We start from the raw sequence: 144,179 nt of genomic DNA, 5'->3' as shown, positions 1-144,179 counted from the left end.
CAGGACTGTCTTTAGCTTACTTTTCTGCACTGCTCAGTAGCTAGAACATAAGATAGCAAAACCATTTGGGTTTTGGCCTCATACAGTCTGAAGCAGCTGGGGCAGAAACCTCACAAAATCAGTTTTCATAATGAAAGAAGCATCTCTGTTTCCATTATCAGCAGCATTTCTAGAGAAACAATTGCTTTTCAAGGTGTTGCTGGTCTGATCACATAAATGACTTTTCTGAGAGTCCTAGACAGGACTTAGAAGGACTTGAATTAATCTTGTGAATACAGGCACACATCCCAGCTCTGATAATACCAAACAAAAGCCCTTGCTCATTATTTTCAATAAAGATGCTGCTCCTAGATCTGTCAGTCACACAAAACAGTCCCTTAATGCTTCCTAACACCTCTTTTTGAAATCACCTAAGATTCAGGCTAGAGGGTTGGGAAAAATACCTTTTTCCACCCTCCAGCTGGTCAAAATGTGCTATGTGTCTTGATTGCAGTGGGTGTCATCAGAAAAGGAAAGGCTCACAATTATTATTCAGTTCCACTGGACTTCCACTCTTCCAAATGACCAGGAAACGGTAAAGTTTGCCAAGAAATGCTCTGGCATCCCTCAGTCCTGAGGAGCAGTTCTACCATGGGTGGGATCTGGGAAGAAGCCCACCTCACCTCCAAGACCAGAGGCTGCTCAGTGTCACAGAGAGCCATTCCTCCCTGCTAGTGAGCACCCACTGGGAAGTGGAACAAAGCTCCAGTGCCCATTGATTCACATCCAAGAGGTCTCTACAACGAATGCAACATTTTCCCAGTCAACAAGTGTGGCAGAAGTCAGCAGGGAACAGCTGTAAGTTCAGGACTAGCTTCCAGGTATGCTGCATGAGTACAGAGCATCATGGAGACATCTTTATTCTGGATGATCCTTTCACACAGGCATCATGTCCAGGTCTGTGGAAGCCTCCTGTCACCTGTAGCCAAAGTATGCGTGCTCTGACAGATTCAATTGTGCTCACAGCAGTTCCTGTGCCAATGACTGCCCTTGTAGGGAGCCCCAAATAATCCCTCACCTTGTATTTCACCTGATGCCTGTGCTCAGCAAAGCAGCAGCTCTGTCCTCAGCACCTGCCCTTGAACTTCCTGCCAGTCACCTCACACCAGAGGTCAGGGAATTTCTAAAGGCCCTCAGGCAGATGAGGTCCCACATCATTATAAGTATATAGTGTGATAAAAGAAACGTGTCAAGGCAGCAGAAAACAACATTACCCAGAGCACCAGTACAGAAGCCTGTGAAATCACAGAAGAACTGTGATTTCAAATCTCCGCCTCAAGAAATCACTGAGATTTAAAATCTTAACAAAACCTAGTGACCAAAGTGCAATTAGCAGACGGCAAGTTCATTTCTTAATTTCTAACAACAAACTAGTGAGCCGGTTCAGGTAACAATGCAGAATGATTAGTGAGCTTAAACCAGATGGTATCTCATTTTTAGCTACAGGCAAAATGCCAAATGACATGACTAAATAGAAAAAAATCCCTACAGTATTGAATTTTTTGCGCCTATTGAGCACAGAGACTGAAAGGCAGGAACATTTTTAATAACCTTTCTTTGACAAGCTTAAAGCCATTTACTGCTGAAGCCTGTCTTCAACATAAAGCCGAGAGAATGGGCCTCTGGAGAAAGCTCACTGCTGCACAGCTTCACCTTCCAGCAAAACACATTATGCAACAAAGACACATAACACTTACTTCCATTAATGAAACAGAGCCTGCCTGGCTATCGCAGCAGTGACCTTTCAGTCCAGGCTTCTATACTATTTATTGGCTGAAAACTTGTTTCTATGAATAGCAATTGTCTGATTTTAAAACTGAAAAATCTTTTCTCTCTTTCGGGGAACAGCACTTGCAAAGGCAATGGCATTCATTCAATGAGAAAGGACAGGTAACTGAAAGTAATGAAGTGGCACGTACCAAGTGGAATTTAGGAACAATATTCACACTGGTTCTGCTGATACAGCAACAAATCTGACTCCTAAAAATGTATGCAGTAAAACATAAAAGAGAATCAACAGTATTTAGGGAGCAAAAAGCTAAGAATACCATGATGAAATGAGGTAATTTTGTAGACCAGAAGTCAGAATTACATAAAGTATGCAGAAAGGCTGGAAAGGGTACAGAGGAGGAGCACAAAGTATCAAAGAACCGTGATTCTGCCATTTGAGAGGAGGCTGAGAGAACTGGTTTTGTTCAGACTTTAGAAAAGAAGGCTTAGAGACCTGTCACCATGTTCCAGTATTTCAAGAGTGGCCACAAAGAAGATGCAGCCTCCCTCTGTACCAGGGGTGATGGGCCCAAGTTTCTCCTGGGAGATTCTGATCAGACACAAGGGTGCAATTTTCAGAATGAGAACAAGCAGACATTCGAATAATTTTCTCAGGGAAGTGATGAGTTCCCCAACATCAGACACTTCAGATTCAGCTGGACAGGGTGATGTGCCATCTTGTCTAGACAGTGTTTTTGCCAAAAAGATTGGGCCAGATGATCCTTGAGGTCCTCTTCCAACCTGGTTTTCCCTGAATTAAATTTTGAACAGCATATTGGATTTTTTTGTAATGTCATATAAAGAAGGATTAATTTAATGTCCATTGATTTAACTGGAAATCAGTATTGTCAAGTCCTGTGATTTTAAGAGAAAAATCTTGAATTATTTCATGATTTATTGCTAATTTATTTTTTTTAAGAAATACCAATTTATATAGTTATATCAAGTGAGAAAATTTGATTTTTTTAAAAGACCTCAACCTCTGAGTGTAGGGAAATATATCTAAGGAGCAGAAGCCTTAAGGCTCTAGCACTGAAAGGGAAAAAGAAAATGTATCAGTTTAAAATACTCAGGTGTTTAAGCCAAATTTATGATTAAGAGTTTGGATTATAACCTGTAAATCTTACAGCTGCAACTACTGAGCATTGTAACAAATATAATTGGAACAGGACTTTTTTTTATGCTGGGCATTTTATGCAGTTTATGCACTATTCTACGATCATTCTACAAAAATGGAAGAGGGAATCCTATAAAATTAATGTGTTAAAATTGGGTGGTTTTTCCAATACAAAGTCTAGCATCACCCAAAACAAAATTAATACGCTAGCAATATCTTTGCTCCTCTGAGCTTCAGTTATTGACAAAATATGCCAACAAATTGTGCTTGTGCTTTAAAGGCTTTAGTGAGGAAGAACACTTACAAAACCACTGGGCATTTCCCTCTTGCATTAAGGGTTCCAGCATGTCTCAGCTGTCATTTTCTTTTCAGCAGCCTACAATGTCCCTGCTGTAATATCCATGAGCTCCATAGGCCTCATATTCCTTTTCACAATGACACAAGGGCACTGAGGCTACTTTCATTCAGAGTGAGTATTTCATTTAACCCTTACAATGTTAATAGAAAACCCAAACTGCCCCCCACTCCCTCCCCCACCCACCTTCAAAGGAAGGAAACACCTCTGTAAAAGTTATCCATCATTTTTTTCCCATAGGGTTGCTTGTTTCAGCTATACACAGTAAGCTTGCTTGATTCTGCCACCCCAGATCAGAAAGGGCAACACATTTTGCTTTTCAATGTGAATGAAAGGGATTTCAAATGCTATTAGACATTGAAGCAGTAGATTCTGATGTAGCCCCAGAAATGTAAGCATACACACAAGAAGGAGGGTGGAATCAATTCAAATTTTTCCACTCCACTATGTTATTGATCACCTGCTGTAGTGGAAACTGTAGCAGGACATTTTCAGATTCAAATGACTGCTTTATTTTATTACTACTAATTTGACTCTTGATTCATTAAATTACACACACATACTGAATTTCATAGGTTAGTTTTCAGAAAAGCTCTTTAAAGACACCACCTTCTGTATTTAAAAGTATCTTAATAATAAAAGGCATTTAGTTTATCCAAAAATACATATTCTACCATTTATGATGCATTCAAATTTCTCAATATTATTCACAGTATCTTTGAATTCATGTGTTCATGACTACATTGCCCTGTGATCGAGATTTTGCTGTATTCTCAACATTATTTGGGTGAGAAGGGACCTTTACCAATCATCTGGTCCAGGCAATCTGTCATGGGCAGGGACATCTTTCACTAAGTCAGGATGCTCAGCACACACAATAAAACCAAGAAATCAAGGACAAAACGTAGCCTCCTTTCTCAGGATTCTGTGGTTGAGATGACCCCTGAGGTATTAGAAAATCTCTTTTTCCTCAGCCCCACGACCAAAGAAGAAGTTGAGGTCTGTTGGTTCTGCTTTTCAAGGTTGTTTATTTTCTCTTATCTGTTACATTCCTTCTCTGACCTGCTGAGATCTGTCCAGCAGGTTGGGTTGTGGCACACTGAACACCCCTGGGGTGCTGTTAGCTTTTTATACTAAGAACTACGTGTACTTCATTTACAATAATTTTCCAATACCTATCACCTGTGTTAGACAGTCTGTCTCTGCTCTGAACCAATCCAGAAGTGCCACCATCCCAGCAGAAGATGGAGGACAAGAAGAAGAAGAAGGACAGGACACACCAAGATTCCTCCCTCTTCTCTCTTGAACCCCCATTCTAAAAACCCCAAAATTCTACTTTTTCACCCTGTGATAAATTCACTATCATTCTATTCAAACTCTTGTGGCTTGTAAATCCTCACACAAAGCTGGTAATTGTTTCCAAGGGCTAAAATCAAAGGCACAGGTGTCTTTGACTCCGTGCCAAGGTCTCTGAGCCCCCTGCCAGGGTCTTGAGTCCTCCAGGGCAGTGAGAGGGATGTCCTGGGTTCCAACATCCTTAACTGGGTTTTTGATAAGCCAAGCTTCTTAGGACACAGAATAGCCTTTAACAGCGGAATGTCAGAACAAGTTTTGGCACTAGGTGTGAAAGTTCATCAGACAGTGCAATTACACTGCTTGTGGTATCCCATAATGCAGAAAACTAGATGTCAGCAATGCCTCACAGCAGCCCAAATGCCCTCCCTAGGCCAGCAAATGCCCTGCTCCAAAGAGGATTCATTTGAAGGCACAGCTCTGTTCCAGAAAGCCAGCTAGCTTTACATGACCTCCTTTTTGGAGGCAGCAGGTGACTATTTGAAACTAGCCTCTTTTTAAACACAGTGGAAGGTTTATCACAGGCAACTGGCAAACCAGGTATCCCAATCAAATGCTCTCGTGCTCTTCCATGTGCTTATGGGTTCCAAAGTGCTCTGAAAGCTTCTTCTGCATCTCTCCCTTTCAAGCACACTTCCCAACCTCCATCAGCATTACAACAGAGTTAAGAAACTCATCACTGCCTGCTTTACAATTCTAAATAGCTTATTGCTCTTCAGCCCCACCAGTCTTTAAAATCCTCTAAGATGCAGCTGCAGAATATTCCCCATCACATTAGGAAAATTTAAGAAAAATCATGGAAATCGAAGCCTTAAAAAACACCCCCCAAAACCCCCTGCAACAACACAAGAACCCCCCCCAAGCAACCAGCTAAAATTCTTGTATCCAGTAGAACTGGAAAGAACATAAAGGCAATGGAGCTGTTGCCAGCGACCTCCTGAACAGCAGCTTTTAGAGAAAGAGTGGGATGCAGTAAAGATGGTCCAGGCCTGCATCCACCCCAAAAGCTGATCATATGACTTGGCAAGAAAGAGGAAGCATGACACAAACTTTGCAAACAATTTAATGCTTTAGTGCAGGAACTACATAGAAGAATTTTGGCTCCTAGGGATTCCCATTTCCTTGTGATCCCATCATCCTTCCTTCCAAAATGGGAGAATATAGTCCTGCTTCTAATGATATTAAAATTACAACAACAAAGAAATTACCCTAGTATTTTATCGAATTTCCTACATCTCAGGAATTCAGAGAAGACTTTCAAATATTAAAGGTATTGCAATTATCTATTTTTTCTTGGGTAATATTATAACAGATTTATTTTTCCTGTAATTTAAATACCTCCACTCTGATATACTGAACTCCTGAGGCTATAAACAGAGCTTTTGCAATAATTTTTTTTTGAAGCTATGAGCTACAGTTCCATTCTTAATATAATTTTGCTCATTCTTTCCTCTGAAAAAGTTATATTATGGAACTTTTAGTCACCTGTACGTTTCACTATTGAGAAAGAATAAAGTACACCTTTAGTTTAACCAACACACAAGACAAATCAGAATAGTAATACTGAAAATAAGAATTCTTTTATGCCTAACAGATCTTAACTGATAAGTTCAAAGAACTACAAAACCAAATGCTAATAAATGGGTTTTTGTAGATTTTCATACATTACTATGAATGTGTACTGAATCTGACCCAAGATACACCCAAGCCCACTATTTTCCCCAATATTTTAGCAAAAAGGATTGTTTCATTAATCAGTAGTAGTTTTGTAACATTTCAGGATTCCAAATCATGTTGTAATGAATTAATTCACATCTCTCTAAGGAATGCAGAACATATCACCAACATTTTACAGGTTAAGAAAATAACAGACCAGCAGACATTAAATAGTGTGCTATAACACACAACTAGTTCCTACAACAGCACAAAATGCAAACTTCATCTGTATTTAAAACTAGATTTTCAGAACATAATTCAGACACTTTCAGAAAAGGGCTCGTGGCCACCACCCATCCTTTTGTAAGCCTTTGCTCAGCAGAGCTGCTGCTCACTAAAAAGGCTTGCCACACAAAGCTATTTTTCGCCACATGACACGTGGCTATTTGTGCCATGTGTCCACAGCTATGGAAGACCAAAGTCCCACATTGAGAAAGAGCTGTCTGTATAAAATGTCTCTGAACAATCACAGTTAATAAATTGCCTCAAACCAATAAGGGCACAGCATGAACGAAAAATGTACAGGTGTGGAACAGATCCTAGCACAGGAGGAGAATCAAACAAGTGGTGAGTGGAATTTTCTCTACATTTGGCAGAATGTTTATAGAGAAAACAGCATGGAAAGTGAGGAAAAAGTCAGAATACTGAATGTATTTTCCAAGTACCTGTGCCAAGAGTAGTAAAAAATTTGATTATTTACTTTACAATGCTTGTCATCTGCATGAGACTGATGGCAGGCCTAAGGCAATCATTATTATGCTGCAAACATGAACCATTACTCTTTCCTGTTTGCTTCAGTCTAATAAAGTAATCTTATCAATATAAGAAATGATACTATTTATCATTAAACTATTAATAAAAATCATGATATCTATTAGTGGACCTCTGAATTAATGAATGAATAAATACATCCCTACATTTAATTATAAATTATGGATATGTACACTTGAAATATTTCTTTAATATTTTAACCTGAAAACTAGAAACAAAAGCCAAATATGAATGAATATTTTTGGCTCTACTCTTGATCTCGGTGCTAGCACAGTTTGTCTCCCCTGTAAGAGGTTTTGGAAGGGAAGATAGGAGGTTGGAGCAATGTCTGCACAAGGTAAGACTGTGGCTGGGCTACGTTTGAAAGTGTCCTATAAAGATAAGATCTACCTCAGTCCTTTAACTAGCAATAAAGAAAAAAACCTGGTTTTCCTTAACTGAAGGAAATTAAATAAAAAATAAAAATAAGCACAAATTATGGGTTATGAGATCTGCCTATTTGCACTGTCTTTAGTCCATAGGTGCCATATGAATAAGAGAGACAGGCCTGGTGATAAAGCCAGAAGAGAAAAATGACTATTTGCCAAAAGCCTGGATGTCTATTAGCACAAGTGATGTGATGTGTAACTTCTGCAGGAAAACGAGCCCAGTACAGGAAAAACTAAATGAAAATCTGCCTGTATCAGGTGACTGACTCTGACTGGCTGACAGAAGATGGTTTTTCACATCTACATTGCCTACAATTCATTTCTGTCATTCTGCAGATGATATATTACCAATAGCAAGAGCCATGAAGCAGTGTTGAAGCCAGGGATGAGCATGAGGTGAAGGAACACCATTTGAGGGGGACAGGGAAGCTCAGTTTGCTAGCAGATATCTTGAGTCTCCCAGATGTCTGAAAAGAAAGAATACATCATCAGTCAAAACAAAAGCCAGTTCATGAACTGTTAAACCAGAAACTGAATGCTCTTGACTCCGTGCCAGAGAGGATGCAGTTCATCACAGTTCCACATACTTAATCTCTATCATTGCACTCCATACTGTGAAACCTTAGAACAACCCTTCTGCCCCAAGGACTTGATCATTAAAATTAACAAAAAGCAAGTCAGGTAGACAATGAAGTTCAAAAATAACACACCATATTTTATGACATAGATGTATTTTTAAAATTGTAACTTGATATTCAGACTAAGCACTAAATTATCAGGGATCTTAAATCTGCAAAAACGAAGAAATCTGTGAACTATTAAGATTTTAAATATTCTGTGATGTAGAAACGTGCCAGCAGGCAACTCCAAGGGAGAGATACATGCAATTGCTATTGATTTCAGCTATGCAAGGATAACTCACAGCTGCTTTCAAGATATCCATCCTGTTTGGCTCTTCTAGCTGTGTAAGAAGCCATGGTCTTAGTGTACACAGACCCTCTAGAAGCAAGAGTCTGTACTCCCCATTTAGAGTCTTACCCCTGAAAACTTCACTAGGCCATCCAGTAAGGAGAGAAATGATTTATTATGGCATACTCCCTAAGAGGCAGCCATCCTAAAAATTTCAATGAACAAAAACTGGAAAGTACTCTGTGCTATAAATAAGCCCACAGCTATCCTTTTCTTGTTCCTTCATCACCTCTTGCTACAAACCCACTGCAGATATATGCATTTTAGATGGTTGCTCTTTACAACTCAGACTAGATGATGACACAAGATAGTTTCACAGATGTCAGACCACCAGCTATGAAAGGAAAAATATGGTGGGGGAAAAAAAAAAAAATCTGCAGGCCCTACTTTCCTAACACTAGATTACTACAACAAGTAAAGAATTCCAATGCTATTCAGAAATTTTCCTTGAGTATAAACTTTTGGTAACTGCATTCACCCAGCTGCATGCCAGTAAGCTCATAATTTTAAGATGTTTGTAAAAACACAGTGCAGCTGGGAACCTTAAACTATTTATAATGCAGCTGAGAGAGGAGAAGTTATGAACAGTTATTTCTAAAGCTGCAGCCCAAGCAGAGAGATGCCAGGCAAATATCCCTCAGTGGCTGCATACTAGCCCAGTGGCAAAAGGAACATTGTAATGTTTGACATCTGGAAGATAAAAGAGATTATTCATCTCTTTTTGAACAGACTCATAACTAAAAATTGCTCTACAGTGACGTCTAGGAGCTTAAAAACATTTAAGGCAACTGTTTTTTAAATTCATTTTTCATTATGATTTTATTCAAACAAACCTCAAAAAAAAAAAATGATGTTGGGGTTTTTTAAAACTTCATTGACTCATATTAGGCCTGAGTTTGGCCAGCAGACTTCAGCAGAGTAGTAAAAAAATGTTACAATAGTCTACACAAAGAACTTCCTGCCATGCACTGCCTTGCTGGTTTCTAATATAAAAGTATTGCTTGGAATTGAATTGTGAATGGGACACATTTATGCCTGACAGATACATACTGACTCTCTGGTACTTCAGGAAATAATTTCATTTCATTTAGAAAAGTTACTAAAAAAGGGCACTGAATTACATGGAATACTAAGCACAGTACATCTTAATACTCATTTCTAATACACTACTTGTGCGATATGTAATTCCTGACATAAATGACTATAAATTTTTTCTTCCCGTCTTTAAAAAATGGCCCAAAAGCCTGAGCTAGAAAGATAAACAACGATTTCCTGGAAAGGGAGCAATGCAGAGCAGGTAAAACTGCAGGATGACGGGGTTTGACAGGGACTGCACAACAATCCGACATGCTCTGGTGACTGTCCTCACACACATACCCCAGGGATCTAGCTCAGCAAGGCCTCTCATTTTGCACTTCCAAGTGCCAAACTACTACAGAATAAATACTACACAGATTTTCAATTTGGCATTTTTTTTTTGTCAAACTGAAGAAAGGTCAACTGTGCAGCCCATAAATGCCAGAACCTCAAAATAAAATCTCTGAATATCGCTGACATAAAATCGGCGTCTTTCACAACCTGAGGCACCCAAAATTCATCAGTTTCCCTCAAAAACTTTTCCCACACGTGTTCATCAATTGTAAGACCAATCATAACTTACCAACAGAACTGCTAAGTAAAAAACCCCCAAAACACATATAGACAGTAACATATCCCAGTGCTAAAAATGCATTTCAAGTTGTTGAACAGTTTTGGGCTATGAATTTATCTACAGAGGGGTAACCAAGATACAGAGACAAGTGTACCACATTTTCTTGTTATGGGTGCCTGCAATTAGCAGCTATCAGTATATAAAAGGACTTTGCAGATGGGCTAATAGTGTCTGGCTGGTCTGGTAAATTGTCCTAGATAAATGCAGCCTATTTTTCTGATGAAAACTGCTGTGGACTTTCTATTGAGTAAAATCTAATAAATATACAGATGCTTGTGGCCCACCTTTTCCCTTTTGTCTTCATTCATGGTATTATGATAAAAGTGGCAGAGGTGGCTTGTCCAGCATTATTCTTTCCTCAGAATATCTAGGGCTTATCTTTCAATTTTACTTTATTTTCAATAGATATTGAGCTCTCTTCCAGTTTCTAAAATCGCTCTTCACAGGACAGAGTTGTTACTTTTCTGATATTCACTAAAAATCTCAATGCCTGTCAGCTGCAGGACTCCCATGTTGGCTCTACACCAGATCTGACTGGTCCTAGCCCAGAGTTTCTCTCACCAAAAAAGATGTTTTGGAAGGGATGATAGGAGAAAGACTTTGGGGCAATGTCTACACAAGGTCAAACCCCAATAGGCTGGGCTGTATTTGAAAGTGTCCTATCAAGATGAGATGTACCTCTGCAAACTGGCATTAAACAAGAAATATACTAAAGCATCTTCAGATATTACATCACAGCAACCTATTAGTATGTCTTGATATATAAAAAATTATCTGTTATGATTATGTTAGCTCTTTCAGGTTACCATAACACAATTCAAACATCCTATTAAAAGACAGGTTACTCTCTGTGGCAGTTGAAACAGTTTCAAATTACCAGTCTACATTTAACCACATATTTTGATACTGTTAAATTTTATTAGAACAGAACAACTGAAAGAGAAATATTACTGCCAGAAGTAATGGATCTAAATGCTTATCCTTAGAGGAGGTGCTTAGAGTGGTACTCTTATAGAAGCACAGCTAAATTCTTCAGATCATACCAGTGTAACTACCGGGTTAGTATTTTGATTGCAAAATACAAGTATCTTGACATTGTCTGAAACATTTTTTAATAAAGCAACATGAATTAGAAAAAAAATAAGAATAAATTTAAGGGAGAATAAAAGTATGTGAAAAGAGGTTGTAACATTGAAATAAACTGAAAATGTACATGTTGTCTTAGACTGCTGGCCTTTGTTCTCAGTAGGAGTGCTCATGCTTTAAGAAATACTCTGCAAAAAAATTCTTTCAGTCTGTTCCAGTCAGTGGGGTCAGCTGGAAATCTTAATGTAATATATTTCATTATGGTCTTTTACATGAGATTTGTTCTTACGAGCAGTATTAACTGTGCAAACAGAAGGCATGTAGAAAGGGCCATGATTTCTCTCCCACTGCAGTATGAACAGCCATTATGCAATGGACTTCAGCTCTCTTCCTTCATTCAGTGAGTACTGAATGTTACAGTATTAGTCCACCACTCACTGAGACCCGGTCAGACAAAATTAAAACCAGTACGTTTTACATTCAGTAGAAAAAAAGGATACTACCTAAAGCCTACAAGGGGCCAGATCATTAAGCAATACAGCTGTAGCCTACCTGTGCTTGTTGCATCAGGGTTTTTTTCTAACAGGTGAAAACCTCTTACTGCATCTTTAAGATATGATTTACTATACTGCATTTGTAGAGCAGACTTAAGTTCCTGTTAAGCCTGATTCATCTGCCCCAAAGTGCACTACATCTGCGCAGCACAGCGCTTTGTGACAACGTGCATTTTATTATCCATATTGAAAGCATAGAATGTTCCATGCTTATTAGGTCCTCGTTTGTAACATTTTCATGGACACTTCTCTATTTCATATCAGCCTGGACATCCTCCAGTCACCTCACACTGGTTTGTGTCCCAGCAGGACAGGGACAGGCAACAGGACAGGCTTTCTGAAGCCCTCCAGAATTCTGATCTCAAACCTTTTAAAACAGCTGCAAACTGCCAGAGCCTTCTCATCAAGGCTGCACATAAAGCAAACAGACGCTGCAGGAGTACCCTAAAGGCTCAGTACATTATGGCACCCAGAGACAAAGGAAATAATTCAGAAATTAAAAAAAAAAAACAACAAACTCTCCCAGTCTGCCAATACCTGGAGGAAGCCAAAAGTTGCAAACAGAATTGAGGAGAGAAACTTTTTATTGTAGACTTGAAACAAATAACCACGAATACTACCTACCAGTCCCACCCAACGGGCAGAATCCATATTGATCCAGCATTTAACAAGCCTGTGCTGAATTACAGGGGGAAAAAACCCCAACGAAATGTACATTTAGAGATCTCTTAGAACATGGAAAGCAAACACAGGTGGCATAAAAATGCATGGGATTCCTCTGGTGTGAGTAAGAGGAATTAGCCACTCTGGTTCTCACTTTGCTCAGGAATTGGCTCAAAGAATACCATAAAATTATGAAAAAGTGCAGAGACCATTTCTGAAGATCACCAACAGGCAGGCTGGCTTCATCAAAAACTTAGCAGACACACTCTTTCAGCAAAGCAAAACAACCTGCTCAAAACCTCACCCAGGCTACAGCACTGAGGGCACTGAATCTCTGCTCAGCACCCAAAATAAGCTGCTGCTCTCCTCCACTTCCCATGCAAAGCAGCACCCACCTTCCCAGCACCCCAACTACACAACATTCCAGCATGGATGTTACCTGGGACAGCAACTACAAAAAGTTTAACAAGTTTCAGCTTGTACACGAAGAAACTGCTCCTGACTTTTTGTTAACTTGTTTTCAAAATACAATTTCATTATATTTGCAGTATAGTTAAATACTCTTCAGTTTTGGATTTGAAAAATATTTTTCAAGTATTTAATGCTTTAAAAAAATTTAATAATAAAATTGTATATACTTCACTACTTGAATAAGTGCAAAAGTATTCTTTGAAAGAGAATAGAATTAATAAGGAAAATATTATGAATTTAATAAAAAGAGCGTTTAATATTGCATAACTATATCCTTGTAGGCAGGTAGGAATATGCAGCACTGACTGCATGCTCCCTCCATTCTGCTTGAGGGAGTCTCATGTTACATACAGCATTCCAAAAGCCTTGGCCCTCCTGCCTCTTAACCACTGCTGAATGCCTCTTTGTTTTTCATAGCCAGGGAAAGGAGTTTCTTTTTAAAGCAACTAAGCTCTCTACATTAGGAGATGGGTCTTGGTGAGTACAAAGAAGTGTAAGAATGTTTGCATTGCTATTTTAAAAAGAAACATGCAAATTTTTCAGATATAGATTTTTCAAGATTAATCACTTGTTCGCATATCCACACGGAGAGAGGTTTGTAAAGAGCTCCTGTATCCACATGGGCAGTCCAGCAAAGCAGTGGGTTTTAAAACAGTAACAGCAGTGCACCTCGCTGCTACAACCTCTCTTCTACACAGCTTTTCCCTTCTTCATCTGTTACAAATTCTGTTTGGAAACAGATTTTTTTTTTCTGCTTCACCTTCTAGTTACATTACAAAGAGCAGCAACCAAGCACAAAGACTTTAGTTTTTGATTCATTATTATGATTCAAGTAGTATGATACCTTAGGAGCAAGACCTTGTCACAGAAATAATTTCAGGTGAGATCCTTATAAAAGCTAAACTTAGCAACACTTAACTATCAACCTTCCAAAATACTCTCAGGAAAAGTTGATCAACTCTGTGCCATGTTAAAACAAGCACAAAAGGAAACATTTTCATTAAAGAACTTGAATATTTGAATTCATCATAGATCTTGCAGAAAAGGGGGGACAAAACCCAGCAAAATTACTGTTCTTGGTTAAGACCCCAAGGAAATAAACAATATTTAACAGAGCTCAATTTTCATTTATCTTTGAAATAATGAATACTAGAATAATAATTAAATGTCATAAAGATTTCCATGGTAGCTGGTAAAACCAATATAACAAATTGCCTAGTAAATTTGGATTCCTTAACTGTAGGTATGTTGACTTGAGATAACTGTGGTACAAGTCTCATTTTCCTGCTTGCATATCCACCATACTTGTGTGCCATGGGGTTCTGACTAACGGGCTAGAAGTTCTGGCTCAAGGATCTGCTGCAGCTCTGCTACCTCAAAATCCTTAGATACTGCCTTAAACTGTGCACCTTTACTCCATTCTGCAGGTCAGGGCAGTCAATAGATTTCTGTGACTCAACAGTGCCAGGATTATACTTCTTATTTAGGTCTACATATTACTGTTTCCTGACACACAATAACAACATGTAATGAAAGCAGTCGCTTGCTGTTACTGGGCAGAGGGTTGGGAGGCAGCCTCCAAACTATAAATTCCTTTCCATACTGGTCTATACCACTAACAGCAGCAGAAACAGCAGGGTTCATATTTAATATTTCTTTTCTTTGAAGCATCAGTTATTTTACAAATAGCAATTTCAGAACAGATAATATTATGTATTCCCGATTAATAAAGATCTAAAGCACAAGAGGAACAGACAAGCCTGCTTGCTGACTTACAAAGCATTCAGGGCAGCACACAAGCAGGCAGCAGTCAAACAGAATGAAAGACCTGAGGCGACTTTCATGAAAGATCACTCAAGAAATCACTGAAAAGACCACTAAGTTTCCATGAGGATTTTCAAGTACATTAGTGAAATGCCATTGTATTTCTATAGCTTTATCTCCTTAGATCTCTATCACCAACAATTCTTTGTTCTAAGAAAACCTACAATAGGTGTTATGGTTTAACCCAGCCAAGCACCACACAGCCTCTTACTCACTGAGTAAGATCTCACCAATGAGATCAGCAGGAGAATCAGGAGGGTGAAAACTAGAAAACGCATGGATTGACATAAAGACAGTTTAATAGGGAAAACAAAAGCCGTGCACACGAACAAAGTAAAACAAGGCATTCATTCACTACTGCCCGTAGGCAGGCAGGTGTTTAATCAGCCATTTCCAGGAGAGCAGGGCCCCATCATGAGCAATAAACACTTGGGAAGACAAATGCCATCACCCCAAACTTCCCCCCACCCCTTCCTCCTCCTTCCATACCCTGAGCCTGATGCCACATGGTCTGGAATACCCCTTTGGGGTCACCTCTCCTGGCTGTGTCTCCTGCACTCCCTCACCCGTGTGGCCATGTGAGAAGCAGAGAAGGTTCAGGGCAAGCCTCACTCATCAATTACAAAAGACCTCCACCTTGTCAACCCTGCATTCAGCACTAACCCAGAACACATCCTCATACCAGCCACTGTGAAGAAAATTAACCCCACCTAATCCCAAAGTAGCACAATAGGATGGCAAAACCTGTGTCTGTATGGTCACATCCAGGGTCAGCCTTGTTCCCATTTTATTCGTGTAGAATTTAAGGTTGGTTTTTTCCTCTAAACTGATAGCTATTGCAGGAAAATATAAACAAAATGTGCTGTTCCTGACACTAACCACCTACTAATCTTACAGCAAGAAAATGTTTCAGATTCTTTTTACCTAAGAACTCTGTGTGGGGTGTGTTTGTTGAGGTGTGAGAGAAAGCTTAATTAAAACAGTTTATCAGCAAATGCATCTAGTGGTATTTAATTCTGCTATAAGTTTAAAACTGTAGTAAATGTAGGAAGAGCTTCCTTTCATGAGGCTACACCTCTTTCCATTGTTATAACACACTAATGGTCAGAAAGCTAATTTTAAAATATATAAAAAAAATTTAACATGTGTTAATCCTAAAAGTCTTGAACAGATATTAGATCAATGCTTTTGTGTCCCAGGCAGTTCTACTCCTCCAAAGGTGAGAAATAGAATTAAACCTAGTCTCCTCTTTTATTCATTAGATCTATATCCTTCTCCTACAAGTGATCTTCTGGGCTGTAAAGTATTTTTTCTTAATGGAAAATAAAGAACTTTGTTTTCAAATTAGGAAATAGAATTTTAAATAAGGGAAATAACTGATCTAAATGCAATAATGTACTTTTTAGAATAAATCTAATGGAATAAAAGTTACTGCTCAGATGTTACCCCTATGAAATGACTACATCAATAATTCTCTGAGACAGCCTATCTTCTGCATCTTTGCAAAGGAGTAATGGGAAAGAAGAAACTCCATCCCTTTCCAATGCTTTTCATTTAATCATAATGTAAATCCCTTTTCCGTCACTGTCATATTTTCTCAAAAATCCCTTGCCCAGGATTCTTCCACTGGGAAGCTGAGAAGCCTCAGAGAAAAAGGAAAACAAATTCTTATCTCATTTGCTTCTCCTGTGTTTTGCTGCTTTGAAATGTGGTTTGGACGTGGTTCATCCAGCAGGCGATTGTTCATTGGTTTCATGTGAATTGCTTTAACTTAATGACCAATGACTGTCAAGCTGTGTCAGACTCTGAGAAGAGAGTCACGAATTTTTCATGAGTATCTTGTTAAGCCTTCTGTAAGTATCCTTTCTCTATTCTTTAGTATAGTTTTAGTATAGCATTCTTTAGTATAATATAATATCATAAAATAATAAATTAGCCTTCTAAGAACATGGAGTCAGATTCATCATTTTCCTCCCTTCTTCTGGTGGACCCTGAAAATACCACACCTTTTCTAAACTGTTGCTTAGGAGTAAAGAAAATACACACTGAATGCTGTACTTGAACAAAGCATAAACCACTAATGTTGCCAGGAGAAAATGCTGCACATATCTCCCACCCCAGCCAAATGCTCCCACATCCTTGAGACAAGATGCTCTTGAGATAAGATGCTGTCATGATCCGCTAGGGCAAGCAAGTCGTGATGGTTCGTTTCCAGATCCCAAAAAGTGCAAAAGACAAACAGCAGGGGACTGTCAGTTCAATCACAACAAATGCACTTTTATTGAGGGCCAACAGCAAATGCGACAGAGGGATCAGAAAAGAAAATAAAGGATAGAAAGAAAAAGAGGGGAAGGGGAATATAGCTACCAACGAGACGGAATCCTCATGGTCCAGCCACACAGATTCGCCGTCATCCGTGGGGGTTCACCGAAGTCATCTCAAAAGTTACAGTTTATATATTCTCAATCCAAAACGAGTGGCATCTGGCCAAAAGGTGGGGAAGATCCATGGGCCATTGTGTTGAGACTCCTCGGTCTGTGAGGCAGGCGCAGGCATGCAAGGCCAAGCCGCCGCTTGTCAGGACTCGTGGTGCAGGTGTGTAAGGACAAGCCACCATTTATCAGAACCTGTTGGAAGCAGTGAAGTTCTGTGAAGGCACAGCGAGCACACCTGCAAACAATCACTGGGGATAACATCTAGAAAACATCCGCCTCAGCCACCCAGAGCTCCTGCCAGGGGCCTTCAGAGCCCTTGTGACGATCGTGAGGCAAATGAAGGAAACTTCAGAGCGTCTCTTACAGACGTGCTGGGATAGCTGGGAAAGCAGGGCACCCCACCCAAGCCAAACACAGCCAAAACACAGCCACACTTGGCTTCCCCCAAAGAGTGAGCAGGCGGGCCAGGCTGCCTCCTTCAGCAGCAACACAGCTGCTGGGTCTGTGGAAGCTCAGCTTCACTGGGCTGGAAGCTGCCAGCAGAAAGCACTATCGCTCTAGGACACGAAATAAAACAATGCTGACACTGGACTCTCCAAGGTATAAAGAGAGCAGTTTAATTTCTGACTCCAACATTTATACATTTCCAAAAGTGACAGTGGACTGAAGGATGAAAGCGCCACCTCTCCAATGACACTGGACAAACCAACAGTCCATCAAATTTCTCCTCCTCCATAAAAGAATGCAAAACAATGAGTTATTGACAGAAAGTGTGTGAGAAAGTTCATTACAATAATGTCAACATCAGAAGGCTTAGAAAAACTTAAAAAATCAGGGTGACAATCCTCCGTGGCAGAAGAGGAGCAGGGTTGCTCCCCCTGAAGACACAGCACAGAAAATACACCAAAGCCACTGTGAGTGAACACAGCACCTGGTGCAGATTCCCAGCTGGACACAGAAGCTGTGCACTGCTGGCCTCCTCAACAGTGTGCCGTGGCTCTGTCTCTCTTGGCTCATAAACCAACAATCCCAATTTAACAGGAACAATCAATCCTATTGTCCTTTCATTGTCTTGAATGGATTTATAGCTCTTCAAAGTCAAATAGTGCCAACCAACAAGGTTTTGTACTAGTGCGATATTCTCCAAAGAGGAAGCACCCTCTTGCCCCCAAAACCCAAAGAAACAAAGCCCTAATGGGATGAAAATGTTCAGTAACTGTTTTGGAAGTCAATCAGTGAAGGCATTCTGAAAAATATCCATTCAGATATAAAAACTGATGTAACAGTAAAATGTCATCTCAGAAAGTGTATCTAAAATTATCACATTTTCTATTTCAAGCAGCTCAATTCTAAGTGAGCATAATTTATCATAGCTCTGTAGGAATTCTATATTAGCTGAAAATTCAGTTATTGAACAATAGAAAATCATATTTGAGCAGAAGAGATAGAGTCAGATTCTATATATGCCCAAGAACACCAGCATGTTGGGTAGTAACAGTACTGGTTTTTAATGCTGCCTTTCATCAGTAAAGCTAAGGAAAAAACCCCAAAACAATTAATGCCCCATGAAAAATTAGGAGAGAAGTATTTTATAAACCTTTGTTAGTTTAGCTGTTATTAGGCTATTACCTAACTACCCCATACTAATTTTATTGGCTCGTAGCAGATATAATTTGGAAGTATTATGTTACCCACATAAACCATGCATATGGCTCAGAATGTCAGCTTAATCTGTCTGTGGGAAGTATAATGTATGGTTCCAGAATAGAGATGGTGTATATAAATTATGCAAGGTATTTTCTAATCCCCATAATATTTCAGTGAATGGGACAGTCATTATGTACACAAATGTCTCCTACACCTTCCTGACAGATGGGACATGAACATTACTGCTTTTCCCTGTTCCTTTAGGGCAGGTCACTCTCTGAGTTCACTCCAGTAATGTTGCCACTAATTCTAAAGGCTTCATCATTCATTCAGATTTCAGCATTTCATTGTGGTGGAAAAGCCACTGTTTTCCATTTTTTTCATATGAAGTTGATTACCTTTTGCCACAGGAGTGCCAAAAGAAAAGAAAGTCACCAAGATGAAGTCTACAACAGTGCATGTGATGAACAATTTTGTTGGTAATATAAAATGTCTACTCCTTTTTCTTAAGAATTGCTTCTGAACCACTGTAAAACATTCCAAACATCTTAGTCTTCTATTTAAACAAGGACAGATTTGCAATGAGACCCAGAATTATAAATACCTGCATCAAGAGTACAACTGCTACAAACTTCCTGTATCACTCTACACAATTTGATTTCTCTGTGCTTCACTCAGCAGACTGACACCAACATTATTTACTTTCTTTAGAACTCAGTTAAAAGATATAATTTTTGGATAATAACTCTTAATTGAGTGTGTGTTGCATTTAAATCAAGAATTCCACAATCCAAAACCATGTTTAGGCAGTAAAAATACTGCTTAAAAAAATTGGTAGGTCCAGAAGTACAGGCAGGCCTATAGACTGAGATTTTGTAAAATGTATTAAACATAATACAAACAGCATGGCAATTCATGTAACACTAAATCCCTATTTTTACCATTACATATCATAATCCCTCTTCTCTCAACCAGTTGCTTTAGTTGGACCAAACCATTTCAGTCATGCTGTATGCATGTGACAGGCTCAGAAGGGAAGACTAAAAGAATCAACATTTCCAACCTTTGCAGTGACAATTCACACTACAAAACCTGAAGCTAAATACAAAGAGAAATTGTATTTAGGTCTCTTCTAATATTGTTGGGAAAAATTCCCTTCCAGACCTTGATCAGTAGCTGAATATTTTACCTCATGTAACATGTACAATGTTCTCTAAACACTGAAGTCACAGACTTCAACATAAAGAGCAAAATGCCACTGTGTCTGAAGTTTTGCAGACACAAGGATGCATCAGGAGTGTTACCATTGCATGCCACAGCTGCCAAGATGATGAAAAACCTCTGCATTTTAAGAAGCTCTGTATTTTAGGTTTATTTGGATATGCCTTTATGAAGGCTGAAGGAAAAAAACTTCATCCCACACACGGGTTATTTTTCTGTATTTATAAAACAGGGAAATAAAAGTATTTTACCTTTCATGTTTCTTTTTATCTATTATTTTACATTGCTGTTGGAAGGAAATTTAAAAATTAACATAAGAGCAAATTAACATTTGTGAGCACAGCAAGCCGTTCTCATTAGCTTCTGAGAACCCAAATACTTTTCAAGATGTCTCTTTTGCTAATACATACACAGTTTTAAAATATGATTTCTGATTCAGCTAATCCATTTCTAAGGCCAACTACATGGGATGTAGTTTGGCATTTTTCCTCACCTCCTATACCTTCCAAAAAGAGTAAGAATTTGTCAGCTGTGGTCATCATACTCAGTGACAGAGAAATAATATGCTGTCATTTCTTCCAATTTATACTGCATCAAGCTATATTTCTATGAATCATTGTCTTGATTTGATATTGCTTAAAATTTGTTGAATCTTCTCAAATAGCAATAACCATGATAATGCAGTTATGGCATGTGATGTAGCTTTGCAAAGTAGATGTAAAAAGGACTGAATAAAGTTCATGGTAAAAGGCATTTGCAGTCCATGAGTTCAAAGAATTTAGATCAGCATATCAGTTAAATTGCAGTGAAACAAAAACATATGCAAGTGTTTAGAGCTCGTGCTTTAGAACAGTGCACACATACCCAGAGAAGAGGGCCAGTTCACTGAAGCATTACAAATCAAAATGCAATCACTTTCTTGTGCTTAAAGTGCTCTATGAGGAACTGAAAGGTTAATGAGCAAGGTGGCTTTAATTGCTTTTTTCTAAATATCTGGCCCATAAAATAAACATACCTGCCCTTAAAAGCTCCATATTCCAAAATTTCTATAGTAAGCATTCTCTGTTGGAATTTTCTATTCATGGGATTGGACTATAAATAGGGATATAATATCTTTAATACATTGCAGACACCATACTCTTTTCAAATATCCTGAGTTTGCTAGAGGCTATAATGACAACAGTGAAATATCTTGGATACCACTGAGAGCAATTTGTCAGTGCCATGCACAGGGTCCAGTATTTTCCTACAGGAATTAGTAGCAAGTGCATGCTCACCATCACCTGAGAGTTACTGCAGTAATTCCAGATTCAACCAGATGTCCAGTGACTAGTGGAGTGTGCACATACACATTTGGATAATGCACCTTCTCAAATTGCTCCTCTTAGTCCTTTGCAATTTATTTCATGTTTCCTAAAGTCTTGAACTGGCAGTGTCAGCAACACATTTTTGACATCACTGAACACAGAAAAGAATTATTTAAGTCATTTGTTCCCTTTTTAATTGAAAAGGAATAAAAATTGTCATATGTAGAAAGCCATAGGACAAAGATAAAATATTAGAGGGCTTGACATAGATGCAAGGTGTGAAGATGAGAATTTTATCTTACTAGAATTAACACCATAGGAATCATTTCTCAGTCACCTAAACATTTTTTTTTCCATAAATATAATAAATTTCTTTCATGGAATGGATGGTCCTACACATTTGTATGGTCTTCAGAAAACAAGTCCAGTGTTTCTTCTTGGTAGAGATATTGACCTTTACACTTCACACCAAAATTCATGCCCTACCCAGCTCCCTTACAGCCAGTGTCACAAATCCAATTCCAAAAGGAAGTAGTATTATTTGTGTGATCCAGATAAAACCTTTCATAGGTTTATTGAACAATGATCACATCAAAACTTTACAACTACAGTTTTGTCATTCTGAGCCACGGGCTCCACGCTACACTCTTGTGTTCTACACCATGCTCACTGCTCACAGGGCTGTAAACAGCATGCCAAATTTCACTGTGGGGAAGTGCACACACCAGCCCTTTCTTTTTTCTTCCTCATTTTTCCCCTACCAGGTCATATGTTTGGTCCTACTAGCCAAAAAACTTTTGTATGAAATAAAAGAGCACATTTTAGGAACACACAAAAGCTCTGCAAAGGATTGCAAGTAAGCAATGAAAACCACAAAAGGTGCTGATAAATTATTCCATTAACTTGACACTCTTATTACAGAAAACAGAATCTTTTAACTGCTTCAAGTTTTCATTTCCTGCTGCTGGTTCTTATTTGTGCTTTTTGGGTTAAATGATAGTTTGATGTACTGTTTGCAGGTGGAGGGGGTTGTCTCCTTACTGAATTTTGACTCATTTAAAAATAGGGGAAAGTTCTTGGCTACTTCAGCAGTACTAAGAAATTCCTTCAATTACATCCTAGAAATGATTTTCTGCATTATGGTCATCCTCCTGTTCCCTTGATGCATATTATCTTTGAAGTTGAACAGGATTTTGTACACATTTATGAAGAATAAAAGGGAAGGTGGTTTTGCTCCATTAGGGAGAAAGCAAACCTCTTCAAAAAAAGCAAAACACTGGCAAATTGGAGGTGAATTCAGTGCTCAAACAAATTTGAAGCAAATAGGTAATGAGTCAGATTATTTCACTGCTATAATTTAAAAATGTCATCAAAAGTGTGTAGAAGATCTAGACATTATTTAAATTATGGCATTTGCTTGCATATCACTTCCAATGCCTGAAGACCCCTGCATAGCTGAGAAGACCTCAGTTTCCTATATATACTTTATATTTTTGCCCTAAAACCAAAGCTTGAACAATGCAAATTATAAAATACTTGGAGCCAGCGACTTTCACCTCAACATTAAGAATGATGAGTCTGTGAGAGACAACAGTACACAATTTTTTGTCAATAGCACAATGATTTAAAAGCCTTTCTCCAGGGCATGGCATCTTTTCCTAGCTGAAAGGGCAAGCTTAGGCTACTGCAATGTTAAGCAGCTGATGAATGACCTTGTTGTCACACTTGTTTTAGGGATTGATCACGTCCAATTAATTCCTAGAAGAAATCAATTGTTCTTACCTAGCTCATTTACATTAATAAGAAAACAATAATGACTCCACTGCCTATAAGTATTGGAAAGAGAGACTGCATTCACATTTCAGCCTACTGGTCTTTAAAGAGGATTCATTATCTCCTCCTGTGAGAGCAAAGCAAATACCACTTTTTTTCCCAGTTATTCAGCATTAAACCCAAGTATTTATCTAGAGATAATTTAATCATATAGCAAATAGTCTTGCATTGTTGGCTTATTTTTATGGGTGTAATATTTATTATGCATGATAGAAAGCACATGATAATTTTCTTCCGTTGCTAGCTTTATTTTGAGAGAAGAACTATGCACAGGAACTCAAGACCACAATTATGATTTCCTGTTCTGAGTCCAACACGCCATAAGAGGAACAATGATAGAAATGCGCAGGTAAAAGCAGTACATATTTCATTACTGGAAATTATCCTTAGGAAAACATTCAGACAATCTTTGTGATGGGATTTAAAACTCATGACAATTGCCAAAAATCTAAATAGAGCTTTATCAGATGCTGGTATTAGTGTATTTGTGAGTTCCATGCTATGAATAGCCCATGTCTGAGCAATCATCCTGAACATTCCTCCCAAAGGAAGAAATATAAGAGGAAGGTGCAGCTCAAGACAAGATTCAGAATTTGATTGCTGCATTTTCTGTTCAGTGCATACTGCTATGATTTCTGGTAAAATGTACTACTTAAGTGTTACAGTAAATTGATCACATAATACTACGGAATTTATCATGTAATAGAAAAGGAATTTAAGAGCTGCATACCTAATATTATTAATAAAATGGGCTTGTGGATAGAGACAGAGGATATGGTTTATATTATTACCTGATCCTAGACTGCATTAAAGAGCCAGTAAAATTAGAATTGCAAGGACAAAATAAACTTTCAATAGGACTTTTCAATTGGAAACTTCTGACTGGCTAATTTCTGACAACCGTGGGTGTTTGCTCCCTGCATCTCTTCTGCTCCTAGAAATGACGCTTGAGCTTGGGTTCTCTCATTGGATCAGAAGTCCAAGCATATCTGTGTAGAGAGGCTCTGCTGCCACCCTCTGTGGTACCTGAGATGAATCAAAATATTGACTATAAATAAAATGCCAACCACTCTAAAGATCTACCAAGACAGATATCTAGTTGTGAAAGAACTGACACGATGGAAAACTATTGGCATATAAAAAAATATTTAAAATAATACTAGTAACTCTAAGGTACTGGTACACAAGGAATTAAAGGATGAATTAAATTATCTTTGTAGGCTACCTCTAAATTATCAAAGAGAATGCACCTTAACTATGTAATTATCTCTGGTCTAGTTCATTGATACAGTCATTTTTTTATCCTGGGACTTTTTAAACAGAAGTTCATAGGGGAGAACAAACATGCAATTTTTTCCAGGTTGTCTAGCATCCCTTAACCTGGAATCCATCAGTAAGAGGCATAGCTGATTAATAAAGAAGGATGTGTTTGATTAATTTCTCATGAGACAGAAACAACACTGAGAGCAAACGGCCTGTGAGAAGGATTTCTATTAATTATTACCTGATAAAAGGCTAGTTTTCCAGACCATACTTGTGATCATTCAAGTCTATTTTATACCAGGGCTGATCTAATGCTGTCCCTTTGTCTCACCTCTGTGAGACCAGCCCCTATTTAAGTAAACAGCTTCCTACCCTGCACATTTCTCATTCACTACCTCAATATTATTGCCAGTTACACCACTGATCAATCTGGTCATTTGGGCACACAGAGGATGAGTGCTTTAGAACAACAGCCAACATCAAATCAAAACTCTTCTGATTTTTTTATCACAAAATTACCAAACTATTGCTGTCTCCAGCAGTAGCAAAGCCATTCAGTTCTGGTGAAGGGGAAATCTACCCTTTCTCAATGGGTCTTCAAAAGTGAGCAGCCTTCCACCTTTTCTCCTCACCCCTTCCACTTGCATTTTATTTACTTTTCTGCAATTCTGCCCAACAAATAAATAAGCTTCTCGAGTACAGGGTGCTTATGCTACTCTGCAATGGGTCATTCATCCAAACTGTGTACAAGGAACAGAATTTAGCTTTAGACCTTCCATTTTTCAGAAACAGCAGAACTAAAATTAGCCACACAACTTCAACTTTCTAGTTAAACAGTATCTGACAATGTTACTTCCATGTGATTAAAATATTAGTCTGCTTTCATCACCTAATAAATATTTTCTTACACATGAGAAATAAAAAAAAAAAAATCACCCTTCATGCTCACTGAAAAGAACATTAGACCCATTTACCTATTTGGGAAAGGGCTAGGGGAAAGGACTTGTGTGCAAAAAAAATTCATGCTCATACATTGTGACAATCAAGCTTGCATATTCACCTGAATAGTACCAATTTGCTAATATTGTTTTCATAAATGAACAATTTATTCTACATTATTTATCTTTATTCTAGTATCTGCATACATACTGCAAAATACTAGAATATATAATTTGCTTTCTTCTAGATTTTGCTTAGTACAAGGGAACAGACACTTCACAAGAAAAATAAGAAAAAAAAGCAACTTTGTATCCAGACATCTCATAGTATGTCACTTGTGGAGCTGCAGTTCTGTTTGTCAAGGGGTAAATTGTTTTTTCTTTCTTGAGAAAAAAAAAAAAATCAAATGTAGGAAAATGTCTTAGCTGTTAATTGGGCAAGTAAGATCCTCCTGATACATTCCACAATCCTTACCAATCTTCTAAAACACAAGTACAGCAGTTTCTTCAATCATCATTTAATAAAGAGCAGAGCTCTGCTTCTCCTTATTAAGGGAAAAAAAGGAGGAAGGTGATTGTGGAAAAGGCCTTAGCCTGTCATTTACAGTATCTTGCTTCTCATAATAGTTGAGATTGTCAAGAGTTTGCACACATGAGCTGCAAATATATATATAAAAAAGAGGAGGTTCCTTTCCTGTTTATACTTTTATTAAAAATGGAGTTCCAGAAAAAATTCATCATTCGCACAGCTACCTGGAGAACTCCACAAGCATGCTGAAATAACAGGGAATGTGGATCAGTGTATCTGTTCAATGAATACCATATGGAATTTGGAATTTGGTAATCAGAGATCTGGCCTCTCTTTATAACATATTTGGGACAGACTGGAACATTTCTATATAATTGCTATAACCAGGTGCTTTTGTCTCACTGAGGTTAAACTACCTTTTACTATCCCTGTTTCTGTAAGGAAGACAGAATTGGAAATCAGTATATAAGGCTTACACTGGCCTGTCTCTTGCCTGTCCATGCCCATGATTATTTCTTTACTTTCTAAATAAAGTCACTGATGGGCCTATCACTTCCTAGCTATGCCAGTAAAAGATTCTGTAGTTGCACTTAGTTATTAAAAGGTGTAATGAACATTACTTGAAAGAAAGACATATACCTTCATGAACTGAATTTTATAACACAAAGCTTAAGTTTATCAAAAGGAAGACTTGAAATACTGCAAGAAGAAACTCACTACAAGGACCTCACTTATTCTAGAAATAGTTAAAAGATTTAATTTATAGCAAACATTCTGAGAATAATTAGGAAACATATCTAACCTGACAAGCAAAACTAAGACTTAACCCTTCCTGAAATTTGTCCTGGAGATTCACCTGCCTGGGAACAGTAGGTTTTAATAGTTGAAGTTTGGTTTGATACTACAATATTTGCAAGGTTATTGCAATATTTTTAATCACCCTTAATGTATATCTGGGGAGAAGCAAATAACTTTGTCTAGCTTCTTTGGGTATATTATTCATCAGGAACCTCTGATAGCAGAAAGTATTCTAACAGACAAAAAAATCTCATGCCTGTTAAAAGCGTTAAGAGCAAGCTCAAGTGCAGAGTTTCCACACCAAATGCCAAAACTACATAACACAGGGAACTGTGGCTAGACAACATAAATTCAAACTTCATGCTTTACACTTCTAAGCACTTTTAAACACTGACAGATTTCAGACCGATTTTTAGACAGATTTTTTTTTTTTTTTGATACCACAGAAATACTGACTCAGTCAGGAGGTCCACTGACATTGGTGCCTTTTAAGACTGACTGCGAGTTCCAAAAGGGGCAACAACTGCATTTAATGCAGAGCAAGACAACTGTCACAGTTAAAGTTTTAGAACATGTCCATTCACACATCTCCATAACTTGTCTCACTGATGTAACATAGCTAGGAATGCAAAGAAAAGTTGTATTTTGGATAGATTAGTAGCATGTCCTTCTAACTATATAAAGGCTGCTACCCCTAAGTATCTCTTCTGTTTTAGAATAGGTGAAGAATAAGAACTTATTTATGTCTGTAATTACTTCCATACAAGTTCAAACAAGCATCATTTCTTTCTCCAGATGAACAATATTCAATCCTTGTACTAATTGCTTCCATTTCATAAACCCACAAGATTCTTCCCACTTTAGTTCTGCCATTCAGAAATATCTGCCATAGTTATATACACTATTTCCTGTCATAAGACAGACTACTTCAATACAGTTCATACATTTACTAGCTTGTTTGCTTTAAGTTTATAAGTGAAGAATCTTCTAACCCCTCCTACAAGGCATTTGCAACAAAAGAAAGAGATGTTGCAATTGATCTTGAAACTGTAGGAATATGGTCTACAGGAACTCTGACAGGTCCTCCATACAAAAGATTAATGAGTAACTCTTTTGGCAGTAGTTCCATACATTTGCCTCATCTTCCTTGACTATTCTCTTTTTACAGTGCTCACTTTTGGTAATACTAGTTCACAGAGCTGAACATACACATTACTTCTGCATTACAGTACTCATTTTAATGAAAGTGGAAAGGTAGAAACAACCCTATTCAAAACTTTCTAACAGAAACAGATAAGACAAAGTAATGAAGGGGAGAAATATTATATGTACTATATATATCATATATTTTACACATACAATTATGTAATATTTTGTATAATATATAGACATAGTTTTATATATATATATAATACATATTATATATACATGTAATAGTTTGCTTTTCTGCTTCACAAAACAAGGAATCATGTAATAAACTATGGAAATGGGAAGAAAACCACACAGAACATTCTACATTTTACCTCACTTTTCTTAGGAAATACCTGGACATTATCAAATAATATAGCAACTAATAAAGATCTTTACTTTAGAACTTTTCAAGAAGCTTTCCAGTTGGCTTCCTCTCACTTTCTTCACTGACCCTGGGGCTAAGTCATGTGCAAGAGCTATAGAAACATTGACATCGACGTGGCCAACAGAGCAGACAGCCCAGGAAAGACAATCACTACTAAAGGAATCCCGAATTTGTGTTTTTCACATTTGAAACTCCACCCTCCCTTTGAACTTTTGCTCAAAACTGTCATATTTTCCAAACAGAAAACTACTCCATATTTGAAGCAGTGGATTTGCTTCATTTTATTAGGTAATTAATCAGCAACTACCAAAAAGGAAGAAATTTTCTGTGTTGACCAGAAATGACAGTACAATCACAAGAAAACACCAGGCCTCCCTGAAAGACTTCAGAACCAGATGCAATCAGAATCATTGTGATCAGCAGTAACAGTAACATTTGGTTGTCAACAAAGTGAGGAGTAGTTGTGTTGCCTTTCACATCAAATAAAGTTAACCAGATTTACTTGATTTCCTAAGTTTTCATGTTGCTTTTGTGTTCACACATGAGTAGCCTACTTCCATCAGTAAGTCAGTCCACACACTCAGGCCACGGACTTTGAAGTCTCCATCTTGCATCCTCAGGAGTTCCAGAGCAGCTTGGGTCTGTTCTTTGAGCAGCATGGATCCCTGACAGAGGCAGATGAAGCGCTCCCTTAATTCCTCCCAGGACAATTCAGCTTTGTCAAGGCAACTTTTGACCCACTGTCCCTGCAAAGGGTCATAGACCAAGTGGCTTCCCCAGCCGGTTAACAGGTCCAAATAAGATCTGCTTAACTGGGAATAGTGATCAGCTAGGAAGGCAAGATGGGAACATGGGAGGCAAAGGCAGAAGGCAGAAAATCGTTCCTGGTTGCCCAGCAGCCAGGAAAGCAGGAGCCCAGCGGTGCACTCATCTCCTGCAGCACTCTCCTGGTACCCGTCTGGGCTGCTGCTCCCATCCCGATCCCCGTCTCCGGCCTGCTCAGCGCCAGGCCCCTGCTTGAGCAGCGCCAGCGCCGCCGCCACCACCCCGAAGGCGTGGGGCTGGGGCAGCAGCTCCAGAGCCCCGCTCAGCCAGCGCGGCTGCCCCCCGGCCTCCTGCCCCTCCTGAGCCCCGCTCAGCCAGCGCGGCTGCCCCGCGGCCTCCCCGGCCCCCGGCCCCTCCTGCCGCAGCCAGCTCAGCAGTAGCCGCGCCTCCGCCTGCAGCTGTGGCTCCGGCCCGGGGGCACGGCGGGGCACGGCCAGCAGGCGGGCAGCGGCCTTGCGGCGGGCCAGCAGCCCCAAGCCGCGGGGGTCGGAGGCAGGCCCCGCGCCGGGAGGCTGCAGGAGGCTGCGGAGCAGGCGGCGGCAGGCGGCGGGCGGCAGAGCGCGGTTCTCCAGCAGCGCCAGCCCCAGCAGCTGCGGGCAGCGGCCCAGCGCGGGGAAGCCGAGCAGAGGGCACGGCTGAGACCGGCGCAGCCGCCGCCCGAGGGCCTCCCGGAGCTGGGGACGGGCACGGAACCGGTCATGGAGGTGCTGGAAATACCGGGCCCACTCTAGAGCCCTGTCCAACGTGAGGGAGTCCCAGTCCCGCACCAAGGCGGAGCGGGACACGGCCAGGAGCGCCGGCAGCTGCTCCACCTGCCCCAGTACAACTTCCATGGAGCAGGCAAGGCGCTGCAGTTTGAGCGCGGTCCCGCCGGGGCCCGGCCCAGCCCGGCCCAGCCCGGAGGGACGGCGTTGGGAGCTCTATTGGCCGGGCGGGACGTCAGTCCGCTGCGATCGAGCTATCGGTAACGGAGGCGTCACTCGGCTTCCGGCCCAGCACCCAACCGGGGGCGGGAAACTGAGCCGCGCTAAAATGATAAAAACCAACCGCGACATATTTTATTTTTTTTTAAGTAAATCATTCTGCTCTAGGCCCTTCAGCATCTTCGTTGCCCTCCCTTGGACGCTCTGCAGTAACTTTATTTATTTCTTTATTGTATCGTGTCGCCTGAGCCGCACGATGCAGAGGATGCGAGGTGAGGCCGCAGCAGATCAGAGCAGGACCATCACCTGCTGCGGCCGGTGTGTTTATGCTGAGAGGCACAGAACGAGATGTAGCAGAGTATTCCTGTATTCCTAACCATCCCCGGTGGGGGTTCCAGCTGTGGGTTTCTCTGGGTCTGGATTGAAGGCACTTGAAACAGTAATTCGTGTTCGGATTCAGGTGTTATTATTTCTTATCAGTAAAACAGTCTCACTGCTGTGAGTTCTGCAGCTTTTCATTAGAAGGCACAAAATGCCCAACAATCTCTTGTTCCAAGGTCTTTTAAGACTAAACTATCCAATTTAATATATACACGTGTATATAGGCCTGTCTGGTTTAATAGGGCACATCTGGAATGAAGGGCTGTGGCACAGAGGAAGAAAACTGTTTCAGTGAATTCCATGTTTTATTTTGGTAGGGATGTTTTTGGAGATGCGTATGCTCCATGTCATAAAGAAGAAAAGATATTTCCCTTTACATCAGACAGCTTTTCACAAGAAATCTTTCACATTACTGTTCTTTTTCTTTACTGGATAAAACATATGGGTTTATACCGTGGGAATGTCTCTGTATGTCTCATTTGAATGAAATCAAATAACCACATTTGCAGCACCAGGAAACTAACAAAAACAGGTTGTGAAAATCTAAGTAGTCTGGAAAAAACTCTGTTATGAGGAGTACTCTTGTATGTGAAAAGAGATGGCCTGTGTGTTCTAGTGGGTCTCTGTAGAGCTGATTGAAAAATTGAATTTCCGTTTTACAAAAACTCTGAATATTTCAGCATTTTTTTTTAAACTTAGGGTGAGAGTTCTAAATATCTTCACTTTTCATCAAAAGGGCACAGGTTGACATCTCTAATAAAATGGTTCATGCAAAAAGATGTTTCTGTATTTCTAAGTATTGCAGCTGCATTTGGAGTCTCCTGTCATGATTGTGATGCTTATAGTGAAAAATAAAGGCTAACGTGAAGAAGCAGCAGAGTTTTGCATTAGAGTTTTAGAATGCATTGGAAAATTTTTTCAAGGAATGGAAAAAGAAGCAAGGTGTCAGTGAGATGGTTATGAATCTGTTGCACTACAATAGCCCATAAAACCCATAATTCTTTCTCTACACTCACCATTAAAGGAACTCTTTTTATTCTCTGAAGTTTGTGTTATTATTTGAGACCCTGACCATTCTCAGAATGCATTTTAGGATCTTCCACTGCAAGAGTGGGATCTGTTTCTCAGTTGATTGATCTGCTGGTGGTAGTACCACGTAGCAATCGAATTGAATTGAAAAATGTGATATTTTTCCTTACAGGTGAATTATTTGCATAGGAATTTGAGAGCTAGTACTTTCTTTACTATGATCAGTCTTACATCCAGCTAAGTAATATCTTGCATAGCAATACAGTTCTTCCTTAGTAATCAGCATTATACTAAGCACCAAAATTTGTACTTGCTGTCTATGAACTCATGCTAAGACTGTTGCTATGTCATAGTATTGCTGAGTTGTGTAGGTTTGGTTTAAAAGTACCTGTACAGTGCTGAGTTGGTTTTCTATCTGAGGAACACCTTAAGATACTTAGGAGATACTTGGGAAGTAAGTTCTGAGAGGCTGAGGTGGTGAGGCAGAGAGTTAGTACTCTTTTCTTTTACCTTAAAGAAAATCATACAGAAGAATTATCACTTCATTACACAGTCTGAAAAAATAACATTTGTTACGTCTTGTTTAAACACAAAGAAGAAAATAGAAGAGAGAACAGCCTATCTTAAATGATGGGCTAGAGCACAGATTTACGATCACAACATATTGGATTGTTCAGATGTCTGCTGTATGCTTCTTCAAAGTAGATGTGATAGTATGAACAGGGGTGGCCAGTGTTTCTTGTGCTGTAGGTTTTGTTTCTCTTTTGTTGTTCTCTTTGGTTTTCCCCAATAAAGTCTATTTTGGAATTTTTTTATTTAATCTCTAAAAGGAGTATTAAAATAAGTGTTTTGAGGGTATTCATCTATGGTTGTGTCAAGCTATAGTAAATGTTCCTCCATTACAGCTTTTGATTGATAACATACATGGCAAAGAAAGTTGATGAGGAAGTAAGAGATGTGTCTGTTAGATACAAAAATCTGGGAAGTCATTTTCCCAGCTCCCTGAAAACAAGCCCACTTTTCAGTGAAGCACCCCAAAGCAGTTTCACAAGCCTTGCATTTAATATGAATTACTGTGCTGTTTTATCTAAACTGAGAAGTCAAGTAAAAGATTCATATGAAGTTTTATGGAACTAGTGAGTTTCTTCACTCTGCTTACAGAGCCAGTAAAATTCACCCTGGCAGGAAATATCAGTTTTGAAGCAGAATTTGTCAAGGTAGCCAGAAGTCTGGATTTCATTGGTATATTTTCCTTCCTCTCAGAAGTCATGCTGGCTATAAAATGGTTATACTATTTCTCCTGAACAGAAATGTAGGACATTGTTTACTTATTCCAACTGGCATTATAAAACTCCACAATGATTTTTCCTTAGATAAGGGGGTGTTATTGTAAATTATAAAAATTAATAAATTAAGAGAGAGATGTATAATCATCATCTATATTTCTGGCACTAATATTGACTTTCTAACTGTAAGGAGATTTGTTTTGCTGCCTCAAATTGTGTGTTAGGCACAAGTTTGCCATACTTACTATCTCACATGTAGTGAAGACTTTAAAACTTGTGGACCATTCTTGTAGATTTTCTTTCTATTTCTGCGGCAAACTCTGTGGAAAACTGAGGTTATTAGTCAAGCCTCTACCTAGGAGACTATATCACCCCTTCCATATCTTCTGTTGAGATACTTGGATTTATTTTTTTGTGTCAGTGTAGTCTCTCAGTATCTGAAAAAGGGTCAAGGCTGCTTTGGGCTTTTGGTATGAGAACAGATTAAATTGCATAATAAAGATGTTGAACCTACTAATTTGTACATCAGCATGAGCCTCAGGTTGTACAAAAGGCATATCTGTCATCAGGGGGTTTTCCCCTGAAACCTCTAAGTCCTGCTTGCAGTGTATCATCATATTAGTAGCAGTGCCCATTTGTGATGAGTTAGGCTGTGATTTTAGTCACTGGTGTCAATAGCCAAGCCTCAGTTTTGAAATGCACTAGAGTGAAAATTGATTGAAACTCAGCATGTTGAAAGAATGCTCTATATAACATGTCACTGAGACAACTTTAACCTCACTCTAATTTACCTGTGTCTGGCTATACCAAAACTGAATTTTTTTTGTATAAAAAGGCAGATTTTTCTGTCTAGCTCTATTTCTCATTTTGATACTATGAGTCAGAACCATACTAGCAAAACTACTAAGCTAGGGGTATAGCTCTTCAGTATCATAAACATAAGTGTAATTGGGTGGCAAATTAAGTCACCTTTCTATATGTGAATAATCAATTACAAGTGAAGTTAGTACAGACATTCAAAGTTCCCTTGCACCACAGGAGCCTTGTTAAATGATCATGTATGCACTCCAAAAACCTGTTGCATTGTTATGTGTGTATTAGCTACAGGTAGTTTTGCCTGAGGCTGTTTGAGTTAATGCATTTTTAACTTATATTTGCTGTGGGATAAGAGCATGCATTACTGTTGCTCATCTGATGAATGGTAAAGTATTGAGCTGTGTGCTTTGCCTTTCTAGTGCCCTTTAGAGAGATTTCATTTGCTGCCTGTTGTGGTGGTGGGCTTGATAGGTCACAGCATGTACTCATTAGTTTGCCTACATGCCTTCTTTTCCTTTAAGCCATGAACACTCTTATCTACTTGTCTTAAGTACTTTTCTTATAGAATCAGGTGCACAAATTCATCCATTCTTCCAGCTTGAACCCAACCCCCCCTTTCTGGGTACCTGTTAAGAACTGTCTTAAAGCCCTATCTGTTTTAGAGATCATCTTATCAGAATTCTCTGAAAATAATATTCCATAGAACTGGAGTAATGAAGTTTTGGCTAAAGGTTTGGAATTTTGATGTGTAATACTTTAGTACTTGTATATAGTGAAGCATACTCGGACTAAGCTTAGTCTAGCATCACAGGTTTAGTATTGAATGTCAAAGTCTCTGTAAGAGTACTGAAGAAAAAAAAGAAAAATAATGTTTAAGAATAACAGCTAAAGATTCTTTCCTACTTGTAGATTCTGCATAATTCCATGACCCTTAAATTACTGTCATGCACAAGAGTTCAGGGAGCTCTCACAAACACATTTTCATGTCATATTTGGTTGTATATTTTGTTTGCATAAAAAGATATTTAAGACTCTATGCAGGATAAATACATATAGAGCTATTTATATGTCCAGGTTCTAATAGCAGAAGTCCTTTGGATTATTCACCCTCATTGCCTTAATATCCTTAAAACAACTCAAAATTGTCATATACCACTCCTTTGCTGCTCTATACAGTGTCCTTACAATTAATATGTCTGTGTACTCAGAGAGGGCTACACTAAAACACATGTATGCACATGCTGGGCAGACATTCATTTTTTTTTGAATGTTAAGAGTTTTACGTATCTGTTGTTTCCATTTTCATGTCTCCAAAGCTTTTATGTGAATTTTTCCAGCACATTTCTCATTATTCTCTCAGCTTTTACTCTACTGAATGGCTGCAGCTTCCAGACATATAACCTGAAAAGTCCTGGGAGAATTTACATAAAGACAATAAAACCAAGGAAATGGAAACCACAGAATGTATACGTAATTTTTTTTTCAGTCTTTGCTAAGAAGCTCATTGGTTAATATTTACAAACGAATCTGATTTTCCATTTTAACATCCTTTTCACTATGAAGCAAATGTGGGAGACTGGGATAGTAAGAAACATTCTTGAAGTGAGGAGGAGCTTATATGTGAATCTCATTAAGGTTAAATGATTTTACTTTTCTCCATCCTAGCACATCAAGAAGAACATCCCATTGAAAAAATAATATAAATGTGTGAATCAAGCAAATGTTAATGCAAAGCTTTGAAGGGATTTTTCTTCCTGTTTAAGAAAATTGTAAGGGTTTTCTATTGGTTTATTTATGTAAACACATACAAAGGAATATTGGATTCTACACTCATATTGTCCTCTAAAAGCAGATCATTAAAAATCATACAGCCACTTCTAGGATCAATAGTTCAGTAAAATAATTTTGGTTTCTATTGAGAGCTGCTTGCTAATAGCAAGCTGTGTACCTGTCTCAAAAATGCCTCTAGCAGTTAAAGGTTTTTTCCTAACTCCAGAGTTTTCAATGCTGTTCTTAAAGAGGTTTTTTTTCCCACTTTTTTCCTGAAAACAAAGGTACTTAATTAGTAAAAAGGCCCAGAACCCAAAATGTTTTGGTGTTGTGGTTTCTATAGCAGTTGGGTTGCTGTATTTCATGTCCATTGCAGATTACTTTGGCTTACTTGATTCCTAGTCCAGTGCACTTAAGGGAATGTGTAATGGCAAAGACTGGAGCTTTTGTCTATATCCAAAAGGCATGACAATGTAGGTGACACATGGAGCACAATATGCTAGCTCCTAGCTGCTCTTGAAATGTTGCTATTAGCTTCCCCAATTACAGTGTTCCCTTGCACTTGCAGGAAAGAATAACAACAGGCTAAAAAACCAGGCAGCGGAGATGAGATCTAGCACAAAGAATATTTGCATTAAACTAAAAGCCAGCAAAAGAGAATTCTTGTGCAGTTTGTACCTGGGGATGGGGTGATGGGTAAAGATGAATTCCTAGAACTAAAGGAAAAATCTAAAAGAAAAGTCTTATTTAGTTAAGGGGGTTTTTTTCTGTTGTTTTGGGGTTTTTTGTGGGGGATGGTGTTTTTTGTTTTTTGGTGGTTTTTGGTATAAAAAAGTAGCAGTAGCCCAGTATTAAACCTGGAAATAATAAAATCCATATTAATTCAATTTTTTATAACAAAAAGAGAAAAAACACTACTCTTAGTAGAAACTACCTTTGAAAGTATCATCATATTTCTTGGTATTCAATAACTTTTTGTATTTTGAGAAAAATATATTGGTAACTTCATCAGGGAATAATTACTCTCTCAGAAATGTACTTGAGTTTTATATTCCGTGCGGAGAAAATGACATGAAACAATGAAGTAATATTGTGTCTGATTTTGTCTCTGTGAAATGCTGATGCTCATCAGCATTTGAAAGAGTGAGAAGTTCTGTTAACTGACAACTTGCAACTCTTGGGGGCTGGAATTGGTTCCCTTGCTTTTTGTAGAAAGGATTGGATCTAATAATTCTTTGAAAATGGACAATATGGATCAAACCTTCCAGACAAAACTCGCTGATGATGAACTGTTCTAAACCACCTAAGGGAGTCAGGCACCTTGCCACAGCAGCAAGTCAATGGGAACCAGATGCCTAAGGGTCTTGAGAGCTCTTGAACATTTCTGCATTAAGAGGGATGATTGTGTCCAAGTTAGGGATGCTCATTCATGTAGGGGAAGCATCCTGTGCATCTGGCAGCAGTCAGGATTTATATGGGAAACTCAACAGTTTGCAATCTGGGTGTTGCTTGCCTAAATACTGCAGTGGATAGATGCTATGAACTGTAGTACAGAAATGGTTTATCCAAGGAAATAGTCCAGAGCATTTCCATGGCAGTAATCTTGAGTGATTCTTTAATCTCAGAATGTAGTTTGGTTCTATTTCCTTTGGTCTTTGCCATCAAAGCAGTGATTTCACAACAAATGAGAGGTTAGAATTTTCTGCTAAATGAAATGATGAAATAAAATTACTTAGGCTAAAACCAAAACGTTCATTTACATAAAATCAGTATGGTTTATCTATTCTATTCAAAGGACTTGGGAAAGAAAAAAGGGTCCTGTCAATCCCTGTCCTGTTGCCAAAATTGAGATCCATGTCCTGGTTCAAAACTACCATTTCTCTTGCTGATGAGCAAAGAACCAGAGAAGACATGGAACTGGAAATGTTCCTAAACTGCCTGCTAGGATGCAGTGGTTCCTCAGAGAATAGGCTTAGAGTGGGCTGATATTCAGAATAGAAAAAGTTTGTTTCTCCTCTTGCTTACCATATTTGTTTATTTTTCTAGATTTCTGATAGCATTTTGTTCTTCTCAGTTTCCAAATCTTTGCTTTTACAGTTTTTGAAATCACTCCCATGGGAAAACTTTACAATGTGTATATTTAGGCTTCATAGCAAGCATGTAAGGTTCAAGTTATACAAAAATTATTGTTTCTAGGTAATTTGTGCTGTGAATAGATGCCTTTTGCCTGACTTGCTACTATAGACAATGCATAAGTGTCTCAGGTAACTTGAATTAACCAATATTTGGGAAGTACTGACAAAGATATTGGTGCAAAATAACAATATGGATCTTACTTTATTTTTTATTTTTTATTTTTTATTTTACATGTGGTTTACATTACTAAATTGCAAACAGTAACTTCAGTCCTGTTCCAAGCATGTCTCAGTTATTAATGGACATAAACACACATTTAATCCACAAGGTTTGGTCATGGATTTCTCACTAAATTTGTCTCTGAAGTCATTCAACAGCCCAATTCTTAACAGCTCACTGAACATACCCAGGGAGTTGTAACTGGTCTGCCACATTCAGCAAAATTAGTGGAATTGTACAATGTCCCAGGGGAGGGTTATGTTCCACTTCGGAAAACTGGGAGACTCTGTAGTCTTTTTAGTTAATTTTTCAAATATCTTTTCAAGGAAAGCTATTCCAGACTCTCTTTCTTGAAAATTTACGTGTTGTGGGCCTGGCATTCTTTGTACTTGCTAAGGAGTGCAATTCTTTGTACTGTCACAGAAGTCTAACCTCTTGGTTTCATTCATTTTTGAATTCAATTATTTTTGAATTTCATTCATTTTTGAATTTGTTATGAATTTTTTGAATTTGTTAATATATCCCTTGGGGTGGATTAGAGTGAAACCCTGAATGATCAGGTTTATATACATATATGTGTGTGTGTGTGTGTGTGTGTGTGTGTGTGTGCAGGGTTTACTTTAGACCAATTTGAAAGGAGGTATGTAACTGTATTGGTTATTATTGCCTATTGTAACACAGCAATATAAAGATAACACTTCAAAACCTATAATGGAAAAAAATGAAAGTATAAGAGCAGAAAGATACAGAGTCACCACACATGGATGGAGCAAGGAGACTTGATTGTTGCAATTTCATCCTCCCGTGGCCTAAGTGATCCTCACAGTCTGTATACATCAGGGCTGGGGAGAGCCCATGAAACACAAAAGTTCACTTGGTTACTAGAGGCTCAGATCCAGGTGGGAATTTTACACTGGATGCTGTGACACTGTGGAGCACAGGGCACTTTGGGGTCTGTGTTAGTTCAGGGCACCTTCAGGACATGGCACTGCCTCTCACAGCAGTGTAGTTGAGCCACTTACAGCCCATCAGAGGCATAAATCCAGTCAGGTCTACATGTGAATGTAGTGGTACTCCTTTCAGAGGGGAGTTTTCGCTCCTGAGCCAGTTATGTATGGGATTGATATGATAAAAAGATGGCCATGGTAAAAAACACTATCCCACCTTGAAGGACCTGCTTCTTATCAGCCTCTTCTCTTCTCTGGCACAAAACCCAGCTTGTGGCTCCCAGCTTGTGCACCTCCTCTGCACCTGGGCAATTACTTTCTGCATGTCTGCAAAAGCACCTGCTGCTTTTGCAAATGGCTGGTTTTTTGAGTCATTAACTATTAACATTTCAGTCTCACAGCATTTCTTCTGATTTGCCTTTTATATTAATTCATGGAGAAGCAGACAGTGAACTTAGCCTATTCACAGGATATAAAATATCATTATATATTGTACTTAGGACACCTATTTATTGTTAGGTTAACAATCTAGTTTTTATTATTGGAGTTATAAAAATTAAAGTAAGCCTAAGAACATTATAATTTTTATGTCTGTCCAGGAAGACTTCAGGTATGTTACAGCAGATGCATATCACCAGTTATGCCATGATAAATGCATAATTTTGTTTACCATGTGTTTTTTCTACAGATGAATATTTCACATCCATAGCTATGAGGGTGGAAATAGAGGTCCTGATGATGGATTTAGGCCCTAGCAGGTGTGTTTATCAAGACTGCAGTATTTCAGATTACTGTTTTTCCTGTTGTTGTTGTTGTATCAAGCCCGAGGGTCACAAATGCACAATTGCACAAATGCACAAATGCATATTTGGTAGCAAATTCCATACGGAATTACCAGCATCTCAGACTGTCATATTGTCACAGACATATTTTATGAAAATCCTTTTGTAAGGATCTTTTCTCCTGAGAAGCTGAGAGGCTTCAGAAACGAAATGTGAACAATAATTATCTGCTGCTATGGAATGCAACAGGTGCATCTTTGATTGGCCTCATGTGGTTTAATTAGTGGCCAATCTCAGTCCAGCTGTCTCAGACTCTAGGTAGTCATATTCCTTTCTATTGCTTGCTGGCCTTCTGATGAAATATTTTCTTCTATTCTTTTAGTATAGTTTTAATATATAATTTTCTTTTAATATAATATATATAATAAAATAATAAGTCAGCCTTCTGAAACATGGAGTCAAGATTCTCATCTCTTCCCTTGTCCTGGGACCCCTGAGAACACTGCCACATCATATCATTCAGATAAGCATTTTAAATATTTAGTCTTAGTTGTTTGGTCTGTTTTGTTCCTATTTCTTTTCACTTGTCAGACTTACAATATTTTGTGAAAAGTTTTTTTTTACTAATAATTTGTTGGATTATTTATTTAATTATTTTGTGAGCTCTTTGCATGGAATTGTGGCAGATGAAGAAATAGAAATGTCCTAAATTTAAAGATCACGCTGAATAAGTTTTAATACTGGAATTGTGACTCTGATTTTATTTGTAAGTATGGCTATAATGTTCACAAAGTTAAAAAAACTAGCTGTCTCTTTCTCTTCTCATTGTTGGTTTGGGGCATTTGATTTTGAAGTTCTTCTGTCATTTGATCTTACTGAAAGTTTCTCAATGCATTTCAGCAATATATGCCATTAATGGGGGGAGCTGGGTAACCAGTCCCATAATTGCTTATAATTCAGCCTGTGATAGGCAGTAGGAAAGCACAACAGTTTCAGCCAACCTCAGTTAGAAAAACATACCCAAGGCATTTGGCTATAGCATAAAAAGAAATGCATCCGGCACTCCCAAGAGGAAAACTAAATGTGTGCACTGTTGAATAAAACCGATTCTTTATTCTGACATTGATTTGGTTAACGGAATAAAGAATCATTCCCAGTGAAGGAAAGATAAACTGGAAAAGGATGATCTGTGGATGGCAGGTACTGAAGTAGCACCCTAAAAATATAAACACTAGTCTTTTGTCAGCAATTAGCTATTCCCTTATCATCTTTCAGATTGTAACACCTGGAATTCTCTCCTGAAGGAAAAGTGTCCTTACATGAAATATAAAGTCATAGAGATGATTCTGCTATTGATCACCCTCTTCACAATATGAATGCTTGTAAAAGAGGTAATACACTAAAAAAATAATATTTTTAATTTGTTGACTCTTCAGTCTTTGACATAAAAATGTTTAAAACTGCCTCACAACCCTCATGGGATATACTTGATAATCATGTTATAGATTATAACTCTGAAGCGTCTGGAAGATTAAATGACTTTCCCTTAATAACTTAAATACATTCAGATCACACACAGATTTCTTGTTTTGGTATGACAGCAAGTGATAACCAGAGCCAGGATTATTCCCAAACCCCCTTATTTCCCTTCTCCATTAGCATTTTACAGATATGTGGCTTGCAGGATAAGGAAGAAGGAAAGACAGAGAAGAGAAATAAGTGCAGGGTGCTTCTGTAAATCCGCTTAATAAATCAAGGCTATCTCTATAAAATTTTTGGTGTCTACTGGCATCAGACTACTTTATGAAATTATGTTTTATGAATGTCTATTTTAGAGATGAGAAAATTAAAATAAAAGTGGTCTAGCAAAACTGATAGAACAGATACATTGCCGGAGGTGGGAAAAGGAATTGAATCTCCCAACCCCACAAGACAGGAATAACTTATTAAATGAGCTGGCATTCACCCTGTTTCACTTGGCAGCATAGTGTGGTGCAGAGGGAATGGTGTTCTTTCCATTAGGAATGCTTTGATGATGACACTGTAATGGAAGAATGAAAAGGAATGCTGGACCTGAAGCATTCCTTAAGGTATAGGATTGCTGCTTGAACGGTGAGTTGGAAAAAAGGTCCTGGAAAAAAGTAGCAATAGAGCTAGTATCTCAACAATAGCTTCTGAGGAAACCTGATTTGGAATGTTGGTGGAGAAAGTGTAGGGTTAAGGGATAAATGCTGAACAGCTGTGTCAGAAGCATCAGGAAAAAGATTGGGAGATCTGTGAAGGCAGCGTGGGAAGAAACTCAGACTTGCAGAAACCTAAGCTAACTTTCACCTGTAAGGACCCTCCTGCCTCTCTTCCGGTACGTTGCTAGCCAGGCAATGAATTTTTAGTTTCCTTGTTACAATGGCAGGTTTATTACAAATTACGCATTTTGTGACTGCGCTTTATCACTTTGAATAGGGCAGATTTTTTTGCTTCACAGATGAAGCAATGTGAGAAAAATAGAACTGAACTTGTGAGATAGCCAAAGTATCTTCTGATTTAAGGGGCTTTGATATGGAAACAGGATCCTAAATTGGACTGCAGAAGTTGTTCCAGTGACTAGGGTAGTGGACTTTGATGAAATTCTTTTCATTAGGTAGTCATTAGGGAAGAAAGACATGTTTGTCTCACATAAATACCTCTGTATGCCACCTATTTTCTTTGGGATTGACCTTAGCATTTTCCTCTAGAGGTATCAGATCAGTACCTCTCCTACTGAAATATATTTTTCCCCATTCAGTAAAATACTACAATTGTGTCTCTGGCAGGTATAGAGTGAAGTGGTCTGGGAAAATACCTGTGGGGTTATGATGAACTAGGAAGCCTTTGAATTGAGTCCATGCACTTCTCTGTAAGAAGATTTAAAACTGTGTCTATAGTTATCTGCAGTTCTTTCAGATTTGGAATGACTGCTGATAATTTTGTTCTTAGGAGCTAGGCTCAAAAAAAAAGCCTCATCTGATTTTATTAATGTGTGTTTCACTGTAAGGGATAGAACTGGGACCTGCTTAACTATAAACAAAACTCAACAAGCTATTTTCATACAAAGCCCAATAACAAAGGGAGTAAATTAAAGGGAAGAAAATTGAAGCAATGAATCTTAATGATTAAAGGGAAATGTAGATCTGGGTCAAGAGAAGGAAGACATCCAAAACAAAAAAAAAAAAGGCAGGAAGGAAGGCAGGAATCTGACCAGCCATGGGGGAAGTGGGTGGGCAGGTATTATTACTCTGTTAGAACATTTTCTATTTAAAATAATTATTGAGTTCTTAAAAAACCTGATTGGTCTGCTGCTATTGGTCTGGAAATTTTGCAGGTTTCAAGAAACTGCAATATGTGCATTAGAACTCTTCGTAAATTGCCTCTCAAGCAGAGCATTCATCTGGTAATTCCTATGAAAATTAGTTTATGTATTTTGATTCAGCTACTATAAAAGGAGAAGGTGATAAAATTATTCCAAAACACTTACAAGAAGACAATGTGGCAGTCATAGATGTTTAGATCCCCTTTTTCTCACTGCTCTTCTTGTGTTGTCAGCAGTTAAAATCCAGTGTTTCTATGTGACCTCAGATAGCACCCTATTGTAATGATTTGTCCATTCCAGGTAGAGACCAACCACAAAATCTAGATCTCTTGTAAAATATAAGGAGTAGGTAGAGATCATCACTTCATTTACATTTGGGCTAGTTCTGACAGATATCTCAGATTAAGTTGCTATGTCTTAATCACTTTCAATTGCTACGTTGTCTTGTGAGGAACACTGTGTAGTATGAGCTGTAGTTAGAAAAGTTTAAAGTTCTGTATGTGAGGATATCACATAGAAGGAAGGAGTTATGAAGCCTATCCAATATATGTAGGGATTTAAATCACCTTTATCAATGTGGTAACTGAGGGTTTAAGAAAAAATTGATAATTGTCTGCTTCATTTATGTTTAAGGCACTTTTTTTTTTAGGGACAGATTATTGTGCTTTGGAACATATTTGGCCCGGTAATTATTGTGTAGTTCTGCATATCAACTGCATGCTCTGTATCCATGGATAAATGACACTCAGCCAAATAATACCATTCTATATAAATCAGAATTGTGAGCATTTCTTCTATAATATTTGTCCCAGTGATGCACATACCTGGATCTTCTGAGCAGTCTATATATGCTGGTGCACAGTACATTAATCCGAGCATCACAGAAATCTTACTTATTGCATCAAATTTCATCCAGGTGTTTTCTGTGACACTAATGAAGATTACTCCAAAAGCTTAAAAGTAGGTATTACTCCAAAAGATTAAAGGTAGGTAGAAAATATGATGCAGAGGAAACAGTTGTATTTGGACTTGCAATGATGAAAACTGGCTTCTCTTAGATTACAGCACTCAGTTTCATATTTAAGATTAAGACCAAAGTTTCATTAAAATGGTAATTATTTTTAGTTATGTGTAATTATATTGATAGAAAGTACAATTCTTACATAGTAAGTTTACAAGATGGAAGGACAAAACATACTACTTTCATGGCAAAGGAGTATTTTGAAGTTTGTTCATAGAGCTTTAACATGAGTGTTTCACTGCAGGTTGGATGAAAGTTCATTTGACTGTGAAGTCACTGTGCGTGTTGAACAGAATTGTAAGAGGATGGAATTAACTTACAGCTTGTCTTATTTTCATGGTAAGGAAAATAGTAAATGATGCAGAACTGAAACAATTTTAAATTCTACCCGTTTCATTTTTATCCACTGTTCTTAAAATTGCCATACAAAGGACATGTTTTAACTGAGATTTTTACATTACATTCCAACTGTTTTAGAAAAAAAAATTAAAATAAGGTGTATCTGCCACCAGTTAGTGCAATATATTTCAGCGAGTTCCATAAAGTTGTATTTACTGATCTCAGGCCTGCAAAGCTATTGACTACTCTCTCTTTATTAAAAGTCAAGGAAGACGTGGAAATTTGTGGCAAAGTAAGGACTGTAATATTGCAGCAATATTGGATGATTTATGAAACACGTTCTGCACTCATTGTGACTGCTCATATTCCAACAAACTAGCTCAAGTGCCAGCAATTTTTAGTCACCTCTGAACTCTATTTTTTGAATTTTAACTTCTGTGGCACGTACTGAAAGAAACAACAAAGCAAATCTATTTCTGTATTCCAAACTTATTTAATTTTCAGTAAAATAATTTAATTATATGGTCCCTTTAATGGCAAAAAAAGGCAATAAAATGAGCAGGTGTGATATTCTCAACTCAATACACATTTTATGCAGCATTTCTGCTACACAAGTCAGTTGTTCTCTTCCATCTCCTTTCTCTTAGTTGACCAAGGTATGTCCTGTGTAATGTATATGCTCTAGGAGTTGATACGGAGCTGGGCTTCCAGTGATCAATTTCAATCTATCTGCTATAGTTGACTGATTTTTTCTGGTCAGTTGTGACACTAATTATGTATGGAAGGAGGAGTGTTCGGGAAATTTGGAAAATTATGAGGAAAGTGGGATCAACAGACATGACAAGACAGATGTCTGTATCTCTGCCTGCTGAGAACTTCATCCTCTGCTCTACTTTTACTTTTTACTCTATATCCTCCACTGTCTTTCTCTTGGTCTGTTTTCCTCCTCCCACTCAGTGACTGCTGCTTCAGCTCCCTGGGCATTGAGAAACCTTTGATCTGGGTAATTTTCCTCTCCCATTTGTAAATGACCTGCAAGGTACCTTCATAAGAAAATCCTGATCATCTCACAGACCGATACAGCACTCACAGGTCATCAGAGGTGGTGATTATAAGACATTTTTTAGGAAAGGGCTGAAGAATTACACAGATAAAATGGGCCACTGTGGTCATCCTTCCTGACTTTGTGCTCCAGAATTTAATCTCTAAATAGCTATGCATCAAGGTTTAGACATGCAACCAAGTAAATCTTTCAGAATCTTTAATCCTGAATTTTTGTCCTAAATCATAGGAAGCATGTGACATCTTCATATAGAATTTGTTGCATCTCAGCCACACACACACATTTATTATGAGAATGAATTTTAACAGTAGGAAAGGAATATTATGTAGATGACAAGATATAGAACCATTTTGTTGTGGTATTAATATTGTTCAGCTTTCCTACATGCACATATGACTTCCAAATATGCTATGTCTTTCTCCCTCTCCTTTCCTGTCTGTCTTCAAATCATTGTTTATTCTCATACCCATTCATCCTCTTATTTGTTTGGAAGTAGACTCTCAAAAGTATTATCAGAACATTTGGACACAGGAGGTTGAAAGTGTGAGGGCCTAAGATTAATTGTGTGGAGGACTAATGAAACTGCTAGCATTTGACTAGGAAAGTTTTGTGTATTTCCTCCACAAAGGTAAGCAACACTGTTATTGAAATAAACTTATGCAGAAAATGTGTTTCTGTAGGGGCTCCAAAGTTACTGTGTCAAATTTGAAAGACAGATTCTAATGTTAAAGGGTGGAAGAAGTGTGAATCTCAGCTCATTCATAGTTGTGATGGTGCTGCTGAAGCTTCCACAGCGTTCCCAGAATGGACATTCCAGATGCATACTTGGCACTGTGTTTCCATCCCTTTTGCTAGAGTAAGATTTGATCTAACCCTCAGTTTTTTGTTTTTCTTAACTCTTGTACTGGATGTAACATATTGCTTGTCTACTCTCAATCCTCAATACAAAAAGATACATGAAGTATCTATGAGTACTCTCATGCTATTAGATTGTCCTTTGGTGCAAACTGACCCTATAAAGGAGCACACAAGCAACTTCAGCTTCAAAATCTTACCAGCTGCCTTTCTAGACCTTCCTACTGGTACCTGTGGAAATGCTCAGACAAGATTTACTGCATGGGATCTGGAAAAGCCTCAGCTTCACTCCCTGTGCAGAATTGCTCCTAAACTTAGTAGGAATCTTGTAACTTCAAGAGAATGTGAACCATGAGAGGCTTCTAGTCAAGATGTTACTGTTGCTTAGGAGAATGTTTTCCAACTTCTCTAGAAATTGGCAGGATCTTAAGTACAAGGGACATTTTAACAAAATTTGTCTTCTCATCTCCAGGTGGTTTTTATATTGAGTTGACATAAATTGGATTTGAGTTGCTACTCCTTGTTAAGTAACAAATAAAATCTTTCTCGAGGTCAGGTAAAAAACTGTAAGATAATCAAGTGGATGCAGGAATCTGCTCATCAGCTCACCATCAGTTCCAACCCAGTGCATTTTTAGGATATATTTTTAGGGCTTTTTTTCCTCCTTTTTTTTTCCTGAGGAAAAAAAAAAATTGGATGAGCCAATGAAAACAGTCATGCCCAAAATTTTGCTAACTGGATCAAAACTAGGAAGTAATTTACTTCTGTGCTGTTACTCACATAGTAGATGTCTAGGGCTCATCATAGTTAACTACACCAGCATGCTGATGAATGGCTCTCATTTAAGTAGCACTCATCACAGCAGTTAATAGTCCACCAAAAAAGCATAATAATGGTATAGGAATACAATAAATAACAAGAGTGCATTTGATTGGCCAGGAATGAATATCTGCTATTCAGAGAATAGGAATTTGCTTATAGTGCAATTATTGAGAAAAAGCCCAGCATTAATTACACAAATCAAGTTTTCCCAGCAGATCAGTGTACAAAGAAATGAATGTAAATAAAAATTAAGGGTTAGTTTGATGAGCATTTCAGCAATCAAGTTAAAGCAATTCTTTCAGTATAATTATACATGTGCTTTGGCTAGAGCAATTGAATTAAGTGACTCTACACTGAAAGAGAAAAATAAGTGCAGTGTTCATCTGGAACACTCTTACTGAAAGTGATAGCATGATACCATTAGGAAACTCAACAAGACACTCTACATTCATGCATTAAGAGAAGAAGAAGTCTGAACATCTGTTTCCAGCTATTGAATTCACAAAAGGGGCTTTGCTGGGCAGGGAGTGAGTGAACAAACAATGATTGGAGAAGGTTATCTCTGACATTTAACAAAATGTTGAAGAATCACAAAAATGACGTAACGTGAGAATGAAATGTCTGAAATAATGGTGTGCTAAAAGTTAGCTTGGCAAATGAAGCACAGATAACAAGAACAAGCCAAACCTCTACCCATCACTCTTTAAAATGTGTACAACGAATGATCAGTTTATGAACAGCATGCTTTTTTATTCAAGATGTACAAGGTGGCATGAAATGGTTTTGGAGAAATATGCAGTACAGAAAGTTCCACCAAATATTTCTCTAGCCAAAAAAAAAAAAAAAAAAAAAAAAAAAGTGACAATTAAAAGATGCGTCTATAAGCGTTAAAAAATTCCAGACGTAATAGTCAAACTAAAGAAAAAGCAGAGTTTTATCTTGGATGTGACATTTTCTTTTCTTCTTTTCTTTCCATTTCCACAACCACGAATCTTGGAAAGGGAGCAATAATAAAAGATAAATGGAAGCAAGAATCAACTCGCTGCCAAGGGCTGTAATACAATACCTCAGCATTTCAAGGGTAAATCAGTGTGAACTGCGTTTGCCGTCCCTCTGAAAAAACTAAGTATTAAACTTCCGTTCAGTCAATGCGGACTGCTCAAGGGTAGGAAATGGGTGTCAGAGAGGGAAAAGAAAAGGGGGGGAAAATGAGGGGGGAGGGGGAGGTGTAAAAAAAAAAAAAACCCAAACAACAAACCAACACCAACCACAAACAAAAAACCAAAACCAAAAACCCCTAAAACAACAACAACACAAACAAACAGACAAAAAACCCCAAACCGAACAAAACCAAAGCCGGGTTTCTCTAGGAGAGCATCGAGCTGAGCGGACAGAAGTACGAGGAGAGGCAGCGCGGCTGCTGCCAGCCCGCTCCGCTGGGACGGCGGCGGCTGCGGGAGGCGAGCGGGCAGCGAGTGCGGCCCCGGAGCGCTGCCCGGGCCAACGGGGGAGCCCCTGCCTGTTCCCCCCAGCCGAGGTGGAAGCCCTGCCTGCCCAGCCGAGGTGGGAGCCCTGCCTTCCTGCCCGCCCCAGCCCAAGCGGGAGCCCTGCCTGCCGGCTCCCCCCCTCCCTCCATCCCTCCCTGCCTGCCAAGGTGGGACCTGTGCCTGTCTGCCTCCCTGCCCGCCCCGGCCAAGGTGGGAGCCCTGCCTGCCTGCCCTGCCCTGCCCTGCGGCGGGCTCGCTGTCAGCCTTGCGGCGCTGCGCGGGCTCCTTTAAATTGAGGGCGTTTCGTGTGTCTCGCCGGCTGCTCTCGGGTTTAAAGAGAAAGGGGCCAGAGCGAAGCGGGAAGGTGATCTTTGCCCGGCGGCTCTTCGGCGGGGAGTAGGTGCTTTTGTTTCCTTGCTTCCCCAGTCCCGGGGAGGCCGCAGGGGTACGTGGGGGAGCAGCAGGGCTGGGCTGGGCTGGGCTCGGCGGGCACCGCGGGGGTGGCTCTGCTGCTGCCGCTGGCTGCTTGGGGGGTTCGCGGGGCTTCGGTGAGGGCTTTCTTTCCCTCCCGCTCTCTACCGTGGGAGTTTGAAAGCATGGCGGAGGCGGAATGGGAGCGCGCGTGGGTGCGTGGCGGAGTTCCACGCGTGGCTCTCCCGGGGCTCCCCGCCTGAGGATGCGGGTCGCTGGCGGACTGCCCCGGGCATCCCGCGGAGGGCCGGGGGCTGCGGCGGGTTTGCTTGGTCCTGCCCCCGAGGGGCAGACCCGGGAGCAGCGCTTCCAGCACTCATGGCAAAGCCATTAGCTCAGCCCGGCTGCGGAGGGGCCCCGAGGAGGACAAACGCATCGGGCTCCGCGGCGGGTGAGAGCGGGGCGGGCAAGGAGGGATGGGGGGGTGGCTCTTACTCACTGTGCACTCACCCCTGGCCCCAACCTCTGGTTTATCTTTATGGCCTCTCTCGGCAGCCCTGGGGTGCTGGCGGTGCGAGAGGAGGAGGGCGGGTTGGTGCGGGGCTGCGGCAGCGGCGGGCGGAGGCGGCCGAGCTCCGCCGGGCGCTCCCGGCCCCTCCGCCGCCCTCCGGGGCAGGAGAACGGGACCCTTCTTGTGCCAAAAGCCGCCCTTGCTTAGCCCAGGGCTCTTGGCTTCCTCTTCTGGCTCTAGATTCAACTCTCCGAGGACGGAGTTTCACTTTTTCAGAAGGTTCTTGGCTAACGATCTAGGTGTAGGGAATGAAGGCTGCCGTTATCAGGGATCGCTGTGTGCATCCTGGTGCTGTGGTGACTGACATCTGAGCCTGCTGGCTCTGCGCGCTCTGTTTCTCCGCTAACGTTCTGGGTGTAGGGGATGAAGGCTGCTGTCCCTGTCTGGGATGGCTGTGTGCATCCTGGCGCGGTGGTGACATCCGAGCCCACTGCCTCTGCGCGCTCCTGGGGGACCGCAGCTCCTGGGACAGGAGGACGGATGCATTGCAGGCTCCCCAGCGCAGCTTCAACATACTAATGGCATTACTTTGCAATGAAAAATGAACGAATTCTTATTGGTTTTCCATGTACATTATGTATTTTTGTTTCATTGCAAAGCAGATGCTGTGCCAAGTGTAACAGCTTTATGAGGGTTTTGTGACGTGGATTGTGATTTAATAGGAAGTTTCTAAATAGGACATTGCTGAACTCATACTGTATGGTGCCATGGGCCATCTATCAGGATTATACCGCCCTTGTTGGAAACATGGTCAAACTTATATGAAGGTGGTGAAGTGCTGAAGAGTCAATACTATCCTCAAGTTCTAGCTGCCACTTACTTTATCCTGCTGGCTTATTTGGTCACTTTATTTATTTTACCTACAGTGTTATTTAAATTGGCACACTTACTATGCACAGTACCTCTTCAACTCCACTTTACACCTCTCAGTTAAACTTAACGCTAATTTCAGGACAGGATTTAGAAATGGAACATCATAATTAAAAGCAAAGCTGGTGATTGGAAGTCAGCTTGTAGTACTGTCTGCAGCAAGAGACACTTCTACTCCTTGTGAGATGTCATATGTCAGTTTAAATATGTATTTTATTTTCTAACTGGTGGAGGTTGAAACTTCTTTTGTAGTAATTTTTAATGGCAATTTTGCTTAGACAATCAGAAAAGCGTATAGTAAGAGCCATGCAAAGAGGAATCAACCTCAAAAGTTTTGGATGGTGTTAGGAATCAGGCTCATTGTCCAGAAGTAATAATTTTATGGGCAAGTAGATATTGAATGTTCCTAAAGTTTTGCTTTAGGAGCATTCAGTTTGTCTGTGAGAAAGACTTTCTGCTTTCCTTTTGGTAAGGGAGACATTATCAAGGCAATAAAATTGTTTTTACTAGGCATAGTCCTGAGAATGTCTAGGCTTCCAATGATTAGAACAGATTTTTAAGTGCAGTTAACTTTGTTTTGGTCTGGCCTCAGACCAAGGGCCTTACAGGTATAAAGTATTGGTAAGCTGTTGTGCCAGGCTCTCCATCCTCCCCTCAAAGTACTGCACACACTTGTAATGTGTATTCACAATGTAAAGGACAAAGACTTCTTGTGATTAAAACTTACTCTATCAGTGTAGATCACATTTTGATGCAAGCCATGAAAAATTCTAATTGATTAATGAGTTTCAGATGGTGGTTCCCCTTCAGTGCCCCTCCCCCTGCTCCTAATGTACAGTATGTTCCAAGTTAAAACTCAGAAACCTCGGGCTAAATTGCTTGTGGTATAATTTATAAGGATAATAAAATATCTAGAAAAATTAAATTTCCTTATGAAGATATGCTGCTGCATTTGTCAGCTTAGGTTTTATCTGCTTGTTTACAGTAGTGGGGAAAGTTAAGATTCCATGTAAGGTACCTGTATGATAATGCAGACGAGAATGACCTGTTGTTTCTTATAGAAGGGAAAGCTCTGCAAATAGCTCTTGAAGAGGAAATATGCAAGGTAGTAGCAGAATGACTTTGAAAATGATTGTGTTTGTTTTTATGTATGTAAAAGGGCAAAAGGAGAGTGATTACTCTTCTGTAGTAAACTGGAAATTGAAGGTGGTAAAGACTAAGTAACATCTAACAGTGAGTGGTAAGTCTCTGGGTTTTTTCTTACTGTTTCTTTTAGTCCATTTTTAGCATTTCAAGAAAGGGAGCTTTCACAGTTTCATTTGGGAAAGTCATTCCACTGTCTAGCAGATCTCACCATGGGGAACAGTTTCCTGACATTAAAAAATGAAAAGTTTTTAGTTATTTTTGTGGCTCTCAAAGGAAGACATTCATATATCTTTTTTTCCCCCTCTTTCTGCATGTATGTGTGCATATACACATATGTATATATGTGTGGAAAAACAAGAGCAACCTTTAGTCTGTGAACTGATGTTATACTCTCCAAATCTGAAAAATATGTCAACACTGAGACAGGAAAACTGAAGTAAGTTTTAAAATGTGAATGCATTTATCCTTGCTTCTGCCACGTCTATAAAACTGGCACTTGATGATGTGAAGGTGGTGATTGCAATATGGGTCCCAAATTGTGGGCAGCTTCATTTCTACTTGCACAATTACGCATTTTGTTCTGCAGCTCAATCCTTTAATGAACGCTGCATCTTACCCCTTTTTCGCATTCATCTTGCTGCTACAGTTAGTGAATGATGCACACAATCCACTTAAACTCTAGTAAAATTTCAAAAGTTCTCTTCTTTTCCATCTGCTTGAGGTGATTAGAGCTAGCAGGGAGATCCAGCAGAGACCCTTGCCAGATACGCTCACGAGCTCTGTTCTGGCTTTTGATCCTGTGTCTCCTCTCCTTCCAGGCTGGCTGCTTTCCAGTAGCATTCCCTTCTCTCTGAGACAGCAGGAGATTGTCTGTATTTATGGCTGATACCCCTCTGTCAAAGCCAATGTGCAGTCTAGTGCTCAAGTTCCAGTTCCTTCAGGGAAAAGCGTGCTGATCTTGTCGAAGTTGCTGCCTGTTTCCTCTATCACTGACAGGAAAGCAGTTCTGTGTATGATGTTTAGTTTCTTCCACTGCTGGTGGCTAATATGCTTCCTCAGTCATCTTATAACAGATTTCATTGCACAAGCTCAAAGCCTGCCTATTTAATCCTGATAAGATTTATGAAAAAGAGTCTTTGAACCCAGGGTCTGAGGCAGGGTTATGACATCTTCTGTTCCAGTTGTTCCAGCTCTGCAGAGCAGCTGGGCCACTGTGTTGGCATTTGTGCAGATGTTCAGTCCTGGGCAGCTCTGCTTTGGCTGCCAGCTGCACAGAGCCAGTCCCTGACCTTGCCTGCTGGGCAAGAGTGCCTGGAGGGGCCAGACCTGACGTCTGTCACAGTGTCCCTGTCAGCTCTTGTGGTGCAGGGGGCACATCATGCACCACCTTTGCATCAGAGCTGATTTGCTCACTGTAGGCAGGTCTGCATTTGCTTTATATGACGGATTTTCCCCCTCCATAGACACTAACTCGTTTTTATTCTTTTCTAAGTGAATACAAAGAAAAATGCTTGTTTCACTGGAGACTTAATTTCTATGCTAATTCTTAAGTCAAGCCATAAAGAGCAAGCGACTCAGCAAGACTTCTTCATTCCTGACCTGGAAGGATTGTAAGTGGGAGCAAGCTGAAAGAAATGGTTCAAGCCCCTTTTTGTTTGAGAATTAATGTACATTTAATTGGGAACCAGGTGGAAGTGACAATGAAACTCATGTGCTGCAGAGAGCACTGCATAGCCAGCAGCTACTGGGTGTAAGCTGTTGCGCATATATGTTGGAGCTGGATGGGTAATTTGGAGTAAAAACATATTGGTTTAGATGATTTTCTAGCAGGCTGGAGCACAGGTATTTTCTTTGTATGTATATCTATGCATGTATGCAAGCTTTTATGTATATACATTTTTTTCCTCCCTCTTTATACTTGGTTGAGGAAAATAATCACAATTTTACAGTGGGGAGGGTGGTGGGAATAGGAAAGGGAATTGAATCTGGGGATCTGCAGCTGTGAGGGCTTCATTGTGCGTCCAGTTTTACTTTCTAGATTAAACAGTCTTTGCCTCCTGTGTGCTTTGAGTACAGTGTATCATTCTTGATTCCTTTTTTCCTACCCCTCAACCCCAACAAAAGCCAGTAGAAACACAGAAGATCACTTGTTTGATTCTCCTTGCTTTCACCTGATGATCACTGATAACAATCATCAGACAGTGTAAGGTTACACTGCTGGCAAAATACAAGCAGTGAACTGCAATAAACAGATAACTAAATGCACTACTGTAAAGCAAAATAAGAACTTCACTGTTCAGTAGGAGCAAGCAGAGAGAAACAGAACCTTTTAGTGTGTTGAATCTGATACACATTTCTGGGTGAACTGTAAACCATCCCACACTGAATTCTTCATCTCGACAATGAGGCTAAGAATTTGAGACATCATCCTCCTATTGAGAGAGGCTGAAGAAAGGGTTGTGCTACATAAATATGAACTGTAACAAAACAGGATGAAAAGAAGTCAGAGACTGTTCCTCATCTACAAACTGAATAGTAGGGGGAAGCAGTTGCTTTAAAGCATTTAGAGGTAAGTTTTGAAAATGCTTCTGCATATTACGTCAGCCTCAGCAGTTTACAGAGAAGTGTAACATTCTGTAAAATACTTGACATGTTTGTGTTGGCTGGTTTTAAACAGCTGTGTACATGGTGACTTGATGTTGCTGTTAGAAAGTAGTGAGATTAGGAAACCCAGGGTTTTTTTGGCTACTTGGTTCATACTTTGGCTGCCAAAAGGAAAAGGATGAAATAGCTGTTGGGGCCAGAGAACTGCCTCAGCTGCGGTGATGTGTCCTTGAAAGCTGCTGTCCACCTCTGATGCAGAGGTAGACATCCCTCTGGCCAGATTCCTCACTGAGAAATTACCCACAAACTTTTCTTCAGTTCAGTAAAAAATAAGTATGTGAAGAGATTCGAAGGCATCTGAGTGATGAAACAAGGGCCTGGCTCAGTACTCCATGGGTGTCACCTTCACAGAGCTCTTCCCATTTTGGCTTCTTCCTGGATCCCAGCCACTATGTGATGAAGTTCTAATAAGTATCTGCTAGTACAACTGATGAAGTAGATGAACCTTTTATTGAAACTTGGATACTTCAGTACTGAGGTGTTGTGAAGGCTTAAGCTGAATTTAAGAGGTTCAGTAGCAATCAGTGATGGATAATTCAGAGCTTGAAAGTTTCTGGTGCTTGCAGAACTGATCTCCAGCAGAACTTGGAGAGTTTGTGACAGGAGATACTCTGCTCCTTGAAAGCTGAGTTTTAATTTTTTCAAGAATTAATTTTAAAAGTCCAAGGTAGGAATTTTGTGGATTTTACTGAAGTGTAGGGCAGTTTTCCAGAAAAGTAGCGGAGAAGTGAAAAATTTTGGGGTTGTTTTTGGAAATGAAATCAAAGAAAATTTACACAGAGGTAAGGTTGGTTTGTGTGTGATTTATCTGTGGTTCTTCAGGCTCTTCATCAGTATTAACTTTCTCATTCCTCAGTCCTCACTTTGCATGCCCACTTCACAAATTAGTGCATACATTATTTTTATTCAGGGCTACTATTTCAAGCAGACCTAGTCCCAGTATAGAGGTGCGTTAATAATTTTCACCTTCTAGAGTGAAAATGATTAATGCATCTCTATATTTCTGTCTCATCTTCACCTTCATTTTGTCACCTGTCTGTCTGGCTTTTGTTTTCTTTCCAGTTTCTCATTTTGAGGATGTCTTATGAAAACTGCCTTAAACTCGGAGTACCCTTCTTGTCCCTCTTTTTTTTTTTCTTACTTACCAGAGTTACTAAGAGACTGGAGCACCCTTGCATCTCCCAAAATCTTCGTCCTCATGCTTTTCTTCCCTTCATGAGTCTCAAAAGTTTCTTGGGACTTTACACAGCCTGATTGCTGAGTTAGGTCAATATAAAATGTACTTAAAGACAATGCTTTATTTTAGAAACAAACTGGAGTAACATCCCTATTCCCCCAGTTCTCTCCTCTGCATTTCCACAGAAACAGGCCTGAAGTGTAAACAGACTGCAGTGCTTCTTCCACAGACTCTTGTGGAAACCCAGACTGCTTCCATGTAGCTGTTTAAGAAGCCTTGTCTTGAAGAGGTGTGGCTTTGAGACCCTAGAATTCCTTCAGCCCCACCAGTGCCAGCAGCCTGCATTGTGTCTGGATGACTGTCAGCCATCTCATCATGCTGGGGATTAATTAGCCCCAGCATGATAATAACCCCCACAGAGCACTTCATACATCCATGGTCCTGGAAGTGATGAAGTGGGGTGAAAGAAAAGTGTACTGCCTGATGTTTTCTTCTTCACAACGCAGCTCAGTGTGTGTGTGCACCAATTTTTACCCTTCTAGGAGTTTCATGATTGATATTGCTCTGAGCACCTGTGAAATATAAATAACAATGCATTCAGGTTGGAAGGCACCTCCAAGTGTCATCCAGTCTAGCTCCCTCCACAAAGCATGTATGAAATGGGAAATTATTCCCAGTGAAGTGGTGCAGGGTCTAACTGATAGTTCTGCTTTTTCTGTTGTATTTTTTTCAATTTGTATGTAGAGAGAAACAAATTGCAGGATTTTCCCAAATATTTAGATACACACACTCAGGAATAAGAACTCTCTCTCTCTTTTTTTTTTTTCCATTTTTTGCATTTTACCACTGTCATTGCAGAGGTAATTCAAGAGAAAAAAGTTATTTCACTTCTTGTTCTCACTGTATCAGTGGAGGTCATAGACCCCAGAAGATGGTCAAAATTATTTGGAGGCTCTTTCTGGAAAGCAAGTATGTGGTAGATACTTGATCTTTCCCCTTTAATCTTTGATGAGAACTGGTGTCAGTTGTCTGTCTTGCCTCTGATTCTATCCAAAATGATTTGAAAGAGTAATTTATGTGGTTCTGAGCAATGTAGAGAAACTTTAAATATACTGCCATTGAAATTCCTTAGCTGTTGGTAGCTTCTAGTCTGAATCAATCTGTTTTGAGAGTGACAGTCCAGATTGATTTTTGCAGAGCTAACAGTCCGAGCCTTTTCCCTCCCCTCCCTTGCAGCCTGCCCTAAATGAACAGGTATGATTTGAATTTAATTAACCAGGAAGCCATAAATCCAAGCTGAGGTTTTTACAAAGTCAGTTTCACAACAGAGCTGTACATGAGTTAAGTACTTTAGTCTGCTTTAAAATCCTCTGCCTTCAGAGAAACTTTGATACCATAAGGATTTTTTTTTGTTAGAAAAATGTAAAATCTACTCATAATTCAGAAATATGTGTGTATAGAAGAGAATAAATCTTTTTTATGTATGTTTTTGCTTCTCCCCAACTGAAAAAAATTGTCTAATTTCAGTAAGAAGTATATTTGTAGTGAAAGCTGTGCCTATCTCAAAGGCAAGCTAAACTTCAGGACTTGGGGTGAGGTACTGTCAAAAAGAGCTTATGCAGACCTTTTTGCAAACATGGAGTCTAGTTACACGGAGCAGGTTGAAAAATGCTGAAGTATTTTAATACAAGTGTTAAGATATCCCAAATACCATTCCATACATTTGGAAAAGTCAGTTACAGCACAATTTTATGGAAAGGCAATTTTTTTTTTTTTTTGGACATTTAGTAAATATTGTCTTTTCTGACATAGAAATTGGTTTCAGTATTTTTGTTATTCAGGCCATAATGGATAGTATAATAAATTGGGGTTTTTTTCTGCTGGCTGTTGTTTTTAAGGTCACAAATATCTCTTACCTGGTATGAAAGGGATGCAAAGGACAGAGGGAAAGTGTTTGCAGATTCATAAATTGAAGGAAATTGAAGGCAGTTGACATGTCTTACTATAGTTGGTGTGGAGAATAGGCAAAGGACTCTTCCTTACAGGTCTCACAGTCACTTAGTGTCTGTCTGGTGCCACCTGTGCAAGACCTTGTGTGGTGGGGTTTGAGGGTCCCCAGGATGGGGGGAGAGATGAGAATCTTGACTCCATGTTTCAGAAGGCTGATTTATTATTTTATGATCTATATTATATTAAAAGAAAGTGATAAAGTTAAACTGTACAAAAGACAGGGAAAGGAGACATCAGGAAGCTGGAAAGGAATGAATAATAAAATCTCGTGACAGACTCAGAGAGTCCGACACAGCTGGCTGTGACTGGCCAGTAATTAAAAACAATTCACATGGAAGCAATCAAAGCTGCACCTGTTGGTGAACCATCTCCAGACCACATTCCACAGCCATCAGATAATTGTTGTTTACATTTTGTTTCTGAGGCCTCTCAGCTTCTCGGGAGAAAAATCCTGGCGAAGAGATTTTCATAAAATATGTCAGTGGCAACCTTGTGTCTGCTGGTTGGTGTAGGCTACAGCCCACCAGGCAAGGAAGTATTTCAGCTCATTGCTACAAGATCCTTTCAGAGAGGGAAAAATAGCACACTCCTGCCCCAGGTGGAGAACAAGCCCTTGAGACACAGGGATAGGTCCAGCAGTGGCTCCTGTGACTGACAATAATAATAATGTACTTAATACATCATGTGTTCAAAATTAGCTGTCTTGCCTAGAAAGTTTCTGTAAGTCATCAGTGGAGCAGAGGAGAATTTGGGAAGTGGCAAGTCTGAGTGACCAACACTAGCTGTTCTGCTGCTTTCTGAAGAAATGATGCTATTGGGTCAGTATATTCGGTGTAGTTTTTTTTTTAAATAATTTTGAAGCTGTAGAATAGACTGTTTCCATTTGGTTACAGCATTGTTAATAAGTTTGCTGTAGGAGCACAGTTTGGTTGTTGCCATGTTTTTCCTGGGTATGATCCAAAAATCTCTGAAGCTCTCTACTTAATCTGAATTGGTATTGGGTATTGTGTCAGGCACCATAGTGAGTTGTTAGCTTTGTGCAAAATGTTTATTTTAATTTGATTTTAATAATTCCTTGCAGAACATTTTGTTGAGTTGGCAACATGTAGCTTGGGGAGTACAAATGAAGTTAACATTTATCTGTATGATTTAATCACTTACAAAAAAATCCATTAACAAAACATTTTGGTCACTGGTGTGTGTAACCACGTGTTAGATCCCCCTCTTGTTATTCTGATATCTGATTTCTTGGGCACATGATTGCTGTTGTCATGATTGAATCACAGAATAGTTCAGGTTGGAAGGGACCTTAAAGACACCTCATTCCAGCCCTTTCCCTTCCCTTCCATGGCAGGGACACCTTCCCTGGCTCAGGCTGCTCAAGGACCTGTCCAGCCTGGCCTCGAGCGCTTCCAGAGATGGGGACTGTGTTCTGGTTGGGATTATCTTCTGCAATTCTGAAAATGGGGCACGTGAGACTTTAACTGGTGTAATGAAGAACTTTCTTTTTTTCTTTTTCTTTCTTTTGGCATGATTTTGTGCACAGGGGACGACAGGCTAAGCCATGTGCACTGCCCTGAGCCCCAAGGCGCGTGGCCCTGGCCTCTCCGACATGCACCAGTACAGTCAGTGGCTTGCCAGCAGACACGAGGCCAACTTGCTGCCAATGAAGGAGGACTTGGCCCTCTGGCTCACAAACCTACTGGGTAAGGTGGAATGCATTTATTGGGCAGTGGGAGAACCCCTTGCACTGTTAGCTGGGAATTCAGATTTCTTTGCGTTTCAGAAATGAAGTTATGATCGCGTAGCTACCGTCATGTAACACAAATATTAGCAAGGTCAGAAAAGCTAATGAGACATTTGCCTCCATTGTGTTTCTGTCAGTAGCATAACTGAATATTATGCATTCTGTGTTTAGTTTTCTTTCAAATTTCCTTGTAAAATTTTTTTTTTTGCATGAATTTTCTGTACCTGCTCCACTAAGCTGAATGATACTAATTGCTGCCTCCACCTAAATCTTCCATTTTTGCTGCTGGGCCTCCTGAAGAGTACGGTGTAGTGACTGTCTGGAGCAGAAGGAGCCATTTCATAGCTCTTCTCTGACCAAGGGGTCTAGTGGTTATAATTGCTGCCCAAGGCAATGCATGCTGAGACTTGGGGTAGCCTGTGCATAGAGGGGTTTGACCCGGCATAGCTGGGACCTGGAGATTCCCTGCTGTGCATCTTGGTGTGTGAAGACAAAGCTTGCTGTTGCCAGAAGAGGATGCAAACCAAAACTGAGGGAAAAACCCAAAAATCAGGTACATATAAAAAAGAGCAAATGATATTGCCCTGGCAGGAAGGAAAGAGACGATACTTTGAGATGTGCAAGTTACTCAAGAAGGTGGAATTTAGAAATTATGAGCTAGGAAATAGTATGTTGTTTGCTGAGAACACTGAGGGAAAAATGTCTTTTACAGGATCTCTGAAAATACAGAGGATACTACCAAAGAAATAGACGACTTAGAGAATATCTCATCCTAAGGGAGACATGCCAGTAATTCCTCTCATTAAATAAAGAGAAGAAAAATATTTCAGAAGCTGTGTTTACACGAAAACTTAGTTGATGGGATTTTGGAAGAAAATTTGTTGTGCATGGTTTTGGAAGATTTATTTAATTTTTAAAAAAAAAATTTCTGAAATCTGTTCTGGTGAGACATGGGCAGTGTCTTGTCATGGCAAATGCTGTAGTTAAACCATCTCATGGATATCATACAGTAATGGAGTGTATCCAGTGTCTTTCATCAGCACATTCTACATTGCTCTATTTCCCCCTTTTTAAGAGAAAGAAAAGGAAATATCACTTTGTGACAGATGTGATCAATAAGCACAATGTCAATAGAACACAATATTTTGCAGGTAGACAATACCTATTTTTGAGTTGAGTTATGAATCTGCAACTGCAAAAGTGGCAGGTGTTTTAAATGACTTATTTGTAATGGTGCTTCCATTTAATTTAATGTGGTTTGAATATAAAGTTGTCTATGCAAAACCAGAACAAAATTCAGAACTTTTCATTCCAATTATGACAAGACAGTAATCCAAGTGACTGGTTTTTGAATTGGAAGCAGCACATTCCATTAAGGATTCAATATATTGTTTAAATGTTTTGAACAATGAAGTTTTAGTGATCCACTCTAAAACAAATAGAAGATTGCTTGCAGTTTGTAACAGAATTCTCCCGGTGATAAGTTTAGGAATGAGGTCACTCTTTGAGCAAGAAAGAAGCAAACAGCAGGAGGTTCCGAAATGCCAACTGTAATTAAATATCTGATTTTTTATATGGACACTCAAGCTCTGCACTGAAGAACTAAATGGGCACAACCTTCTTTTAATTAAGCAGCATATACAGTTCATTTGCTAAATGCATTCCCCCACACCTTCTTGCACCAAGCTCTCCTTTTCTCAGAGTTTGTGCTGATGAATTGAAATTATAGTGTTTTGTTAGAGTGCTTTGAATGCCTATGTAGACATTGTTATTCAAATTAATAATTCAATTAAGTTAAAATTCATATTCAAAATAAATGAAGTGTGAATTAAAATAATTATTATTCATAAGAGTATATTAACTCAGAATTCAAATTTTGTTTAGTTACTGCATAATTTGGATAAACTTTAAATAGAGAAGGTACCTGTGAGGATGCTGCTGTGCAGTAAAATAGAAATGAATATACGGCATGCATTTTTCAGCAGCCAAAAGGATAGACGAATATGGAAGGCTTTTTTTGTTTGTTTTGGGTTTTTTCCTGTCTATGAGAAAGAAATAATGTATTTTGAATTAATGGTCAGTAGATCTTTACATGCATGGATGTGCAAGTAACATGGAGCAGATAATACTGTGTGTATCCACATCCTAGCTTGCTCTGTCTGTATCTTGTGTGCCTTCATTGTGAGTGGCCTTATTGCAGCTTTCATGCAATAAGATTTCACAATTCATAAAGGAAATTATTATGCATTTCATTTAACTTCTGCAGTTTTGTTTCATTTATATTTTTGTCATTCATCTGTACTAGGACTCAACAAGGACACATAATCTTTTCAAAGAAATATAGATTTAAAAAAATTGTATTTTAGGCAAATACAGGGCTGAAACTCTTTGAGGTAGTTTGATCAAGTGATGGGTTTTAGGAGATTTTTGTGGAGAGACAGTTATGTTCTATGCAGTGCTACTGGAAGTTGGAGTGGTGATGGTTTTGCAGCAGCATAGCCTGATGTGGGTTCAAAACCAAGCTGGAAAACTCCAATAAAAAAATTGTTGGGATATTGCACTTTTTAATATGAATGGAGTGTTTTGATACCAGATTGAAAGTAAGAATAGCTAGAATTTGACCTTACCCAATTGATAAATTAGAAAAGTGAGATACATGGTGTGGCTGGAAAACAACGCTGGAAGAATTTTTAATCCTGAGACTTTGCATATTTAATTTAGCATGGACATTGTTGTGGGGGTTTTTGTTTAGTAATCACCAGTACTTTTGTGTGCACTTTGCTAATTATTTTTTGGAACCATGTCAGAGAAACTCAGAGCTTCTGACAGGACAGTTCATCTTTACAGCTCCATTGCTGAATAGATTTTAGCTGTCTATACTCCGGGGGATGGAAAAAGGACATTGCAGATGAAATCCCCGTGTCAGATAGGATTAACTCATGTGATATTGTACATTAGAGCATTTCCAAAGTGGGACATGTCAGTGTTGTGGTTTGTCTGCTGGAAAGGAAGATTGCAGCCACAGATGTTGTGTCTCCTGCCCTTGCTTCTCTCTGTTGAGCGTTGGTGTCTCAGTCAAGAGTGGCAGTGACAAAGCCAACAAGATGGGCTAATCTAGCTGACTTGCAAGTCATAATGATCTCTGAGCCTTGTTTCTATTAGGTATAGAGCTAATGAAACATTTGGGAATGCTTTCGCTTCTGACAAGCTCCAAATTCGGTAGATTGTACAAGTACTTATTTTAGTAGAATATTCTTGTGGACACTGAAAAGTTCTCTTCCACCCTGAGCAAGCTGCATATGGGAATTAGCACACTTGGGCCACAGAACTCCTCTAGTAAAGGCAAAATGGCAATTTGAAACATTTGCTTGTCTGCTTTACTCTCCAGTATTGTCTTGTTTTCTTTTGTGTGTCTGGAGAAGCAGAATGGCTGACATGAGGAGGAGTGGCCCTCCTCACCAGCCTGTATTTTAGGACAGGTACAGAGAGATGGTTTCCCTGTTTCCTCTTGGGCAGTTTTGTTTTGTGGACCTCTAATCTTTTTCCCCATTCCCAGAGTTTATTTACAAGCTGCAGAGGATTATGTTGTCATTTTATCCCATCCAGCTTCATTTAGCACGTGGGACTGACTATACCTCAGGCATATGTTGGGTTCCAAGGTTCAGACCTGAGCCCTCTTAACAGAAGAGGGCTTCAGAAGCTCGTAGCTGAGGGGCCAGGGAATGCAAGATGCTGAGAAATTGGACATGTAAATATTGAACATTGTTTGGTGCATGTAAAAGTTGCCTGGGTGCAAAAGTGAAGGAGGCTTGGAGGAAAGGAACAGAGGGGAGGATGTCCGGAGAGGCATCAAGCTGAAGACAAGGCTAAGTGTTTGAAAGTGTGAGAGAGTTTGAAGTCGGAGAAGGGTGAGTCTTCTGCAAGGAAACTGTCTTTCTTTGATTCTGAATTAAATCTGTGTCATCTTAGTGTTCTTGCTCACCTTGTTGCCTAAGAGCATTCTGTAACAGAACATTTTCAACCCCGGTTTGTTCAGATCGATCCGAAATACAGGTTTTAATTGTCTGAGTATCAAGATATTCACAGCACCGATACCTCCCGTGATTCTACTGGCACTGATATAGTTTCTTACTTAGTTGAGTTGCTTTATAATTTTCTTTATTGTCAGCATGCCTTTGGAATTTTTTGTGTGACCCATTTCAAGTAAGTAATAGTGTCTCAATGCTTTCAAAATTATTTCTCCTACTGTCAGCTATTGTAGGGAACATAGCAGTCTTGTCAGAAAAGAACCAGTTTTGTATATGCATAGTCGTTGATCTTGGTTTTCTTTATTTTTATCACATTGTTTTCTTGCATTTATATGCCAGGTGAATTGAGAAGGTCAGGAGCAATTGTTTCAGCAGGGCCTCAGTAGGGTAGATGTTTCAGAGATTCACTCGAGTGAAATATTTCTATTCATAAACTACTGGTTTTGTGTCACTACACAAAAGATACAATTAAAGTAGTCCAAGAGCAGGTTGTGAGGCTGGAGTCAGTCTTGCCCTGCAGTTACTACACCAAGTGTGTAATACAATACATCAAGTGTGTGATGGAGGAATTGGCTAGATTTGGCTACCTGGGTCTTTAATTCCATCTCTTCTTGGGAAGGCTCTGGGTGTTTGAGACCTGTAAGGAAAACTTTATCTTCAGCCTCTAGGGCTGAACTCTCTCCATGATTTCTTCACGGACCTCCAGTCTGGTTTTATTAAGTCCCCCAGCACTGGGTGACCTTACAGATAGTGGCTCACAGTCTGCAAGTGGTAGGTGTTCAGCTCTTTGACTTTTTGAGGGGACTTTTTCTGGTGGTTGTGGTAAAAGGGAGGGTAGGCAGCCCTTGAGAGGTTTCCAAAAGCCTTCGTGCTCCTGCATTTTCTTCTCATACTTTCAGTGTTGTTTTTTTATTATACTTAATGTTATTACCATTCTGTAAAAACATTGCAACTGCTTTCTGGTAATTACAGGGGGAGTTGTACATTTTTAATGGAGTTTGATGTTTTTTCCATACAAATACATGGAGCAATTTTTTTCCTCAGGTTATGAACATTACTCTTACTTGAATCAATACATTTCTACTGTTAAATATGTCAGCGTGTCTGTTTCAGCAAAGAAATGCCACCTTATGAAGCCATAAAATACAGTGGACTGAAAGCTGACACCTAATATACTTTTCATTGGAGACAGATGTTCAATGCAAAACTCATTCTTTCAGATTTCATAAAGGCAAATAGAACTCAAATAATCCAGTTTAGTGTACAATATGCAGTGACCAAACTGCTAATGCAATTCAGCACTTAAAAGAATATAAATATATTGTTGAATAGCAGAAGAAGATAACCAAATTTTTTTATATCTTTGTAAAAACAAAATATCTTTAAGTAAGTTTTAGGGGTTTGATAACATTCTGTTATTATGAAATGATGCAGCTATATAGCATAGGACAGAAGTGATGTGTAGAATGTGTGTGTGGGGGGTTGGTTTGTGCTTGTGAAAAAATTTTGTGTTGCAAGACAAAATAAACATTTTTAATCTGTTAAAGATACTTGAAATAAATTTTTTAGAAAAGAAGGAGAGTACTATAAAAAGTAATATAAAATATTACTATAAAAATAAAAGCAGTTTTGGAAGCATAGTTATTTTTAAAATTTAGCTTTCTAGTGGCTTTAGAACATTTTATAAAAATGCTGATGGGGCAAATGGGAAAATATGTAGGCTAGAATGGTGGCAAAGTCTTTTGAGATGCTGAGCTGTTCAGTTTTTTTATGTCTGGGCTATTATAGTTTCATTCCTGGCTTCATTTAATCTGGAGATATGGCAAAAATATTATCAGTTAGGCATAAGCTAACTGCATGTCTGCAGTGCTGCTGCTGCTCTTTTGCCTGGAGAAGTCATTTATGCACACAGGAGCAATAAAGTGGGCTGCATGGCAAATCGAATCAAGTGGGAATAAAAAAGGGAAAATCTTCATGTTAAAAATATATTTCTGAAGTAAAATGTGTTAGAAAAAAACAAGTTTAGCTTCAATGAAAACAGAAGTGTGCTGTGTCTGAAGAGGGTTCGCTGCAACAATCTTTATCATTTTTATCTTAACCTGCCACACTGAAAGGACTCACATTTTGGGTTTTGCCCAAAAGATGCTCAAGTATCTCAAAGTTTTCAGACAAGGGCCTAGAAAAATCAGCTTTCCTACAGCATTTTTTTAAATCTTACGGCTTTATAATGCCGCTGTCTTCAATATTGCGACATGGAGTATCAATGGTTACAATGTAACAGCAAAAAGTTCAGTACGAATGCAAATACTTCATTTTTGTTACTTTTGAATGTTATTTTTTCCTCTCTTCTTAGAAGAGAGGAAAAATTTCCTCTCTTCTTAGAAAAAAGATAAGGGAAAGCTTTACTTTTTCCTATTTTGTTTGACAAAAAAATTGCAGTGAACCTGCTCTAAACAGATTCATATTTTCAGTTTCCAGACATCTCATGGAAGCAGGAGTGGATGTGGATGGGATGAGGAACGAGTCTCACTTCAGTTTTTAAATATTCTTCTTTTTTCTTTTTTGGCACACTAGACTATTGTTGCTAATTCATGCTGTGTAACAGCCTATGAAAAATGAGGTATTTCCTAAATGGCATATTTAAATACTGGAGGGAAAAAAAAATTCTGTCATAATTGGAAGAACAAGGATTAGTCCTTGATGTTCTCTGGATATGAATGGAAATTAAAAGAGCTGAAAAATACAGAGGCTTGTCAACATAGTGTCTAAAGTAAAGGGAAATTTTTTGGTAGAAATGTGAAAACGAAAAACCTGCAACAGCAAATAGGAATATTTTTACTGAAGATTCTGTTAGGATCCTGGAAGTTTAGTCTGGGGTGGTAAATAATTCCCTTCCCATCTGGGGTCAGCATGCAATCTCCTCATAGAGATCCCCTCTTCCAGGGGGATGTGATTTCATTGTTGTGTAAGCTTGTCTGGCCCGCTGCAGGAGAGATGACAGTGCCTGTTAGCACAGATACTGTGATAGAGTTTAAAATCAGGGTGTTTCAGGTTTGTTCTTTTAGTGAAAATTCTGATCTGTGTGGCAAGTAGATGTATAACATGAAATTTTACTCTCCATTATTTTGTTTTGTACCTAACTTTACTTCTGAAAAAGAGCATTGCAGCCATTGTCTTCTCTACTTCTTGCAGGATCAAGATTTAAAGAGTCTACTAAAAATATACCACCCTTTCCTTTTTTCTACTTCTGTTACAAAATCAACTCTTAGCAATTCATGCTACAACTGCACATGCACACTGGTGCAAACCATTTTCCTGCTGTACTCTCTCTTTTAAAACATTATGTTCAAAGCACTGGATCTTAATAAGTGAAATGCACAGGGTTGGATATGCTAAAACTGTTTTTCAAATATCACATGCCTTCCCAAAGAAAGCATGTTTTTTTTTTTTTTATAATTTGCTGTATATCTACAAGTAAAGGAGTATTGAGGTTATTCATAAAATATTTAAAGTAATGCAAGTTTTTCAGTTAAAGCTTTTTTTCAGTTGTTTTTTTTTTTATTATTTCTCTTTTTACACAAATGCAGCCTATACCATTGCATGCTTTCTGCCATGTTAACTTTCTGTTTGATGTTCAGGTAGAGAAATAACAGCAGAAACCTTTATGGAGAAATTGGATAATGGTGCCTTGCTTTGCCGGCTAGCTGAGACCCTGCAGGAGAAATTTAAAGAAAACAGCTTTGATGCAAACAAGCCTGGCAAAGTAAGTGTTGGTCAACACTCTAGCATTTAATATCAGTATCTGATGTATCCCACCATTTTGGTACTGAGGGTGTTTTTGAACAGTTAAGAGATTTTATATGTGGAGATTCTGCAAATGGGTGGGGAGGAAATTGCTCTGTGTAGAAAAATTGCAATATGAAATTGATGGAAGTAATGTTTATTTGGTATTTATTTAAGTACCTATGCAAAGGAGTTGTTCAAAAAGTACTTGTAATATGTGGAGAATGAGAATAAACCAGATCTAGCAGTGGGATGTGCTAGGCAATAGAGAAAATATGGTCCTTGTATTTATTTTCAAGGGGAATAATAAGTAGCTGTGGGAAGTGTCTTCTCCTCTAACAGCAGCTCGAGGGAGACCAATAATAAAACTTTATAGTTAGTTTTTGTCCCTTGAGTTTAGAGATCCTGTTGGTGTACTGGGAGGGGTTTCAGTGAAGAGCTGAAGGAATTGTATGGAAAATGTGAAACTTAGAAGATACTTTGGAGTTTTGGAAGGATCCGTTTAAGGACTTGATTGAACACAACCTTGCTTTTATTTAAACTATTCTCATGGGACAGTCTTACTGGGAAACATTCAAGAGTGCAGCAAGTTCATTTCTTGGAGAAGTAGAATTAAATGGTTGACACATTACCACATTCAATATGAAACTGTTCTTACATTTTTGGTTGCATTCAGGTACATCTTCCTTGAAAGCTAAAACAGGCAAATAAAGAACAGGTGAAAAAGAGGCCAAGAACAGAAATCACATTTTCTGCTCTTGATGTTTCATAACTTGTCTGTAGCAGGAATTAGGGCATGGCATAAATTTTGTCAGCTGGTCTGAGAACTGACAGCCTTGTGTCAGTTGCCCCTGTGTAAGTTGTTTTTCTTGGTTCCAAGTTCATAATTGTTGTTGTAGAAGAAGTTATCTGTCATATTTCATAGTTCAAATTATAATCAGGTCTTCTTTAGTAGAAGTATTGGGTGGCTTTGGAGTTCCCCTTCATCATACAGTCTGGCTTGTCTTTACCTAAGTGTCATGGTAGTTTTCAAGTTAGAAAACACACAGGGCAGTCTTTTTGATTGAGCCTAGGGACTAGCTAGGCAGAAAGAAGAGTTACTTGTACTGTTTTTTGTGTTCTGAGTTACATTAGGAGGCAATTGGACATTTGCAGTCCCATATGGGGTCATTATTTAGATTTGTTGGTCTTTATTTATCGGGCCGGTACAACTGACAATGCATTTAAAGGGAAAAAAATCTACCTCACTGCTATTTTCTCAATGCATGTTATTTCATAATTAGTAAGAATTCAAAGAAATGGCAGAATAATAGATTTGTATCATTGTATACTATTAGGGAGCTATTCATCCTTTCAGATTTTAATTCCCTGTCTAGCACTCTTGGGCAATAGGACTAGTCTTCACAGTGAGAAATCTGACTTTGTGGTGCCAAGAACATTTATGAGGAGATAATGCTGTATGAAATTTAGCATAGAAAGGATTCCACAATCCTCCCCTGAATCATTTTTATGCATTTCATTAATAGTAGATGTGGAATTTTGAAGCCATTTGACCCTTACTCTGCACAGGATAACAGAAACATGTTCTTTCCCCAAGGTGCCCTGATGGCTTCTCTGGCAGCTGGGAGAAGCCACTGATTTCTATGGAGTTCAGCCTCTGTCAAAATAGATAACTGACTTTTCTCACCATGTATGTAACTTTGAATTCTTTTAGATAGAAGCAGCTGTATAATGACAATGACATAAAATGAGCCAGAAGGATCAGTTTGCTTGCTGCACCAGCTTGCATCTGAGTGAGGAAGTCATGATAAGTCATGATGTGGTTAATGGAGGGAGTGTGTGTCATCTTAACCAAGGCCTTCTGCAAGCTTGAAGATCTGGTCTGCTTTCATAAGCAAAGTTTTACCTTCTATGTGAAGTTGTTCTGATAGAAAAGCTTCATATAATAATCTGGGTATAGTTTTGTCTTAAAGAAAGATGATGTATCCTGCTCTGATTAATATGTACTACTGATCATGAATTCATGAAGCTCTTTGGGGCTGTCTGGCCAGTTTAGCAACAATAGCAACAGGTTTAAGAAGGCATTAAAAGCTAATATTACATGCACTGAGTCATCAGGTTTTTTGCCATAATTCCCCTAAATTCATATTGCAGTACTCTACAAAATAGCAGAACCTATTGCTTCTGGTTTAATAGCTTGTGCAGTAAGTTTCAAGTCAAGGTCAGTTTTGCAGTTGGTTTGTTAACTAAACTGTATCATTCCCTTTCTTATTAGTGAGCATTGACCTTCATTCAGATTTCAGGAATCCCCTAGGCCAGCATCAGCTATTTTGAGTGTGGAGTAAATTGGGAAAACAGACATCAAAAAAGTTCCCAAAATACTGTGTGTTCCAAATCTGGAAGGAAGATTGTCATGTTGATATCAACACTTCCTTTTTTTGTCATGTGGAAACACTTGTGGATACTGGGGACATTTGCAAAATACATAGGAAACTCCTGGTAATGTGACTTTGGGGATAGAGCTTAAAGAGGCTGAAAAGGAGATTAAATGGATTGTGATGAAGAAGTAGTCTTCTTTCCTTAGGAGTTAGATGCAGGCAAAAAAGGCATAACTTTTTATGCATGAAGGAAACAATGGAGTTGCTTTTTATGAGTGATTGGATAGGTTAGGATGCTTGAGTGTGGAAAGAGGGGCATGTGATGGAACTGGCAAAATCAGGAATGGTGTGGTAAATGGTCAGTTTCTTTACAAAAACTATGGGATATTGAATGAAGCTGGTGGAAGCCAAACAAGAAAAAGGGAGACCTTGTTTACATACAAATTGGAAAATTCTTGCCAAGGAGTGTTTCAATTGAATAAATTTAAAAATAAATACTGAATAAGGTATTGAAAGAGAGATCTTTTGGTAGGCTGATTACACAGAAACCCCACCCAGAGGAGGAAGTCCCTATAGCTGAAAAGTATTAGAACTTGACAAAGCATAAGGATCACTCATAGGTTCTGTGTGTTATTGTTTCTTGGGGATGAACACCCTACTGTCTGTGCCACTGGACAAGGGGAAATCTATCACAAGAGTCAAACTTCAAAGAAATTACTTTGAATTATATTTGAATTTTTTGTTTCTGTAGAAGGCCTTTTTAGGACTGAATCCCTGCATCTAAAAATACCACCTGGGCCAAAGTCCACTTTGATTTTCATTTTTCGGGAGAGTGATGTGGAATCTAGAGTACAGGAGTTTGGCAGCCTCTGGTGCTGTTCAGGCAGTCTCTGCATGTTGCTATTGTGAGCCTAAGGCCATAATAAGCACCTTTGGATATCATAATAGGTACTCTGGGTCTTCCATGACTCTGGCTACTTTGCTGTTTGAGTGGTTAATAGTCACTAATGAGATATTAACAGCATTTCAGTTCCTAGAGAAGAAGCATTTAAAAATTCTTCATTTCAGAAGATGTTAGGTCCTAGGATTCTTTTGCAAATCCCAGAATGTGGCGTTCATATTTTCTCAAAAATCCCTTTGACCAGGATTTTTGTCCTGGGAAGCTGAGAAGCCTCAGAGAAAAAGGAAAACAATAATTACCTGATTTGTTTCTCCTGTGCTGTGTTCACATGTGGAATGTGTTTGGAGATTGTTTACCCACAGGTGATTGTTTCATTGGATTCATGTGAATTGTTTTGATTCTTTGGCCAGTCAGGGCCAAGCTGTGTCAGGACTCTGGAGAGAGTCAGGAGTTTTCATTATTATCTTTTTAGCCTTCTGTCTGTATCCTTTCTGTACTCTTTAGTATAGTTTAGTTTGGCATTCTTTAAAATAATATAGTAACATAAAACAATAAATTAGCCTTCTGAGAACATGGAGTCAGATCCATCATTCCTCCCTGCCATGGGGCACCCTGCAAATACAATCCCAGAAGACAATGTTCTTCCTTGTTTAGCAGATAAACCGTGCTTCAAAACCTGATAATTCTGAAAGCATTGATGATATATCTGATCTTTTGCTACAAACAGACAAAATTTTTTGAGTCTTAGGTGAAAATAGATTTTTTAAACAGGAAGGGCAGTTTGATTATATAATGTATTTTCTAAGAAGTAATTTTTTTCCTCTTTCTTGAGATTTTTAGAGTCATAAATCTAGTAATGTACATTTATAAAATGACAAGGAGATGACTGGCGTCAGTCTTAATAAATGCTCAAGATTTATAGAGTAGTAAGTTGTTGAAACTACCTGTGCTGGTGCTAATGGAATACTGTTGTGAAACTACAGACTTATTGTTATAGCAGCAGCTATTCCATGAGGGCAATTTATGTTGCACTATGCCATTTTCTAATTTTCTCCCATGGACTTGCATTTCTTCTCCACAGTCTCCTGTCAGTATATTACTTTCAGATAGTTAATTTGAGAATTTCACAGCTGTACAAATTAATCCAGAGCATCAAGACATGTGCAGTATGCCCAGAGCCCACATTTGATTTGGTTTGGCTTATTTCAGTAAGACCAGTAAAAAAGATTTCAAAATAAGCATAAATAAACTGTGTTAATTGTTGTTACCATTTTCGTTGGCAGGGCACAGTAGTGTGCCCACCATCCTTGGAGCTGCTGATATATTTACAAACACTCCACTTAAAACAATGTCTTCATGAAGCATGTTGAAGCTGAGTTATCTTTGAGATATGCTATGCATTTTAAGAGTTACAATTAAAAGAATCTGTACCAATTATTCAGAATTAGATCTGGAATCTGGATCTTGCTCTTAGACCCCAGATGGCCAAGCTGAAAGTCTGATCTAGTGAACATGGTGGTTTTATTTATACTGTGGGCTTCAGTTTCTCAAGATTATCTGTGTCCTACAGATGGGATTCTGTAAACTTGGTGCCTTGGCCCTCTCTGCCCAGTGTGAAAAAAACTTCAGCTGCATCAGTGATGTCAGGCCCAGGTCCCCTCTGTAAGTTACAAATCTGGCTCTCCAGCTGAGAATTTCATGGATAGGGCTGCATCAGTTGTTGGGCTATGAACAGATCCTTTATGGTCTGGAGCAGCAATTTGCTTTTCTGCACACTTGTCCTTTCTGGACTTACTTTGCAATAAGAGCTCATGGAGCCAACTTGTAATCATATGCGTGATAGATATGACTCCCAGTTCCTTGGCAGGATTAAAAAACAGCAGCATTGTCTTTTTGTGTATCAGTCTTTCCAGTGGCAGGCTGATGTGGATGTGAGAGGGAAAGAATGATCTTGCAAAATGATTCACGAGTGCTGATCCATCTAGAAGGAATAATTTCCACAAGACTGTCGAGCTGCTTGTTAGAGGACTCTGTATGTTTCTCAGACATGTCAACAGCTTGCTCGTTCAGCTGGGTTGCTGCCAGGTTTCTTGCAGATGTTGTAGGATTTGACTGCAGGAGGTCACGTGCCCAAACCTTCTGTGTCTCAGCAAATACTCCTACAACTCAAGTTTATGCTGGCAGGAGGATTGCATGGCACAATGGAGTGGTGTTGCCCATCAGACTATGAAAGCAGATTTCTGAACAATTCCAGGACATTGTGTTTGTCTGCTTGGCATGTTCCAGGTAAATACATTGAAGAACTACTTAAAAAGGTTTTAAATGCACTTCAAGCCATGCATTGTGTTGGAAGCAGAGCTGTACAAATCTGGAGGCAGCACCAAGACATCATGTGTCTCTGGACTGTTCTTCTCCTTCATGTTTGTCCTTGGGAAGGATGATTTGTTCCCTGGTTTGGCTGAAGAGCAGTGGATGTGAACTGGCCTTGCTCTTTGCAGTCATTCTCCTGCACACCTCTCTCTGCTCCTGTTTAACGTTGCAGAAGTAACAAGAATTTGCATCACAAACTAATTTTCAGGGAAAAAGCAGGGCAAATTTAAGTATTTACTACTTGGTAGTCCAGCTTTGGAAAATATAATGATTTGGACTGCAAATCAGGTCATGAGGACCAACTTTTGATTTCTAATCATATAATTGAACAAGAGAACACCAAGTTTTTTTCCACAGATTTTTAATGAACATTGACTTTGTATGGAATGCTAATACTTAAACACTTCATAACATTTATGTTAAACCTGGATATTTTCATAACATTTTTGCCATTACTTCAATACATGTATTAAAGATAGGGATGGCATATTTTCTGAGAGAAATTTATAAAAAGCAATTTTTAGATTTGCTGGATTTTGCCTCTTATATGAAATGCGTGGTTATGTTCCTATTATTTAATTTGTTAAGTATTTAAAGCAAACTATAGACATCTTTTTAACAGATCTTTCTATTTGGCTTTTTATTTAGACTACTAGGAATAGTCTGAAAAAGAAATGTAACAGAGACTTGCATGGAAACTACCTTATAACTTGAGAAAACAACATAATTCAAACCAACTGTCTTCAGTTTACAGTGCAATTCTTAGGTCTAAGTTAGTGGTAGCAGTTCTCTGGGAATAATGAATAAGGAAGAGCTACAGAATTTGATGCAATTACCAATAGTGACTCCTGAACCAAGATAAGCCAAAATTCCTGAAGCAATGGGAATGGTGAACATAAGTAATGACTGCAATGCAGAACAAGAAAACAAAGTCCCTTGGAGGCATTGGCATCAATTTATAGCTACCATAATTATGTTTAATTTGTTTATTTTAATAAATATTCAAATTCGTGTTTGTTTATGTAAATCAGCCCCAAAGGCTTCAAGTATGCAGTAAAACTTTGCTCTTAACTTGAGGCTGATTTAAGGCTGATTTGGAAATTTTGTTGTATAGATAAAAGCTCCACCATGTTTTTCTAATCATGGAAGTTTTTAAGTTCCACACCTGTTTAGAATTCCCTGGGCTCTAGCAGTTTCCTTGTGGTTTTCAATTGGAAAATTTACAGACATTCAGATTCTTTATGATAAAGACAACGATGCATTTTTTTTTTCTCAAATTTCTCCAAAAAAAAAAAAAAAAAAAAAAACATCCAGGGCTTTGGAGCATCAGATTTACCTGCAGTGAGGTTCATGCTAAATTCTTCCTGAATGTTTTCAGCATCTGTACAAAAAAATTCATCTTTGTTAAATATCTGAAAGTTTAGAAAACAAACAGATAAAGCATCTCAAAAAATTCTGTATTTCTTTAGACTGTCTGGATATTTCAGAGTCTTCCTTGACACTTGTCTCATGAGAGGTAATGCACTATTTGGAACTAATCTTACAGGAAAGGGCTGGAAAACCCTCATCTTGTTTTGCACTTCAGGATGCCACAAAATGTGAGATTGCTCATTGGGAGAAAACCAGGTGGAAGAGGAGGCATAATGGTAATACAGCTGTATATCCACCATTAACAAGGTGGATATAAATAGCTTCTTCTAAATAGCTTCTTACATTTGTTATTTACAGTGACAGTGAAAGGCTATTCACTGTAATTCCATAGATCAAAGTAAAATGTTATTTGACCACACTGTCAAACCTTTTCCAATAAGAAATTTTAGAACCTGGTAATGTGTTTTGGTGAACTTCAACCATTTAGTAAGGATTTTTTGGAAGCGTTTTCCTTAGCTTGGGTTCTTCTGGAATAATTAAGGGGTAAAGTGATTTTGAAATTGCTATTACTAAAATTAGTTGCTTTTGCCAAATTCAGTGGGTTTTATGCTTTATTTTGAGAGAATCACGTCCCGTTTAGGAATGTGATGTTTGATAAAACATAATTTGAAAACACATATGTCCCATGAAAATCCACCCAGATTTCACCATTTATATCTCATGGAAATACTTTCACATCTCATGGAATAATTGGTGCTTACTGGCATGTTCATTCACAAAGAAATGCAATTCTCCTGTTAATTGCAATCCTCCAATTTTTTTTCTCATTTAGTTGTAATAAAAACGAGGGAAATTCAGAAACTAGGTTTTTTTGTCTTCTTCAACTGCTCTTTGCTAATTCAGCTCTGAGTTCTGAGGTTGTGATGGGGAAAAGCTCAGGATCATCTACCAAGGATAAGGTGCAATTGCCCTCTGAAAGAGCAACTGTGAGAATTACCACATTCTGTTCTAATCAAATGTTTTTGAAGAAGCCCATTATGAAATGCCAATTTTAAAAATCCCCATCTGAATGTTAATTCTGAAACCCAGAGATCTGAGGAAAAAACACAGACCAAATATTTAATGTGGATGAACTACTGAACCCCTGTTTGCATGGATACTGTAGGAGGGCTTTGCCACGGCTTACCCTAGTGTCTCTCTTTTACTGTCTCTGTTTATAAAGCCTGAATACACTTTAAAAAAATTAATTCAAATCTCTCTCTTGAATGCTATCTAATTTTAGTCATTCTATTTAATGCAATTACAGCATTAGAAAAACAACAAACCATCACTGATTTTTGCATTTGGCCTGCTAGCATTTTCAGAGAACAGCAGTAATGGCTTTTAATTTTTGGTCCATACATGCCTGGAGTTTGCAGATTACTTCTTCAAGCTTTTGAAAGACTGTTGATAAAAGTGAACTTGTCAGTAGGCATGGATATGCTACAGATGTAGATGTCTAGAAGTTTTAAAAGACAATTTATTGACCTCCCCTATTGTATTTGTGGGGACCCCTGTGGCAGGGAGGAATGATGGATCTGACTCCATGTGCTCAGAAGGCTATACTAAAGAATACAGAAAGGATACAGACAGAAGACTAAAAAGATAATAATGAAAACTCCTGACTCTCTCCAGAGTCCTGACACAGCTTGGCCCTGATTGGCCAAAGAGTGAAAACAATTCACATGAAAGCAATGGAACAATCACCTGTGGGTAAACAATCTCCAAACACATTCCACATGTGAGCACAACACAGGAGAAGCAAATGAGATAAGAGTTTGATTTCCTTTTTCTCTGAGGCTTCTCAGCTTCTGAGGAGAAAAATCCTGGTCAAAGGGATTTTTCAGGGAATGTGAATGCTGCACTCCCCAAGCCTTTGGACCACAGTGACCTAATCCCACCCTCAGCTACACAGCTGGAGTGGGAAGGAGCAGTGTCTGAGATGTGTGGAGGTTGTGGAGATCTGGCTGTGATCTCTGTGTGCTCCCCTGGCTGAGCCAGCCCCTGGAGATGGCCCTCTGGCTCTGACAGGCTTTGGGATTTTGCCTCGAGGTGTTGGAATGCACATATCCTTAGATTACCTTTAAATTAATTATTAGTCAAATAATGAAATGAGCTGTAGCTGGTGAACGAAGCTTCTGCCTTGCTGCTTTCTGACATTATTTACTTCTGGATATCACACTGCATTGTCTGTGGGTTGAATAGTCTCTTGTATTCCTTGGATTTCTGGCACACTGCTGGAAGTAAAAGCTGCATTGTTTCTGTGAAACTAGTTTTTCATTACTATTAACACTATCTTTTTTGAATAACCAATCGTTTGTTTTTGTGTGATGAGTATCTGTGTCTTGGACAGAGGACTTAGAAGACAAAAGATATGAAAAAATCTTTGACTTTTTGAATTATATTGTTAAATTAAGTTTTTTTTCCATATATTCTTACTCTTAAGAAGCCAATGCTAGTGCCACATGGAAGAAGGTGTTCTACTTTGACACTTAATGATGTGGTTAAAGCATTAATTTAGGCCTGCAGTTATTTCAGTGCTGAAGTCTGTATATTTCTATAAAGCCTTGATGATGTTAATTATTTTTATTGACATATTGTAAATATGTTAGGGATTCCAAAGTATTCACAAATGCTTTCTTAAGATCTAGAAAGTTGATAAGGAGTGATTTTTGGCTTTTGATGATCTCTGCAGTTATTATATAGGGTAAAAATCTGGTCAACACATCATCTGTAAACTTGAAATCCAATTTCCTATTCTATTAAAATGACATGATAAGACAATGTAAATACTGCATTTCACTGTAAATACTGCATTTCACATGTTTCGCTGCTTGTTAAGTGAATTGCTTAGGGGTGCTTGCTTTGTTGTATGTTTAATGTTACTTTTCATCAATCTAGAAATTGTTCTTAATTCTATGTCTGTGGAAAAGTTTGGCTTTTATTTTTTGTCTCCTAAGCCTTCAGAACTTCCTGGTTGAGTTTTCACATTCTAAATTCGCCTTGGGGTTTAAATTCTGCTTTGCAGCTTTAGGAGGGCTGAGGGGGTTATATTTATTTTCTTTTTTTTTTTTTTCTTTTCAGTGGGAAATGCTTAATTTTAAACTCCATATATATATATTTCCATATTCTGTTTCACATGTGCATTTAGCACATTCTTTTGACTGTTGGTCCAGTTGTTTAAGAACACATGAGCAAAATGAGGAAAGAATTGAAGGAGGAAAAGGATTGGTACTGGCCACAGAGCTAAGAGAAAAGGCAATGGTAGAAAGTTTTGAAATAGATACGTGTTCTATCTAGCTGATATAATCCCATTTCAGTAGGAATTTATAAATGGCCTAGCAAGACACCAGAGCAGTTAGGTACTGCATAGCCTAATTTCCCCCCCAAACCCCCATTTTGGTTAATGTAGGTCATCAGGAGATAAAAGCAAAATTTTCCTGTGAGAACCTAGTAACTGTAACCCTCTTTCATAGCAGACAAATGCCTCATCATTTTCTTTTTATTCAAGCATGAGTGATAGTTCAAAATGTCCTGAAATCATCTTTTCAAAGAGGGAAATATGATGAACAATCTTCAAAATATGGGTCAAGTCTAAGTCTGCCATAAATAAGTGGGGATTTGAGCATGTGTTTGTGAACTCATTTTGAAAAAGCAGTACAAAAAATCCATTTTTCCATGTGATTTCAGAGCATCCATGTAAGAGAGTCCCTTTTGGATTTAGAAGTGAACCTGACAGCATTTTTCCAGGATTGCATCATGTGTTTCACTCTCACTTTCACATCCTGTATTAAACCACATGCATGCACGTCAACAAGACAAGATTGTAAAAGGAGTGTGACTGGGGAATTGTTTTCCTGATACTTGATAGCAGTAATTGCAGCCACTGCTGCTTCAAAGCAACTGTGGTCATACTATACTATGTCAACAAAAGTCAGTTTTGCCATGTGGAAACCTAATTATTTCAGAATGATCTGTTAGAAAGCACTTTTGAAATAGTCAGGCCATTTATACAACTCAGTAAAAAATATTTGCGCATGAAACCTTCCTTGAATAAAAGCTTTCATCTGTTATAGTTTGAGCAGTACAGTGACAGTTTTGGAAATATTAAAAAAAGTAGACTTCTGTTTAAGAGGTGGTAGGAAAATTTAGTAGGTGATTAGAAAATATGAGTATTTCCCTTTAATTTGTGTGATAAACCTGGTAGGGCTCTTGCTGAATAGAAAAGAGGGTTGGGATTTTTGCTGTTCTCTTCAGCAAGAACCAAATACTATGGGATGAAACTTTTATATATTTTAGTGAAATCAGGGATATTTTTCTGTGTAGTATTTGCTCCAGAAGATGACTCAAAGCTTTTGTGGTCTTTTTGATCATTAAATGATGTAGCTGTTGTTCACAACATCTTGTTTTTACCGTGTGGTTGGTTGTCACTTCTGAGCTGTTCAGGACATCTGTTAATCAAACATTTTTTCTGTCACCATGAAATTAAGAGTATCTCAAATTTGCTTTGTTAAGTGTGATGTTCTGTACCTAGATTCTTACTGTTTGCTTTAAGTTGCTTTTACTAATAGAAATGTGCTTTTGAAAGACCCTGTGAAGGAATGCTGTAAGTTCCATGAGTGTCTAAGCTTCATAGTGAAGCTAGGTTAAATGATGTGTTTAAAAGTCTTAGTTGTCAAGGCATAGAATTTTAATTTATGTGTATGAAATTTCGGGTGATTAGTGACACATAAACCATCTGTTCTGAATTGCTCTTCTTGAAAGAAATTCTACGTTCAGCCCCTGCAATATACATAAACCAGAAGATCCAAACCATTTAGAACCAGGTTTATCAATGTGTTGTTGGTACTGGGGAGCAGCAGTGACCCGAGGGTCTCTGGGGGGTTTCTGCATTCCTGCCAGGCACTGCAATGCCTTCCCAGTGCTCCTGGGGAGAGAGGCTCTGCTGGCTGTCTCCTGCCTCCTGCTCCTGGCTGTCTCCTCACTCCTGCTTGCCCTGCTCCTGCTGAGGGCTCTGTGCCACACAGCAGCTCCTGCTCTCCAGGACATGCTGGATGGAGGCTCAGGGCCAAGGAGAGCAGATGGGCTGTGCCCACACCGAGCCCGAATCCCCACTGGATGCCAGATGGCAGCCACCAGCCACACACACAAGAATTTCTTTGTGGTGTTGTTTAGTTGGGGTTTTTTTTTGTTGTTCAGTAGTTCTAAGGTAATCAAGTGGTTTATTACAGACTTCCAGAGCAGTGTTCAGTATCCTTAGCAGGATTTCAGAGACTATAGGCTATTTATCGTGGTTGTCTCAGCGCAAAGCAGATGAAGGTACAGAACTGTTTGGAGCTGTGTGGAAGCAAACAAACCCAGTATGATGTCACTAGCTCTTCTGAGCTGTTCCTGGCATTAGAAACAGAGGGTTTTTTTCCCTTGGAGAAGAGTCACTAGCTTTCTGCGAAGGTAAACCTGAGAACATGGCCACTGTGGAAAAATCCAGAGATGGGAACTGAGAGGTGGCATGATTTGACACTGCAGGTCTGCTCTCACACACACAGTAAATGTATCCTTATCTCCTTTCCATTCTCTCTGAAGTTCTCATGCACGAGTCTGCAAGTGCCAGGAGTACTGGAGCTGGCTTCTTGGCATCTTGCTCCTGTCACAGTGCTGCTCATTTATAATAGATCATCCAGAATTTGTGCTTTTAATTTGACAAAATAAATCAAAAATTACAAAGAGTACAGTAGTGTCAGATATCATTTATCTGTCCCCTTATGTTGACTATTAACTCAGTTGATATTAACTCAGTTGACTCAACATCCATGTATCACTTCAGATAGTCTGGTCCAAGCAGAGATTATATGGGAAAAGAATTTCATTCTGTTTGATTTTCTTATTGTTAAACAAATTTAGAGCTGCTGATAATTTGATTCAGTGAGAATATGATCAAGTATGGTGTATGTACAGTGGATGTTTTATGTAACTGGATTGACAGAGGGCTATGAAATGTCACTTCTTTGCACCTACTGGCAAGATGGAGTTATGATAAAGTACTGAGTATTTCTGATTACACCGAAGCACTAAAGCACACAGATTAAGTGTCAAGACTTGAGGGAATCAAAATACCTAAATAATTGTGACCAGCCTCCCTGGGACCCTGACCTACACCCTCTGCCCATGGCCCAGAACCTCCCTTTTGGCTCAGCCCCTCTTCTTGCCAGAGCTGTGTTGTGAGCAGACCATCTCCAGCCTGCCTGCCTGCCTGCTGGGTTTCATGGCTGGGTCAGTGGAGCTAGCCTGGATTCATGGCTGGGGCAGTGGGAGCCAGCCTGGATTCATGGCTGGGTCAGTGGAGCTAGCCTGGATTCATGGCTGGGGCAGTGGGAGCCAGCCTGGATTCATGGCTGGGTCAGTGTCTGCTGCAGCCCTGAGCCCAGCCTTGCCTCCTGCTGTTTCTCACTTGCCTTCCCTGACACCCTAGACCCAACTTGGCTCTCCCTCCTCTGACAGAGCAATTGTCCAAAGCTCTTCTGTTCCCAGCACTGCCTTATTGGGGTGCTCTGGGCTGCAGCATTGCCAGTGAGGCTGCCCCTGTCTGTGCTGAGGTCACCTTGGACCCTGGATTTTCCTCCCTCGTGGAGCAGCCCTTGCTGCTCTCTGCCTTTTCCCCATTTTGCTTTGTGCCAGCCCAGTATCCCTGCCCACTTTGCTTGTTCCTCTTCTGCACTGAAAGAGGCACGGGTGGGTTGGACCTTCTCTGGGAAATCATTTTGAAGGAGGGATTTCTTAAGGGTTTCTGCAATGTTTAAGTGAAAAGTCATGGAATGGGGGTCCTGTTTTGACAGCTTTCCTCTGCAGCCTGGATGAGCTGACCTGCTTCCACCAGGCTGCCAGAGACTTGTGTGACTCCTTTTAAAAGAAGTGGGTGTACTTTTAAGACTATTGCAGTTAGAGACTATATTGTCCAGTTAAACTGTCCTGGGAAAGGGTAGGGAGGGACAGAGGTGGACAAGTGCTGCCTTGCTGCTTCCTAAAGACTAAGCCACCAAGAGGAAATTCAATGGGAGAAACTGCCTGTAGATTGTGTTTGTCTCAGAAGAGATACTCATTATTTTTTTGAAGAAATTAGTGTAGTATGAAAAGAGTGCTAGCCTAAAATATGTGTCTAGTGCTGACAGCTTTTTATTAACTTTTTTTTTAAGGAAATAAAAAGAAAATCACTGATATGTAAGGAACTGAGCATTTATTTCCATTTTTTTTCTTTTTTTCTCCCTCCAGAAGAATGGGAAAGGGCAGAAATAATGTTTTGAAACGTCACTGTGCTCTGATCTGTAAGATTGTTCCATATCTAGAGCCCCTTGAAAGAATTCATGTTGTATAGTTTTTTTATTTATTCTGGATGAGAGAAGAGCTGTTTTTACTTCCCTGCTTCCTTCTTGCTTTCCCTTCCTTGTTCCAGGATGGTCCAGGAGGTGATATGTATCTGTGGCATAAGATAAGATTTTTTTTGTTTAAAATAACATGCAGAATTGGTTGGTGTTTTATATAAATTATAGAAAAATAATAATATCTCCTTGCACATAGCTTGAACCATAAGTTAATTTTTCCAAAACATGGAAACATAAATTGAGTAATTGGAGTAAGAGTCATGGGGGAATTAAAGCTAGATGGTGATCTGAGGAATAGATTTAATTGCATGAATCTCTGAGACATATTTACATATCTAAGACAATCTGTTAGTCCCCATTGACACACTGACAGTACAGTGGTGACTGGGCCTGCAGCTATTCTATTTTCAGTTTATTTGGCTTATTGGGTAGACAGCAGTGAGTAGCTCAGTGCATGTAGGCCTATTCTGCCATTACATTGCTGCTGCCCTATGTATAATATGTATAATATTTAGACTCCTTCTAGGTTGTGTTTAATACTGATCTTATTATCCTGCTGTTGTAAGAGAAAGCCTACTCCTGTGTCTTTTTTTTCCCCTGCTCTCCCCATTTCCAGTAATTTTAAGCTAGGAATGAGTAGAGACACCATGTTCGCAGTTTTCTGCCTCTTAGCTCACTTTAGATTGAGTAACTACTGACTCCAGACAGAAGTAAAAATGGCATAAATCAGCGTTGGAAAAGCAGTGCATTCAAATCAGCATAAGGTCCGTGATTTAGAGATCCCTAAAGTTACATAGTGACCATGTTTCATTTTCTGTCTTCGCCTGGCCTCGCAGTACAGCTACTTTGCATTGGAGGAAGAGAAGCCTCGAGCAAGAACTAAATGCTAAGGATTTCTTTTTTGTGTGTCCCGGTAGATGTACCAGTGCAGGCAGCAGGACTGCTGTGGTAATTGCTCTGTTTGGTGCAGATATTGATGCTGTATCAGTAGCACCCTTTCTGGTACTGAAATCATGGGAATGGAGCTGCTCTGGGGCAGTGAGAGCCTGGCTCTGCAGACCTTGACTTTGCCCCTGCTGGATTTACAGCCCTGTGTGCTGTTAAACAGGAGACAGTGACCTTTCTGAAGTGTTTGTAGTCTTTGGGCCTCAATACCTATTCCTTTACACTATGATTTCCTCCTGATGTAGAACTGAAAGTAATTCACCCTGAATTGTGGGAAAGTTCAGCTCCTAGTTTAAAGTCTGTCTTTATAATCTTTTTTTTGTTGTTGTTGTTGTTTTAAATTCAGTGAACTGGACCAAACACTAAATCCAAAGCCTATAGTTACTAATATTCCTAAGAAGGTGCTATTGTTGGTTCAGCTCTCAACTTAATTGGGTAGACTTTTGGGAAGACTTTTTGGTTGAGGACTTCATGCTGTTAAATTCACTTCTCATGCTTCTCTGCTTGCAGTTCTTTAATGGCCAAGGAAATAAGTTGGTGGGAGTTACCCACCTATGCAAAACTTGCATAGTGGTTTCATGATATTTAAGTACTATGATAGCATGTGTCATTTAGCCAAATAAAGAATTCCTGTTTTTCAGACCTTACCAGTTCGGAAAATTCCATGCAAAGCCAATGCTCCTTCAGGGTCTTTTTTTGCACGGGACAACACAGCCAATTTCTTATCCTGGTGCAGAGATGTAGGTGTGGATGATACCTGCCTGTTTGAATCAGAAGGTTTGGGTATGTATTTCTTTATTCTTTATGCAGTAGTTGGTAATTTAAAATAACTTTTCCTTTGCGTTTAGCCTTGAAAGATAGAAAGGCTTTTAATAGGTCCTGACTCCAAATCTGACCTTTGTTTGACTGTGCTAATTCTGCTGCTTGTCTGTGGAATGAGCAAATGAAGGACACATCACATACTACTCATTTAAGTCGATTTTAAGAGGAACTTAAATGAGAGAAAACTCTTGCTATGTTTTCTTGCACACAGATGATTTTTCACCCCACACATACTTTCCTGAGCATGGAATGCTGTTCCTTAGTTCAGTGTATGAGATGGTGCTTGTCTGTTCTGGGAGAGCAGGATACAAGTGCATGCTCAGTTCTGTCTGCAGGCATTTGGCTGGTTGTGGAGATTTAATGAATTGCACAGGAGATGAGAAGATACAAAACTTTTCTGTTTCCCTTGCTGACCGTTTCTCCCAGCTGGTTCTCTTGTGCAGTTCTGGACAAAAATTATCGAATGCTACTGCTTCACGGTGTTTAATGAAAAGAATTGTACTGCTCAGGAAATCACTGCTCTAATACTACGGAGTCTTCGTTGTTTTAACTCTTCCTTCTTCGAAGGAAATCTTATGAATCTTGACTTCACAGTTTTTCAGCCAAATCTCATGAATTGAAGAGAGTCCAGTGTTTTTTATCTGAAATCAGATAAAAGTGTAAAGCAGTCATGGTGACAGATCAGTTTCTGTGGAAGACAAATGAACACACTGTGCTGAAGCCTCTTTGTTCTGTTCCTCAAAAAAGCCTTTGCCCTGTTGAAGCTCTGACATGTGTTGTGACAGACCTAATCCCATTCTTCTACAGACTTGTTCTGCTTTTGTAGTGTAGCACAGATATTTCTGAGAGACTTTTTCATTTGTCTGTTCTTTCATCCTGGGAAGTTTTTTAATTACATTATTTTACATGTCTGGGAGAAAATGCTTGGCACAGGACAGATTAGTACCTCAAAGGTGGCAAATAGTAAGTTGAATATACATATTGACTCTGTTTTTTTTAATTAAATCTTTAAGATGAAATTCTAATTTGATATGGTAAATCATGTGGAAGATGAGCAATAAGTGTAGTTTCAATGATTTGAAATGGTGAAGAAGTTGGACATTTACCTAGGACCAAGAAGCCTGTATGCACCAGGAGATGCAGACCTCCAGTGCCTGAGACAGGCAGAAGAACCTCTGGTTAGTGGAATACTTCAAGGTATTTGAAATTTGTATTGCCATGGCAAGCCCAGCCCTTTGCCATGGTTCCACAAACCTATTGTGCATTTTTAAGAAACTAGATCTTGCTTAGAGATGGAACTGGCATAGCTGGAATGTGGGTATTTCCTGATAATTAATTTTCACACATACACAGTGCCTTGCCTGCCATAGTAAAACAGGGGGCACATCTGCCTAGAAAGGTGTGTTCCAGGTGTGTTCCAGAGGATTTCCTCTCTCAGAAAATGGAGTGAAATATGACTGAGTGTGCAAACCTGTGCTCTATTTTGCTTGATTAGTGACTGATTTTCTTCACTGATTAAAAACTAGGTTCTGAGGTTTATTCCTTTATTGTATCATGTGCTAGTAGAAAAGATTTATGTTGCTGGAAGTAGGATTAGGCCTTGATAACATTTTTGACCCGTTTTTCTGAACTTGAGAAGGAGGTGGTAATCATGCCTTTAAAAGAAAAAAAAAAAGATAAAACCAGTAGCTGTTATTCTCCTTCAGTTAATCATTAACTCTTGCTTTTTTGAGATTTTCCTAATGCATTAGAAATAATGATAAATCTTACCAGTTGCCAATCTAAAGCTTTTATGTTCCTCTCTCTCCCACAAATCACTTCTCCAATGCATAGGAAGCAAAATTCAGCAAAGGTAAGTAATATCAAAGGTTCTTTTCAAAGTAGTGAGAAATGTGTGTGAATGACATCTGTCTTTGCACTGCCTCATTGAATTCTGCATTTTTTCTTATTAATTGTGGTGAAATTATGGTTACAGAGGTAACTGGTTTTTGTATTTTTTTCTGTTTCTCCCCATGGCTAATAAACTCAGTAAATTGGTGTGTAAATTGATAGTGATAATGCAGCTTTTTTCTGTCTGTATTGGAGAACCTTATTGTATCAATGTTCTCAATTGAGTGGATTTTTATCCTCATTTTTTTAACTCTTATTCTGTGTGCTTTATAGTATGCAAATACTGTGTTATTTAATTAAAGGCACATAGTAATATTTTCATCATGCTACTGTATCATATAAAACATTCCTGAGGTCTTTTTCTGGCAAATATGTATTCTAGAATTATAAAAGTGATTTTGAAGATCTAGTGCACTGAAATACTTGAATGATGGATTTATGGCACTGATTTAAAAAAAAATAAAGTACCAGGTGTGTTTGAGGTCAGCAAAACGAAGTCCATGCTGGCTAAGAAATTGTTAATTGCTATGATTTCTCATTACTTACAAGCACTATCTCATGGTTATAAGTTCTGGAGAAGTCTCTGCAGTCATGCAAGTGTCACTGCAGACAAATGCAGCCATCACTCCTAACTTTTTAGCACTGAGACTGGAGTGGCACAAAGGCATTCCTCACTGGAATGGAGCTGTCTCCAACAGAGACCAGAGCAGATAGGGGCAGTCCTGCTGAGCCTGCAGGTAAGTGATGTTGATGACAATCTTCAGTGTTCTTAGAGGCTGGTCTGCAAAGGGTTAACATTGCAGGGCTGAGCCACACGAGCAGCTGAGCAGACCTATTCCTGTTGTTTTACTCCTGTCCTGCACTTGTGCACTAATTTAGCAATTTATGTAATTATTTAAAGTTAAGCACAGTTTCAAATGCTTTGTTGGATTTGGGCTCTTCAACTGAGCTGAACAAGGAAACAAGATTGAAGTCTTCAAAATAAATAGGAGGAAAAGTAAATAGGAAAAAAATTAATGAAATACATGAAAAAAAGAATAAATTTCAAAGAGGTGCTTGATATACTAGTAGATATGATTGTGCTGTCTAATCACTAGCTACTTTAAATATCATTGGAAGAGTACAGTAGACAGCTCAAAAGTTTGAAGACTTGTACTGCTAATTTGTTGGCAGTCTATAAAACAATGTAGTTTGTCTTGCTGAATGTTATCATGCTTTAACATAGGTTAAAATGCAAACAAATTGGAAACACAGTTTCCTGTTAAGATTTGTGACCCAGCCAGGGCTGACTGATAGCAATTTATCCCTAAGTGCAGAGACATGGCAGGAAAGTCTCCAAGTTAATGCCTTTGGAAAGAAAAGGTGGCTGGGGTACCTGATGTGTGAGTTGCAGCTCACCAATGAACATCTGTAAGAATTATAGCAACACAGTACGTAGGGATAATAAAAATAAATTAAAAAATAATTGCTAAAAATAGCAACACAGTACGTAGGGGTAATAAAATAAATTTTTAGAATATTTGCTAAAAATAGCAACACAGTAAATAGGGATAATAAAAATAAATTTTAAAAATTGCTAAAATTAGCAACACAATATGTAGGGATAAAATCTAGAGTGCTGCAAAATACAGGGGCACCATGTGTGCTCCCTGCACTCATTGCCAAATTTAGCATGCTTGTCATATTTTTTAGTTTTAAAGTTAGTGTATTTAAAGGAGAAGGAAGTAGATTTGTTAACGCCAAAAATTATGATCCAAAATCCAGATTTTGATCATCTGTGCAAATCTTGAGGTGCAGTGTCATTGGGTGGTCTTCTTAGTATTTTGAAAATTCCCCTGAAGGAAATAGTCCCTGTAGGGCTTTAGGGCAGCAGATCCCCACAGCTCTGGTACTTTTCTTTATGGAACCATACTAGGTGGAGATATTTGTAATTTTGCTCATGCCTGAAGAGTATAATACTCAAAGAAAACTCCTCTTGGCCAAATAAGAATGGTAAGATTTTCTATGATTGCTTTATTCAGTGAGCATAAAGCATAAGTTCTGAGCTCTTTGTGGTAATGGAGTGTTGTTGGATGATTATAGGATTTGGAGCCAATGAATATTCTGCATCTCTTCCATGATAAAGTCTACCCAGCAAGAAAAGGGTTTGCCACTGAGTGTGCCAGCATGCTGATGTGTCACCTGTTTTGGGAGTTGTTGGATGGTGATGGTTAATGTTTTGTGCTTGTGTATTCTATGCATATCTGCACTCAATGTGTGACATGGACTTCTTTTGATGCAACTAATTGATTTGAGTTTCATGGACAGGTTTCCTAAATAAATGCATTTAGTATTTTAGGGGAAATAGTAAACTGAAACACAAACACCTCTGATCTCTCTTCTAACATTGCTGGTTTAAAGGTTATTTAAAAAAAAAATACTCAAATGTGGCTTGTTTAAAAACATTTTATACATGGGGAAGATTATTTTTTAAATTATTAATGTAGTTTATCTGATTTTAAGATGGAAGTTTTTTCTGTTCTTTTACACTGAAACATCTACATATTGTAACACCATGTTAAAATTTACTTGAAGTTGCATCAGAATAAGATTTTGTCTCATCTTCCACAACTCTTGACTAACCTACTCAAAATATTACTAAATAGGTTTCATTTTGAGGACTATAGAAGCATCCTAGACTCTGTTGTTACCACTGGATTTGCATGTTAAACAAATGAATTTCAGTAAATTATTAGTGTTCAGATGATCTCTATGTCCCCTCTACATTAATTCTTTACTATCCTTAGATCTAGTATGTTTGACACCTTAATTGTTTTGAGATTTCCATAAGTGATTGAGCTGAAATGGGGCAGGGAGTGTGGGGGAAGCACAAGTGTGTCAGAGCATAACTCTGATGCAGAAGCAAGGGTAAGTTTGTTAGCAGAATGTTGACAAAACAATATTGGTTTTGGTTTTTTTTAAGAACAAAAAGCCTTTTGTAGGATCAGAGTAAAAATTAAAGGAAAATGTGAGAGACAATGGGAAGAAGGACCAAAGGACCATCCTTTTGGAAAACTTTCCCTAAACTAGTGTGAGTTCTGATGGCAATTGGAAGCCTGTGATAATGAATACTAAGGCACTTTGTAAAACTCTTTGCTTCTAGAGGGATAAGGAATGCATGAGAAACAGAAATCATATCTACTTTTTATGATTCAGCTATGCCTGATATCTTAATCTCTAAAACAAAAAAAAAGTTTGTGTTAGAAGGAAGACTGACTTCATTAAAAATGGTTTATAAAAGTGTTAGGAGCCAAGATTTGAAACCTGGCAGGAAGTTGTGAGAAGTTTATTTCTGTATTGGATATTCAGTATTTATTTTTGTGATTGGATATTCTACTAATCTAAAACAAACACAAAACCACAAACAAAAGAAAACCCCTGGATGTTATTGTGAACTTTCAGTTTAAAACTATTCAGTAAAGACATGGACTCCCTGTGCATTGTGTGTTCTGTCTCCTCACAGTCACAGGTTCAAACAATGCTGGAAGCAGAGGCTGTTCCTCCTCTGCTTCTCCTGGTGGCACTAAGGCAATGTCAGAGCCCAGGACATCCCTCTGGCTGCCCTGGAGGACTCGAGACCCTGGCAAGGGGCTCAGAGACCTTGGCACAGGGTCAAAAACACCTGTGCCTTTGATTTTAGCCCTTAGAAAAAAAAAATTACCAACTTTGTAGGAAGATGTACAAGCCACAAGAGTTTGAATAGAATGATAGTGAATTTATCACAGGATGGAAAAGTAGAATTTTGGGGTTTTTAGAATGAGTTTTCAAGAGGCAAGAGGGAGGAATCTGGGTGTGTCCTGTTCTCCTTCTTCTTCTTGTCCTCCATCTTCTGCTGTGATGGTGGCACTTCTGGATTGGTTCAGAGCAGGGACAGACTGTCTAACATAGGTGATAGGTATTGTAAAATTATTGTAAATAAAGTACACGTAGTTCTTAGTATAACAAGCTAACACCACCCCAAGGGTGTTCAGTGTGCCACAACCCAACCTGCTGGACAGACCTCAGCAGGTCAGAGGAAGAATGTAACGGATAAAACAACCTTGAAAAGCAGAACCAACAAATCTCAAGTTCTTATTCAGTCGTGGAGCTGGGAAAAAGAGACTTTTTAATACCTTGGGAGCCATTTCAGCCACAGAAACCTGAGAAGATAAGGACCTCAGGGGAAGCACAAAGGTTGAGTGAACAAAAGAGGAATGCCTGTAAAAAGAGAATGGGACAGCACCAAGATGGGAGCAGTGTGAAGAAATGTTATTGCAAGGATAAAAACTTCCAGGAACTGAAAAGGAATTATTGTTAAACAAGAGTGGCTGGAGGTAGCATGTAAAGATGCAGGCAGTGAGGACAGCAAATAAGCAGCATTTAAAGAGATGAGATGAAAAGCAAAAAGGCAGGACACCTAAAATAAGCCAGATTTGTTTGTACTACTTCTCTATCTTCCACTGCATTCTTGTCAAGCAAATGCCATCAGTGAGGTCCTCTAGAAGGCAGGGTATTTCCATTCATTTTATGTAGGGGATCTGCATAAAATGACATTTGTTGGTCTCTGAAGTCCCCAAATACATATGCTGTATAGTCCTCAGGAATGCTGTTATTTTCTCATCAGAAGCACTGTCTTATGAGATGCCCTGGTGTTTGTTTTTGTGGTTGGTTATTGCCTGCACACATCTTCATCCTCTAACAATGATGTCACTGTGCCACATTGTTCAGTGTGAAATGCATGAAATGTGTCTAGATTATGTTGAGTGAGACTTGCTAAAGGTCTATGAGTTTTGTTTGGATAGATCATTTTTCTACTTTTTAAATCAAATTTTATTTTAGCTATATTTATGGATCTTTTTGCAAATAGTGGTAGTTGAACCTCTCTTTTTCTTCCATTCCAAAGTCATTCAGATGTACATATGTATGAATTGCAATTTACTTGGCTTGACTATTCCAAACCCAGTTTATTCTATTTATATTTTGGGGTATGCCTTACTTCTTAAAATCAAGTTTTATTTTGGGGCTGTCACAACCGGTTTAAAACCAAAATAGCAGAATATACTTCTAGGGTCGTGAATGTAACACTTTAAAAATACTGATTACTAGTAAATGTAAATATTTAATGTAATTACTATGTTGTGGTAAGGAAGAATATTGAAAATAGCTGAATGTCCAAGTGTTCATCATTTATATTCTTAGCAACAGATGGCTGAAGAATTAATGGATTTTTCCTAGTGCAGTGCCTGTTTAGTTTTCATGCTCTGCAGTTTCACTTCTGGAAACACATTTGGATGAGATTAGAGGACAAATGCATACCTCTCAAGGGACTGCACAGACACTAGGGAAGGATGTTGGGATGAGCATTCCGCTTACACTTATCCATGCCAGTGGAGCTCCAGTTGAAGGCACAGAGGCTGGAGGTCTCTGTCTCTCATTGTTACCCAGAGATGTTCAAGGCAGTGGAGTCCCCTTTTGGGCCTCAAACATACACAGAACAAAGTGATTGTTCTCAGAGATGTCTTTACCTAGACATTAAAATATCTTTTTCAGGTATGGTATTTGTTCTTCATGCATTTGAGTTAGGTGGGTCTTTAGGTTACCAAAAGTTTATATAGCTGTTTTCTTGACCTTTAAAAACAAATTAAAAACTCATTAAAAACAAATTTATTTTGATGATGTCCAGGGTTTTTTTCTGATTTATACAAAGAGTCACACAATTACTTTTTGGTCTCAATTCAATCTGAAGTGTAAGGTGCAAATTTTTTTAATATTGTGGAAATTTTTAAAGCCTGATTTTTAACTCACAACAACATAAGGGCTTTACTCTAGAAGGTATTTCTGAAGAGTAGATTACAATGTACTCATAATTACTATTTTCTCTTTTCTTCTGATTTTCCTTTCTTCTTCTTGAAGTTTTGGGGAGTTGATTTTACAAACAGCCACAGACCTTTCTCGATTTATTGATTTTGGATTTTGCTTACATGCTTTGCTGAACTTCTTTACAGAACATTACCTATTCTGAATCGTGGAGGAAAAGAAAATGTATTGGTTTATGGTGGTATTTGATCATTGTTATAACTTGCCCCTGAAGGCAAAGGTAACTGAGGTTCTTGCTAACAGATTCCTTTGGGCAGGTGAGAGTGAAACCACACTGAGTGACTAGTGTATATGTATATATGTGTATATGTATATGGCATATATGTATATGTGTATATATGTGTGTGTGTGTGTGTGTATATTTATATATATATTTATATGGCAGGTTTATTTTAGGTCAGTTTGGTTGCAATGCAGCAAAGTATGAAGATACCACTTAAGAAAATATAGAGGGAGAAGAGAGAAAGGATAAGAGCAGAGGGTGAAGTGAGACTTAATTATCTCAATGTCTCTTGTTTAAAGTGATGTTGGGGGTGGGGTGAGTCCATGAAACCACCAGGATAAAATGCAGTCAGGTTCAGGTGACAGCACCAGGGTGCCACCCCTGGGGTGAGGCTGATCCAGCACTGTGGGTCAGGTGCAATCCTCTGGTGGAAATGAGTCAGAAATCCTCAGAAAGGAGTCAGGGCACACTTTGGGGGACTGTGATGGTTTGTGGCACCTAAAGCATGGCAGGTGCCCCATCAGAGGGGATGGATGCCTGCAGGCCCAGGAGTGTCCCAGCACCTTCCACGGTGGGGAGATTTACACCTGAGCCAGTTCTGCAAGGGAGGAGATTGCCATGATAAAAAGCACTATTCCACTTGGCAGAACCTGCTTCTCATGAGTCTTTTCCCTCATTTGGCTCAAAACCCAGCTTGTTGGTTTGCTGTGGTGGGTGCACAGCACCTCTGTGCCTGGACTGCTCTTACACAGCTGAGATATTTCACCCCCCACACACCCAAAAACTCTCCCCCTCTCTTTCCAATGAGGAGTGCAAACCTGGCCTCAGCAAAGCACCTGCTGCTTTTGCAAATGGTTGGGATGGTTGGGACATTAACCCCTAACATTTCAATCTCTCACAAGAATGAGAAGATCATGCTGTGCCACAGCTACTTCTGAATCATAAAAAACCTGTTCTGTGTGGAGTCCAGGCATGCAGACTTACATTACATGTATGTATGTATAAAGAAGAAACTCTTTTTTTGTCTGTTTGGGATTTTTATACTGTGAAGAACTGATTCCTAAAGCATTCTAGTTTCATATTTACTGTAAGAGAAGATGTAAGAAAAAAAAAATTCAGGACCAAATTAATGGTGAGGTATGGCTTTGTTAATGCAACTTTTTATTTTTTAAAATTAAATTGACTAAGTAAAATAGTGATCTAAAGAATATGAATTCTCTTAGTTTGTAGAAAGAAAAGTTTCACTCTAATTTTATTATTTTTTACTTTCTATGAAAGTGTTTTCAACATGCCAGATCTCTTGATTATTTTTAAATAGTTATGAACTGCTTGCAGATTACCAATTACCCCAAATAATTATTCAGTGATTTAGATAATTAAATGGGGCTTCTGAACTCTGAAAACCACTCATCAATCCCATCCTTTTTCTTCCAATAAAACTCTACTGCAAGCCAAGGAAAACAAACATTTATCGGAGTCAAGAGTAACAAATATTGATGATTAGGTTCCATTCCATCACTAAGATCTTTAAAATAGCTTTTATTTATCAATGTTTTCCATCTTCATTTTGCTTTTCTAGTACTCCACAAGCAGCCAAGAGAAGTGTGCCTTTGTTTACTGGAACTTGGAAGAATTGCAGCAAGGTAGGTGAAAATATTCAAAGGCTGTTGAAAAATTTGCATTCTTGACAGCAGGGGCTATTGACAGACATATTAAATCAGCACATCTCAAGCTAACTTTTGTGCTCATTAGGTTCAAATAGAATGTTTGTCTTGCTGTCACTCTTGAGGGCAATTTTTAGCAAATATTACAAAATATCTGTACCTCAATGAAGATATTTGTAGGCTATTCTTCTATTAGGAGAGGAAGGGTTTGAGAATTTTTTTTTTTCTGTAAAGCCTTGAGCCATTTCTCCTTCTAAAGTCAGATCTCTCTATAAACAACTGCAATTTAATGAAGCTTACTGGTAATAAGGTGATCTTCACTTGATCTAAATCTGACCAAGATGATTTTATCTGTGCTGGACTTTCAGTACATTGTAATGTTATCTTTGACATCAAGACAAAGACTTTTGCTAAGGAAATAAAAATTACAGTAACTAGAATGTGATTTCCCCCTCTTTTTGCAGATGTAGATTTAACCAGCATAGTGCATAAGATTTACTGAAAAATCCATGAGCAGCAGCACTGCTGCCCAGTCTTGCATGTAAATTGCAGTTGCATTCATTGATGTGTGTAAAGTTGGAGTAACTTGCTATTCAGATAGTTTCATTAATTTCAGAAGAATTCCCTGTGGTAACAATCAAGGTGAGGGAGACCCCTGTTTATTCCTAGTTTAAGAACTATATTGTGTTAAAATTGCATCACATGTATTCATATTTTGTGAATGAACTCACATGGAAAACTAGAAATTTGTCTCATGGTCAAGTTTCAGAAAAACCCTTGCTGTCAGTGGAGGCTTGCATAGGAACAGTAATGATCAAAAAATAGTGATTTCAGGTTTTCACTTATTTTGCTGTCTCTGGAACTCGTGTTCAAATGGCAAATTGTTTTAACTTCCCACAAAGAAGAAAGTATTTGGATCTGCAGGTGCATAATGAAATTAAAATCAATGAATCTTAATTTACCTGAGCAAACAAACTGAGCTTTCAAGACCAGCTTGGAGATGGACCTGCCAGCACCCAAAGCCCCTGTGCTGGGGCAGAACTGTCAGGGCTATCTGCCCCAGCTGGTTACTTTATAGTATCCAACTTCCTCAGGTAATGCATGGTTGTGCTTAGGCAGTGTTGGATTCTGCTAAAATTGGTTCAGTTAGATTAATCTCATTTTGCAGTGAGAATTGATGTCTCAATAGATCTGCAAGGGAATGAAAATAGAATCTTTTATGTTTGTCTTGAGCTTCCATGTCTCAGATGCTTTCTGTTCCAGACATGAAAAGAAGTACTGAACAAATAAATAAGGCATGCTTTAATTCATTATGCATATCTATCCCTTTACCCTTAAAATATTTGTATTGTGTTTTTAATTTATAATGCATTAATATTACCACATTCATACCATACAATTTAATTTATTGTATTGTATTTTTAATTTATAATGCATGAATATTAGCATACATCATTAATTCTTATTTTATATATTGTGTTTCCATTTCTGCATTTATGTTTCTTTATTTTTATTTTATTTATACCTTAGGGGTCAAAAACCATGTCTGTCTACTTTTCCCTGCTCTACTATCTCTTGAAAACCAAACCAATCCCCATTAATAATCTCGTATACTTCCAAGGTACACAAAATCTGAACAGGAATGTCAGGTTAATACAACTGAAAATCAAATATATGATGCCTGTTGTGCCTGAGCTGTGATAAACTAGAACTGTATGGGAAAGGAGAATGGATAATTGCCTTCTTTAAGCGTAGGAAAGAGCACATTAAAGGGAAAGCTGTGCTGCTTTAAACAGCACAGAATGGATGGATGCTTTGTAAGCCAACTGGGTCTGTTGGCAGTCTCAGGGATCTCCTTTCCAGAACAGGAGCTCTGGAGAGCTTTGAAAAAGTGCCTCAGTCTGTTTTTAAAGAACAAAAAGTGTCAGAGACACTGAGTAATTTTAGAAGCAGAAGGATATGTTGAAAGTGGCTTGCTCATCACGAGGCCTCAGCTTTTGGCACACTTTGCCCAGCTAGGTTGCTGTTAGTCTTCAGCTCTGTAACTCCTGAAAGTCAACCTAAGCTTTTTTATTTAATGCAAATGGACTCGTGATTGAGGCACAAGTGAGGAAGAATGAGGATTGCTTGAGGAGAAGTTAAATGGAGCTCTGTTCTGCTGAACCTGTGTTCAAAAGATACTCCCTGGAGGAGGGGAGGCAGGTGATAATTTACCTTTGCTTTAGCAATGCTTTTATCATGTTATCTCATAGTGTCCTCTTAGACAAATCAGGGGCAGATGGTCTTGGTGGAGGGACTGCACAGTGAGTGGGAAATTGGTGTGACCACTTGGCTCAAAGAGCGTCAGTTCAAAGATATTAATAAAAATACAGTTGCCTGACAAATTATCCTGAATTTCAGCTTTTTATGAAAACAAAGTTCTGAGATTGTCTGCAAAACTTCAATAGTTAGGAGGAGGCCTTGTGTCACTGGCAGATGTTATGTCAATGCAGTGAGATTAATGAGGGAGGGAAGTGTCCTACAGGGTGGAATTGACCTCTGAAAATGCACAGGACTATTGCAGTGGGTTGCACAGGTCCAACATTCTCCTTAGTATTTGAAAGTCAGAGATTATACAGTGGAAAACAGCTAAATTATTTTTTCTGCACAAAGGATGAAGTTCTTGGGTTACTGGAAAACTCTGCAGGGTTAAACAACCCTCACAGATCCTTTGGAATTACTGTTGAGCAATTTCAAGGTCTTTCTGCTATTGTATTCAATTTTACCTTGATAAAAATGGAAAGTGGTGCTCTGAGAAGCCTGGCAGAGATCATGTTACAGTGCACTGCTGCTTCACGTGGAGTTGTGAGAAGCCAGGCTAGAAAGGAGCAGAAAAGGAAATGCTCAGCATACCTTCCCAGAATTTGCACCTCTACCCCTCTCAGAAAAGATGTGGCTTTTTACAATTTCAGCTTTCCAGCAACTTTGCTTCGGGTTCATGCAGCATGTGAGGAAAAAAAGGGGGTGTGTTTGTTTGAGCATTGATTTTATTTTCCAGCTGTTCATCAGAGGAATTCAGAATACTGGAAGTACAGGAAACTTTACAAATCTATCACAAAGACAGAATTTAGAAGCTATGAAAAGTAGTGGAAGCAAAGAAGCAACATTTCTTACCGTGGAAGAGTTCTATTTGATGAGTAAGGCTGTATGCAGAAGTAGGCTTAGAGCCCAGTGGGGAATTCCATGATTTACAGCCTGTCAGCATCTGCAGACAGACAGGAAGTAAATAGATTGTATATAAGTGCTTGCTTCAGTGTTGGCTGACTTTTCATTACACAGACTGCACCAGTTAGAAGCCAATTCAAGCACAGATTTGGTTCTTGCTTTGCTTTCTATTAATTTACTAGGCAGTAGTATGACTAAATTAAACATTATCAGAAAAATGCAAAAGCTAGTATGTGTGCTTATATCTTTTCTCTGTACATTTATAAGATTATTATGGTATTTAATATTCATTATATTTATTTGTTAATGCTCAATATTTTAGTGTCCAGATCTTTATCTAGGTAAGTCAGTATAGTTCTGCATTTGGACTATGGACTTTTCTGCTGCAGAAAAAAATATAATTTCATTTGTACAAGTAGTTTGCTATGAGAAGTCCACCTGGTGTGATAACTTTCCCAAGCTGAAGTCATTCTCTGAAAAAGGAACTCTGGTGTGTGGTATTTGCTGGGTCTCCAGGACAAAGGAGGAATTGAGAATTTGACTCCATGTTTTCAGAAGGTTAATTTATTTTTTTATGTACTTCTATTAAAGGATGCTATACTAGACAATAGAGAAAGGATACAGAGAGAAGGCTTAACAAGATATTAATTAAAACTTGTGACTGACGTCAGAGTCTCGACACAGCTGGCTGTGATTGGTCATTAAGACAAAACAATTCGCATGGAACCAATGAAACAATCACCTGTTGGATAAACAATCTCCAAACACATTCCAAAACAGCAAAACACAGGAGAAGCAAATCAGAAAATTATTGTTTTCATTTTTCTCTGAAGCTTCGCAGCTTCCCAGGAGAAGAAATCCTGGCAAAGGGATTTTTCAGAAAATGTAACAGTGGCATGACACTCTGGGTGTTTTTCTGGGGTTTGTTCAGTGTTGGCAGATAAAAAAATCCCCAAACCAGAAGGGGATTATCAGTAATTAGAAAAATGGGTTGGACTTTTAAACTTCTGACTTCTGTCCAAGCTGTGCTGCTTGCTGTGCGATACTGACTCAATCACTTGCCATAAAGTTTTCAGAAGGGCTTTCAGAAAGAACCTTGCTCTTCAAGTGCTCTGGTTTGAGTTTACCCACGATGAATTGCATGTATTTTGTTCTAGCTGGAGCTACAAGTGTGTTGCCACTGTAAGCAGAGATCTGTAGACTGGCTGTCAAAAATCAATTAGCAGAAACACCAACCAGTTCTGAAGAGTAGTGGCCATGTCCCAGTTTACTTATCTATAAATTCAGTGCAATAGCTGAAACCAGGAAAGCCCTTAATCCATTTGCATTTCTTCAGAAAACACTAACATAAAATATAAGTTGTTAAGTAATTTAAAAAGATGCTGTTTGGAAAGAAAAAAAAAATAGAAAAAAAGTGCAAATGTGCTGAACTTGGCTCTGTCTTGCATGGTATTGCAATTTTTGAGGTCTAGTGTTGTTGATAAATTATTCACCAACATATATGATATCAGACAGAGAAGCTGAAAAAGTACCTGTATTTCCTGTAAATCTAATTAACTGAAAGACTGCATCTAAATTTTTTTTTCTGTTAATTTAAAATGATGGCAGTATGGGTTGGTGTATTTTAAACATATCTATTTGTGTGTGTATCATTCTGTTATTGTACACAAAGTAGAAATTCTTTCCACTGTTTTGTTTTAAAACGTATAATACTTTATATGGACTAGTAATTTATTATTTGCATGTTTCCAAAAGGTGTGGGGTGGAACCTCCTGGATTAATAAAACTGGAAAAAGAGATTGAACAAGAGGAAACACTTTCAGCTCCCCTTCCATCTCCTTCACCATCACCCACAAAGTCTCCTGGGAAAAAGAGCACAGGGAAACTGTTGGATGATGCTGTAAGTTGTGGCAGGAAGCTTCTTCCTACCTTACTGATTCTGACAGGCACTCACTTGCAAAGCACACACAAGCCTTAGTTTAACATCTCGCTCTATTTTAAACATTTATAGACTTACAGACTTATTTGCTTTTTGACCACAATTATTTATGTCTGAAGCTTAGGGAAAAAAAAAAGTCACATTGTGTAGGAGCTCTGCAGCATAGCTTAGCTTTGTGCTTAGGGCCACATTCCCTTCTTATTACTCTTTTACTCCTTATTCACCAACTCCCACTTGGTGCTTTGTCTGAGGAAGGATTGAGTCAGGACAAGATTTGGCTCATGCTGACTTGTACTGAATGTTAACAAACACTTCTGAGATATTTCAGCCTAATTTTTATGCTGTTCTGCTGTTATGATTCTCACATAGTAAAAAACAAGCATTGTTTTCCTCATTGTTAGAATCTTGCTTTGAATTTCATTAAATTGTTGCAGCATATTGTATGATCATGTTTCTGGTGCAGACCCACAGGGGTTCATTTGGAATAGCTGGAATCAGATGAAAAGGACGCATTTTGAGACCATGAAGAGGTTAAACTGGAAAAGTACAAATCTAGCCTGTAAAAAGAGGCAGTTACCATAGTAACTACTACATTGCAAGGTAGATGTGCCACCTGGGAGTTACAAAGCACTTCTTGAAAAATCCATGTGCCACTTTCCTGTTACAAAGAGCAGATGGAATATAATGTTCCTTCATTTTATTGAAACACTTTTTTTTTTCTTTTTGATGACTATAATTACATTTAAAAATTTCTGGTTTGTATTTCTTCCTTAACTTTGCAAAAGCACTTGTGTTTCAGCAGAATTGAGAAAGAACAGTTATGTGTAGAAGGAGGCTGGTGGTTACATATCATGTAGAAAATTAACAGAGAGAATGCAGGTTTTCTCTAACCACTTCCTTTAATTTACAAAGCAGTGTGGATAGAAACAGAATGGAATTCATCCAGCTAGAGTCCTGACCTGCACTGCCCCAGACACTCACACCATAAAATAGCAGCAGTTTCTCATATAGTCCAGACTTAAAATAAAATAGAATATAATTCCTCCCTCTGCTTCCTTATTTGATTTCCAAATTCCACTCAATACTTCTGTGTCCTTTGGGACAGTAATGCAATGGAACCCACAACAGCAGGATCAGCACTGAAGATCTTATTATCCTCTGTTTTACACCAGAATAGATCTGTGGCTCTCATTCTCCACAGGCAGAAGATGGGTCTATTTTGCTTAGGCAGTTCAAAACAACCTTGAACTTGTTTAGGCCCAGTAACTCTGGGTTTTTCATTCCTTCTATGAACTCTGGTGGATGAAGCATTAAGTTCCTGCTGCCCATTTTCAGCTGTCAGGGTGATAATGCCAAAGGATATTATGTCAGGAATCCTTCGTTATTGAACAGTATTCATGGCCAAAAAACTCCCTAAGCACAATTCCAGTCTTGGTACCACCTTCCAAGAAATACAGGAATACACCTTTTTCATCCTCAGCAAGCTGCACTTGGATTTAAGTCATCAGCCACTGATTTAATGTAAATTATTCCTATTGTACATTAACTGTCTAAATAGTTTATTCACCAGAAATGGAGGCTAAATCTCATCCATGTTGATAAAACTAATTTGAGTAACTGATCTTAAAATTCAAAACTTGATTCATTCAAACTGAGGACAACTCATCTGATACTTGAGAAATACTTTTTGTGTGTAAAATACATGTAGAGTTCCTCTGTTAAGTGTTATTTTAGTTATTTTTCTTCATAAAATTATTATGCCTGATTAAAAATAAATAAGTCTTAAGAATACTTACAAAAAGTACTTATACTTACTCTCCACAGGGTAATGAAGTTATTCAGATAAAGGCATTGAATAATTTCAGAAATAATTGGAAAGCCTTTAAATCATTCAACAGGGCTAGTTCCAAAAGTATAGAAACAATAATTGGTTGCCTTATAAGTTCTTTTTGGCTTATTTAGCATACTATAACTTAATTCTTAAAGCAGATCTGAAAAACGTTTGTACTTCAGAAGCCTTACCTATTCATGGTAAACAAAACACTCATTAGAGTGCTACAGCTTTGGCCAAGCATTTTTTCTTTTTATGAAACAATTTAAGACTTTAATTTGTTAGCTATTCTGAAAATATCCTTTCCTGGGCCTCAGAGCATTTTTACAGGCCTTGGTTTACAAACTGGATATGAAAATGTCTTTGGAATATTGTTTGAAGTGGACAAACATCTACAAGTTCCTCTGGCATTTTGCATTGTTTGATGCTGACATACTAGGTACGTATTTTGTCCAAGAAAACCACAGTTATGAAAATGCTGCACTTATTCTTGCTGTTCTGATGCAGAAGTGCAATTTGAATGCCAAGGAAGAGTTTCACAGCCAGACCTCCTCTTTTGGTATTGATGCCTTTGCTACTTTCCCATCATTGAAGAGTACAAAATGTACTTTTCCTGAATGTCACTGTCTTTGCTTGCACATGCCAGAGCAAGGAGGCCAAAGTCAAGCTGATGCAGCTAATAACATGCAGGAAGGAGGTTTTCATTTGTTTTTTCTCAGCCCTTATTTTGGGGGGCTATGTAGTTAGGTTTGGCAATGATAGTGTTCTTGAGGTCCCTTTAAATTAACTGAGATTGAACCAGCCCTAACAAGGAGATCATCAAATGGCGCTTAAAACTGCTGGGGAGTGTCTTGGCATTAATTTTTAATTATGTCACAGTATTTTCTATATGCTTTTTCCCTAAGGGGGTTTGAGCACAATTTTAAAGAGGTAGAGGCTCTTAATGGTAAGGAAGATGCCTCTGTTTTTTATATATTTAGAAGGCAGCATGCATCTTATGACATCTTCATTTTGCCTGTTTGCTGTATTAGAGCTGATTCATCATAAAATACTAAGAATACAATTACAAAAGTTTGGTGCTAACCTCCATGTAACAAACATCTTGACTTCAGATAAAGAGTGCAAATTTGATGCTGGACTGTATAACATTTTTAACTCAGCTACTAAATCACTGGTATTGGAAGCACCATGGGGTGCTTTCTGGGATTACAGAAATGTTAAGCAAAACCAAGAAAAATATCATCAATTAAGACTTATATTAAATGATACATTATGACAAGTGTCTTACTGAATGTTTTGCTATCCATGCTATTTTAAACAGTTCCTATTAATGACTTCTTGTTTTATAGGTTAAACACATTTCTGAAGATCCACCTTGTAAATGCCCTAATAAGTTCTGTGTGGAGCGTCTTTCACAGGGAAGATACAGAGTTGGAGAGAAGATCCTTTTTATTAGGGTAAAGATTTTATTTTCATTTCTTTATCTTTACTTTGTTTTTACTTTACTGCGCCTTCCACTTTGAAAATTACATCACTGATTAACAGGAAAAAATATTTTCTGCTTAACCAGCACTGACTCATTTTTATGACACAGTTGGAGAATAAATAACCTACAGTGTGTTAACTGGCCCAAGGAATTATTAATGTGATAAATATCCTTCTGACTTTAGGTCATTGAATTTGCTCTCTCTTTAATCAATTGCAACCAAAAGAAAAGTCTTCAGAAATAGACCTGTGACTTCTCAGTTTGGCTTGAAAGAATATCCCCTGCATTAGAACAGCCTTTCTCCCACTCTGTTTTCACTGATACTATTTAACAGGTCAGGAAACAGATCAAAGGCTTCATGATCATTGAATTGCAAAGTCCTGACTGGGATATATTGCTAAAGCAGCATGAGCAAAACCATTAAAATCCATAGTACTTCATTTGATTAACAGATATTTCCAAACCCAGAGCTGTATTTCAGACTTTGTATGTAGATTATTAACTCCCATAGCACAAAATTAATCAGTATCAATATTTGCTAGCATTAATATATGGCCGAATTTAGCACATCTATACTTTCAAATATTAATTCTTCTGATCCACTTAATCCTCTCTATATATGGCTATGGTAATAATAATTGAAAATATGCTAATATTTTTCTTCTGTAGTTGCATGTTAATCTGATTCATACTGCACGTCTTCCCATCTTCCTCTCCACATGCACTGTTCCTGAGTCATGACAAAATGATAGGTCTTGCTCTCACATAACTGTTATCCCTACTGTGCTAAAGGCACATAACTGTGACCTGATAAAACTGAGCACTTGTAAACAGAAGAGGTCAGAGGGATCCCTTCTTATCTGCAGAAGTCAAGTTCCTGGTTCAACAAAATACCAGAGCTATTATTCAGTCAGAAACTTCTGCTTAACATAGCTTACAATGAAGTCAGTGAAGCCAGATAAGGGTTTGGGTTTTCTGGGGAGTGTGAGGTTGGGAACGTGCATAAGTATTGTGCTGAATAAGTACTGAGAACTCCTAATTGACTCAGTAATAGGTCATAAAGAAGAAGAAATAAGGGGTTTGTTAAATCTCATAGATAGTTTGAGATTCAACATGCTAGTATAAAGGATTAATAGCTTTTCTGGTTTGTAGCCAGTAAGAGAATTTTTTTTTAAATTCTGCAGTATATTTAGTTAGTAGCTTTATTACTAGTTTCATACCACTTTGAAGAAAGTAATGATTATTAACCAAAGACCTCAGTAATCTGGCACAGTTTAACATTTACATTTTCTTCCTTTTGGTTTTCATTTTTAAAACAGTATCAAAGTATTTTTAATATTTCTGTTTTGAGAAACTTGAGTTCTGCCAGAATGGTGAGTGTCAAATTCCCTTTTGCTGGCTTCTTTATTATGCAATCTAGTCCAAGCCAGATTTCATTCCAAGCTTGCAAACAAAAATTCCTTTTCATATCACACTGCTGCATTCCAAGCTGAATTGTGCAAAAAATAACAGTAATATAGATTAGGTATTAAGCAGCAGTAATAAAGATCATTCCTACAAAACTTATATCAATGGAAACTTTCCATGCATTTCAGTGGGAACAAGTTCATTTTCCTAGGTTTTAAAAGTCAGTTGTCTTTTGGTTCTGGTGGGTTTGAACTTCATTTTGGAACACTTTACTGGATCACAGTAAGTTTTTACTCTTCACTCTGTGCTCTTGAGTACATAACTAGATACACTACCCTTTCTTTGGAATCCTTTGGACAGTTGTGAAAAAGCACATTTAGGGTTAAATTTAGGGTGTGTAGCTGATTTTAATTTTGTTGGCATTTGGCACCCTCCCTATTTGATGCCACTGAGGTAGTTCTTCCTGGGCTGTATGTTCTTTACACAGTGTGACACAGCCAAATGCCATTTATTTACAGCCCAATGGGTTCTAGCTGAATTGAGATCAACAGTTTCATTGTTTTAAGATGGCTTAGTACATCCACTATTGTACTAGCCTGTTGGCTTTATCCAGTAACCTCTATAGAATTTAAAACCTCTATCATTTCAGAAATGCTATGTGGTAGGAGTTGACTTCTATTAATTGATGGCTAAGATTATTTTTTCAGAAGTTATTTATTAATATATGTAATTTTTTTTTCTAATTCTGCAAGTTCTATTAGGGAAAAAAACCCAAAGCCAGCATTCAAAGTGTCCCAAGTTCCTCTTTTTATTACTTTATATCTATATGTGAAACAAGTGAACAAGGAATAGCAAAGCAAAATAAAACATGGCAGAGCATGGATTCCATGCAAAAAAAATCACAGAAACAAATACATGTGTCAATTTAAAGTAATTCTAAGGAAAGGAAATCCTTTGGAATATGTAGCAAAACGTGGTCCCATTAAAATTAGAGTAATTTTTTTCTTTTAAGGTGGGAAAATATTTAAATTCCTAATGGAAGTTTTAAATCCATGAATTGAGGGAAATTACAAAACTTCATAAAAACATTAAGATACTTAAATCTCCTGATAAAATTGCAGGCCTCAAAAGCAGATTTTTGCATTAAGTGTTTCCATAATGCATAAACTGAATATGATTAAAATAATGCTGTGGTAGCTTGGATGCTAAAAATTTATTTTCAATAAAAATATATCTGCTTGTAGATTCTTTTTCCTTCCTTCCAAGTAGGAACAATTCTAAGTTCAACTTCCACATAGAAGATGGAAGAAATTTTTTACGTTAATGGATTATATTAAGAAGTTTAAATAAATTACCAGCTTAAAATGAAACATACAAGTAATCATTTGCTTTTTCACTCTCCTACCATCCTACCATGATGCCTAAATCTTCCAGAATGGAACTGAATGAATAAACCTATTTTTAAAAATAAAGAATAACAAGTCATGAAAACTTGTACAAATGTTTGGTTTATAAATTGGGAGAGTCACAGAGTTTGAAGTGCTTGCTTCTTGCAGAAGGCAGCAAAGTAGAGATTTTTATAGTAAGAAATGTCAGTCACACCTTTACAAAAAGTACTTCTTTAACAGGTTCAGTGACAAGAATTCTGTTTTCAATGTTTTCATGTTGCATTGGATATGCATTAATATGAAAATTTCCCACAAACTAGCCAGCTTCTCTCAGAAAGATCTGGTTTTTTTGGTCCATACCTATGATGACATTCCAATTGTTGGGAAACTGTCTCCAGTGCAGCTGGAGTCACATTAGATGATGTAATGGGTCCTGGCTTTAAAGCTTCTGATTTTTCCTGTGACATATAGATGTGCATATAGTTGTAACATATAGGTGTTCTCTGTCTTGCAGACCAGTTAAGAAGTATGTGATTGCTCTTAAATATCTGACCTTGTGTCCTTAATGACTAATATCATGTTACATTATTTTGCTATAGTAATAATAAAATGTTTATTTAATACTTACTTCTTCTAAAGAAAGGAAAGGTGTTATTTACCTGCTACAGCACCTGGTATAGAAATTTTATTTTCAGATTCACTAATATAATGTATGTGTAATATATATGTTTGTATATATATATATACACCACTCTGCAGACAGTCTAGTGTGCCCTCTTGCCTCTTCCTGGTGAGAAAAATGTACTTGTGTATAAATATAGAATTACATTTTACTCAAAACCAACCAGGTAGGGATGATGTATCATAAACCATGGAAGAACTGGAAAGAAGGAGAAATAGAAAGCAGATTGATTACACAGATCTCAAGACTCAAATGCTTTGCTCTGCCTTTCCAATTCCAATGCCTAAGTTGTACTCACAGCTTTTGTATGGTGTGTTTCTGTCTTTTGTTTTTCCTTCAGCATAATTTTCCTAGCTTTTTTTGTCTTCCTTATTCCAAAGATTTTCACTGTTGTTGTGCTTTTCCCAGGTCTATTCACTTCCAATCTGTGAAAGAGTTTATGTTTTTAGCAGTGAAAATCCTTTCCTAAGCTTTATCCATAAGAAATAACTTGCCAGGGTGTTTAAAATGTCAAAATCATGGGCGCATCAGGAGATTTAATTACCCTAACTCCAAAGGAGATAGGGTGGGATGCCTGGGATTTTGTGAGTGAATTCTGAAAACACATCTTGGGCCTCAGGACAGCAACAGTCACTGGTCTCTTTGGGCATCTCATCTTCTTTGTAGCCAACTGTAGTAATTCCCAACTGGTGGGGAAAGGCATGTCTGAAGTGCAGCCCTACTTTATGCCCAGATACAAGGTGGTTTTGGAGACCTTTCAGCTGGGCACTTCTTTACTCTGTGCCAATTCCTCTCCAACAGCTTTACAGTCACAGAAAAGATGACATTTCAGTCCTGCTTGTGCTACTGAAGGGGGAATTCTTCTCAGCCTTCTCAAGTTTCATTTATTGTAAAAAAAAAAAAAAAAAAAAAAAAAGTCCTTAAAGGGCCAGTGAAATTCACTCCACAAGACTCAGAAGCTCTTGGACAAACAGTGATCCTGGAGGTGTCAGTGGGGTGGCTGGAATTCAGTGCTGCCTGTAGAACTGTCAGGAAATCCATTTTGTTCTGTATTCTATCATTACTCTGTTGAGATTAGGCGCAGCTCTGCCCTGCCCCAACTTAAGTTGCAGCTTCTTTCTTCTTTTAGTTACCCTTTCTCTCCTGCTTCTCCCTTTATTCTTTATTATTTTCCCTTTCCTTATTTAGGCCTGGATGCCTCCATGGAGCCAGAAGCCCATGGACATCTCTCTCTTCACTTTGTTCCTGATGATGCTGGTCTTGCACTCAATAAAAAAAGCAGCTACAGCTCCACTATCTGGTCCTTTGGAGAACTGACATTTTTGGTTAAATAGTTGACTGATTCATTCTCACTGAGAGTTATCCAAACCCTTAAAGCATAAGAAATTAAAGACATATTTTTTTGCTCGTCTTGATTTAATTTTCTACCTTTTTTCACTGACATACTGCATTTGTGCAGCCGTTCATGTTAATTTAGTATCTAGAACTTTGAAAGTGTTCATCAGAATCTTCTTCACAAAAAAACCCTTTGTAGGTCAAACTATTAGCTCCTAATTTAATGGAAAACTCTTGAAATTACTGCTTTTTACTTTCACACAATGAAGTTCTTGTTAGACTTGGTGGAAATTTTTTTACAGCAAATATCTTTGATGCAATATTCAGATTTAGTGGAACTGACAGGCTGTGCAATAGCTCTGCAGTTTTTCTCACTAGCTCAGACTGGTTTGCCTCAGTGACCTCCTTCTGTGGACAATCAAATACCATCTCTCCTTTAATTCCAAGTGTCTCCCTCTATGCATTATTGCACAATGAGGACTCCATTTGGAGATAAGAAACATTTTTAGCAAATCATATTGTGCTTTTTTAGGGTGTAAAGCATCTTCAAGAAGAGTAACATTCTAGTTCTTGAAATTACTAATATACATGTGTTCATTTTCTGCCATTCTATTTATAATTTGGGCTTCTAGAACTGAAGTTATAACAATATTACACTACCTGAAATTAGTAGAAAGAGAATTCTTCTCAGGTGGCTAGGATAGAGTATTCTGAAGCTTTGTATCTAAAAGTATCACCCTAAAATTCAGCTGATTTCGTTAGTAAGAGCTTAAGATGGCAAAGCAAGACATTCCCCAGGTGTAATAGGGAGTTTCCTTTTCTGGCAAGAATAAATTGGGTTCAAGTGGTTAGAAATACCCTGAAGTCAGTGGTAGCCCACACAAGCCAAGGGATAAAACCTCTTTCCTAATGTGGAATTTAGAGTTAGAACTGAATATACAGTTGCCATTATTTATCCCCTTCTGAAAACAATATAGTTCATCATGTCTTCTAGTAATGATCTATATCATGGAGAGTAAGTTGTACACAAAAACAAACTTTCCCCTATATTTTGATTTTTAAAATGGTGAATGCTCAAATTTCTAAAACGTTATTAATACTTTTTTTGAACAGTTAGTTTTACAAATCTCTTTAAGATCTAGCAGATCTGCTCAGACACTTAAAATTGTTTTGCATGTTTTAATAGACATTTAGGACCATTCCTTTTACTCTTTTTGTTGTCACTGATTTTTGAAACTCAGAACAAAACAAGAATATGTTGCTATAAGGAAGTTTTAAACACAGGAAACATTTTCTTTGCCAAAGATGAGTAAACTTGGGAGATCCCAGAGTCAACTGTTATCTTAAGTGGATTTACCAAAAACCAGCAACTACTAAACTGAAGACCATCTATAGATTGCTTGTCAAGTTGTAAATCAGCATCATTTGATACTGATTTTTTAGTGGTGTGCTGTCATATGTAACCATTTGCTTTCAACTCATCAAAATTGCATTTTCCTAAAGGTTTAAAATACAACTCAAGCTCCCCCCCTTCTACCCCCACAAAATTCCACATACCAGGTCACTAAAATTGTCTTATTTTATTAAGATAGTATTTCAATCATGGCAACAGATGCTGAAGGGCTTTAGTTGTTATAAACACTCTATTTAGATGAATATATGCTGTGGAATTTGTGAATATATGCTACATATTTTAGGTTTTGCAGTCCTAAGAATACACCTCTTCTCTAATCAATTAGCTGCCACTCCATCTGAATCTTTTAAAATTCAGAAGAGAGCCACAACTGTTGCCCAAAACATGCCATTTGTGTTACTTACTAAGTTGTGATTGCTTTTGTAAACAATACTGAGATGAAGTTAAGTAATTTTTATATTTGCATTAAGGTTTTATCCTACATGGAATCATAGAATGGTTTGGTTTTGAAGGAACCTTTAGGTGTCATCCAGCTCAACCCCCTCCTATAAGCGGGGTTATCTTCAACTAGACCAGATTGCTCACCCATCCAACCTGGCCTTGGATATTTCCAGGGATGGGACATTTATTGTATTTGGGTTCCCCCCGATGAAGGAAGGAATGATGAATCTGACTCCATGTGCTCAGAAGGCTAATTTATTATTTTATGATACTATATTATATTAAAGAATACTAAATTATACTAAAGAATAGAGAAAGGATACAGACAGAAGGCTAAAAAGATAATAATGAAAACTCCTGACTCTCTCCAGAGTCCTGGCACAGCTTGGCCCCGATTGGCCAAAGAGTCAAAACAATTCACATGAAACCAATGAAACAATCACCTGTGGGTAAACAATCTCCAAACACATTCCAAAGGAGCAAAACACAGGAGAAGCAAATGAGATAATTATTGTTTTAATTTCTCTCTGAGGCTTCTCAGCTTCCCAGGAGAAAAATCCTGGGCGAACGGATTTTTCAGAAAATATGAATTGACAGGACATCCACAATCTCTCTGGGAAACCTGTGCCATGGCCTCACCACCCTTGTTGTAAAACACTTCTTCCTTATATCTAATTAAATCAACTCTCCCATCAGTTTCAAACCATTACCCCTTGCCATGTCTTGTCACATAAGGAAATTTTATGTCACAGCATAAGGAAAATTGCTGCTTCCTCTGCTGTGTTTACTGCCTTTGACAGTCCTGCTTTTCTCAACCTTTAACATTAATACCAAGTTAGCTTAACATGAACTTTAAAGTATTTAAGAGTAATTATTTATTCATATGGAGATATGTTTATAACAATCTGGCAAATGCATAACCATGATAATTTTCTGTCTCATTTTAAGTAAGTTTTAATAACCTCAAAGACTTTTAAAAATAATCTCAAATACTCTCTTTAAAAATTTCAAACACTTTTTAAATATGAGGGAAATGGGTTCCTGTCTCTGTGTCAAAGTTTATCATGTGTTAGTCTACCTGAAAAGGAACTGGTTTCTACCTGATCTGCAGCTCACCATCTTAAATCCTTCCTTTTCCTAAATTTTTAATTTTTATTTTTCCTTTTGAATGAAGATGTCAAGGAATATTTGATCTCCACACACTGCATTTCGATCTGGAGCCCAGACACAATTTTGAATCTTTCCATGAGAATAATGATGGATCTGGGCTGGTGCAGGTGGTTCTGGTGTGGCAGGGAGATTCAAAGGTGTAGCCAGGGCCTTTGGGCTTGGCAACCAACTGATGGTTTCTTGGCCCTGTTCTGCTTGTGTGATTTTACATGGAGCATATCTATGGGTCACTTAAAGGTGGCCCAGCTAAGTCACAAAATTAGTTTCTATTAGAACTTTTTATTTTTTTAACTGACAGAGATATTTAACCTTTTGATACCATTTTGCTCTTGATAACATTTAGCATGTTGCTTTTCCCTAGAAGATATTTGAGCTCAACTAATCTGGTTCCAAAATACCTCCTGCTTTCCATCAAGGGAACACATAAAAAATGGTTGAAGCAGTTTTTCTTTTTATAGCTCAAATTGTGCTTCCCATATCAGACCTGAGAAACATTTTGCCATTAGCTAGCCTATTATAAACCCAGTTAAACTAATATAGCTCACTTATTTTCAGACACTGTACTTGAAGATAATACTTAAATATTGTTTTGAACAATGAATTGAATTCTTTATATGACAGAGTTAAAAAATTCCTAACCTAATATGTTTTCCAGTCAAATGTATGTATTTTAAATGTATTTTAATATTTTAAATTTTTTCTTTTAAATGTATTTCTCCTGTGTCTAAGGCGTAGAACCATAGTAGTATTCAGAATTCTGTGTAGAACCTTCCAACCCAACTCACATAAATCAAGTAAAATGGTAGGCTTCAAAAAACTCAGGTTTTCAGAAATTTCAGTGGTGCTCATGCAAATTTCTTTTACTTAACTTCCTCATGATTTACTGACAGGCATGAGGGAGAAGGAAAATTTAGCATTTCATAAAGGTACAAAGAACACTGTTTCTGTTTCATTCTCTCCTCTCCACCCCAGTTTCTCAAAGTATTGGCAAGCCAAAGAATGATATCATGGCAATTTCATGCTGAAAGTGTACCTATCCCTCCTTCTCTTTAGTCTTTTCTAGGGTGGTGGAGGTTTTTTTTCCTGTTTTTTTTTTTCTTTTTTAATTTATAATAGTGTTTGCAAAAGATACTATACAAAGTCCTACCTAACAATTCTTAGCAATTCTGGACATAAACCCAGATTTTGAAGGAGGCCATGAAAACCTGGTCTGTTTGTATTGATAATTGTGCATAATTTTGTTACAGATTCAGTTATAATGTAGCTATATTACTCAGGGTTAGAGTCTTACTGGCCTAATATTAAAACACATTTCCAACTTAGGATAAGTAATAACAAAGGGGATGTGGTTTTGTTCATGGGTTTTTTTATCAGCTGTTATCATTTTAGTATTCAGTCTTGACCTAGCCCTGAGTTCCTTGCAAAGAGCACCAAAAAAATCTAATCTCTGAGAAATAAAGCTGGTTCTCAATACTTCAGGAAATCCCATCAGTACAAAAAAGTATTGAGGGCAAGTAAGCAAACAGTGCTTTTGGAGTATCAATATAAATGGAATAGCAGGGCAAGGGCTTTTTGTTAAATGTGCAAGGCATGCACGTCCCTTCCTTCAGAAAAGCAATATGCCTGTGACATACTGACCAGGTGGTGATGGTGCTTCTCTAACTCTGTCTGTTCTCTTTCCATTTAGTCCAAAAACTGGTCTGAGGTTTGAGCCAGAGGAGATGCCTTATAGCTCAAAGCTTTATGCTGTATACCATGGTGTCTGTGGCACGAAATCTTTGCTGTAGGAAATATGGAGATCAGGTGTTTGATTCTGGTCTGGCAGTGTGTATTTATGTATATCTAAAAGGGTCATCAATGAGGATTTTTTGAAGCCAAGACTCTGGCTGTATTTGACTTCAAGCCATCAAGTAATTTTTTGCAGATTCTAGTGAATATGCATGTGTTGACATTTAATACTTCAGGAATTTTTCATGTAATATTCCATTTTTGTTATTACTGAAGTAAAGAGTCGAGTTAAAAAACTAAGAGTATCCTGATGATGAAAGATTATATTGATGTGAAAATAGACATAATTACATTTTACACTATGATCTTCACATTCATGTTTCTTTTAACTGTTCAAAATCCATAATAACTGCTTAGGAGATCCTTTGAGAGGAAAGTTACGTGGAAAGAATGTCTCAGCACTGGTGCTTAGCATTAGCAAAGCTTGTCTAAGGGAAAGATCTCTGGAGTTTTATCTCCATTTAGAGCTACTACTTGGGGCTATCCATGATGCAATTAGAACTAAAAGTTAACAATTAGTTAACTAACAATCAGTTTTTACTTTCAAGATTAACATAATAACAAAAACTGTTTAAAAAGCAAAGTAATTTTAGAAGAAAAGCTAATACTAACTTAAGAGATTCTCCAGTCTGAAGAAGCTTTGTTTTACAACACACATTCATTTTGCTTTATTCATAATACAGAAGTGGAGAAATGTTATGAAGATCTATTATGAGCTACCAACTTAACACATGTGTTTGAAATTAGGAATTCGTGTCTGCTTTATACCCCATCTTACCTGTGCACAGGGTACTTCATATATTTTATGTGAGTGTGTTTATGTGTGAACACAGTTATACATGGGTGCATACAAATGCACATGTGCCACACTACTATCTGTGAAATCATAGTCCTTTGACTAAAAATTCTAAAATTGAGGTGATGCCAACTCAAAATACATCAAGGAGGGTTAATATGTTAACTGGGTAATATTTAGACATCCAGGTGAATTAAAAGTGAGAACTGTACCCTTTAAGTATGGCAAATGCAAGAAGGAAATGTTGATTTAACCTTCTCTGTTTTGGCCCTGAGTTTGAAATATTTATGTCTGCATGCTAATTTTTAATCTGGTTAACTGTTTTGCAGAACAAATTCACTATAATGAAAAGCATCTACTAAACTGAATATAGGGAGAGACACTGTGAAGACAAAGATCAGTGCACAAAGATTCTGTAGAGGTCACTTTCCTCAGTGACAGAAGGGAAACTGGTTCCTCAATAAAAATTGAACAAAGCTTTAAAGACTTAACAGACCTGTAGACAGTCAACTGAAATTTTTAGAAACTGCAATGGTGGTTCCTAGTCAGGTCTGTGTTTAGAATATGAAGTAGATATAATTTTGGACACACAGAGTTTCTTTCATGTTCAGATGGAGCATGCAGCCTCTTCTGTGATAACCTGAAAATAGGAGGAGAGGTAAGGTTAAAAAAAAATCTTGCCTTCTCATGGATTAAGATATGGCCAGGGCACACCATCCAGGTGTGGAACAGAGGAAGCACTGTCTGCTGCACAGTTCAGATGAACAACAGACAATATTTGAGTAGGCATTTCACTCAAGAATCTTTCCATTGCTTTTTCAGGCTTTACCAAAGTATCAGCTGATCACCCTATCAAAGGAAAATCTATTATTCTGGCAATAATTAAAAAGTACATCTCTGAAAGAAGTGAAATCTAAGGATAAAGTATTGAAGGATGCAAGGATACTTGCATACTTGACGCATACGTACTGGATTTGTCTAAACATTTTGTTACATTTTTTAAAATGAGTTTTATAATTCTTGCTATTGCAATCATGATTTAAAAGCATACATGCAATAGAAGTACTGCTTCTGTTCCTATTATGTGTGCTCCCCCTGCCTTCCTGCCCTGAAATGCGGGACTAAATGTTATAAAATTTATTCATGCTTCTGAGTAAGTGAAAAGTGGTTTGTGTTCTCTAAGATGAGAGTCAACATAGAGCCTAGCTATCCGCAAGTGAGCACTGAGGAAAACACCTTTGCCAGGAATCAGTTCTAAATCAGAAACAAGTTTGCATATTAAAAGGGAAAGGGTAGACACTCTGGGCTACTCTGTTAGAGTAATCAGTGTCTTTTTGGCAACTAGCACATTTTCCCTTTCCAAGATCTTTGCCAGAACCTAGAACTATGTTTCTTCTGGTATTTGCAGAAAGATATAAAACTGATGAGTGCAAAGAGATCCAGCATGCTAGAATATATACAACAGGGAATTTCCATGTGACTGAGCTGAAGTGCTGTCAGGTTACAGCTAGCAGCTATCAAAACTAAACTGAATTACTAATACTAACTTTAAATAATTCATTCCTGTGTCAAGAGAGTTACCAGAGTCCTAAAATTATTAAATGCCCCACAGAAAAATAGCACAATATGAAAAATCTGTGCATTCTTTAAGTCTGATTGCTTCTCCTTTTAACCCCATCAATTTTTTATCTTCAAAATTTCATGCCAAGGAAGTGTGGTTTTTTGGTAACATTTACTGCACTTTAAATGGATTTCAGGGCTTGGCACCTGGTCAGCCACTCACAAGTGTCATGAAAGTACAGTAAACTCCTGGAAAGCATTCCAAAGATAAACTTGGAATTCCACAGAACAAAAGTGATAGTATTACCATGATTTTTCCTGGATCTGTCTTATGGAAAAGTTAGGATTATGAACAAAGTTAATATCAGATGTGCTGTCAAAGTAGGGCTGTGGAGAACAAGAACATCAGTATTTTGTCTTTTATTGCCCAAATTTACCAAACTGGCAGTGAATTCTGGCAGTTTCGTGTCCATGCAAAATGTCTTGTCTTGGATCAAAGCAGTAAAAATTTCAACATTAACACACCAAACTAGATGAGACTGAAATTTATTTTGTGCTAAACTGTTTAGAATAAAAGCCTTAATATAATAAAGTTCTGAAATGATTCATATGTGTACAGTTTAGGACATTAGTAAGATTTATTAATGTGGCTGAGAAATAAAATGCTTCTAATTTGTATGTTTAGTTATGTTCCGTATTAATGGGGTAATAGTGTAAGGATATACACGTAGATCTGGCAAGGAGATTCAAAAAATGGGTGTAATGACTGTGGCAAAGTAGTGATGTGTATGAAATGGGATAGTTAGCTTCAACACCTGAAAGTCACACATTTTTTAAGCTGAAATCCAATCCTTAATTTCTCTATGGCAATACAATACAGAGAAAACCCATTTTAAGTTCAAATATGTTAGAAATTTCTTTCAAGATTATGGCAAGTGCTAATCTGGGCCCAGAAAGAAAAGAAAGAGGTGTAGCAAGAAAACTTGGTATTGGTGAAATAGCATGCAGCCATGTTGTCACATGTTAACTTCTGCTCATGCTCTCCTCATAAATGCAACTGATTCACCTCTGATTTGCATTTGGATAGCTATTTTTAGAAGCTGGGAGAGTGACCAGTTGGGGATTTCTTGCTTTTCACATTGCAGCAAGAGTAAATTTTGTCCACTTGGTATGCTAGTTTAACTTTTCCAGCCATTTGTACTCTTCTCCAGTTGATGTACCTGGTATGTAATTCCCAGTATTACTTATACTCTGGTCAAATTTGGCCCAAAGACTTTCAGGCTAGTCAAGTCACTTGAGATCTGGTAGACTTGAAATATGTAAAATAATACAGATGGCATTGGACTAGATTTTACTCCCTAGCCAAATACATATGTGTATTTGGATCTACAGTCAAAACCAATGACTGCACTCTTGGATAAATAGTTTGAAATCTGCAATATCTTAATTTTATTTAAAGTTTTTCATTCCATTCAGATGATTTTCACTTTTTTAAACACATTAGTATAGCTTTGGTTCATTACTGACAATGCTGGTTTCATGGATTTGCAGTGACATCATTTCATTCCAGCTCTGTAACATCATGCCCCACCAACTCACACTGACATCATTTTGAAAACTTTGAGAGAATGCTTTGTACTATTTGAAGAAAATTAAGCCTAAGGATAAACATTATTGAAATTATGCCACCCTTGTTCTCCCCTCATAACCCAGTGTAAATTAGAAGGCATTTTAATGAAACCCATGGAGTTAAATAAATTTATTGCAGGCCTGTTCATTTAAAAGAATAACCTCTAGTCTAAATTCAAGCAAGATCTAATAAAACAATCTGCCTCTAGATACTTTCCAAATGTAATTTTCTTGCTTATGCATGTAGCTCTGTTGATTTAAAAACCAGGGGATGGAGACAGTTTCCAGATTTCTGTGTAACTGTTTTCATCATTTTGGTGTTGCCCTTAACTGTTCGTATATAAGACTGGAAAACATACCTTGAGACTTTTCTGTTCTTTGCCTATTAGATTTTATCTAAAAGCACCTGGACTAGAGTTTCCAGCCTAACTAGGAATCATAAAACAGAAGGAATCTGAGGCACTCTGTAGGCAGCCAACCAGAATCATGGCTTATCTGGGCTTTGCATAGGTTTTCTGAAGTACCTTACAGAGTCCTGACAATTCTCATGAATATAATTGGTATTGGTTGAAGGATTATTATCTGAATATTGACAGCTCACTGATATTTTTCTCTGAAATAATTTTCCCATGAAAGCTGCTCCTCTTTCAGTAATGGGTCAATGGAAGCAATGATACTGCAGGGTAGAGTTGGCTGGCAGTGTACTCACTTCTTGAGACCTTGGGTTTCTCATAGATTTCTTTCAATTTACATGAAAATATAAAGATTGCTTTCATTTATAATGTACTCTATATATAAAGGCAAATTGAGCTGGATATTGGCCACAGTGAGAACATAGTGTTGTTAAAAGATATAAGGGCCTTTTTTTTTTTTTTTTGTGAATTGACATTGTCAAAGGACAATGTTAGCAGAGACTTGCTCGTGCTCAGGACTATGATAAGGAGATAATGGGAAAAAGAGTGAAATATAATATATAGATGATGCATTTTTCAAAGATAACTGCTCTACAAGTAAAAAAAAATTGTTAATTAATGTCTGTGCATGAGACATGCAAAAAATAACAGAGCAAATACAGACTTATTCACTTTATTACCTTTAATCTTAAATGTTTGTCAGCTCATGTTTTTAACCTTACCATGGTCCACCTACAGACTTATGAATGTACAGGGTTATAAATCTAGGAGAGCATTTTTCAAAAGAAGAAAAGGACATCAAGTTGAATGAAGCTGTAGAAGTGGAATTGTATAAATGTGAGGCAGGGGGGAAAGTATTTTTCTTTTCTGAAGTCTTCTGCCCATTTTTTGTTCTTCTGTCCATGTACTCTTCCTTCTTTAAAAGCATACATTATACAGTCCAGGATAAAGAGAGAGTGGCATTGGTCCAGCATCCAGAGTTCCTGACTGCCTGTTATAAATAGGAAGGGTGGTAGGTGCAACTCATCAAGGCAAGGAGGTGGAGTCTGGAGTGCTGGAAAGCTAGGAACTCAGAACAGAGTCTTGGTGGGAGGAGATGGGACTGCAGCTACTGCTGCACCTACACAACGAGGAGAAGCAACTGGAGGCCAAGCCATGGTCCAGAACTTTTTGGAAAAGAGTCAGACCAGCAAATCTCTTTCAGTATATTGGGAATTAATTTACATTTCTGTAGAACCAGACTGTAACTTAGGTTTTTGGGCAAATTAACCAAATTACTTTTAGTAATGTGAGTTAGCAGCTTCTACTACTCCACAACAAATGTTCATATGCAGAGTTTCACCTTAGTGTAAATGTTCAGCAATAGCTTCTACTGGACTGATAATAAAATTTTACTGCATCTCTTTGAGGAATATTCTGGCCTCAGAATACAAGACAGCTAGGAGATTGGAGCAAGAACAGCTCCCTGTTTTCTCCTTGCCCTTCTGGAGTACTGGAATGCCATGAGGCACTTGTAAACATAAGGTTTGCACTCCTCTCTGTTTCAGTGCTCATTCCTTTGTGCTTCTGCTCCTTAGGAGGTTTTAATTTTCTCTCACCGGTAATCCAAACTTCCATGAAGCTTGTGGGTTAGGTTATGGAAAGTACAGGAAATAAACATCCTGTAGAGGAAAGATGGAGGAAAAGTAGGTGGATTAAATTACTGAAGTATGACCCATGCTTGAAAACAATAGATGTGTCTCAATTTATTTATTAATTGCTGATGCTATTAGAAAGGATTCTTGTAAGCAATATCCTCAATATAGCCACATTTTAATGAGTCTTTTTGTAGAGGATAGTATAAATAATAGTTTTCTTCTCAAGGACCGTATTGTTAAGTATATTTATGATGATTAGACAATAGAATGTAATTTTGAATTAGTCAGAAATAAATTTCTGGATGAATTTATTTTCATCTCTATTCTAGGATTGCTAAGCAACCAAGGGCAAATGGCTTTTTGTCTGGCTAGTATATTGTATAGCTTTAGAGAGCTTTTTAAAAGAATATTCATTCTTTGGCACAGGGATAAACTGATTGCAAACATATTATAGCTTCTCTTGGACAACTTCTGAATTTTAGTATATGATCTCCACAGGCCAGTGTAGTCATATGAATGAAACTTGCCCAGTTTTACATGTCTCACTTTAATTAAACTTCATAACTGCCATCATTGCCATGAATCATGTTGGTGGTGATCTTTTATGTTTGTTTCTTTATTTTTATATATTTATTTTAATAAGCTGCAGCCACAGTAAGGCAGGGGCTAGTGCACATTGAAATTGTGCACTACAGGTTCTTCATCTTCAGGAACATACAGAAAGCTCAATAATTTTGAGCACAGACCAATTTCATCTGCAAACATTCAGTGAGGAGTTATGTTATGCATGTGTTAAATCTTAAAAACTCCTAATTTCAACTATAGGTACCCTCTGACTGGTTTTATCTCAGTAATCAGAAACTGTACTTTTTAATGTTGATATTATATCCACACATATTCACAGTTCCTACCTTTGACTAGCCAGCAAGCCTGTACACAGAGGAACTGGAACAAGTCTTGTTATGCCAAGCCTAGAGACTTGAAGTATAGAGTTATAATATATTTACTTGCTGAAGGACATGTGAAAAATATGTCTTTAGAGCTTATAATTAAACCTACATCTCATAAATTTGAGGAAGTGAAATAGTATTATAGTCATTACATATTATTTTCTCCTATGAATTGGATCAGACACCTGAGCACTTGCCATTCCTAAAAGTGATACTGTGAAGAAGTAAAAAACCTGAGTAGCAAAGGCATTATTGAGCTTTTCATGCAAAAATATGTAGGCAGTTTCTGCATCTGAAAGTGTAAAGACAATTCTGAGAATGTCCAGAAAAATTCAAATCTCTCTGATATTCTTTTGTTGGGACCCTCACTTTAAAACTATTGAATTTCCTTTTGCTTACTTGATAGTGCCAAATGAAATGAGGCAGCAGCTAATCCTGAATGAATTCATAGAAGGCAGAAAACCATCTAAAAGTGAAAGTATTTGTGGCACTGACTAGTAGTGCAGAAGGCCTTTACAGTGTCATATATTTTTTAGTTCTTCCAAAGATAAACCTGCAAGCATAAAATACATGGCATTCAGTTCCTTGTTAAGGTATCCGGAAATGTTTCATTTTTATTAGTTTTTATTGCATGAGGAAATGAAAAAGTGCTACCTATCCTTTTTGAGATCTTCATTTCTCTGGAGTATACTTTTTAAATTCTTATTTCTCATGCCTTTAATTGATTGTGATGTTTGCCTGCCGCCTTGTGATTTTCCTTATTACTGCAGTCCTGACTTGATGTGTTCGATGGTTTTGGCTTTGTGGAGGTTTTTTGATGTTTTTATTGGTTGGTTGGTTTAGTTTGGGGTGAAGTTTTTTAATAGGCCATACTAAGCTCCTGAATTGAATTTTGATGATGCTAGACATGCTATTTATTTGTTTGTTTGTTTATTTTAGACTTCACATGTTAAACTGAAATGCTGTGGTCAATTTGAGGATGTTGCCATACCTATCTCAACTAAACTTAATTTTGAATGTTGGGTAAATTGAAATACCTTAAACATAGTTTTAAAGTTTATGGGTCATGATTTTAACCACTAAAGGACTGGCAATGTCTTTATTTCAACAAAATAGGGGGCAAAAGTTGGTGATTTGGGGAAAATCACTTTTGTGACAAATATTACAAAAATCACAGCTACGAAAGGTATTGTTGGGTTTGCTGTACTGCTATCCCAGAGGATGGGGATGAATGATAAAAGAAACAAGTAGGCATTTTAACTCCAGCTTCTGCATGAATCTTGCATACACTTGAAAGTAGGAGTCTGAAGCTATTTGGAAGGTAAAAAAAAAAAATAATCCAGACAGGGAAACACATAAAAGACATAGATTGCTGTAGTTGGATGTATGTGGTAACTGAAATCACTCTGTGCTGGACCTAAAACATCTTTCACTTACCATGTGCAAGTCGCTTCCAGAGGCAGGCAGGGAGAAGAATTCTGTAGATGAAGATGTGCAGGTTTTTGTTTAGTTGCAGGAGGTACTTTCTTTTATTTGGCTGTTTTGAGGCAGAAAATTAGAAGAGAGAGAATGAGTCTTGATAAAATAGCTAGAGAACAGATGGCACTTCAGGATTCATAAGAACATTTTCATGTACTTCTACAATCCTGTAACACGAGCATGTTCACATGCAGCCCACGCACATTTGCATGATGAAACCCTAGATCAGCTGAATTCAGTGGCAAAATCCAAACAGATGATCACTCTGCATGAATACACTCTGTAAGTGACTCAACATCCTTAAAGGAATGTAACTTAGGAGAATCTTGATAATCTGGGTAAAATTAATTCCTTTTTGTATTCACTGGGGTTTCTGTTTTAAATTTGTGCACAATTTATAGATAGAACTCATATTTTTATTTCTTATTAAATTCTGCCTCTAACTTATTCTGAATAGTACCTCACTGCTCTAATACATTATTTTAGAGGTATTTCTTGAGGGTAAAAACTTAGTTGACTTTAGGAAGTGAGAGAGAATTGTCTCTAGCTGTTTGGGTTTCTTGGGTTTCTTTCAATGCTAATAAAAAGATCAATCATTGCAATTAAGAAAATTAGTTGGTTTTGGGGGTTTTTATTCAAAGGTAAGAGTAAAGTCTTTTTCTTCTTTTTAAGAAATCTCTCATAAATTTATTTAGCAGCCTCATGCTAATGTTTTTTTAAATTTTTTTTCTTAAATACAGTCTTCCCCTACCCCTATTATTTGATTTTAGTACATATGGTTTTCCATAACTTCATCCAGACATACCATTTGCAAGTTGACACTTTCACTTACTCTCATAAACTCTGTCTGATTTCTTTTTATGTATTTCATCTGTTTGCCATATCATCTCTTCTGCTGAGTGTTGCATAAAATATTTCTTATGAGTCAGTGTTGCAGCTGAGAGCAACTAGATTTCTGCTCAATATCACACATTTCAGTTGATACGGACAAGGTCCTCCTTGTGGCTGGCCCAGACATATCTGTCTAGAGAGAAAGGAACAAAAAAGTGTCACCTCAATTGCCCTCAGAGCTCAATGCACCAGATGTCACCCAAAGTGCTTGGAAATGCACAGTCCCTTTACTTGCAAATACCATTCTGAACATGAATCCCATATAAATAATTTTCTTTGATGTTATTAATCTTTGTCCAAGGCATAAAAGCCTTGTCAGAAATACACTTGTTCTTAATGAACAGGAATAGTGTTTACTTCTGCATCTGTGTTATTTCTTGCACAGAGAGTGCTCACCTGTGCTAGGTGCTGTTTTCAAACAGTAAAGCAAGATCTAGTGCTAGACATGAAACATATGCTATTTCCAAATTCTATGAAATAGTTTCAGACAGAAACCAAATGTAAGGTTTGAGGGAAAATTAGATCAAGAATAAGAATTTCAAATGTCCAAACTGTCATGTTATTTTTATCAGTACAAAAATGTATCTCAATTTCAGTTACTTAGGCAGGAATACTTGGAATAATTATTTCAATGAGCCTGCTATTGTCTGGAAACAGAAATAAGCAGCTTCGTTAAGTGCAATATCTTGGCCACAGTCAGTCCCGCTGTCTTCCCTTTGTAGAAATGTTTAACAGAACTGTTAACTTCAGAGGTCACTAGCTATCTGTGCCATACAGGATTTACCTGGATGTGGTCTCAACCTCTAAAACAATTCCTGGCTGCTTCAGGTATACAAATAGCTGAACTCCTGTGCATTAGTGGTTTTTGCCCATTATACCAAGCATATTGACTTCATCTCTTACCATGCACAAACAGACGAAAGATGTTGCATTTTTGCAATGTGAAAAGGGAAAAATTTCCATTTCCTCATTTGCCTTGCAGAAGGCAAGATGTTATTCCATGACTTCAAAGTATCTTTGATGACACACAGAATGACTGCAGAAATGCTCACCCTCAGTCTGGGACTTCTACACTAATCAAAGGATTGTTCTTCAATGTCGCAGGCTTCATGAGATCTTTCCATTCACTTCACTGTGCAAGTGGATCTTTCTTTGTTCCTATCCCATTCCTGTAAATATCTCAGTTTCCTAGGCATGGCTTTCCATGTGGGTCTTTGCAAATATCTCAGGTCCTGGGGTCAGGTTTCATGTGGGATTTTCTTTATCACTGAAACTATGGAACAGTCTCTACTGTCTCTTCAGCAGACTGTGTATCAGCTAAAAATCACAGCTGTGCTGGATCCCACACTTTATGAGATAGCGTTGACAGTCCCACTTCCAGTTTGTCCTTTCAGTCGTTTAGGTTGTAATTACTGTGAGTTGCCCTGAGATTTCCCTCTCTAGCCTTCATTATCCAATGTGCTACATCAGTTCAGGATTTCAGTGGGCTGCTAGATTCTTGCTTACTCTTAGATGCCTGTTGAAAAGAAACTTTCTTTCCCTTGTCTCTTCGTTCAAGACAATTTAATGGAGAACATTCTGGAATGAGTTGTCTCCCTTTAAGAGTTCATAAAATCACTTTCCACTAATAGGGAATAAATATGAGTTGATCGAAGTGAAAAAAAACCCACAAAAATTTATGAACAAGCGGAATGCCAACAGGCAGGAGAGGGAAAAAAAAAAAAGGTAAATAATAACTGCTAGTTACTAAACTGCTAGACCTCACAACCCCAGGAGAACAGAGGCCCAAAATGCCATTCCCAAAATGGCCGAAGGACACAGAGGGAGATGACATCACACCCTTCACTTCTAAAATGGTGTAAGTCTCTGTCCAAAGTTTCCCTCATCTGCCTCACGATCCTCATGAGAGGTACAGAGATTGGGGACCACTGGAGAGAAAGCACGCTTGTTTGAAATTCTGGCCCTGCTGGAAGAAGTCTCTTGCCAAGGCCCTGAGGTCTGAGCACAGCTTCTGGCACTGCTGAGCTGTTGCTCACAGGTGTGTTTGCTGTATGCTACACTGAACCTGGTGAAAGGAGAAAAGGGGCACTTTGCCCTTTTGCAACAATAGCCCTGGAATTTTCCCTACCTCTCGGCTTGGCCGGAGGTAGTTTTCTCCTGAGGTAGTTTTTGGTGGTCCCCACAGAACACCCCTCACCTGTTTTACAACCACCATGACAGACAGACTGAGATGGGAGCAGCTTCTCCATCAAGGACTGAGTCATGAAACCCCTATGTGAAAAGGCCCTCCCCGCTCCTTCCAAGGACTGGGAATGAAGTCCCCAACCCAGGGAAGGTGTGTGGGGGAGGCAAGCTGACCAAAGCCAGATGGATGTCGCAGGTGTGAGCAGCGGACCAAGAAGACAGCGGTTCTCGCCCACTGCTGAGAACACAGACTGTGTGTACCCTTCTCCAAATACCATTTTCCCCCAGAAAATACAATTGACTGCTTTTGATTTGGTTTCAAGATTTACCCCCTTCCCCCATCAAAAAAGAGTATAATAAGAGTTGGAATGAACTGCAACCTCTGAGATCTCCCCGGACATGACCTGGTGAACTCCATCGGCTGGACATCGAAGGACTTTTCCGTTCCACATTTGGTAGCTATATACCTTCCTTTCTCTTCCTCCCTCTTTTTCCTTATTCTCCCCTTTCCCCCAATTCCTCCCCAACGCATTCTGCTGTGGTTATTCAATAAAGGTGCCTTTGTTTATGATTATCTCTGCAAACCCCCCGTGCCGTGTCGGTGTTTCGCACTCTGAGATCAACCCACAAACCATCACAAAACCCCTTCCTAAGGACGGATAGTGACAAATGGCACCTCCCAGGCGACCCCGTGGCCCCGGGAAGAAGAGACCAGAGGGTGACAGCCCCTGCAGGGAAGGGAGGAGCTGCAGTGCCATTCCAGAGGCAGATGGAAACCTGCAGGCCGCTGCCGCGCTCGGCGCCGCAGTGGTGGGGTGGCGGCAGGAGGAGCAGGCCGAGGGGGACACGGCCTGTCCCGGCCCCAGCACCTCGCTTGCTTTTTGTTTCCACTGCTGGCAGAGTTTGCAAAGTTCACTTCAAAAGTTTCCAATTGTGAAATGCGCTTTCTACGAGTGGCTACAGTTGGAAAAACAAAGCTGCTGCAGGAGAGGGAGAGCTCTGCTCCCATCTTCTCTCCCGGAGCAAGGTCGCCAGCAGGGATGTGTGGAACTCTCCCAAAGGAAGCACAAACCCGTTAACTACACTCTCTCCAAGCCAAGGGGGAAAAAAAAAAAAAGGAAAAAACCAAAACCTTTCCCTGAGCAAAGACCAAGCAGCCCACAAGCAAACACCACAGCAAACCGCCTGGGCAAGGAGATTTTAAAAATGCCCATGATCACAACCCCACATACGCAAGGGTCCCGGTGCAGGGGGATGCCTTAAGTTTTAGCTTTCATATTTTTCAGACTTTGTGCTGCCTATCTATGTAGTTCTGAACTTCATATTAAGTGTTAGCAAGTTCTCCTCACAGGGTTGGCAAACAAAACAATTCCTTTTCTAGCTACGGACCAAGGACAGCTGTTACAAGTTTCAGGCCCAAGAGCATGGAAAGAGAGAAAACAAAAAGGATGGGACTTCATAACCTAAGGCTGTAATTGGACTCCAAGATGCAAATGGACCAAACCTTGTAAGTGTGAGACCCCGTGATCTGTTGTCCATTTTGCGACCATTTTGGTTCATCTTGGGTGCAGCCCTGGCCAGGATCTTGTGCTGCCCAAGGTGTATCCATTGAGGCCTTTGAATAAATACCTTCTTTATCCTGTAACTCTGTCTAGCCTCTCTTCTATGTCAGCCTTCTCAAGGCATCAGGGTCTGAAAGAGACAGTAACAGTTTTTTGGCACACAGATGTGGAATACAATAACAGTATGAATCACCGCAGGACACCTTGGCTCTCAAGTACTATTGTCTGTAACATTCCAGTGGGTACTTCTAGGCCACCTGTTTGTTATCATTTTGCTCATCCCTACATCCTGTTTTCTACTTCCTTATTCTATCACCACCCTGCTGTTGATGTACTTCTCACAACCCACAACTGGCTGATCTTCAGTGATACCCTGTTAGATTTATCAGAGTACTGTTTCCAGCAATCGATGCTGCCCCTTTTGGGAGGCTGTGGTGCTGTCCTAGTATGATGTTCTGCTGATACAAGATTTTTCTGGTACTTTGTTCCTGGTACCACTGCAAACATGCAATTTACCTGCTCTGCTATAAATGGAGGCTTGTGAAATTACTTATTTCTCTTAGATCACATAGGGTTTTAATAATTCAGCATCCTATTCATTTTTAGACATGCTTTGTCTTCATGATCAAATATGTGTTTCCTAGCTTCTTTCAGGCCTTTATAAACTCAGATGTAAGTAAGCCATCAGCTTTTCCATATCTGTACCTCTTCTAGGGGAACTCTCTAGGAACAATTTACAAACTTTTTCCCTGTGATATTGGGTTTCTGATGTGATTACATGCTAGTTTCCTGAGCTGTGACTAAATCTCAGTTAATTTTTGTTTTCATTTCATATTGCTGTCAGGCTTGGTGGAGATTTGTTTTCTGCACAAAGCAAAAGAGCAGGATTTAGCTCTGTGTAACGGTGAAAGGCACAGGGTTGAGATACTTGGGAGCACTGTTTCCAGATTTTTAAACTGTTTTACAGGTTCCACTTGCCTTCCTGCTAGGAGTAATTTGCAATCATGTATGAATTATAAGTTGCTTAAGCAGTGGTTCAGCATAATATAGGTCATACCAATAAGGTATAGTAATATATTAAGTGTTTGTTTTTGAGCTACAGCAGTCTGATTTCAGTGGAATCACTAGCCACTTACTTTTCTGCCTGTCTTCAGCACAGATGTTTTCTATTCCCAGTTGTGTTACCAGTGCTGCTCCGAAAACATGACATCTTATATTAGCATAATATATATGTATTCCATAAGTAGTGTAAAAAACAAGATTTCTGGCTGATAAAGTAGTTTAACAACTTGGGTAATTATTGCAAAAACAAATTGGAAAGTCATGAGGTAGAAATCTCAAAGGAGGTCCTAATCTCTAAGGCACTTACAAATGGAATATAAAAGGCTTGAAAAGAAACTGAATCCCAAAAGACAAAGGCAGTCTCATTTTAACTCCACTTTACTTACCCTTGTTAACTTAAGTTTTTCAAAGAAAGGAGAGGTTTTGAAAATGGAGGCAGTTGCTAAATGGACAGTAATACCAGTTTAGAGAAAGAAGAAATCAGCACACAAGCAAAGTGACTAATCAATTAAGTAAAGATGAGTTTGATGGAAGCAATTCCTTTCCTATTCTAAATGGCAAGAGCTCTCTGCTATGTGCTTTAGTGAAATAAAACTGCTGATGTTGTTATACATCTTTTCATAGAAATATCTGTGAGATGAAAAGGAGAATGGGAAGGCTGCTTTGAAAGGAGTGGATTTAATTAACAAAGGATATAGTGGTTAGGGTTTTAAAACCTTTTTCCTAGGGGCCTTTTCAAAAAAGAAAAAAATCTTACTTATTTTAGCAAAAGAGTCTGGCTCAGATTTCCAAAAAACATGACTCACAATACATTTTGAAGAATTGGACTTCCCATTGACTTCAGTAGGAACTACATCACTCATTTCTTGAAAACGTGGAACTGGTTTCACTTGGTAAAAAAGTGTATCTGTTACTGAGTAATTGTCCAGCAAGGAGTATACCTTCACTTTATTTATATATTTAAACATTTCCATCTCTACTTCATTTCAAAATGTATTATTAGGTTAAAGTGTAAAACAATAGGAATTATCTATTTAATAATATAATGCAATATTATATTACAGTAACAAGTTATAGTACCTAATACTGTATTTTATAATGATACTATAAGCTGCTATCACTTTACAAATCCTGAAGACTCAACTGTGAAATAGAAAAATGACAAAAATATGGGTAGGGAAGAAAATGTAATGAAAACACACTTATAATTCAAAAATTCTGTCCTAGAATAGGGACTGTTAGGGGTCTCTGTTGCCCACTAAATCTTTTGAGTCTCTCATTACTTAATTGAAGAGAGATGGCTTTTTTAAAAGAGTAAGTCTTTTTGAAGATACAGTCGTATCTGTGATAGATCACAATAATAATACTATCTTGTTTTTTACTGCTAAAAAAGAAGCCCTCACTATTGATGTGTCTGCTGCAGGTCTCTGAAGGAGTTTGGAGTTGAATATGGAAAATGGTACAAAACTATGAAATTGAATCCTAAATTCTTCATTGGGCAGATGACGTATCTTGCCATATATTAAGTAAAAGATAGTGTTTTTCTTAAAGATAACACTAAATATAATATACCACTCTGCTGCCACTCTTTTTTTGTATTTGGTACTCTTATCATAATAGTTTTTGCCTGGGAGGATTACATGGGATTTAGTACTCAGTACAATTTTGCAGAAAACCTCACTTTTAACTTCAAAAGGATAAGGGTTTGCTCAAAACCACTGCCTTTACTGTAGCTGTCCTCCTCAATGTCCTTCATACAGAGGGATGTCTGCAGTCCTCTTTGGAGAATTTTGTTTGTAGAATGAAGTGACAGCTAAATTTTGAAAATAAGAAAAGTGGATAATTACACCAGCCATTTTCTGTTTAATACTTTTAATGCTTAAATAGCCCTTTGGGTATTTACATATCTGAATGATTATTTAGATGCCTTTGTGTTTGTGTAAACACACACTGTTTGCTCTTTTGATCTGAAACAGAGGCTGTTTCAACGAATTAAGTGGATACCTGTTGATGTGTTTGATACAGCCCAAGATGTAGCATTAAAATAAAATTCTTTATTATTCAGAAAGTATGTTAATTCTTAAACAAAACTGTAGCATAGCTAGAAATATTGTGACAAGCAATTAACATATGTTCTTGACATATTTTTTTGTTCGAGCTTTTTTATGACTTTTTTCCAACTAAGAGAGATTTGTTTAGTGTGATTTACAACATATAACTCCCCAAAAATGAGGGAGATGTTAATCCAGAGAGCCATCTATTTTCCATGTCATTATCATAGTGTCTGAAGAAAGGGGAAGTGCAGGCTATTTTATTGGGGTTTTAGAATGACAACACAAAAAGTCAGAGCTGCTCCTTAAACAAATCCATATGTAATGGCTGAGGTTGCATCATCTGGAACTTTTAAAACTAGAAGACATTTTTATACAAAACATTTTTGTATAATCCTATATAAAGAGGGGAGCTAGGCAAAATGTGACTTAATAAAGGATGACAAGGGAAAATGAGGAATGCATATGTCCTGGTTTTCAGGTGGAGAAAGACTTATTTTTACTTATTTTTAGGGTAATTCAGGTTGGAATGGACTAATAAATTATCATCTGCCAAAATATACATTAATAGACTGCGAATAGATTACTTCAGTATGGATGAATAATTAGTACCTGGAATAGGCTACATAATTTGCACTTTTTACTTTTTCAGATTTGTAAAGGTGAGGTTTAGTTTTAATCCCTTGGACATGCACTCAGGCACATAAGTAACTCCTTAAAAGTATAAAATAAGCTTTATTGTTTTATTAGACTAAAACATTTCTCTAAGACACAAATTCTGTGACAAAAGGGGAATGAAAGCCAAGAGAGAGTGTAGTTGGAGGGAAGCTTTCTAGCTTTCCCACTGGAAGCTGATTTTCTTCCATATTCTGCTGGGAATTACTCTCACGATTCCTTGTGTGTACGGAGTCCTCTGTGTGTAAGAGCAGTACTGCCTTTTATAATATTTATGCTACAGTGTCGATAAACTTTTTAAAATAGAACTGTATCTAAATAGAACTTGCCTGATGATTAAACCAGATCATACTTCAGGATCTTGCTATACATTTTATGAGGAATTCTAGTGATGAAGTTGCATAATCTTTGCTAACGAGATATTTTTAATGTCTACATTTGGCTTGCAAGCAAATAATCAGGAGCCTGTTACAGACTCTGGTGTTTCAGAGAAGTAGAAAACTTCATGTAGCAACAAACAGTTACCTAAAAATTTCCAAAAATTTGCATGTTTGAATGAATTTAGAAAACTTCTAATTTTGTATCAATGCCTTCTACCACCTACTGTGGTGGTGTCCTCTTCTTGGGCAGCCCCAGTCATCCTGTTTGAATGGACTATAAGTATGGACTGTTAGCAGGAACTTTTGCATGTTTTGGTGACTGTCAGGGATGTTGAGCCACTGTCATCTGAGCCTCTGGGAAGGCATACAGCTGGACAGACTTTTCTGCACACTGCCAGTTTTCCAGAGTCTTTCTCAGGGCTTCACCCAGCTAGACCTGCTTCCACATTAAGTGATACATGTGAGAATTTTCAGTGGCCACTTTCAAGCAGACCTGGGTAACTGCCAAGCATTGGAATCTCTGGGGATTTTGAAGACTAACTTTGCTGGCCCTGTTTCCTGAAGCAGTAGTGTCTCAAATCTGCAGATAATACTTTTTCATCTTCCATACAGATATGTGCATCAAATTCCAAGACTTCACCTTTTGCCAGCACCAAACAACAGTTCTTATCACAACTGGGAAGAGACAGACTAGAGTCTCTTACATGGAAGAGATGTCCTGCTCCATGTGAAAATGTCCACATGAGCTATGCCCTGCAGAATAATTTGTCATTACTTGCCAATAACATATTCTAGATGCAGGCCCAGAGACTCACTGGGGCAGGCTAACAGCTTAGATCTGAGTCCCATTCCTGGTCTGAGATTTGTATCTTGTTCTCACTTTGTTTTTTTTACTAAGAATGGTTAGTGAATGCTGAATACTACTGAGATTTGAGAAAGTCATTTATTTTCCATAGACAGGAGGGTAGATCATCAAAAGTGGTATGGACAAGCTGGAGCAAAATGATTCCTAAATAACATCAGCAGGGGTTGCAGCAGAATCATCACCTAGAGGTACCATATCTGAGGGTGCCTTGTGGGTGGGTGGGTGGGTGGGTGTACCTCCCAGTGGAGCCAGCAAAGCCTTCAGTCTTGCTGTAGGCAGCAGTCTGATAAAGTAATGCACATAAGTCTTCAGTGGTATTTCCTTAGTGCTGACCTTTGATGTTTCTGGGGATACTGTGAAATGTATTGATTCTAGATAATTGATCTAGAAGCCCATTTCATGATGTTGTTCTGAATGCCACTCAAAGAAGGATCCTAAGTCCTAAGATACAAGCAACAAGATACATCTACTGATGACAATAAGTCTAAGTGGCTTATCAGTAAAATTTGATTTCTTCTCATCAGCAATCTCATGAATATTTCACTTTTGTGAGTGTGAAAATTTTTTTGCACAGCCCCTGGTGTGATGCTCTGCATTATTTTGCCACACACCTTCAATTTTTATAGTCAATATTCTCTCAGTTTGTAGCCTACACTGTTTATGAAGTTGGTCTAAAGTCATACCAACTAACTCTATTTGCCTTAGGTTGTTGCATTTAGCTTCCAGAGCCCAGCCCAAGTTCCTTTTGAGTCAGCATGTTTTTTGTGTTGGCTTTTGTAGTACTTGGATCAGATCTATAGTGTGTAATTCCTCCTTCTTCTTCCTCTCACCTCCTGAAATATTCCATAAGAAAGTTATAATCTGAAGTGTGTCACCAATGAGTCAGGAGTGGGAATGAAGGTGACATACTCCATGCATTTTCAGAAGGCATAAAAGCTACTTTATTACAAAATTTCATGTTTTTATAAGAACCTGATTGGTTCTTAATAACACCTGTCACTCCATTGGTTCATTAGGAACAACACCTCTTTGTAAATATTTTTCCATAACATCATGTATATGTGTTCACAAACACCAGCTGCAGACACTTAAGAATTGTTTTATTTCTTTCTCTGAGCTTTCTCACAACTTCCCCAGGACAATGCCTGGGAAAGCTATCTGGTTCTTTTTCTGACTAAACCGTCAGCATCCACAGAAGTGTAACTATATTGGGCCAGATTGGGCCTGATTTTTAGTTCCTATAAACCAGAACAGAATTTTTTTCAAGTCAGTAAAACCCTGCTTATTTAGATGAACTTACTGTCTTTACATGCAGCCTAATATCTTTAATAATGCATCAAACTCACCAGACTTACAGTATGTGAAAACCATAACTGCCTAGACTATATTTTACTCTGAAGCCAAAGTCCACAGCTCAGTGTCACCTAACTTCTATTAACTATTTCCCTTGTTATCTCTGGATGCAGCCTGGTACCTACCAAAGCAATCTTTCATTTCTTCCTCTGTAAGGCTATTTTCTGGTCCTCTGGTTTGATATGTGTTTGGTTCACTGTAGATTCAGTGACAGATTCAAGAGAGAAGAGCTTTAGTGACAGCCCTGCTTCAGACACAACTGAAATAAATTGAATTTATGGCAATCATAAACATAGGTTGGATTTTATTTTTGGAAAGGATTTTCTTAGTTTTAGTTGGCTGGATAGCAGTGTGAAAATATATGTACGCCATGATTGTATTTAAATTGGTACTAATAAACTTTATTGTTGTAGAATCCAACTTTTTTTCTTCTCAGGGATCTCATGCAATTGAAAAGGTGAATGGGATGCAATATGAAATCTGAAAAGTTTCATCTTCAGCTGAAGTATTTTGGAGAGAAAACTGCTTTTTGAGTTAGAAAGTAGAGCAAGTTGTTGGTGGTTTTTTCCATGCTAGGAAGTCTTTCATACTTCTGTGGAGCTGGAGTAATTCTGAAACTAGCAGAATTACTTTGGATTCATGCTGATGTTACTAACATCAAAATATGACTGTAGGAGTAAAATGGTGCATTTGTGACACAGCACAGCATAAACAGTTACTACATTTAGGATGTAGGAAAACTCAGCCTGTAGGAAGCAAGCACTCAATGACTCTTGTAATAGTATAATAAGATAAAGATCAAAGAGGGGAAAGACAAAAGATGTGCATTTAACATAAGCATCAGGAAATAGTGTGTTTATAGTGTGTTTGCACAGTAGTCAGCAAGGGAAATAGGACCAAATATACTTTTTGCAAACTTTACAGTTCAATCAAAAGCCCAGGTACTAACTGCTCTTGGAATGTGAATCCCCCTATGATAATACAGGGAAGCTGAAATTCAGGCACAATCAACCCCTCCCCACCTCATGTTGTATTGCACCAGTTTGGCTTAAGCTGTTTTAATGTTAAAAGTTTTTGGGGCACTTCTCAAAACTTTTTAAGGCATTCAAAGAGAAGAAAGTTGCTAAATAAAATCCTCTTGACTGTCTTAAGGCTCTGTCTCCATTTTGAACTTCAATTTTCAAACTTGATGCAAAAACCATTTGCTTTTTTCATGACATATTGTCCAGACTAAAGGCATAATTCAAATCTCATATCCTTGTCAGCTCAAATCAGAGTCTTGAAACTAAAATACAAACCTTGAGAGCAAAAGTCTGATTCTGTTCTCACTCCCATAAATCTAGAGGAAAACCCCATTTTTGTACAGCAATTGTAGAAGAGAACACTCACACAACCCAGGAGATACTCATTAAACTGAGAGTGCTTGAGCACCTCTTTGTGATGGATCAGATGTAACTTTATTTTTCAGTATCCATAATTGATTGCACATTGTGTTTCACAGAAAAACCAAAGTGCACAAGCAAGAATTTCCTTGTGTAACAGTATTTTAAATGAAAACTGTCAAATGAGATTTCATCTGCAGCTGCTTATTCTAATGAAGAGTTCCATTCCTTATAAACGTAACCTGATTTTCAAGCTGCAGTAAGTTGTAGAGCTGGCCATGCTTTTTTCACTCCAGGTGAATCTGTCTCCTTATGTCACAGAATTCAAACAATAGGTTGAGGTGAGGGGTTCTTTGGTTGAGGGGTCTTTTAAAGTTAATTTTTTGCCTTCTTGTCACCGTTAGGTCAGATGCGACAGGGCCAAAGAAGAAAAATGTTTTTTATTCTGCATGTTCTCCAGCTTATATACTCTTAACAAAGCGTGATCTTAAGTCATTAACTACATCACAATAACTTACTATTTTCATTGGTGCAAAGCAATTAGTTCCAGTATAATTGGCAAAAGTTTTACAGAAATTTAATAAGACACGTATACACATCTTCTTATGCGCGTAGTCTAGGTTACAAATATTTTCTCTAATCGGTTTCCATGCTGATGGCCTTGTCTTTTTCCTTGCTATGGATGCACTCGAAAATCATCATTTGTTATTTCTTCTATTCACTTTGCTTTGCTTGCAGGCCAGCTGTCAGGCCCCTCCATACCTTCTATTATCTGTGATTTAGTTTCCTGTTTTGTTGGCTACGCTGTGTTACAAAAGGTTTATTTGCCATCCGAGTCTCAACTGCAAACACTGCCAGCTCTCCAGAGAGTTTTGGACATGTCAATACAGGCATCACTGCTATACATCCAAATTCAAAAACCCAGACTGTGTCAGATGTCTTCTAGACACGTTTAATGGACCAATTTTTAATTTAGGGTACTACAGCTAAATGTTGTTTAGCATTTCATGAGATATCCTGATCAAGCATTTTTCAATGCGATATTCACATTGGTTATAAAATAAACCAATAAAATATAGAATGTGCTGCTTTATTTTACTGTTCTGGAGAAACAAAAGGGAGAAATTAGTAAAATCACCAGCTGAATTCAAGGATAGGCAAGGGAGAAGGTACACTTGCACTTGGAGAAAAATTTTATTTTAATTAAGGCAGAAAATTCAGGTGTTTCCAAACCCAGATAAATTACTTCTGATGTACCTCATTGGATTATTTTAATTACAGCATTAAACTATTTTATTAGAATGTATTGTCAGCAAGACTTAATTGTTAAAATAAACGTAACTTCATTTTCTTAAAAGGTTTTTTTTTCTTAAATTTTTCAGAGATAGGGGAAATTGTTTTGGTTGTTTGCCCTTCACTACTCCTGTAAAGAAAAGCCAGTTTCAATTCAATATAAAACAGTGTCTTTACTAATACATTTAAAAAAAAAATCTTTAAGTATTCATGTTCCCTGACATATTTCTACTAAACACATGAAGAACAGAAAGACTCACAGGCTATAGGACTAGAAAGACTCACAGGCTGTAGGACTAGAAGAATATGTAGCATTTATTTGCAGCATTTATTTACATTTATACAGCTGTCAGCTCCAGCTGCAGGCAGGCCTGGAGACCCTTTGGTTTTGTTACAATGCATTATATACTTTTCTTTGCTGAGCCTCTTAATACACTAGAAGCAATCTGTGCCTTAACTTTTACCTATAGCCTATCATAACTGCTATCATTACCATATTCATGTTACTATTCTCCAATCACTGAAAGTCAGTACATTACAGTTTAAGCCAGAAGTTGTTTTTCAGTTTCTTGCAGTGGAAAATTCTGAGAGCTTTTTTCTACTTGCCACATTTGCTGACTTGTTTGCCTGTGCTCTCTTTCTACTTGGTAAAAACATCTTCTTGTTTGGGGTGGGTTTATCCTTTCCTCTAAGTCATAAAAACCCCTTCTAGCTTACATACCCTTTGCCTCCTTGGTTACCCAGTAAGACTGGCTCAGCAATTCTTTTCTTCTATAGCAAGACTTGCTTCCAACTCTATTCCTTCATCAGACTCTACATTCAAAAATCTTTCTGCTAAGCATACATATCTGTGAGACTTCCTTGTCAAACTTTCATCCTTCCCAACAAAAATGCAAATAAAATCCACTCTACTATTTCTTTTCCTTTCCTTTTATTGTACAGTATTTCCTTTCTTTTTATGTACTACCATCATATGTTTTTGGCTTTCATTTAAAGTAAGCAGGTGTTTACAGCAAAAAAAAAGTATGATTTCTTTGTGAAGGGTTGCCTCTCAAGACTGTTTGTGGTTTTCCCCACCTGTGTAATTTCAGATGCTGCACAACAAACACGTGATGGTTCGTGTTGGAGGAGGCTGGGAGACTTTTGCAGGTTACCTGCTGAAGCACGACCCATGCCGAATGCTTCAGATCTCCCGAGTAGATGGGAAAACCTCTCCAATCCAGAGCAAGTCTCCAAACATCAGGGACATGAATCCAGACAATTATCTGGTTGTTTCTGCCCATTACAAAACCAAGAAAGAAATTAAGTGAAATAAGCTTCTCATATGAGAGTGACTTCATGTATGTAGGTCCAAATTATTCCTCCAAGTGTAGTGAATTTAGTTAATGCTTTAAAAGGACTTCGGAAAATTTAACACAGACTGGAAATGACACCCCATTTTGAAGATCTTTAAATTTAGAACTATTTATTTCTAGTACTGTATCTTTTATAGCAAATTACCCTTGATAGGCAAATTACTACAATCGGATAATAAATAGACATATCTTCTTAGCCAAATTATTACTCTTTATTATGTGAATGTATACTTAGAGCTACGTAAAGGAGTGGATCCTGTTAATAGAAAAAAATACACAATGAAATATATTTGTACCAAAATCTTATTACTTTGAATCCCTGACTGTTAGTCTAGTTGAAATATATATATATGCAGGTGGAAATTGGGTATTTGGAGAAATTATTTGGTAATGTCTCTTGAAATGAAATAAAAATTGACTATTTGTATGTTTTGCAATCTTTTCTTAATTAGTAAAATACAATGGCTTATTGCATGTCAAACAACTTCTCAAAGCCATTACTTAAAAAAAAAAGCCCAAGAAACCCCTTCACACCATTTTCCTATTTAAAGCTGAAGACAATGCTGAGTGCTCGATCTATGTGTAGATCCTTTCTGTTTTTCACAAAGTTGCCCCATATGGAAGCATGGGGAGGTGGAGAGATTGCCCCATCCTGTGTCAGGCAGTAGAGCTGGTTGCTCGTACCAGGTGATGTTCTGCAGCCCCTGCACAGCCCTCAGACCCAAGGAGGAGCTTCAGAAAGTTCCTCTGGAGTCACAAAACATGGCTCCGTTCTTGGATATGAACTTTTCCTTCCCCTTCCTTTTAATGTCGTTGGTTATTGTTAAATGTGAAATGTTCATTACCCTGTAAATAGAGTGATTCACATTCTCAAAAATCATTCACACACCTCTAATATAGCTAAAGGTGTGTGTGGGCTTATTTCATTATTTTGGCTACTTTTCTATGTTTATATTTGTAATTTATGTGCCTTGTAACATCCTAGAAAAATCATTTTATAGGATTGTTTCACTGACTGTATAAATTTAAAAATGAAATAAAATTTTTAAAGCACTCATATATTTTGAATCTCTTATTATTTGTAATCACTTCTCTCTACTTTGCTATTGTAAATCAAAGGCGACTCCGACGAAGGGGAGAGAATGATGAGGAGTGTTATAAATAATTGAATCTGCAGCCAAATTAAAAAAAAATTGACAAAGATTTATTATATTAATTACAAATTGTCAAAAATCCACCACAGGCAAGACAGCATCAGCTCCGGAATTTGGCGCTGGGTGAACCTGGATCCGACTGGCAGAGTGCCAGCGTTTTCCCGGAGGTTCACCCTGACCGTCTCGTACTGCCCGCTTATATCCCCAATATTTTCCCTGAAGCCTGAATAACAGGATGTCCATTGTGTTTGTTCATATGTAGAGTTAGAACATAGGGATGCAAAAGTCAGTCCCAGTGCTTCCACAACCATCTAGGTTCTCCCTGGATGTTCTTTTCACTTGGATGACCCAGTCCATACGGATGCAAAAGGCGTGCCTCCGATGTCTGTATGGCTGTCTTTCACATGTACTCAGGTGGTGCCCGGTGTTTGGGGACAACGGATGTAATCAGCTCCTGGCTGCTTTCGAGGTTCATGGCCGGGAAGGCTTCATTCTTAAGCTAAGGACTTGATATTATCTTCAGCGTGTTCCGGGAACTGATTGAATAGAAATGGAACTATGCTCCTGGCCAGAGTGGTCAAGGGCATGTGGTGGATTCATGTAATATTTTATACATACACATATTTGCTTACAGCATGAATTAACCATACATATATAACAGGAGCCCAGGGCGTTTGGCCCACCCAAAAAACTTGCAAAGTTCTTGCTGGGGCATGAGAACTCCATGGTCACAAAGCGTGAGCTCCCAGAATTCCAAAGAGAATCTCTCTCCCCATGAAAATTGAGTGCTCATGCCCACAGACATCTCTTCCCAAAGTCTAAGCCCACCCAATCGGGCAGTGCCTGCCAGAAGAGCTTCCCCAGCCCCTGCCTCAAGGCTCGGGGCCAGACATGGCCAGAATGACTGGGTCTCCTCCTAGGGAAGCTCAGGGAAGGGTTAATACCTTCCTCTCTGGGGACAGCAGGAGGCAGCATCCAGGCTCGGGTCCTGCAGGGTCCTGGAGGCTTTTCCTGTCCGTCCCATGATGATCTCTGGACAGGCTTCCTGGGAAGAATTTTTCAGATTCTTCTGTGCTCAGCCTTGCTGCGAACACTGCCCAAATTCAGGGTCTTGGTTCTCCAGTCCAGGCCGGGTCACCACTTACTGTCAGTCAAAGGCGACTGACAAAGGAGAAAGCATGAGGAGGAGAACTCCATGGATATCAGAAGGCTAATTAATTATTAAACTATACTAGATACATTTAATCTAAATTGGATCTGCCAAGCACTCCCTCTGCACACACTGCCCAGAATCCCATGGCTGTCACCCCACAGTCCCAACGCACACACAGCTGGCCCGGACAGGCCAAGGAAACAAAACATTTTATCACTTTGGGTAAACAATCTCCATATTGCATTCTACTTTGGCACAACACAGGCACAGCAAGTGAAAAGAATTGTGTTTTCCCTTTCTCTGAGGTTCAGAGAATGTGAATCTCAGAAATCCTTGGGAAGAATTGTGCCTTGCTTTTCTCTGTGAAGAGGAATGTGGCAAAGCTTTGCTGCTACTGACTGGATGCCTACAATGCACAGCATTGCTTACTGCCCTAATAGTGAGCTGCACAAAGAAAGGGGCAAACAGATAACACAGAAATACCCATATTTTTTGAAAACTAATTTTTCTTTGCAGGGAAAAATATTCAAAAGCATCCTGGAAATATTTTTTTTAGTCCTGACTAGTATTCTTCTCTATTTTCTGATGTTATTTTTTTAATGGTCTTATGATCTGCTCCTGTGGTCTTTAACAGAAAAATGTCTGTGGGCTAGGAAGGATCAATACCATCTTTCATGTTCCATGCCTTATTAAAATCATTTGTATCTCACTTCTGTGGAAAAGCCCTACCTCACCATCTAAAAATACCTGCTGAATACAAACAGTTCACAATTGCTTGGTGCAGCAGACAAAGCAGCAGGACGTAACTCCAAAGTTACAGCCTTTTATTCTTATTTTAAAACACTTTCTAGGAAGATTAAACACATATGCAGCAATAAATCTTTTGAAAAGCCATAGGAAGTCTCAGTTGTCATAGAAGTTGTCATATGTCCTCCATAAGGGGGCAGAAAGCCGACCCCAACCAGCATCATTTTATAAAAAATGTAGCATAGCTGAAAAAAATTCATAATCTTAATATAAGCACTGAGAAAAGGGGAAGGAAAAAAGTGAAAAGGGGAGGAAAAAAATCACTAGTGAAAATGTGAGATGTTTATTTAGAAATAATGGCTAGGTTTTTAAATATAATTAGTTGAATTTCACAGAATTATTGAGGTTGGAAAGACTTCCAAGGTCTTCAAGTTCAATCTTTATTTCCATCATGCAAGACTAAGTTTGTGTTGTTATTATTATGATCTTGGTTTTTTAAATATTTGAAGTTGTTTACATATTAATAAATCAGAGCAGATAATTACAAAAAAGGTATTTGTAAGTTTATTTTAATAGTACACTTCAACAATCTCAATAAATCCAAATCAAAATTTCAAACCAAACATGAATCCCTTTATGTGCTTAGACTGTACCTGTCAAAATAGTAAAATAGTCTTTTTGTTGTTGTTGTTTTGAGGTACTCAAATGTCTTTTAAAAAATCACATTAAAACACTTCCCGACTTAAAAATTCATTTTTGCCAGTTCCAGAACGGGAGACTATAGGATTTTATTTTAAAGTATTGCCAGTACCATCTGATGTAAAAAAACATGTAGGTGGGACTCACTGCTTTTGACTGCATTGGTATGGGTGTGAATAACAGAGGAGGAAATGAAAGCATCAATAAAACAAACAACCAAAGAAATGCAGCAAGCTGTTTAGTCTGGAAGAGGGGGTTGGAGGTAAGTGTTGCTAATCTGATAAATGGTATTTTCATTGTGGATTAGGTCCTGTAGCAATGTAAGAATTGGAAAATTTGTTAGGAACCTATGGCTCAATTTATAAAGCTAAAGCTGAGTAGCAGAATCTTGCTCAAAGGCATACAGCCCTTGTTGCAGTGACAGGGGCAGAACAAATTTAGGTCATTTTCCATGATGTAATCACTTTAACTATCTTGCTGTGTAAATTGGCTGAATGTGAATATTGAGGAGGCTGAAGTCCTAAAAACTTTCAGTGCTAGGAGCTACTACAAAGCCTTTTCTCAAAGTCCTCGTAGACCAAACCCCATGGGAGATGCCTGTGAATAAACTGTGCCTAATCTTAAAATGGATAAATGATGTAAAATTATTTAGAGCAAAACATTATTATTGTATAATGTAAAATATGTCTCATCATGCTGGAAGCCATTCAAAACTAGTTTGGAAATGTAACTGTGATATCTGTTATTGCTCTTCATAGGAAGTGCACCTGTCACCTTGCTATTCATACATTACCTGGAGATTTTTTTCTAAGCAGGATTATTTACATCACTGATTGAGGATAGGGGTTTTTCACATCTTTATTATAGGGATAATTGCTCCTTCCTTTGCAGAACCACCTTTCTTTCCAACAGCAATTTAGAGACAATATGGAAAATCTCTGGCAGCTAGTTAAAGGATTGTTGGTGGGGATGAATAAAATCAGAAGACAATATATGTGTGGGAAGGTACAGCAAGTTTCTTGAAACTGAAGACTCAATCCTGAATTTATTGCACATATTCCCTTTAGATCTGGAAGATGAGCTGTTTGCTACGCCACAGAGTTACAGAAGCATCTCCAAGAGATGCTGACAAGGGTTGGGTTCTCTTTGGGCTTACACATTGTACTGCTTCATTGGCAGCAGCCTGAGAGTACCTGACAAGGGAAGGAGGCACAGTGCTGCTGCTTTGCTCTGCCTTCTCCTTTCCTAGCCTCTGGTGTGTCAGCTAAGGTAAGGTGGAACAGAACAGGTGAGAACATGTGGGAACTCAGCACATCACTCCAGATGTCCAGAGCTACTGAGAGAACCCTTGTGGGGCTCGGAGGTTCTGGAATGTTGCCAAAAGCACCTGGTGGCTTGACTTTGACCCTTCTAGGGATGTGCCACCTGTGTATGAGGACATGGGAGTCACTTGGGTGTGAATGGTGCAGGAATTATATATTTACAGGGCTTCGGTACAAGGGGGTTATGGAGACAAGATGGAGGAATCAGGGCCTGTCTCGTGGTTCTTCTTTCTTCTTCTTGTCATCCATCTTCCGTGTGATGTTGGCACTTGTGGATTGGTTCATGGTGACGGTGCACTTGTTAATAAGGGTGAAAGGTATTGGGAATAAAAGGTAAATATGTTATACGTAGTTTTTACTATAAAAAGACACAGCCACCCTGTGGGCGGTCAGAGTGCCTTTGGCTGCCTTGCTGGTCAGATCCCAGCTGGGCAGAGAGAAAATTGTGTAGATAAGAAATAATAAACAAATCCAAAGACAAAAAACCAGAGAGTCCAGACTCGTCCTTTGAAGCTCGGCCTGTAACAGAACCACTCTGCGCGTGTCTGGGCAGAGACAGACAGCTGACTGGACAAGAACACACAAATGTTGGTGGGGCTGGACAGGCTCTCCCAGGCTCTGGAAAAACTGCTGGCACTGCTTGTGCCTGATGAGCTGCCTCTTAAATACTTGGTCTTGTCACTGTGCCAAATCCACGTGCTGAAGTCATCTGTGTTCCTCAGGGCCCACTGTGATGCTGCCCATCCTGTGGAGACACAGCTTCTGTGTCTTCCCAAATTTCAGGAATTTCCTGCTACAAACATTCTCTCTCTAGCATAATCTCTGTATTCTAACCATATGGAGTGGGAAATTGTTACTGCAACAAAGATGATCCTATCACAGTCATGGAGTGTCAGCTTTTCAGTCCAGTTCACCAGCACTGGACTCTGGCCTGCCAGTTTTTGAAATACAGGACTGCGCTTTCAGAAGATAAAAGAGAAAAAAGAGTTGTACTGATGTAAACAAAATATCAACCATCTAGATAATGTGTGAAAAGGTGCATTTTAACAGCCTCTGAGGTGAAGTAAACATCCAGGATTGAGGGAAATAACTGAACCACAGGAAAAACTCCTGTTGTGGTTCACATAAACTTACTGTTGCACTGAGCAGTAAGAAAAACAGGAAAGACATCTATAAAGAGAGAGAAGCTCTCATCTACACGGCTCTCAGCCTTGCTGTTTAGTGGTACATGTCAGGTTTCGATCAGGTGTACACTACTGATCTGCAGTAGTTTCTGCTGTCACTGTCAACTGAAACAAAACTTAAACCAACAGTAAGTGGCTTTATTTACTCAAATAATTCCCAGTCATTTAAGCCTGGCCATTTGGACAATTGGATATGTATGGTATAGGAACATATTTTGATAGAGCTGTGTAGGTGATTCATAATCTACAACTACACACTCCCACATCTCCGATGGGGTTCCTTAGCTGCAGAATAAATCCAACATTCAAAACTAGGTCTCTTAAGAAGTACAGACAGCTCTGGCTTTTACATAAAGGATGGAGAGAGAGAAGAATGTGATTGATTTCCCTGGGTTCTTTCAATGACTTTAAATGAAAGTGTCCCTGTCACTAATGCAAGCAGAGGCTTGGATGACAACAGACATGGTTATTTGCTCCCCTTAGGAACATAAAACAGAGAATGAAGAGAAAAATGTTTAAAGTTTTAAATACCCCAAGTGACCAACAAAGTGTAAGTGCTGCTCAGGTGTCTTGTAGGACACGTACTCTGATACTAGACTGAAATTCTCATTTCAAATTAATGTCTGAGATACCTTTTTATAGCTCTGCATTTTCACTAGACTTTAAAAGAACATGTTAATGAACAGTTAATACACTGAAGAGAGCAATTGCCAGCAATCAAAGGAAACTGAAGGCAAGTCTTCAGCCAAGGATACAGCTTTTTTCAGCCCAAACACATTATGTTAATATTGAAAGTTCTCCCTTCTGAACTCAGTTCTGAAGGCTAAGCCAGGAAACTATGTCAAGACTGCACTCTCAGGACAACACTGGGCAGTACTGAGATGTGAAAGACAAAATACATAGTTCAAGGGGTGGGAAAAAAGCCTCTATATCTTCACTAGGTCAGAAATGCAGCGAGTGCAGTACTGAGCCCATGCATAATGTGCGTAATGCTCTCTGGGGAAAAGAAAACGTTTTTGCACTGTAAGTAGTCCACCTAAATAGATAACACAGAAACCTTTGGAAACGAACTGGCAAAGTGATGGCATAGTAACTGTTTTCCTGTTTGCTTTTCAAAATCCTGAGAAGGTTAGCATTGCCCTCCTGTGGTAATAAATGAATACAACTAATAACAGGATTTTTAATTTCATGTTTTAACTTTCAGTATTAATTATAAATACTTACAGACTCAAAAGAAACCCACATGAGAAAACGAGAACAATTATTACATACATAATAAAATGGCATTCTTAATCTAAGTACACAGGATTTATAAAGGTTTCTATTTTTTCTTTTACTAGTCACAAAATTATTCCATTTGTAAGGACCCGCCATGACTCTACTTTTCTTTTTTCAAAAAGGCACTAAATTCCTAAGCAGTGCAAGAGTCATTAGGAAACAGAAAAGAAATGCTGTCATCTGCATATTCAAATACATACATATGTGAAAAACTTTCTACATGAGGACTTGGGGAAAAGTTTAATTGTAGAGCTTGAATTAACCATCAAAACCAACAGGTGGGCACCTGAGCTTGCTCAGGTCAGTCATACACAAACAGACATCAACTGACCAGACAGTATACACATATTGGCTGACTACACATGAGGAGGCCACTTCCAGCTGACAGGAAGTCTTGACACGGAAGCAATAAAACATGCATGGAAAACAAACAAACAAAATTGGCAAAACCATAGTGTTCAGAATTAGTTCTTAAGTTTCTTTGTGAATGTTTTCACATCCATTGTCCCACAATGGCAAAGTACTGCTGAGTCTTCAGAGGTAAACCGCAAAAGCCACATGATGAGCAAGTGCCACTCAGCTGCAGAAACTGACAAGTTACTGGCAGTAAACATCAATCCTCTTCTCTTCAGAAGTCATGTGTTATCCGACCTGCCACTAAAGAAACAAACCAAACACACCACAGGTTAGTATGAAGATAAGGAAAAGAAAGGAAAAAATCCCAAAGCAAACAAACACTGTAAGGTCAAACTATATACATTCTCCATTCACCTTCAAATTCTCAATAACCTTTTATCCCAGCAAGTGATGGACATGCAGTGTGTCAGTGGCAACTTAAGCACACTTCTGCCTCCTGAATCATGTATAGTAATGAGGACAAAAGATGGCGGCTTATGAAGCCTGAGTTTCAATGATCAGATACATCTATTGTTTTGGAGAGATTGTAATTCTTCATTAAGTCTCTGCCTGGCCTTCTGAGGTAAAGTTCACATTAGAATAGCAACAGTAGTAATTTTATGCCAACGCTGCATGTTTCTTTTGTAATGATAAACACATAAACCCCAAACTACTGCCCTACTTAGTTCAAATGTTTTCTATAAGCTCTGAAGGAAGAGAGACAATCTCAACTGGCACTGAAAAGGGACACTGAGTACAGTGTAACACAGTGATGAGGGCCCCAGTGCTGAGAGACCTGTGAAACTGATGCATCATGTATGTAGAAATTGGGAAGAAGGGGGGGGGGAAAGCTCTCTGCCATTGCTGCTAGTGATGAAATCTCATCAAGAACACTGCATGACAATGACACATCCTCCCATTTCTATTCCATTTCTCTTCCTCTTGGTTTTTCCTCAAGTTATTCAATCTTCTACATGACAAAACAGATTATCACAGTGACTACATGGATAGTTGAATCACATTGTTTCTTTTTAAAACTTACTCTGAGTCCTCCTTCTCCCCCAGGACGTGAAGCTGCCATTCTTCTTTCTATTTCCTCCTGTTTCTTTTTCTTCTGCTCTACAGAGTAAACATTCTTAATACCTCGAGAGGAAGCCTGGGAGAAAACAGATTTGTCTAAGACCAAGTTAGCTGGAGAGAAACCAAACTATAAGTGTTGGCAACACTATTTTATGAACTGTGGTTTGCATGAAAAGACTGAAACACTTAGTAATGCTACTATTACATCAAGGTAGCCCTTCCAGGATATTTCCTCATTCTGCAAACTCTTTGTCCCATAGGTAAGTGAGGGTGTTTTTGTTTCCCTTTGTTATTACATCCAGGTGAAGATATTTAATCCTCAGATGCAGGACCAGAACATCCTTTCCCAAAAGTCCACAAATTTTTTGTCTGTTTTTTTCAGTGTCCGGGCCTACTTTTACTCTTGTGAACAGGGGAGAAAAAGACCTGTGTTAGTAGTGCTAGCCCAGGCTGTGAAGAAGTTCACCTTTTCAACTGTGATCTGTGAGAAATACCCTGCATAATAGTCCACCCTTCAAAATGTCACAGGGTGTGTGGGTAGCAGAATGAAAAAAATCTGTCATGAACTGCATGCTTCATATCCTTGTGGAACTGTTTAATGACAATCTGCACTAGATGGCAGGAGCATCAGAATTACAGTAAACACCATGAAATAGAAAAGAAAATAAAATGTTTTAAAAACTGATTCTTATCTATGTTTAGACTTCTAATAGCATAGCAGAACTTATACAAAGATGCTAAAATCTATTAAGGCAAACCAGCAATGTTCTCACTTGAATTTCAAGGTCCTGACAACAAGCTCAATTCTCAGTGGGGTACCAAGACAAATCTTACCACCAAATAACAACCTACTTAGACCATA

The 144,179-nt window shown here is 38.4% G+C and overlaps 3 protein-coding genes across 3 annotated transcripts in view; 1 reads left to right on the top strand and 2 right to left on the bottom strand.

Annotated features, from left to right (window-relative positions):
• Nucleotides 1-28,852: 28,852 nt before the first annotated feature.
• Nucleotides 28,853-30,080, bottom strand: FANCF (FA complementation group F). The gene has a single exon (XM_084208752.1). The coding sequence runs from the start codon at nucleotides 30,030-30,032 to the stop codon at nucleotides 28,893-28,895; it is 1,140 nt and encodes a 379-aa protein (XP_084064878.1). The 5' UTR covers nucleotides 30,033-30,080; the 3' UTR covers nucleotides 28,853-28,892.
• Nucleotides 30,081-58,738: 28,658 nt separating this feature from the next.
• GAS2 (growth arrest specific 2) lies at nucleotides 58,739-134,259 on the top strand (the record flags this gene model as incomplete). Its single annotated transcript, XM_084207109.1, has 7 exons — nucleotides 58,739-58,976; nucleotides 66,684-66,808; nucleotides 82,850-82,991; nucleotides 92,618-92,681; nucleotides 97,662-97,806; nucleotides 101,026-101,133; nucleotides 134,041-134,259. The coding sequence occupies exons 1-7, from the start codon at nucleotides 58,835-58,837 to the stop codon at nucleotides 134,257-134,259; spliced, it is 945 nt and encodes a 314-aa protein (XP_084063235.1). The 5' UTR covers nucleotides 58,739-58,834.
• A 7,478-nt stretch (nucleotides 134,260-141,737) lies between these two features.
• The window catches only part of SVIP (small VCP interacting protein), a 4,948-nt gene continuing 2,506 nt past the window's right edge, over nucleotides 141,738-144,179 (bottom strand). Inside the window, exons 3-4 of the mRNA XM_084207105.1 lie at nucleotides 143,280-143,393; nucleotides 141,738-142,498 (exon numbers count right to left, since the gene is read on the bottom strand). Of these exons, the coding sequence (XP_084063231.1) occupies nucleotides 142,484-142,498; nucleotides 143,280-143,393 (129 nt within the window). The 3' untranslated portion in view covers nucleotides 141,738-142,483. The remainder of the gene's footprint in view (nucleotides 142,499-143,279; nucleotides 143,394-144,179) is intronic.

Source organism: Fringilla coelebs (genome assembly GCF_963513975.1).
Source record: "Fringilla coelebs genome assembly, chromosome: 6".
Lineage (NCBI taxonomy): Eukaryota > Metazoa > Chordata > Aves > Passeriformes > Fringillidae > Fringilla > Fringilla coelebs.
This window is presented reverse-complemented; position numbering and strand designations above follow the sequence as displayed.

What these genes read in the sequence shown, in the direction of transcription:
- FANCF (XM_084208752.1), bottom strand. Translation starts at nt 30,032, where the DNA reads ATGGAAGTTGTACTGGGGCAGGTGGAGCAGCTGCCGGCGCTCCTGGCC.